Raw genomic sequence first — 136335 nt, 5'->3', positions numbered from 1 at the left:
TATATCTGGCATATCTTAGAAGTGCCCTAGCAACCTGTTTTCCAGCTAGAATATTTATTTGTCTTCTTCTATCTAATATGACAAGTGAATAATCATTAATAAAGTATCTCCTGTCCTCACAATGCCTGCTCTCCTTCACAAACTGGCATACTTTTAGGGGTGGGAAATTAGCAACAGCATCATTGTTCAGCTGGCAAATTATGCAGCTCTTTGCAAGAGCTGGGCCTTTAAAACACCTTCAGCCATGGTTGCCCCTTCTGAGGCAGCTTGAAAGACTCTCTCCCATTGGTCTCTCTCCCATTTGCCACATTGCCCCATTTGGGCTTGGGCATCCACAGGGCAAACCCCAAAATTGAGTGTGCAGAGCACCCCTCGGTGCTCTGGTTGGTGTGGACGCTTCTGGTTGCATCCACATGAGTTGGGAACCGAGGCAGGGGAGCCCTTGGGTCTGAGACTTTGTGCATAAAGCTGGCCTCTGCCCAGCAGCCAGAGCTCATTTCACATCAAAGGGGTCTCCTGCAGGGTGCCCACCAGCCCCCGAACACGGTGAGCACTGCAGAGGAGCGGGGACCCGCTGCCACCTCCGCCTCGCGCCTGCAGCCAGAGGGCGAGCACAGGTCTCTGTGGCTGGAGGGGCAGGTGGGGTTTCATCTTGACATCTACTGCGAGGAAGTCTTGGGGCATATCTTTGTTTTGTTTTGTTGTTGTTGTTTGTGTGTGTGTGGTTTTGTTGGGGTTTTTGTTTGTTTTGCTTTGTGTTTTTTTTTTTCACCCCCTTTTTTGTAGTTGTTTTGTTGTTTGTTTGTTTAAGTGATGCAGGCCTGGAGAAGCGTTTTGCTTCACCTCGTCTGTTTTATTTCCACTATGTGTCAAACTGCAACTGAGCTCTTATTGCTTTTGAAGCTTCCAAATGTGAAACACCGCGTTTTGAAGGACTGGAGGAGGATGTTACAGTATTCAGATATTTGTTCTTTTCCTGCTCTGATTCTTCCTCCAAAACTAGCTGCAAGTGACACAAACCCATCTTTGTCACTGTCTCGGTGTTCACATCTCCGTCATCCTGTCTCTGACCAGCTGTTGCAGACCACTATGCACAGTGGGAGACTTGTTATTAAAGCACAGGGAGGAACTTCATTTATTGTGCAGCACAAGGGAAGTGTAAGGAAGACTCTATGCATATGAAAAGCACAATTTAGATCTGGAACACTCTTCCTCTATTAAGTTAATTTTCCACCAATATTAGCATAGAACATGAGTGTCCAGGTGTTCATCAATCACAGAGTCCAAGCTACTGCCCACATCACAGGTCTGGCCCTGCTTATGCCTTCATGACTAGTCATGGACACAAACCACCAAGCAGGTACTTAAGAGCTTTAGCTGTCCTCTGCCTCATTGTTTTACAGTAAGTTATCCCAGGTCAGCTGCTCCACGGGTCCTCTCTCATGCCATTCACACCACAAGCTGTTTTTTACAACATAAATTACCCCAGGTGTCACCGTGGATGTGTTTCAACAAAACGCTGCACATGGGGTATTACCAGCTCACAGAGGCTTTTCTCCTGTGTGAGGCAGTGTATGAACAAAACTGAGGTTCTCAGAAGCTGGTTTAAGTACTGCCCTGCTGTGAACCGGGATGTTTGATTCCCTACCTGTCCATAGGTTTGCCAGTAAAGACTCCTATTTTTATCTGTCTATTGCATCCAGTATGGTGAAGGGACAAGGTGGCTTGCAGAACTTGTAGCCACAGGCTGCCCTATCTCAGCTGGTGGGATGCCACTGGGTCCAGGGACACTTGCTCAGACTGACCAAGCCCTTCCACTGGAGAGGAGACTATTCTGAACAAAGCCTGGCACCCGCAAATGCAGAACAAAATGTAATGCTCTTCCAATTCCCTCCACAAAGTACGGTGTTCTTGTCCCCACATGAGTCACCATAACGAGAACAGACAGTGCAGATGGTCTTCAATACCTTCGTGCTGCATCTTTGTTCTTCAAAGTTTCCCCTCCCTGGCACATGGGCAGGCCCAAGCAGAAGGGATCTCCTTTTCCACACCACTCCTCAGAGCAACAAATCGAGGCACTGACCACAGTGCCCTGTGCATCTTTGTGTCCTTACCTCGCTTTGCTCTAAAAAGGGATAAACTGGTTAGTAACCTGGGAGAGGAAATCCTCGGCACTGCACGCGACCAGGACAGTTTGCAGCTCACAGGGACAGTGCTGACAAACTTCTGCAAGGACTTCCCTCCGTTGGTTTTCTTCCCTCCCACCTGCTCGGCTCTTCCTCCTCCCTACAGCATATGTGTATTTGACGTTTTCATTTGCAGTCAGCGTTTGGAGAAGAGAACACTACCACCTTCAGAGAGTTGGTGGTAGAGCATGTGGAATTGCACACAAGCTGTTTCCATGCCTGACTGCAGGAGATGAAATCAAAACACCCAGGGCGGCCACTAATTCTTCTCCCTCTGAGACAGCAAGCTCCATGCCAACAGTGACAGATCCCTCCTGTTATTTCTATTTTTCTGTTCAAAGGCACTGCTAGGTATAATTTAGAGCTTTTTTTAAAAAATAATCATTTTTTCTTATTATTTGCTTGCTTTTAAATGCATGAATTTGGTTCGATGGGTCTGGCTTTTCTTGACTGAGCCTCCCACAGGATATTTAGAGCCAGTCATGAAACAAGCTTAATCTAAAATACTCCAGAAGCAGTCTCAGCTCCGCGAAATCAATTTTCTCTTTGCAGAACTCAGCCTTCAACATGAGCATCAGTGTTCTATCCCGATATTTATTACTTGTTTACAATGGCAGAATCCTGCCTGCATGGCGGTGTTTTGCACCAGGAGGAACTGGTCCATTATAATACTAAGAAAGGCACTCAGACCCTGTTAGGGATCATTCTGAATGCTGTTTGTTAGAGTCAATGCTATAAAGAAAGAGAGGGAAGAATAGATAACGTTATGTCCCCTTGGATGCTGGGAACCATGAGTCGTGCAGCATCTCACGGGCCTCCTCAGACCCATGTCCGGCATGCTGTGCAGATCCAGTCCATGCAAGGGCTATCCCGTTTTGGTCATTTGAGCTATTACATGACTTTTCTCACAGGAAAACAACTCTATTCATCATCACTACTACCCAACAGAGAAGGATGTTCAAAGGAGAACTTCGTGCTGCACTTTCAGGCGAAGGCAAGGCCGCACAGGAGGTGTGACAGGCGGTATTGCGTGCCAGCTGCCTGCAGGCTCCTCATTGCAGCCTGGTGGCTGAGGTTATCCTGTGGTCGAGGGACCTGTGCAGAGCAGCACAGCCCGAAAAGCAGGAGGGACATGCAGCCCAGAGCAGCAATTCTGGAAAAGCCTCAGCCACTGCCTATCGCAATTACAAGGGGGGATTAACGAGAAGAAAGCCTCAGAACTGTGTTTTCCCCTGCTGGCTTGGCTGAAATATGGTTTCAGTGCAAAGAGAGATGCTAAGTTAGCATGCCTACTCTGTGGAGGCAGCCACACAGAGTTTTCAGTGAGGTATCTCACCTGCTGCCCAGGGAGCTTCCACTGCTTTGGAGGCAAAGTGTACCACAGACAGAGATTCAAAGCTCCGTGTGATAATTGTTTGATAGGATACCAGCATGTACAAGAGCAAAAGAATGGCTTGTGCACGCTGCAGCTGGCCTCAGCGCACCAGCCCCACAGAAACGTGGTTGTTCCTTGCCATTCTTGCTGGCAGAGGAGGGACATACTGTAAGCATCACTTGGCGAGCCAAAAGCATGTCGAGAACAGACCCGTTGAGCTCATGCATAATATGCCCCAGAGCAGAGGTCTTGACCCAAATTATTGCATCATACCTAGTGCAAAGGTTTCTGCTGGAAAACCTCGGGATGGCTGTCCATCAGAGCAGGTCGGCGTCGGCCCTGTGGAGCAGCTCCAGCACGTTGCAGAACTGCACGCCAGGAGGGGCGGCCCATTTCGGATGCCTCTGTGTGCAGCCTTGGACATGCCTGAGGCGGCAGGCTCGCCAGAGCCCTGGCACGGCTCACAAATGCATTTGGCACAGAGCTTGCCAGGAGGAGCCGCTGAGTGTAAACATCCTGGAAACCTCGCCTCCTCTGGAAAATCCTTCCGTGACGTGTGAAACGTCCTCCTGGCCAGCCACAGTCGGAGAGCAGCGGGTGGCACAGATCGGCTTTTCACACTTGCTTCTCACGAGATGCTTCAAAAAGATCAAGCAGTCAGACTTCCCAAATGCCATGCTGCTTGAATTGCTAGCTTTTGCATTTCATTGCAAAGAGTAAATTCCCACCAACCTGGAGATTATTTTAATGTGTGGAAAGAGGGCTTCAGTTTCCCAGCTTTTGGGCAAGACAGCTTGATACTTCTCAGTATTGTCAGGACTAGATGTGGTATGGATCCAACACCATACCAATCCAGTGGAGACGGTAAGAATCCATTGCCTTCCAGCATCCCATCCCTGCTTGTACTAGCAAGGGAAGAAACAACTGCACAGCAGCAATTTATCCTGGTCATTTCTCCCAGAAGGGTAAGCTGGGTGTTCTTATTGTTTTGTCTCAGATGATAAGAAGAGTTACTCCTTACAAGATCTGAAAATACCGTTACAGATTCCTGTTCCCAGCAGAGTCTCTGCTTTTATGCAGTTATCTATGTATACCAGCTGAAGTAGAACCCAAACACAAAAGCTGCCTCCTGCCCACTCTTAAAACGACCCAACCTCTTTATACTTCTCTCTAGGAGATGTGCAGGACACACCAGAGTTGAAAAAGAAATTTTCCTCCGTATACCCCTGCCAAACTGGAAACAAAGCATCAGTGTGTAAGCCCTGGGTAGAATATTTGCTTTTGTGTTGCCACATTGATGAGAAGGTTTGTGCTGCACACTGTGAGCAACACGCTTTAAATGCACATTACAAACCTATGTTTACACGCAAACCCTTCCCTCCTATCAGTAGTAAGGAGTGCTGAGGCTGCGGCACACGCTGATGAGAGCAAGCAGACATACGCTTCATAAGGCACCCGCTACAGCACATGTCTGAGGCAGCAACAAATCTGGCACTTAGAGGAACCCAAACAGCCACCAGACAAACAAGCCATCACCTGCTGAAGAGCCTCCTGCAACACCTCTCTGCTGCATATCACAGGCAGTGATGTGGCTCAGAACCCCAAGTAAATGACTAGGAATTTACCCTGCTTCCACTGCACTGTGTGCAGGAGGAGCACATTGCTTGTGCTTGCCCTGGGGTCTCCCATGTCAGGTCACTCGCCCGCCCCCTGCTTGGCAGTGTTTCCAGTGTCCCATGCATCGTGTGGGCTGCTGGGCCAGAGGGATGGCTGCTGGCACGGCAATAAATAGCACTCCACAGGGAGATGTGGTGGTTTTCCTGTCTGAATTGGGATGTACCGTTGAAAACTAACTAGGGGCCACGAAGGACCCACTCCACATTGCAGCATGGCTCTTCCTTGAGCGTGAAAGCCCAGTCCTCCAACAAACGTGGGCTGTGTTGTGTGTTGTTTAACAGCAGGGGGGCCAAATGCGTATGCCCAAAGGGCACCGGCGGCATGAGGTGCATACCCCAAGACAAGCAACTGTATTACCTGTGGCCAGCAGGTGAGCATGCTCAGCTGCAGCCTGGTGTATCAAGACTGGGTTACGTCCCATAAAGTCTGAACATAAAAACACGCTTCTCTGTGTCATGTCCGTTGCCATTGTAATTAACACATTGCCAAGTGGCCTCAGACATACATTCCCCTGGGCTTAGCACTGAAGGGAGATTCGAAGAACTTACAGTATAAATAGAAAAGACAAAGGGTGGGACATGAAGTAGGTTACTGAGGATGCCTGGCAGCTTAGTGGTGGGGCTGGGAGCAGACCCAGCCCTGTTGTCATCCTCTTGGCTAGGGGGGTCAGCAGCACTGTGAGGAGAGCAGAGACCTCAGCCGCTGACCCCCAGCTCAGTGTTCAGCACGACGCTCATACTGCCATCCCTGTCCCAAAGCTGCTGTCCACCCCGAGTGCAGTACAGCTACGTGAGACAAGGATGGACTTGGGATGACAGGAAAGACGGGACCCACTGCTCTAAGTCATGCTGAATTTGCTCCATGAAAAATAAATAAATAAATAAATAAAAAACTTGTCAGAGAAACACTTCCCAATGGCTGTGGTGAATGTCTTCTGCTGTTTGCTTTCTACCTGCCTCATGAGCGCTCAGTGTTCAACATTTCAGATTTAAACTTGATCTCCACTGTCCGCATCCTGAAATTTGATTCAACCAAGGTCTGCGTTTGGCGGTGAAACTGAACACCTCCCAGATGGGTCCTTTTTAGTAGGTGTATGAATGTGTTTCAGGGTGGTATTTATCATATGGAAAAAACAATGCAAAACAAAACAAAAACGATCCACTGTCTCATCATACTTATTTGAAATTTGTACCTAAGATATATAAATGAAAAAAATATGGCATATGACCATGTGAGCTTGGGCTGCTAGTGCTGTTCTCACGGAAGAGCTGGCAGATGGCTGCTAAAACAGCATGATCAGCAAAGCTAATATATATCGAGTGTGTTGATACAGATAAACACAGGCAGATTAAGCAGTGCGCAGAGCCCTGGTGACTTGCTATTCTTTGTCAGTTTTGTTATTATTCATAGGCTGATTGATTCCCCACACATATCATCTCTGCTTCAGGAAGCCTGGGCAGACACACTATACTGAAATGGCATTCACCATTTCAAGTCTTCACAGGGGTAGCACACCATTCTTCACTTCTGATCCATTCTATAAAAAGCAGGTGGAAGAGGAGAAGGACCTGTTTCCTAATTGCTTTTTTTAAACAGCCATTTTTATTCGTATAGGATCAGCTCCTGGGTTTCCCAGGCTTGGGTTGCCTGCACCCCAGCTTGGAGATGGAGGCAAATCTCCCTGTAGAGGGAGCTTAAAGCGAGCGCAGCACCAGGCTTATCTCCTCTGTCCTCCTCAGATGTCGAGTTCACTGCCCCAGGCCCCAAGGAAAGTTGCCTGACCAGCAGGGCTGATAACTCGTTATTCCTCTTCTTGCTCAGCAGAGGTTTGTCATCAGATTTATATCTTGTTTGCCTTCAAACATGTCTCTCTCAGTGGCTTTGGAGAGCTGTTGTGGCCTAGTGCAAAGCTGCTGTAAAGCCGTCAGCCCTTGACACAGCCACAGAGTTCCTCTCTCTGAAGGTGGCGGAATGAGCTTGTTCATGTGATCATGCTATAGAAGAGAAAATGGCCCAAAATTATCTTTCTAAGACTTATAATTACATTTCATCACAATATACACTCTTACATCACAACTATCACAATCTTCACAAAGTTCACTTACACCATAAAAATAATTCCCCACAGCAAAATAAACATAACATCATCAAAACACTGGCTAAGTGGGCAATTTACACAAACTCCACTGGAAGATGTGTCACGGTGTTTAGGATTTGCGTAGGGTGCAGAGAGTGGGGTCACGCTCACCTGAAGAAGACCAAACCACATATTTTGTGTTGCATGAAAATAATTTAAAGCAAAGGAAACAAAACACTTCAGGGTTGCTGCGACTGCTGTGTTGGCAAGGTATAGCATTTTGTGTCACATTTTTGGAAACATAGAGCAAAAGATGGCAAGATTGTCCCAGCAGTCCTGTGTTTAGAGGCAAAAACACTGTAACCAGTTCTACAGACAGTAAACTGAGGCAGAGAAAAGCACTAATTGCATAGCAAGACAGTGATTGGAAAAACAACTCAGGACACAATACATCAAGCCAAGTCTGCGCGTCATTCCCCATGTGTTTTCTTCCATTGTGATGAACGTCATCTGCTTTTAAAAAAAAAAAAAAAAAAGGCATATGTTGCTACATGGAGACCTCTCTGAAACCCAGCTTTGTTCATTTAGAGACTTTGGATACTGCTGAACTACAGTACAATGCAGGAATACTCAAACATTTTAAAAAGAAAGGCACGTCACATCCTACAGTGTTTAAGAATCTAACAGAGAAAGGCTTAAGAGGAACTAAGATCTGAAAACTGGAAGTAGATATATTCAAACCAGGAATGAGGGCCACCCATTTAACAGGAGGGGTGGCTGAGCACTGCAAGCAACAGTGGAGGGAAAGCACAGTCACTGCCCTCGCATTATGGCAGGCTAGAAAGATGTGTACAAGTGAAAAACTAGTCATTGATCTCAACATATAGGCACCTGCATGAAATTCAATAGCTGGTGATAAAGATCAGGGCCAGAAGACCTACTGGTTTTCTGTTTCAAATTCAAAGAAAAAAAAAAATATCTCTCTTCAAAGAATATCCTCTTTTTCTGTTTACCTTTCACCTGGATCCCAAATCTATGTCCTACTTTTTTGAAAAGCAAGCAGGTATGCCTCCAGAGGGTCCGGGAGTGGTGTGCAGGGTGTCTCTGGTTGAAGCCATGCAAGACACTTTTTCCTCAGGGCAGGCTGAGGATGAGCTGGGCCCTAGGAAGAGGTGAGGTCCATTCCCACCAGAAATATATCACTGTCACAACAGAATTTCTGAGTTTTATTTCCCTAGTGGACAGTGTAAGTGCCAGACAACAGTAAATATCTCAGAAGAAGGTACACAGTCTCCACAGCAGCCCTCTAGGAAGCCTCAAGTGAAGCGGATAAGTGTTCGGGCTTATCCCCAGAGCTGCAGAGGCTGCTTGCAGCAGCTTAGGCTAGCACAAAAGAATCATATAGCAGGAAGGTAGAAGGTCCCAACATGTTGGCTATCCTGTGACTTCATTGCTAAAGTGCACAATGAGAAGTTGTGCAACCGTGTGCTTCATCAAGCCAGTATATGAAGATTAACTGAAGTTGAATTGTTCATTGGCATTGAAACCACTGATTCATTTCACCATTCTTTTGCCTCTCACACATTTATGATGTATATGAATCATAGAAATCACTAATGGGACAATTGCTACTAGGCCCAAACTCTTGGATCATACTGCCAGGTAATACCAGCCATGTAAAGGCACTGCAGGATGCTGTGGCATTTTCTTTTTATTTCTTTTTGCCCCAGATAGGAATTTGTTTTTTTCTTTATCTGGTTTTGTTCTTTATCTGGCTTTGTTCTTTAGCTCTGTCAGCTCCTCAGTGTGAAAGCCCCTGGTCAACCTCCCAGAAAAGTATGTTTCCCAGGCAGGCACTGTCAGGTGAGTTGGCTTTTCTACAGCCTCCAAAGCCAAAATATCCAGCAAACCAAGCTGATACACAAAAGCAAATCAGAACAGAGAAAGCTACTGCAGACTTGCCCAGAAGATTTGGAAACAATCATTTGCCAGCATCTTCCTCCTGTGACTGTTTAGATGATGTAAGAGAATAAGACAAGATGTCCACAGAAAAAGCAATGTGCTGTGACTGCAGCCAGAAAATTGTTCTGTATCTTGTTGACACAGGAGCTCTGAAGACCTCTCTTTCACTTTGTGCTTCTTTATTGGAAAAGTGCACTAAGTAGTTGAATGCCACAAGCAGTGATTTCATGAGATGGCGGTCATTACAGACCCACGGGTAACAGGTTGTTGATCAGCTGTGAGATGCACCACCACCAAGTGAGGTGCTATTAATCGTAGGACCTCAGCTGAATTTGAGGCAAGAGTGGATGGTGGGGCTTTGCCTCTGCCACAGAGCTGCTAGAGGCATTGCAGGAGTAAGATAACAACTACCTTACAGAAAATACAGCCAAGGGTGTCCGGTGACTTGTGCAAATCAGTTGCCCAGGTCCCCCTGTAGCCCTGTGATTTCAGACTTGCAGGTCTGCACATCAGGGTCTGCCTTTGCTTGTGTAAGGTCATCCAGCATGAAAGACAGCAGGCTCAGGCCAGCTGCTTGAGTGAGTGGGTCAACAGCCTGAAAGACACAACCACTCTTCCTCCCCACAAGCTTCTTCCTCCACTGGTTTTAATATTCCTGTTATATTAAAGCCTGAACATAATTACAGGCTCCAAGAACCAGTGGTTTTATTCCACATCACCCCAGAAGATGTTATTACTGCAAGAACATTATTGGCTTCATCCTGGAAGGGCTGCTCCAGCACAAAAGAAAGATCGACTGATGTATGTATATTTTAAGCGACTCCTCATGCACATGGAGACCAGTGTGTTGTTCTGCCCACGAGCAGTGTTTTACTGACAGATACTTCACCTTTCAGCCCACTGAGGCTGTTTTGTAATGGTACCAGCTGTGCTGGCTTCCTTCTTGGCCCACGCTGGCCTTTCATTACTCACTGAAGGAAAAATGACAGAAGCATGTCCTAGGTTAGTCTAACACCTCAGCTGTGGAGCAAGGACTAGAGACTTTGTCCAACCTCCATTCTTGGAGGGGCTCAAAGCTGGACAAAGCCTAGGGAGCCCTGGTCTGAGCTCCCTGCCAAGTGGGAGGTTAGACTGGAGATTTCCTGATGTCCCTACCCTTTTGAAATGTTCTGGGATTTGTCAGGGACAAGTAAGACAACCATTGTGTCACCATTGACGACACAAGTCACAGCTCTGAATTTCTTCATCAGTGATACTTAAAGCACACAAGCTGTTATGGGGGTGGAGTGCCAGGATCTACGGGTTATATGATAGCACATAAAAATTATAAGGTAAAAATGCTGATTTATGCCACAATATGTAGAATAATGATATTTATTCAGGTGGTTGAGCAGACTGCCTGCCCACTTGGTAACTTCCCTAGCTGTCGTGCACGAGAAGCCTCCCTCTTGGGAAACACATTAAAAATGCCCATGAGTTTACACACAGGAAGTGGAGTCCCCTCAGACATGGTTTTAATGAGGTCAGCACTGGCCTTTTTGATAGCAAGAATGTACTGACAGGCATGTCCTGCTTTGAAATAAACAGGCTGACAGCACGCCATCAGTTTTGCATGATCTATATCCTGCCTCATAAAATCAAAGGCTGAAGCAAACCTGACTTTTGCGGAGAGAAGAAGCAATGTCCCTGGGGGAGAAATTAGCCTACCACTCACTGATGATCCAGCTAAATGCACAAGGTTACTGAAAGCACCTGGTTGTGGAGATGCTGAGGAGATGCGCAGGGCTGCCAGGAGATGAGTTGGGTGTCCTGGCACAGACTTGAGAAGAGGCTTCAAAGTCACCAAGTGTCAACTAATGCAATTTTCTCTAAGCCAGCATATCCACTTCCCCATATAGTTTTATTTCAAAACTCCTTCTGGCTCTGAATTAGATACCTTTTCTCTGTGTGACTGTATTTGGTCACCTTTGTGCTCTTGGGATCACATTTGGGTATGTGCTTGAGGAAGGTGGAGAGGGGAAGTAATGATAGTGTAACGGGCAGGAACTGAGATGGTAGACTCTAGGTCTGAGGACTAGAGCAAAGCTGCCTCACTGTGCTAAACCTGGGTTGCAGTAAGAAACTCCTCGGGAAGTAGCAGACATAATACCACTAACAAAAAAAAAAACAAAACAAACAAACAAAAAAAAAACAGCTAAACACCAGATGCGGTATCAGAACTCAGGTCTCTTTTCCTTTGTTTCATTTTTTGGATATTCAAAGACAGGGTTGATTTGTATTTTTACAGCTAGCTTTGGCCAAATTCTTGCTTCCTATTACAAAGATACAGATTAAAGAAAGTTTAAGGGTCCTTACCAGCCAGTCAGCTGTGGACCAAAGGCCAGATTAAGGAGGCAGGCTGAGCTCCCCTTACCTCCACAAACATCCTCCTATCCTTTCCCTGTCCCCAGCTTCCTCCTGTTGCAAAACAACTCCCTTTTCACACCCCTTGTCCCTCAGCATAAGCAAACAGAAGCTGATTCACAACACCAGACATGTTGATTCACCAGCCAGTGGGATAAGAGGTGGTTTCACCGGCCTTTCCATCTCCTTGTATGAAAAATCAGTTACGATATGGAGTTCACATGCTCTAGGGCTGTTCACTGTTGTGTCAACTGTGGTTAGCCAGTTAGAAGTTATTCAGGGGTGAGCCCTCAAAGACAGAAATGGTCAGAGAGGGATAGGCAGGGGGAATGCTTAATCCCTGATTTCCTTAGGAAACCAGTTTAAAAATAACTTTGCATCTAAATAAGCACTTTGGTTTTCCAAAGGGCTGAGCTCCTGGGAGATTTTGGCCCCAGGTGCTGTAAGACACTGATCTCTGCTGTCAGCCTGAAAGATGATACTGGAGGTCTTGGGGTATCACCACCTACCTTTGCCCTTAATTACATGTTTTACATCATCTATTCCTTGATATAGGGTCATTACAAGTAAAGGAAGTCTGCAGAAATTGTTCATTTACATTATGGAGACTTCTTCCTCTGTAGTTTGGCTAATTGGTGTGTGTCGTGTCTAGATACCACACAGGACTCCAGTGAATGTTCAGTAAGCATTAGGTATAAATTGCATTTCAACTTTTTTACCCCCACAGCAGAACAGGCAGGAGAATATTACAGCTGGAGGAAGCTACAAAATAAGGCATGGCAAAAGGCATCCAGCACGTGTGGCAGAGGGATCTGAAGTCTGTTTGCCCTGTAAGTTTTACTCATGGCAACTTTGACAATACAAATTCTAATGCCTCTCGTCACCTTGTATGCACACATGCAGAGAGCCTTCTGAGATAGCCCACGGCCTGCAGTTACCCACATGCATGTGCCGTCTTTCCTACTGCAAAGAAATCACCTTGCCAGCCCCTTCAGCCATCCTCTGAGTACAGAAGAGTGCTTCTGAGCCACAGAACACTTTTCAGGTAATCCTGCTCACTCCATACGTGCAACATGTGCACAAGCATGCATGTGCATGCACTTGCACCAACTCCTTTCTTGCCGAGCCAACCATGGCACCATAAGACCTGTGACAGAGCTCACACGGTGCAGGCACGAGTGACTTCCAGCCACACAGCCTGCCAGGTGGTGGGACTGACAAGGGGATGTGCTCCTCCATTCCTCCCCGCTCCACTGTCCTTGGATTGAGGACATCTGCAGCAGAAAGGAGTGACTGGTGTAAGAATGTTTGTATTTGCAAGGAATGAGCAAATATTTTCTGATTGTGGGAGAACTTGAAAACAGCTGGCACAGAAAGCACTGCCTCATTTCTGGTACATGAGCTTCAGACTAATGCCACTTTCAGGGAGCGAAATGAAACAGTTGCTCCTGGGATATACTGTCAGAGTCTAACTGACATAATTAATTCCAGTCAGCATGCCTTATGCAATAAGCATTTTATTTCGATGAGATTACTGTGTTGACTTGACATACTTGAATTTTCCAAGGTGTCTTACCTTACAGTCTGTTGCAAGATTTTGCATTATGGATGTTTAAGAGAATAGATACGGTAGGAATAAACACCCTCTCCACTGACAGGTCTTCAAGTTCTGCGGCGGCTAATGAGCTCATGAGAACTGTGTGGGCCTGTTTTAGCAACACCCCCAGATGTGATCCTTGCTGCAATATTATTTCATATTACTACTCTCTATTTAGACAACAATGCCAAATCTTCACTGGTGAAGTCAGTGGGTGACTGGGGGGGCTGGAGGACAGTAACACCTAAGGAGGATGGATCATCCTTACAGAATGATCTGAAGCAATTGATTAATGGTCACAAGACGACAAAAACATATTTTTGTAGAGCTAATACCTAGGCGCTATCTTTGGGCACAGAGCGTAAGTCATACCAAGAGGTTAGGAGGATGTCCTGTGCCTTCTCACAGCTCACCCATGCCCATATCCATGATGAGGAGCTCAAAAGACAAAGATAGGCCAAAGAGGGCCCATGGGTAACAGGAGAGCTACAAAAAAAATGGTGTAGAGGGAGAACGGGAACCACTGTGACTGAGAAACAGCTCAGTCCAGATATTGACACATGGAGAAGACATCAGATGCTAGAGGACATCTCATGCTTGCCAAAAGGAGAGCTGTTGAAGTGGCTAGCGCTTGCAACTAGCAAATTCTTAAGATTTAGGCTACATATCTGCATGGTGCCAACTATAGTCATATAGATACTTGTTTATTTTACACTGAAATTCCAGAAAAACACCTACCTCCACCTTCCTTTTTATTTTTATTTTTTAACACATCTCCCATGTTTTAAGACAAGTTTATTGCTTGAATTCAGGTACGAGAAGCACAGAGGACATTGAAACCAACCACGATGTTAAAACCAACCATGACTTGATGCTGAGAAGAAACACATCCTCATCCTCATTACACTTTGAAAAGTCAGACAAAACAAAACAGACTGTCTATATAGGTCTGAAGAAACAAATTACTCCCGCGCAGCAGGTCAGGCTGGCATGGACACAGTGAGTGGGCTATTTGCCCTCTGCTATGTACTACGTAGATTGCCAGCTAGGATAATGTGGCAAAGTATCAGTAACAAAGTCCCCAGGACTTGATCTCCAGTGGTTGGCATAATTTAATCTCCTTAAAAGGGTAATAAATTTGTTCGGGCTAAAACTCTTGGCAGGAGAGCAGACAGCATTTTATTATAATGCTGATCAGTTTCCCTCGTTTCCAATTCTGCAGATCTTGTGGCAGAGCCTGAGTGACAGGACAGTTGGGTGGACCTGAGGTTTCAGAATGACCCTGAAGCCCTAAGAACTTACATTTTCAATAGTAATGAATGGTTTCAAGGAAGTTTTATACATGAGGCCTCAGATTTTCTAGAAGCAGGCCTGATACCTTCCTGAAGTTTATGCAAACAATATTCTAAATTCACTGTTCCTTCCTGATGACATGACATGATATCTTCTCTCTTGCAAACTTAATTCTGTATCATAAAAAAGGCTGTCCCCTTTCCCTTCATATGTTATAAACTGTTACAAATGACTATACATTAAAAACTGATTAATCTAGGATCTGCATTTTTGGAAGAAAAGCCTTCAGACTTACATAGGAAGTGCAAGCCTCCCAGAAACCTTTGTCCAGAAAACAGGTCTGATTCTTAGATTTTTGTGGTCAAAATAACTATTAAGTCATTCAGTCTGACCCCCTACATTGCAGTCTATTGGAAAGATGTCTCAGGCCACCTGGAAATGTTTTCCTGGTTCAGCTCTGGAACCCAAGCCACTCTCAGAAGAGGCTTCATTTTCTATTCAGTATTACATGGTTTTGTAATTATTTTGAGACCCTAGTGGCCATTGGGGAATAAGCACAGGATTGTTCATTCTTTTGAGGGTTATACTTCCTTCACACAACAAAATTAAAATAATAGCCTTCTGATTAAAATGCATTCACTCCAGACTCAGAAACACAATAATGTTGTTTGACTGCTAAAAAGGTGAAGGTGACCACAACCAACCTTAAACAATGATGGTAGTTCTTGCTTTTTAAATCTTCAATCTCTCTTCCCTAAATACAGCAGTAGTTTTTGGAGAAAAGTTTGGTCAGTGCCATACTCCAGAGATTATCTTAATGACCTCCTACCTTTCAGGTGAGGTTGTAAGGATATATTTCCATGAACTTTTCATGAGATCTTCCAGCAACAGTTTCATACAATGGCTGTTGGTAGCTGAACAGTCACAAGTTCACCTCAAAAAACACAACTCCTTCCTTCTCTCCGTAATCTTAATGACTCAGTTATGCTACAAAGTCCCCTGAACACATAATGGTGTAACATAGAATAAAATCTGCCCAAAGAGAAAGGGACACATTTTCTATTAAAACAGTGATGTTTTGAAAATGTGCAAGTGGGTATCTCCAAATGCTGTTCTGCTGCTTCTTGCATTCTTACCAACATGTGTTAGTCTCTCCTTCATGTGGTTGTGACACACTCAGGAAGTGTTTATGGGTTTATATATAATTATTATTATTATTATTAGACTTTCAACATTCAAAGACTTCAAAGGTTTTAGGTGAAATGCTATTTCTTCACATCTTGGGCCAAGTTTTAATGAGGGACTCCATTTTAGGAGGTACAACTAATTGCTAGCACCAGTGCTATGGCATGGATATCTGAACACCTCAGGGAAGCCATAAACCAGGCAAAATCCACTAGGTAAGCTGTGAGCAAGCTAAGGGATCAAGCTGTTTTTGTCAACAGGCAGTAGGATTTTGCAGATCTCTCATCTGTCACGTCCCTGTTTCTCCTACATCATTCCTATACGAAAGGAACAAGTCACAGGGCTGTTCTTTCCTTCTGAAAGCTTACTCACTTCATGGCCACTCTGTGAGGTTAGAGTCTTGCAAAAATTAGTCTATTTAGATTTTTCTTAAATCACAGAACCAGTCTCCTGAACTGAAAAAAAAAAAAAAAAAGGCATACGATAACTAAGGAAAGGGAGAAGAGCACTCAAGCTCTTAAACTGGGTCACAGCCACCATCATATACTGCAGGAGGATGGCTTTTCCCTGCAGGGATCTTCTGAGCTGTTTTGCTGCCACATTTTGCCTGAAGATCCACTGCACAGAGAAGCCCAAGGCCGACTGGTGTCCGTATTTCAGAATAGGGATGATCCAACCATTCAGAAGCAGATATGCAGCTTGTGCCTCTTCAGCTTGCCTGCAATAAACTTTCCACATGACCCCTGTCAAACCATCTAATGCTGGGTCTTTTCAGGATACTTACGGGTTTAAAGGAACAGAAAAAAAAAAAAAAAGAAAAAAAGTGGTGTTTTCTGGAATGTCTAAATACCTTTAAAAAATCACACTGCACTGTCCTTCACATCTTGAAAATCTGGTCTTTCATCATTGTCACTCATCCTCAGCCAAAGATGAGGATATGCAGAACAATGGAGACACTAGTGCTTCCCAGCCTTGTCACACAGGAGAGAATAGGTGTACCAGAACAAGAAGGAGCAATCTACTACAGACCGAAGTGCTCAGACACGATGAGAACAAAGGCCAGGACAAGAACAACAAAAATGGGCCTGGAACAACCCGTTTCTAGGAAGGAAAGATGAAAGTCTCACTCTCAGATTGCCATTAAAGTGGAAAGACTCTCACTGACTTTAATGGAAGCTGGATGAAGGATTTGTTTGCATTTACCTCTGTAAAGCAACAAAGGCATGGATGTGAGCCTGCAGATATGCTTGGGAATTGTCAGAATCAGACATAAGGGGGTCTACTGCTGACCGAGGGGACAAGGAAATCAGGATTTCTCATCTGGATAAGAAGCAGAAATCTACACCTGCAACAGAGCATACAAAATTACTAGAAACCTTCTGTAGGAAGTAATGGAAGCAACATCCGTCTCACAACTTTGGTGGAAAACTAATGCTTTTGACCCAAGCAGAAATAATTAGCCCAAATTAACCACACTATAATGCTTGTTGGTTGGGTCACATGGACTTACTTTCAGAGCCAGATCTGTAAACCAAGTCACTTGAGCTTTCGGAATATAAAACACACCAGTAAATATATTGGAAGAACAATGCTGCACCAGAAAAGAGGGTTAAACAGGTTTGGTTAGTTCTCAGCCCACAGGCCTAATTCAGCCCACAGGACAATTGTATTGACTTCTTCTCCTCCCTACACTCCCCACCAGCCCCATACAACCGGACTGGAGCATCGCGGTAAGAAAAGTAGCAGAGGCAGGGGAAAGGCAGATCCATATCAAGCTCACAGCAGTGATACAGGCTGCACCTTGCCAATGTGGCTGCGAGCCTGGCCACCTTCAGACACCTGCTCGGGAACAGCAATGCCCCCTGTGCATACAGAAGTTGGCTATCCCAGAATGGGATGAGTAATACATCCGTCATGGCTGTGACTGATGACTGGTCAGGCTGCATGTTCTAGCAGGAGTGTCACCAGCCAGAAGTTAATTTCAGCCTTTCATTAATACCCAGGAAGCAGCGCACAGCAAAAATAGTCTATTATGTGGAGAGTGAAAAATGAAAAGGAAAAAAAAAAAAGAAAAAAAAAAAACTTTATTAGCAGGTAATGTGATTACACTAGGAATTTCCAGGGTATTTCCAGAGGACACTGGTCTGATTTTCAGGATAATGCACCAGAGGTTACACTAGGAGACACCAACCCAGAATATAATAAAAACACAACAATTCTTCATTTCATTTTTGCTCATGTGACTAACCCCTTTGAAGTCTAAGGATCTAATTATGTGTGCACGTAAGAATCTGCAAGAGCAGGGCATTAATTGGCATGTTCTTAATATTATTTCATTTCTAAAACCAGTAATTACAAACGAAAAGCCTCATATTTAACAAGACCACCTGCCAATAAAATCACATTATTGTAGGAAGCGTCACTAGAACTCCATTTTCAAATCAACTACAATGTGTAGGCTTTTTTGTTGTTGCTGTTTTGTTTTAAAGCAGGTCTTTAATGTCCCATATTGATCTAAGCAGATTGTTTCCTCTATTGTTGCTTTTTCATATCTGTCAAAGTTGATGGTAGATCACTAAACTATCACTCAATGACACATTTCCAGCTGGGATGAAGGGATACGAATCCCTGGACCACTAAAACTGTGATAATTTACATCAGCAGACGCTTTGGCCCCTGCAATATCCTATGTTGCTCTATTGCGAAAAGAAAATTAATGAATGTGTTTGTCATCCCTCTGCACTTTAAACAGCATCTGATTCTTATTTATGCTCAGCCTTCCTTGCATCATTCTGGCTTTGCGAAGAGGCTTCCAAGAGAAGTGGGATTTCCAGAAGGGAACCTCACAGTCTTTGTTCCAGCTCCTCCTGGAAAAGATCAATGTCATCTGAAACTCACACAGAAGCCAGCATGCCATTGTGAAGAATACTGGAAACGTTTGTAACAGACTGCTTTAATGGGGTGCTGACAAAAGCTGCAGAGGGGTTAATGGGAGATACGGAAAAGTTTTTTTTTTAAAAAAAGAATATAATGTAATTATGCAACACAGATCATTCCAAGCTTTAGTGTGAAGTTCACTGCATTTTTTATCAGTCACTTAAAAATAATAAAGGGCTCTTAAAAAAAAAAAAAAAAAAGCCCTACTTGGAAGGGCAGTTAGTACAATTAGAGGAGATACTCATAAGCAAATGAGACAGAACAGCTCAATAATGACTATTCATCCAAAGATTTTGGATGGGCTTAGAATGCAGAAGAAACTTGCTAAAGTTTGCAAAATGGCACACGCAGAACTGATGGCGAAAGTTCACATGCCAGTGAGGACTGAGGATTCGTCTGTTGGGTTTAGTTGTTAGTCTTTGCTAAATTTCTGAAGAGAACCTTGCTTCCTAAAGAAATCACATCAATGAGATTGACACAGTCAGGTATGTTGTTCTCATGTCTACCCATTTGACCATCTCCAGTCCTTCCACAAACTCAATCAACAAATTTGTCTGGGGCAGATATTTGCAACCCTGAGGTGAAGCAGCCTAAGAAAGAAATATTCATAATGTTGTAGGAAAGCAGAGCTCAGTGCAAACTCATCCATATGTGGTTGGAAAACAAAAACAACACCCCCCCCCCAAAAAAAAAATTAGACAAGAAAAAGAAAAGTTCTAAAAACTTCTCAATAGAGGGATAAAGGTTCTTTGAGTGCTTTATGTGTACCGAAATCCACAGTCCTACAGGTAACTTGGCTGTTTTATTCCTGGCACTCAAAGGTCCACTCTTTTACTTTTTTCCTATTGTTACTTGGATATTAGTTAAACCTACTTCCCCAGCTTGATATTTTTCTGCAGTATGTGTTGATCAGGTCTCCAAAGAGGGCTCAACTCCTCCAAGTACAATGTGGACGTTCACAGGGCAGGCAGTCTCAAAACAAGCTGCAGTATGTTCTGAGAAGGATAATTACCAAATCCTTCCTCCTGAGAAGGATAATTATCGACCTACATCAGATCTAAAGCAGCCCAGCACTCAAATTCAGTACCGTCAGCTGGTTCGGAAGAGAGCAGAGATGATGCGGTTAACCTGGATCAGGAGCACAGATTAGGCTAGGTGTCAGTTGGCCTGTTCTTCACAATAGGTCCTGTCCTTTGCTCTAGTTACTAAAAACACTCACAAGGCTAATCTCCAATTACACCCTTTCTAAATCTTTTCTTTTTGTGAGTGATAAAACTCACTGTCACTAGCTTGAAGAGAAAAGAAATGACCCAGCTACCAAGAATATGGCATAAACTGCCCACTTCCAGGTAGGATTTTGACAGAAATTAGGTCTTTTCTGAAAACACTAAACTCCCACCAAAATCGTGAGTTACGCTCAGCTGTCATTTGGGCACTGAAAGCCTTCCACTTCGTGTGAACTATAAAACCCAGACTTACATTCAAGCTGAGATGTAATTAATTCAAGTGCCTGCCTTGCTTGAAACCTGCCACAGCAAGAACACCTCTGGATCAGCTAGTCTCTCACACAACAGAGATTTCCACAGTGGCTACAGGCAACTTGCAGGGACAGAAGAAGACCTCACACAGCTGGATCCATCTCTGCGCTACAATACATTATAGACTTACAACACAGCAGATGTGAACCACACTCATACTTTTGTTGAGGCACCACCAGCTTTTTCACACGGCAAGAACATGATGCACCAGATATGACGTGGGGGACACTTGGGGGCATTTTAGACAGGAGGGTGAGAAAAACCACCTTCCCTCATTATACCAGTTATACCTTCATCAACTCACCACCAACCCTTGATTTATTGTCAGTGTCTTTGCTTCAAAGGAGATCCCTAGCACTGAGTCCAGTTAAGTTGTTGGGTTTTTTTGTTTATTTGTTTGTTTTTTTTTTTTTTTTAATTTGCTAATATAATAAAACAGATGTAAAGAAAAAGGCACTATGCAGACAGGCCACTGCTTTATAGTGTATAGATGTCTGAAAAACAGACAAGACTACTTTGGTGCCCTCTTCTTGCCATTAGGGAGTAACCTAATGGTGTGAATTACTCCCACTGTGTCAGAATTGCATCTGGAGTCCTTTGCAGTACCAAGTACACTGCTCATACACAAACAGCAGTACCACTGTTTGTTTTTCCTAACAGAAAATCCCCTGCAGTATGATACTGTCTGGTCAGCAGATGGCTCTTTTGTTTGCTGAGTACTCATCTAGTATGTGGTTTGTTTCATTGAGTTACTGCCTTCTCCTTTGTCTGCTCGAGCTCAAACTTTAGGACGGAGCCCAGGCAGGAAGGCAGGCACCCAAAATGCAGACCAGTGGTAGCACTTCATTCAGGAAAATAGCAGAGTGGTCTTTCAGTTTGCATTTCTCTTTCCACAGCCACTGAGGAAAGTTCTGGTCATTGGTTTGTCAAATCATTTCTAGCACTCAGGAATGAGCTCAAATATATCGGCCTACGCTAGTTCACACTGTGTGCATTAGCAAGAGAGACAGGATTGAGAATTACTTGCATTCTACCACGCCTCCATTTTCTTACAGCTAGAAAGATGCATAACTTAGGTCTGATACTGAGGGGATCCTTTGAAATGAGATAGTAGACACAGCTAAAGCACCCCATTTGGTGTTCTTTCCTGCCCTGACAAGCCAACGTAGGAATTTCTCTTCCCATCCTAAATCTGCTCTTAATTGTTCAGAGATTATCAGTCAACAAATCCTCTGAGAAGCTTCCATATGGACATTTTTTTCCATGTTGTCATTTTTCACTGAGAAAAATTATTGTCAGTGCTTTAGAGGCATGGAGACCAAAGCAGCTCAACCTTAAAGGATCAGGAGGCATTTTAGCAAGCATCTCTCAAGAAGGAAATGTATTACTCTGGTGGCTGAAAGGGAGCTTTGATCTTCTGACTCCTAAGGGTCTTGATAAATTCTTTTGCTGTTTTACACCTCAGAGACTGATAGACTGATTCAGGATAATGAGATCCTCTTTTTTATTTTATTTTAGACAGCTGGAATTTGCAAGTTTGAAAGCATAAAAACCTGAGGACAGGACATGACAGAGGTCACTGCACAAAGATCAGCAGCGAAATATTGGTATTATTTCTAAATTTTTAGTTCCTGCTATTGCAAGTACCACATATTTCCATCTCTTCCAACTTCCATCCAAATACATAGATTTTTGTCACAGAAAAGTAATTTTATTTAGAAGAATACACCTTCCCCCACCCCCAATCACTGTTACTAACTGTACTTAAAATATCCCACAAATTAAATGAACGGTAATCCATCACAGCAGTCCCACAGTCAGAGAACATCAAAGAACATGACATCTAGCTAGAAGTCAACCCAGGGCAGAAAACAGGAATCACAAGCACCGGCTTGTGTATCTGCTTTGTTCTACGCTCACCAAAACTTTCTAATAACCTCACACAGACACACTTCAACTTTCCAAGTGAAGGAGAAAATTTCCTGGAGTCTTCTGTGAAAGATGACCCTGATTTGTCTAGCACTTGTCATCTTGGCACATTGTTTTTAATGAAATCCCTGTTAGAGCCTAGCTGGATTCTTCTGTGTGTCTTCTCCTACCTTTATGCAGCTCACCCAGGGGACTTAACAGGTTTTTTCCCCCTGAGGGAAGCCTAGGAGATAGGTCACTCAAATTTGTATGGTATTTGTGATTTATTCTGTTGACTTCTTCCCAACCTAAACCCAGAGTGAAAGAAACTGCTGATCTGTAAATGGTAAGGGATTTTTAGTAAAATTTTCTTAAAATGACTTCTGTTTACAATTTTAGAAAATTCAGGTTCTCATTCCTCTCGATTATGTGTTTACCAGAACATAAGATTTTTGGGAGGGTGTTTGCCTTTCTTTGTTAAACTTCTACACTACAAATATATATTGACTAGCATTTTTTAAAAAGATTCATTATTATTTTATTTATTTATTTTAAAAACATAAGGAGTTGCCTTTAGCTGGAGGAGAAAAGATGGAAATGGAAGCCAATTGTGGAAAATGAAGAGATGGTCAGTTCCTTTCACATCAAGTAAAGGAGACTGAGCAATTTTACAGGAAACACTAATGAGATGCATAGGAAATTTATATTATATGCTATTCAAAATCCTTCTTTCACTTTGTGGTAGATGTCACATGTCTTTGGCTAAGAATTGCCACCTAACTTTTTACCTGATTCTGGTATTTTGTTTCCTCAGAAAGGAGGAAATTTCCTAAGAAGGAAATTTCAGCCTAATCTAACTTTCATCAGCATCACTGGTGATTTTTTTTAAAGAAATGACAGACATGTTTGCAAAATGTGAAGTGGCAAAGGACAGAGGTGGCAGACTACTCTAAAAAAAAATGAAAATAAAGAAAAGGAAAGGATACAGAAATCGACGATAAGCCTTCTCAGGGGTTATGCCCCCACAAAAAAAAAAAAAAACAAGGTTGCATGACAAAAGTACTTAAGCTACTGGATGAATCAGATTGGAAGGGGCTTCTGGAGGTCCTCAGCCTGACTCAGAACAGTATTAGCCATGGGGCCATACCTGCATGCTCAGGGCTTCAACCAACCTGTGCCTGAAAAGGTCCAAAGATGCAGAAAGTACAACCACCATGGACTCTCTGTTCCAATGTTTGATCCAAATGAATCTTGTCTTCAGCATATTAAGAATTGTAGAGTGGTTTGGGATGAAAGAGACCTTTAAATATCATTTATTTCTAACCCCCCTGCCCCAGGCAGGAGTATCTTCCACTAGATAAGATTGCTCAAAGCACCATCCAAACTAAGTTGCAACATTTCCAATGATGCAGCATCCACAACCTTTCTGGGCAACCTGTTCCAGTGCCTCACCACCCTTATAGTGAATTTCTTCCATATGTCCAGTCTAAATCTACCTTCTTTCAGTTTAAAACTCTTGCCCCTTGTCCTGTTGCTACGGGCCTGGGTAACAAGTGTTTTCTTGGTCTTAAAGCCTCCTTTAAGTATTGAAAGGTTGCAATAAGGTCTCCCTGGAGCCTTCTCTTCTCCAGGCTGAAGAAACCCAACCCTCTCCTCCCACAACCTAATGGCCACACTTTTTTTTTTTACACAGCCCAGGATACTGCTGCCTTTCTGCACTGCAAGCACACACTGCCAGCTCAAATTCAACACTTCATCCACCAGTATCCTTAAGTTCTGCTCTCCAAGGCTGCACAATTTGTTCTTGATGAAGCCATGAGGGATGTCCCTAATCACCTCCCTGGCTTCCCTATATCTATACACAACTTCCTGGAGGATCTGTTCCATGATCCCACCAGCAACTAAGATGAGCCTCTCTGGTTGGCGGTTCCCAAGCTCTTTCTTACTACTCTTTTAAAAATGGGTGTGATGTTTCCTTTTTCTCTGGTCACTTGGAACTTCACCCGGCTGTCATGACTTTTCAAGTATTTTGGAGAGTGTGTTAGCAACTGCATCCGCTCCTTCATTGTTCCAATTATATTCACATAAGCTAAGATAAAAATGTTCCTGAAACCTAGAAATGGTCCTGAGTGAACAGCAGCATCCATCTGTCAAACAAACTATGAAGTTGATATCACCCATATGAAAAACTGACTTAAATCCCATTGATTCTAGGTTCGCCAGTAGTGGTCAAAAGCCTTCCCACCTCACCTAAGGATTAAGATTGTAACTGCTATAGAATGTTATCCTTTAAGAAAAATAGTAAAAAGAACAAGATGAGAAACTGTTAAAAGCCTTCACAGACACTTGTGGGTAGCAAATAAATGCTGTGATTCCTAGACTCATTTCCAAAGCTGGATGTGCCATAGCTTGGTGACTCACTCATACCGTGTAACCTGCACAGCATCTGCAAACAGCCCCACAAGCTTTTTTATTTGTAAAAACCCCATCTCACCTCCTTTCTAACCATTATTTTTTATTTTTTTTACGACTGTAACAGCCCTTTACACTAGTCAAGCTACTCATATTTGCCGAACAGCCTGTACTGTGATCAAGCAGAGGTCCAAACTCTAGTATACTCTCACAGACAAACCCAAATCACCTCAATTCCTAGCAGTACATTCAAGCTCTCCAAACTGTTATTTGTCCTTAGATTTATATATTCAGATTTGCAGAAACAGACTCCATTAAGTAGCAGCACACATCCCAGCAGCCTGAGGTTACAATCAGTTTTTCTGATAAGTGATGCAACTTTGAGTAGAAATAAGAACTTAACCTCAACTCTGATACTTCAAGCTGCGTAATTCCTTATCTCCATAAAAACTCTTGCATAAACAATTGAGATAGAGGTTTCTTCAGGTATCTAGCCACCTCACTTGCATGCTTTTACAATCCCTCACCTTTACCTTCTCTTGCCCCAAATGCATAATCACCCTGTTCCTTACATCGGCACCATGAGCCAGCCATACAGGAATCCTGGACAGCTTTGTGCAGCCTCTGTCGACACATCTGGAGCTGCTAATTTAATTTGTCAGATGAACTGTACAATTTTCATTTTCTTAGTGTAGTTTACTACACAATTACAAACTATAATTGTTAATATGAAAACAAGCAACAATGTTGCTGGGGTCAGAGACGAAGGGAGAGCAACAAGCTAAGCAACCAGTACTTGAATCTGATTACAGCCACTTTATAACGATGATCTTTTTGGACTTCAGCAAAGCTTTTGACACGGTTTCCCATAGGATCCTACTGGACAAAATGTCCAGCATACAACTTAACAAAACCATCATATGATGGGTGAGCAATTGGCTGACGGGCAGGGCTCAAAGGGTTGTGGTTAATGGGGCCACATCTGTCTGGTGGATGGTCACTAGTGGGGTCCCTCAAGGCTTCATTTGAGGGCCAGTCCTCTTCAATGTTTTTATAAATGATTTGGATGTAGGACTAAAAGATGTTTTGAGCAAATTTGCTGATGACACCAAACTTGGAGGAGTTGTGGACTCAGCTGAGGGTGGAAAGGCCTTGCAGAGAGATCTGGACAGATTGGAGAGCTGGGCAATCACCAACCACATGAAGTTTAACAAAAGCAAGTGCCGGGTCCTGCACCTGGGACGGGGCAACCCTGACTATACGTACAGACTGGGCGACGAGATGCTGGAGAGCAGCCCCGCAGAGAGGGATCTGGGGGTTGTGGTTGACAGCAAGTTGAATATGAGCCAGCAGTGTGCCCTGGCAGCCAGGAGGGCCAACCGTACCCTGGGGTGCATCAAGCACGGCATTGCTAGTCGGTCGAAGGAAGCAACTGTCCTGCTCTACTCTGCACTGGTCCGGCCTCACCTTGAGTACTGTGTGCAGTTCTGGGCACCACAGTACAAAAAGGACATTAAACTGTTGGAGAGTGTCCAGAGGAGGGCGGCGAAGATGGTGAAGGGCCTAGAGGGGAAGACGTATGAGGAGCGGCTGATGTCACTTGGCCTGTTCAGCCTGGAGAAGAGGAGGCTGAGGGGGGACCTCATCGCAGTCTACAACTTCCTCGCGAAGGGGAGTGGAGAGGCAGGTGACCTATTCACTGTAAACACCAGTGACAAGACCCGTGGGAACGGTGTTAAGCTGAGGTGGGGGAAGTTTAGGCTGGACATCAGGAAGAGGTTCTTCACCGAGAGGGTAGTTGCACACTGGAACAGGCTCCCCAGGGATGTAGTCACTGCACCAAGCTTGTCTGAATTTAAGAAGAGATTGGACTGTGCACTTAGTCACATGGTCTAAACTTTGGGCAGACCTGTGCGGTGCCAAGAGTTGGACTTGATGATCCTTATGGGTCCCTTCCAACTCGGGATATTCTATGATTCTATGATTACATGATGACCCTGTGATTGTTTCTACAAAAGAAAAAAGTTTCAGCCCTTTTCAGGGCACTGAATTGTCCACATATACACAAAAGTGGAGATTAGCAGAATCTAATTAACAGCAATACTACAGAAAGACTGGTTTCATATGTCTCAGCACTCTAAAATAATTGTTTTTCTCTCTCTACAAAGAAAAACTCCCAAAGAGAAGCTACATAAAAAGAGGAGCAATATTATTCCAGTCACTTGTAAAATATACTAATTGTCCCATACAGGCTATGAAGATGATGGGACAGCCAAGTAGAGATCTTTCTCAGTTGGAAGGAGTAAGATGACAAGCTTGCATCTTCTCAGCCTACAAACTACAATCATGCAAAAGACATCTTACCAACAAGATACTTATTGATGTAAACACAGACTTAAATCACTTGGATATTAATAAGACATTCTAAAGGCATTGCTAGGGCATAGTAAGGCTTATTAAGGCATAATAAGGCATTCTAAAGACACCGCAAACTGCAGTAGTGCAGCAACACAAACTACAGCACCAGTGTCTTCAAACCAAAATCTGAATACAGAGAACATGGCACTATTCTGCCTATGCACTCATCAAACCTATTTTTTTTTCTTGCTAAAGTAGCTTCCAACAATGTATTTCTTGGTTGCTCTTTTTTGTTTCTTCCTAGGTCACATCAAAAAGGACATCTAGCCTGTGTCCCACCAAGAGCCAGCATTAGAAGTAACTAGATCATGTAACCTCCACTAACGTGCTCGTAACACTTTCATGAGGAAAACTTCACAAAAGGACACTTTTTTTAAACACAAACTTGAGTAGTAGGATTTTTCTCCTAGCTGACCTGCTGTGATTAAAGAGGATCCATGACTAGTGCTTTGGAAGCAATTTGCCTTCTCGTCCCTCAAACTATACCCTGCAAACTCATTAAAAACACCACCTTATCTCTCCCACTTGATGGCATGAACACAAGATACACTGTCTCAAATGCATGAATTCAATTTAACCATAGAAATGTAAAGTGAGGCTGGAGTACTGTGACTCTTTCCCAAAAAAAAAAAAAAAAAAAAAAAGGCTAAGCTCTTAACACATCATGAAGAAGTCAGTGACCTTCTCAATTCTCCTCACTTGCATTCTTAGCTTTCAGTTAGAATCCCCTTTAAGCAGGGTAGGATATACAACTCAACTGATGAAGCTGACTCTTCGGTAAGCTTGCAAAGCAACAGATCCTTTCCAACAGCTTTGGAGTGCAGCGTCTTCTAAACAGAATTCAGAAATACAGGTTAAGCCTCATTGCTAGCAGCAGCATACAAAGACACTATTAAATGTTATTTATGTTCCTCTCCCACAGATTGTCATACCAAACAGTTGTATCCTGCAATTTCATCTCCCCATTCAGCTATCCTGCAAGTGAGTGAAGTCATCACTCTTGTTCAAGGCCAACTAAGGTTACACATTTACAGATGTCAATTAGTCACTGATTTTGAACAGTAACCTAGACACTGCACGCACTCTTTAAACAGGAGTAAAAAAGGTCTTTCATTTATTTTACCTTGTTAGTATTTGTGAACCAGTGAGCCAGTTGCTTCAAATTCTGAGAAATGAGGAAGAAAAACCAATATAGCTATGTCCTCATTTAACAACAATTCATTTTCTTACAGCAGTTGTAAAAAATGATATGGCCCTCTTGATTTATAACCCTATTTCATATACCCTGATAGCTTCTCATCTTGACCTTGCTGCTCTGCTGAGATTCAGTATTCCGAGTTTCTGCTGCTGCTTCCTACAATTTAACACATGTACTGGTGGATCGTGAATTACATTCACACTTTCGTGGCGTAATCCCATCAGAATTAGTTGTCCAAATGAACTTTGCAGCACTGGTCCATTGGTATGCTACTTAATCCTACCCTTTACCAAGAGGAAATTTGATATTTTATGAGGAAGTTGTGGTGGTTTTTCTCGGGTGGGCAGCTGAGCTCTCTCTCACTCCCCCTCCTCAAAGGGAATGGGGGAGAAAATATGATGCAAAGGGCTCAAGGTTTGACATAAGGACGGGGAAATCATTCAACAATTATCGTGACAGGCAAAACAGACTCAGCATAGGCAGATTAATATAATTTATTGCCTATCACTAGTAGACTAGAGCAGTTAGAACTAAAAATAAACTAAAAACACCCTCCCTCCCATCCACCCTCTTCTACCTCCTCCCACCAAGCAGTGCAGGGGAATGGGAAATGGGGGCTGCAGTCAGCCTCTGCCGCTCCCTCACGGTCCCTCCCTGCCCCTGCTCCCCGTGGGGTCCCTCCCACGGGATGCCGTCCTTCCCGAACTGAGCCTGCGGGGGCTGCCCGCAGGCAGCAGCTCTTCAAGAACAGCTCCCACATGGCTCCGTACCACGGGGTCCATCCATCCCCCAGGAGCAAACTGCTCCAGCACGGGTCCCCCACGGGTGGGCGGCAGCTCCCCCCAGACCCCCTGCTCCTGCGTGGGCTCCTCTCCACGGGCTGCAGCTCCGGCCCGGGGCCTGCTCCTGCGGGGGCTCTCCATGGGCCGCAGCCTCCTCCAGGCCACATCCACCTGCTCCACCGGGGGCTCCTCCACGGGGGGGCTGCAGCGTGGAGATCTGCTCCGTGTGGGACCCATGGGCTGCAGGGGGACAGCCTGCTCCACCAGGGGCCTCTCCCTGCACAGGCCGCAGGGGAACTGCTGCTGCCTGCCTGGAGCACCTCCTGCCCTCCTGCTGCACTCACCTGGGGGACTGCAGCGCTGGTTCTCTCACACTGCCTCAACTCCTCTCTCCCAGCTGCTGCTGCACAGCAGGTTTTTTTTTTTCTCCTTCCTTAAATCTGCTCTCATAGAGGCACAAACAACTCTTACTGGCCTGGCTCTGGCCAGCAGCGGGCCCCTTATCTGACACAGGGCAGCTGCTGGGCTCTGCTCATAGAGGCCACCCCTGCAGCCCCCCACTACCAAAGCCTTGCCACATACACCCACTACAGAGGTACACATAAACCAAACAGTAAACTTACTGTGAAATGTACAGTTTAGGTGGATCACCCATTTCTCTCATCTTGAGCAACAAAAGCTTCTGAAGAGACCCAAAGAGCACATCAGATCATAACGTAATATGTAGCTAGAAATAAAAATCATATTACTACTTTTTTCTGCAGCTTTAACCAAGAGCACCTCAGTCGGGTTGGACTGTCCAAGACTGTATGTTGGCAGAGTTCTCACAAACATGTAAACTGATTTGCTTCCCTTTATTGCACTCTTTTTTTTGTAACCTCTTTATCACCTCTCAGAACCAGCTTTAGAAACAGCCTGTTAGACGAAGAGCTAGCAGCCAAAAAGGAGCCTTTCATTTCTTTGCCTCTGATGTCTCCTTGAATATGTTAATTCCCTTCCTACTTTCTCTATCAATCTGAATATTCCTTAATTATATATGCACGCAGAGTCCCATCAAAAGTTCACTCGTTAGCTGACTCTCCATTCACTACTGCTGCATGACGCCACTCCTCTCAACCTTCAATACACTTTTTAACTCTTCCAGGAATGCCCTTTCACAAACACTACTGCTTTCCAACCAGACGCAGGCTCTACTCTTCAGCCTAACCTCTCTACAGAGAAAACCTCTACTGTCCAAGCGATTCAGCACTCACTGTTTTGTTTAATATGCAACTCAGAACGAAGACTGACCATTTCCTTATCCAACTCCTTAACCTTTGCTTCTGAATTTTTCTTCTTCCATTCTCTAACATGAGCTGACAGCATGTCCTTTGCAGCTCACGTTTTCTCCAATAGGGAAGAGAGAATTTTAAAAGAGAGAGAGATTTAGGATAAAGACATAGGTGCATGTATGGAAGGGGGATGCAAGTTTAATTCGAAGATATCACTAAAAATATATAACTGATTTTAAAAGATATTTTTTTTGCCAATTCTACAGAAACAGACACACAAGAACTTTGGAGATGCTGCCCCATTTTTTCAACTTTGGCTGCTGCACATTTTAAGAGTCAAATGCTTCACATTACAAGGGTAGCTATGAAACCTTCCCCTGGGATAGCAAACAGCTGCCTGCTGTAATATGTGGTTATTCCTGGTCTATCACATCTCAAATCCCTATCTCAGGCAACAAGAATCTCAAGGATGTTGCTCCTTGCCCTTTGTGTCATACAGTATTTGCATTAATGCTTCGAGCCTTATCAAAATAGAAAGGTACCTATTTTGCAAGCTAAAGAAACTTATCATTCTAGGTCTCTAGACACAGCTGCAGAAGTATATACAACAGTATAACTATCCCAAATGCCTAAGAGATCTTCAGCGAACAAGCTGAAAAGCACTCCATGTAGACAATTCCTGGCAGTCATTGGTAAGAAGCAGGGAGCAGTGTGCTGACACAGCCTGTTCAGGTCACACTTACCTTCTCAACGCTGTTAAGTTCCATATATTCTTCCTTTTCAGCTGCAGCTACAGAGATACTGGTTCTCCTTGGCAAGTGTTCCAGTATTCACAGAACCATATCATAGAACAGCTTGGGTTGGAAGGGACCTTAAAGCTCACCTAGTTCCACTCCCCAACCCCATCCCATGGGCAGGAACACCTCCCAGTAAAACAGGTTGCCCAAAATCCCATCCAGCCTGGCCTTGAACACTTCCAGGGATGGGGCATCCACAGCTTCTCTAGGCAACCTGTGTCAGTGCCTTACCACCCTCTAAGTGAAGAATTTCCTCCTTATATCTAATCTAAATCTCCCCTCTTTTAGCTTAAAACCATTCCCCCTTGTCCTGTCATTGTCTGCCCAGGCAAACAGTCACTCCCTATCTTTTTGTAAGCCCCCTTTAAGCATTGAAAAGCTGCAAAAAGGTCACCCTCGAGCCACCCCCCTTCTGGCTGAACATCCCCAGCTCCCTCAGCCCTTCTTCATAGGACAGGTGCTTCAACCCTCTTATCAACTCTGTAGCACTCCCATGGACCCTTTCCGACAGAAAAACATCCTTCTTGTGCTGGGGGCCCCAGAGAACAGGTACATTTTTTGCTAGCATATAAAAATCAGACAACGGGTCATCAGAAGTTGTATGAACACCATTCCACTTCTGGAATATGGAAACATAACTACTAGTAAGGCTTCAATCATAGCCACTACAAACCCATCAGTCAGTCTGCATACAGAGTTACAAATTACCAGCTCTTTTACAAAGACAAAGCTGAACAGTCTTTAATTCAAATGCTTTTATGAGTCAGCATTTCAGAATCGTAACTGAAGGGAGCAGACTGAAACACCCACAGACATTCTTCATTTCCTCTCCATCTTCCTGAGAAGGAATGGTTATTTCTGATAGCAAACAATTTCATCAGTACAAAAGACTCCCACAAACTAAAAGCTTTTCTTTTATTTATGTATCAGCTATGTAGTAAAGTACATTCAGGAAATACTTGAATCTATCTGGCATTTTTCAAGCATCTGGCAGCTGCTCCTTTTACAGATAACAATTATCCCCTTTTTAACGGCAGAGTGTTACATCATTAAAATCAATCTCTTGAAATCCATAAATATACTGATATTTCTGCCTAGTTAAAACCTACTGGATGATTCAGGTCTTAATGTTAACTTCTGCAAAATGAAGCATTATGAAAGATTTATTTTCTGTTTAGCAGTATCACTTCTACCGATACAATTTTGGTTGCATCACCGATAAACAATATGCACCTATGAAGTCTTAAAAGAATAAAATCTGAATAACTACCATACACACTATCTGGAAAAATATCACAGATGTTTAAGGATAAAAAGAAGAAGGTTTTAATACATTTAATTATTTGATTCAGATAATTATTTACAGACTACGGCCAAGCAACGAGGAAACAAAATACAAATGCTTCAGTGTTTCTTGCACCTTTTTCCTCATACACTTGACTTGTATTTTTAGCTTAAGTAGTTGTTAAATCCACTGCTATGCAATCTAAGCAGAAAATCCTTCTTTGGTTATAACCACTAAATAATTAATACCATTAATGGTACAACAGCTCACTGCTGCACCACTAATGATACTAACATCTTCTTGATTACTATAGAGATAAATTTGTAATCCAGCTAATTGGAGTACAACAGTAAAAAGTCAAAAGATCCCCAAGTTGTGTTCACACATAAAGAATGAACAAAATAACTTTAGTTAAAAATGGTATTTTTTTTTACCACTAGTACTGCAATGATGGGCAAAATTGTCTCTAAAAGTCAATGTATGTTAAAAGAAGACATTACATTTTGTGATGACTAAATGAAGTAAATGGTAAGTAGGTACAAGAAGTAAAATTCAAAACTATATAATCAGAGCTTATTTTCGATATAAAGGAAGTTATGTCTGCAGACTCTTTCTGGACTGCAGTAACTTGATTGTTTGCTTGACAATGCAAGTTCTAAACTCTTTTCCTCATAAAGTAAATGCATCCAAAAAAAGTCCTTACTGGTCAGAAATAGCTTGATCATTACAATCTACTCAAGATCAGATTGCCAGTATCTTCAGATGCTTACAACTGCATTTTTACTTTCTTTTGTAAAAGTTGGTCCAACGAAAGTATGAAAGTGAAATTTGATTTGATGGTAAATGAAGTCTCACTGCTACAGACAAAACTGAAGCTTGCATTTTGTTTGTTGGCAGAAAAAGAATATTCAATTCACAGGAGCGCATATAACAAAACCAAACATGCAATCTATTGCTTTTAAAACCTTTACAGCAACGTAACATTAAAGTGAACAGTAATTAGTTATCTATCAATTTTCCCCAAAAGAAAAGTTGTAAACAGAAGAATAATTTTACCTGTCTGTATATAGCTTCTCAGATTATGGGGGGGTGGAGGGATTTCTCAATTAATGATCAAGATGATTAACTGAAATAGGTTTTCATTTGAAGAAAACCTTTTTTAATGCAGCATTAAACAAAATTAATGGGATTCTTGCACTAATTGAGCTAATCTGAAACAGGAAAATAACTACCCATATTTTGGCATTCATGTTTACATTTGCCCAGATCGTTTAGATTTTGCAAAGCTGCTATCCAGTGTTGCCATGAAATACAGATTGTAGAATCTAGGTAGTATAGGCTATTTCCAATACCAATATTAAGTAGAAAGGAGCACGAAGTAGGGCATTACACTACATTTCTGGAACTACCACAGTAAGAACGAAACCCTAGGAAAAAAAAAGTTAAACTACAGTTTATAGAAGGAACTAAATACCTGCAGAAGCTGATTTTTGGTTGTATATTATTTTACATTGTGTAATTTGCGGCATCTGCTAATTTAAAGCAGACATACTTACTTACTTACTTTTCTCTTTGTTTCCTACATTTTCTTCTCCCCCACCCTTATACCATACACCAAGCATTATGAATATAAGCCCAAATATCCCAGACAATCCAGTGAACAAAGTTAGTGTAATGCACTGGTGTGAGGTGTGAGATTTAAAAAAAAAAAAAAAAAAAGGTCTCTCAATCTTCATCAAAGTTCTGTTGTAGAAGAAAATTGGCAGCCAAGTTTTCATTCTTCTCACAAGCAAAATACGCTTGTATCACAAGTCCTTCAGGAAATCCTAGTGCCTTTAACTGAAGAAAAGAAACATGTTTAGAAAGCACAGTTTGTATAATAAGCTTATTTGTATGTCTAGTATCTTCAGATGCCACTTAAGCAATTAATGCTTTTCTTGAAACAACACTGCTGTCTAGCTCAATATAACCTCTAGTGAGCAGAGTTAGAAGGTGTTGCCTCTGTCTTTACTAACCAAAACTAAGTTCTTATTTGAAAAAAGTGATTTATGTGAGTCTAAGGAAGCACCATGAATTATATCACTTTTCTTTCACTACCACAGTAAGTCGCTAAAACAGACTTGGGTCACAGTAATGTCAGGAAGTAACTGCACTTTGCATTGCTGTTGAAAAAACATTGAAACAATGCTCATTTTAAGCTACTAATTATACAAAGCTCAGCAATTTTAACAAAACTTGCCTAGAGCAAGATCTCCCAGCCTCTTATTTATGAATCACTGGCAGACAGCACAACATACCACATTATGCCATACTTTCAGTTGTTTTAACTGGCTTTCACTTTTTAAAAAAAATGACTAAAAATTTCAGCTATGAGAAGACAGTTGAGCTTAATCCGTTCTTCAAAAGTCAGTGGTCTAATATCTGGGACACACTGACAAACAGGCATTAGAGTACTAGAGGAGAGATTGTTACAGTGGAAATGGGTTTAGCTTGCACTTAGAAAAACTCAGCAAAACAATCTTTGTTTTAGCCAAAGGCAAGTAAATACTGTCATTTAGGGATTTTCTTAAAATCCTCACAGCACCTGTAGGACATTTTACATATAGGACAGACAAATCTCTGCAAGAAACTACTTCCTTTTATCACTTATAAACCATTCTTACATTTTTGTGCCTACAAACAGCATCAAGGTGTCAGCTGTAGCACTATGACACCTAAGTTTTAAGGTGTGTTTTTCATGGAAAAAGGAAGAGGCACACATCCCACTTTGCTGGATTTTGCAACAGGTTGCAGAGGTAATATTCTACTGCATAAAATGGTTTTAAAAGGAAATGCAGCAGACTAGAGACGATCTGTCAAGAAGTAAGCGAGCAGTTTTATTATACTAATTTTGTCTAATGTCCATTTTCTTGATATTTAGGAAGTTGACACCTATGTTAAAGGGTTTTTCTGATAATCCTTACAAAACCTTTCGCTTTGTCAGTTAAAAAAAATTTCTGATAAACAACAGAAATGTTACTACACTATGACATAATTCTTCACAGTTTGATCTTAAAAAAAAAATCTGAGAGGCATTGCCATCTATATAAATCCATATGTAGTGCGTGCTACACATGGTATTTACGAATGCGGTACACCCTCAAAAATGTATTTTTATAGACGTATTTAACTGTGTAAAAAGCTGTAATTAACTAATTCTAATGGACAGACAAATAACTGGGTTAAGAAGTGACTTTAACTAGTCTACTTAACTATGAGAGCTTTAACTATCCCAATAGTTCGCAAAGAATGACCATGCAGACACTTCTTTGTACCTGGAAATCCATCATAGTTAGCACTACCTTAAATAGTACTGTCTGAGACTTTTGCAAGAGGGTCCCTTTCCTCTGGGAAACTCATTCAGTCATCAATTATTAGAGATGGCATCTGATCACTTACAAGGCTCTGCATCTTTCAAGTAAGGACTCGAGAGATTTTATACTCATTGGCTATAAAGCAAGAAGAGATGTGATTTGATAAACTAGGCTACACCAACTGTGAAATATCAAAAATCATTCAAAACCACTGAACATAAAATAATAAACATAGCATAAGTTAAAGCATGTTGTAAGCATACAAAAAACATAGTGAACACCATAAAAAAAAGCCAAATAACACTTAAAAGCAGAAAGGCTTACCCTTTCTATAGCTTCTTTTTCCTGAGGTGTTACTTGAATGTAGTTCATATGACCATTTCCAGCTTCTGCTACTCCTCCAGTGCTGGCACCATCATCACTGCCACTTAAGCCCTGGCGGGACTCTGTAACTGGCTCATTCAACATATGAATAAAATGCTCCTGGTGTTGGCTTATTTGCTGTGATGCATAGGAGAATAAAAGGAAGAAATATATTGAAATAAAGCATGTTTAGTTCTGCCAACAAGCAAGTAAGAATACTTACTATTTTCAGTAAATTATACAGTCAAAAGCAAGCGTAAAAATGTGTAGTAAAATATGATTAAATCCAAACAAAAGAAATTCAATTTCATGTTTAAGTACAGTTGCAGTGACCATCCCCTCTTGGGCTGGCAGCCCAGAAAGCCAACCGTATCCTGGCTGCATCAAAAGCAGCGTGGCCAGCAGGGCTGGGGAGGTGATTGTCCCCCTCTGCTCTGCTCTCGTGAGACCCCACCTGGAGCACTGCGTTCTGCTCTGGGGACCCCAACACAAGAAGGACATGGATGTATTAGAATAAGTCCAGAGGAGGGCCATGGGGATGATCAAAGGGCTGGAGCAGCTTCCTATGAAGACAGGCTGAGGGAGTTGGGGTTGTTCAGCCTGGAGAAGAGAAGGCTCCAGGCAGACCTTATAGTGGCCTTCCAGTACCTAAAGGGGGCCTATAGGAAAACTGAGGAGGGACTCATTGTCAGGGGGTGTCATGATAGAACAAGGGGTAATGGCTTGAACCTAAAAGAGGGCAGATTTAGATTAGATATAAGGAGGAAATTCTTCACTCAGAAGGTGGCAAGGCAGTGGAGCAGGTTGCCCAGAGAAGCTGTGGATGCCCCATCCCTGGAGGTATTCAAGGCCAGGCTGGATGGGGCTTTGGGCAACCTGGTCTGGTGGGAGGTGTCTCTGCCCATGGCAGGGGGGTTGGAGGTAGGTGATCTTTAAGGTCCCTTCCAACCCAAACCATTCTATGATTCGATGTTCCATACAGCAACAATTGATGAAAAGCCAAAAACAGCATGATGGAACTGCAATTAACATGTTATCTTATGTAACGTCAACATCTCCCTTTTTTCTAAATCAAAATTAGTAGCATTATTTTGTTATTTAAAGATTCACCTGTAGTAGCTGAGGGTTTTCCCGTCCAATCTGTTGTAGCAATGCCGGTAACAAAGAAGGATTTTGCTGGATGATTTGTCTCATCTGCTGGAATTGAGGCTGATTTCGCAAGAACTCAAGTGGATGTCCTGACAAACAGTGAATTAACATGCTTTTAAAAAGTTAGCAAGACTGTTATAAAATGCATACCTACGTTATAATTGTAGACAGAAACAGAACACAAAGGTGGACAATATACCCCTCACTGAAAAACAGAAGAGCTTATTTCCTCACACTAACTAACTCTATAGCTTTAACTGAGAATTCTTTCTGCTAAGGTTAAACCAAGCCTTTTCTTCTCACCCAGCTTTCTCTGAAGATCCAACAGGCTTCCGTCCCTGATCTCCATCGGATTTCTCTTTAAGTCTTATCTCTGAGTAACCTCATTCTGAGACACGTAGCCAGCTAATGTCTGGTCTCTACATCTACAACTGAGTTCCACCTCCTGCAATCAGTCACTTCTTTCCTTCTCAAGCGAGTCTTAGCATCCCATACACCTTGTGCTATTAGGTATTGCCTTGAATTTGTAACAGTCAGAAGTGCTCTGAAACATCCCATTCCCCCACTCTCTCTTTACAGATGATGCCATGACTACCTGTCAGTCCTACCTGCGTCTTTAATACCCTGTCCTCTAACAAGGCTTACACCTTGGACATTGTCTCTGCCACAGACCAAGACTTTTCCTACTCACTGACTATACTCCTTTCATGTATTTATTTCCCCTTCAGACAGAGTTCTCTGCAGCAGGCCCTAAACCCTCTGTCCACATGGCGCACTGCAGCGCAAGGAGTCCCAGCTCATGGTAGGTCTCACAGGTGCTACATTTGGCTGCCTTATTGTATGCTTCCTCCTTGATATTCCAACTTCCAAGTGGTAAATGTATTAGAATAGTCACACTCAACAGTGCACAGGGAAACACAAAAGTAGGAAGCTAGAACTTAAGTGGGAGAAAGTACAACTGCCCCCACATTTGTGGTCTTACATTTAAACCTAAGATACTGAATTGAAGGAACGGTGCAAGATCACTGCACTATTAGACATTTCATGTGTTATTCCAGATATATTCACATATAAAAAGCCATCTGTTCTAAGCAAGTACCACACTTAACGAAATTTTCATGTTACAGTTCTTATCCAATTCACTTTAATCAGTCCATGGAACTTAAATTCACTGAAACACAAAGTGCTTAAATGCATATGGTTATCACATCCACTCAGATATAATCTTTCTTACCTCCTAATGAACTAGCAGTTGTAGGTATAGTTGCTACGGCTGCTGCCACAGCTGGAGACTGAGAGGAACCAGTGCTCGCTGCTTGAGGGGGTTCAGCCACAGCCTGATTATCTCCAGGTATACCCTAAAGCCACAGTTGACATTATTACCTACAGAACGCTAAAAAATATTTGGTTTACTGCATGTATTATTTACTCTTTAGAACAAAGCGAAAATGTTAATGTTTTCACTGCAAATACAACGCGAGATGCTGTGACAGGTGCATTTACAGGTGGAAGAGGATACTGTGACAAGAATGATTTATTTTTGACAATGAAAATATGTGGTTTGTATAGCTAGCTGGTAAAGCATGTAATGCATCAGTTTAAAAGCACATTCAAGTCGGTAAACAAATACTTGCTTTGAATTGTGTTCCCAAGTATTTGACATAAGTAGAAAAGTTTATTTTCATAACACCATGACATATTATAACACTGCATTTAGTTAAAGTTACATTACAGCAACAGAATCATAGTACACAATGCTAGCTGAGATTATAGCCACATAGTTGATCCATTTTTCTGGCAAGATATTAAGGAGAGATAAGATCATAGCTCTCTGAACCTCTTTTTTCAACTGAACAGCTTGACGGTTGTCATTTACTCTATCTTATGTGTGAAAAGGACGTCAGGTTATCAAACTTCCAGCAGTAAAGAGAAATAGTTAATTTGTATTTTGTTTAGTTTGCTGTACGCAAACAGCATTACCTATTTATGAATTGCTCAAGGCAATGAACCTAATAAATCTAGAAATGACAAATTATACTACATTAGAATGCAGGTTATGCAGCCCAGACAGACCTTACCCTACTACCTTTGTCCTACAAGGAAACCCTTACCACCCTAACCATGCTCTTGTCACTGAATTCCTGCACCAAATTTGCCCTTTCCATCCTCCTCCCTGCAGCCTACAAACTACCTTTGTGCCCTTCTTCAGAGCAACCTCTTGCACCTTAGTGTGTGATAGACACGTAGAAAGATTCCTATATGACTACAGCCTTGTTGTACAGGTAAGGGGAATTGCCAGAGAGGAACCCAAAAGAGGCACACTCCAAAGAGCAGTAAACCTCCTTACACACAGAGAGAATCAACTGGTGAAGTTATGTTAAACCCAACCCCAAAGGGACAAGACTATACAAGATCTTTTACCTCAAAGCACTGAAATTCCAGGGCACAAAAAATTGAGAACAGTCTGGGAAGGCAACAGCACTGGTGTAACAGAACATATTTCACCTAACGCAAAGGAAAAAAAGCACCCTTCCATTTGGGAACAGCTAGACATAAGGAATAGGGAGGGTGGAAAAAAAACACAGAATATTAGTGGTACTGTTTTTGACTGGGATGGAGTTAATTTCTTCACTGTAGTTGTATGAGTCTACATTTTGCGTCTGTAAATATTGTTGATAACACACTGATGTTTTTAGTTGCTGCAGAGCAGTGTTTGCACAGAGCTAACGACTTTTCAGTTTCTCACACCACCCTGCCAGCGAGGAGGCTGGGGGTGCACACGGATCTGCGAGGGGACACAGCCATCGGACCCTGCCTGCCCAAAAGGATATTCCATACCACATGGTGCTATGCTCAATAATAGAAGATTTGGGAGAAGAGTAAGAAAGAGAAGATGTTCAGAGTTACAGCATATGTCTTCCCAAATAAACTTTATACGTAATGAAGCTTTCCTGGAAACAAATAAACATCTGCCTGTTGATGGGAAGCGGTGAATGAATTCCTAGTTCTGTTTCACTTGTGCAAGCAGCTTTTGCTTCACCTATTAAACTGTCTTTATCTCATCCCACAAGTGTTCTCATTTTTACTATTCTGATTCTCTTCTCCATCCCGCTGTGGGGAAGTGAGCAAGCGAACTCATGGTGCTTAGCTGCCTACCAGGGTTAAACCACCACATCACTGTAACCAGACAAATAAGAGGTTAGGTAAACCTACCATAGAAGTCAGTGGTAGGTAATGTAGATTGAAAATTCTGCTGTAACATGTGTTCTTCACATGATACGTTCATTGCTGTAGCTGAACAAAAGGGACAAATATGCAGATAATATAAAGGCCACATCTAAACAGGTAGAACTGCACAGTGTTCCAGGAAAAACCTTGCCTTATCTAAAGAAGCACATCAAGATATAAGCCAACTAACACACTGAGTCCATATTTAAGTCCACTTTAAGTCCACATTTAAGTCCACATTTAAGCCACTTGGTGTAATGAATGCATTTTTTCCAGTCACACACTTTATTACCTTTGTCTGTCTTGATCACCTTGCTACACTTCCATCCTTCCACGGAGGGGGGAGAAAATTACATTCATGACATGATTTGTAACTCTCTCTTTTAGCACTGCTTTACAGAGCACTGCATAAATACCTTTTCACATCAAATCAGTTATTTCTAGGAATCCAAACATAATGTATAAACTATTGTATGATGGAGTACGTAGTGACAGGACAAGGGGTAACATTTTTAAACTAAAAGAGGGCAGATTTAGATTAGACATTAGGAAGAAATTCTTTGCCATAAGGATGGTAAGGCAGTGGAACAGATTGCCCTGAGAAGTGGCGGATGCTCCATCTCTGGACGTAGAAGTGTTGAAATCCAAGTGGTATGTGGCTCTAGGCAACCTGGTCTAGTGGGAGGTGTCCCAGCCCATGGCAGAGGGTGTGGAACCAGATAATTTTTGAGGTCCCTTCCAACCCAAACCATTCTATGGCTCCATGATTCTATGAATTTGGGATCAATCTCCTGAAACTGCAGGTTCACTTCATGTATTCACAGGCTTATGTAGTCATTGCAATCTGTATCCATACCAAACAGCAGATGTTTGTTTAAACTTTAAGGCTGCTCTCAAATAGAAGCACTATGGAAACTACTCTAACCAAATTTACTTAGAGAATTTATCATTTTGAACATTTTCTCAACTCTTTAATACAATCTTGAAGTCTAACTACCCAAAAAAAACGAGACTATGTATGATGGTACTCAGATGAGACTAGTGAGATGTATGCACCTGGTTTATTCAGCTATACAAAACATAATAAATCAATTCACATAAAATCAATTCACATAAAATTAATCAATTTATCATCATTCATTTTAATCAATTTATTATGGTATTAATTCACATAAAATTAATTTGGAATGTAAACAGTGCTTGGACTGTGAGAAGGGCATTTTTGCCTTACGGTGGATTTAATCTGTTTACAGTTTAAATAAGCACTGGAGCAGTTTTTTAGCTGACATTTTTCACCACAGGGGCACATAATAACCACATCAGGCCCAGCCCAAGGAATATACACATTCCCAAACAAAGAGGTTGCAACCAATGGTCTGATGGTTGGATGAAAGACAGAACTCCTTCCTAATTAAGGATTAGGAAATCCTTGGGTCAAAACCAGATTTGAATCTAAACGCCTCCCAAAGACGCGTCTGAGGCATAAGAAACAGTGTTTTGGAACTGGAACCTCCAACAAACACAGCTGAGGCATATAGGATTACAGAGAATCTAGATCCTCAGCCATGAAAACTGAACAGCTTGTCATCTGAATTACTGACAGCAAGTGGAATCTTCAGTGCTAATCTAGGGAACAGCTACAGTTTAAGCACTGATACTCTCTTGACCTTTTCTTTCCAACAGTTTACAGGCACACCTTTCATACCGACTCTTTAAAGCAGGATAGTGGAATACACTTAAGAGCTCAAATTCCTAACGCTACTCTGCAAAGTATCTAAAAGATAAGACTGATGATTGTTTGGAGTCTGATAAAATATGAGATCAAAGAGCTGTGCCATCAGTGGACCACTACCAACTAAAGAAAAGCCTTCTTGATGCAGGAGGATGGTAAGGAATATGTTTAGATCAGACTAAGAACAATCTAAAAGACTTTTTGCAGCAACAGTGTTTTTCTAGGAGGAAAAGAGAAGTATGTCCACTAATATGTTCTCTAAGAGCAAAACTCCTTCTCCCTACTCCTTTTTCCAACTGCTAGAAGAAGAATGAAGAGAACATATTTTCAGTAAGGGATAACATGAAACAGGAAGGGATCAGTTTGTGTTAACAGGAAGACTCATTTTAAATGTAAGGACCTACTGAAAAAGAGTTGAACTGCTGAGTACAAGCAGACCTAATCAGTTTGGTAGACATGCCATGCATTGAAATTCATTGCAAGGATGCTCTGTTTCTGTTCAGGGCTTTCTGAACAGGAATAAGCTAGAGCACGGAAATACCATTCTGACTGTAAAGGCACTACAGCATACACAACAGGGGCATGCACAGCAAATGCAACACTTCTAGGAGGCACTGGATTTATGCACTGACCAAATACACAATGAACGTACAGTAAAACCAACACTTGTAAAGCATGAAGAACAAATATTTGAGATATTCAGGCGAACAGCAGCTGGACTGGTATTTGCCCTCAGGGCAACACAATATTCATCACCTTTGTTTGGCCCAATACCTCACGAGAACTTGACTGTCTACAACCATGTACTCACAGTTTTTAAATGGGCAACAAACATTTTGGGTTACAAAGTCTTGGCATCATTAATGTGAGTAGCAGCCATGCTGGTGATGTGTAGTTATAACTATTCAAGAAAAAATTCATTTACAAAATAGAAGCTTTACAAGAGGTCAGGATATCAGCTTTCCTATCAGTCTATCTCATATTCTGTTCAAGGTATTTGAAGGGTTCATTTCACCCTTGAAACTATGTCTGTAAAACAAGAAATTGTTTCTTGTCCAGAATGCTGCTTAAATTAAAACACCAGTTAAAAACTGAGCACACTTAAAAAAAAAAAAAAAAGAAAAAAACGCCTCGTGAATCTATTTGCAGAATACATTAATATAAACATTGTGCATGATTAGTAAGAACGATAAACATGAATTTTTAAGATGCCCTTTTGAAGTTACATACACTAACACAAAAATACAGCTAGTGCTGTCACTAATATGTCACAACAATCACTTCTTGAGCCAGTCATTAGCAGTTACAACTATCACTGAAATTGGGCATACTTTACGGATATAACCACAACAATCAACACAGAATAAAAAGAAGTAGTGATAAATGTAGCTAAAGACAACTTCATTATTTCCTATAGCAGCACATTATGATCCTGAAAAACAATATTCAAAATAACAAGTACATCAAAGTTAAAATTCTCATTTAATGAGGACAAACTAAACAATGAAAGAGCAGAGTACACATGAAATAAACTACTCACCATTAAAAGGTACTCCACCGCTCTGTCAGGATTGTTGAAGCTGGCTCTCAATGCTGCAATTACTTGCTCTCGTTCATAGCCCATTGACATGATTTCAGTCACCATATTCTCATAGGACTGACCTGTCACTAGAAGTAACATGATTACCATTTTAAGGGAATAAGGCAAAAGAAAAGCACAAAAAAGTTTCAGTGGAGAAATGTCACTTCTACCCAAATCTGAGTCACTCAATGAAGAGTAAAGAACACCTTGTATTAACCTTGCCATGGCTCTGTGGCTTTAACTCCAAATATATTCTGGTGGTTTCATTATGCATTTGATTGGAACAGTAGACTTCCAAGGTAATGAACGCACTGTGAAATACTATTAAAAAAAAGCAGAACTTTTTACACTTTTGTGTTCATAGTTGAGATTATATTCCCTTTCTATGCTGTTCAATCCTTACAGCTACCATTCCATTCCTGATGTAATTAAGAAAAGTCTCCTGCAGTGTAAGCTTGGAAATCAGGCTTTCTAGCCAGAAAGCTGCTTGTCAAACTCTAGCCATTGAGAGGTTCCCAGATAAAGCATTTACACTAAGCTATGATTAGAAAGATGACAAAAACTTACAACCAAGTTATAACAGCCTATTGTCTATGCGCTGGTGACAACAAGCAAAGTAATTTAATCAACTTAACATGAACCAAATCAAGTCAGGCAGAAGACTGGAAGTTACGTCTAGAAGAATCTCTCAACCTAGTGAGGATTAAGGAGAACTATCTAAACTAATGTATATTTGACTAGATATCCATTACACCAAATTCCCCACCTTCTGGTTATAAACGGACTAAAACTGGACCATACCTGCAGACATCAAGAAAAAAAGGTACACATATTATATATGGATGATTCGAGGAGAGATGATTACTGTACTAATGGTATCATAGGTAAAATGAGTTTTTAATAAAACACATTTTCTTATGTTAAAAGCAGACGGCAGGTTTTTAAAAAAATCAAAAACACCAATGAAAAATTACCATATTCTGAATTGCAGCTGAGCAACATTTTAAAGGCTACTTCCCACACAAAGCTGAAAAAAATGAAAGGGAAAAAAAAAGGAAAAAAAAAAAGAAATCCGGGAACTAAAATACCAGTTCCTTCCCCAGCTAAAAATATTACTGATTTTAGCGGAACACTACTATTGACTTTGTAAACTTACTGTAAACTTACTTTGTAAACTTGAGTTACTTGGAGGAAAAGGATACAATTAACAGTAACCATAAAAAACAACAGATTATAAAAATGTAGAGGAAACAAATGCTACTCTACTAAGACCACTAAGTCACAATTAGAAGAACCAAAGAATATCTCATGTTTTATACCATGAGGGAGAAGTTGTTCAACTCAACCCAAGAGTAGCACAAGCGCATTGCTTGTTTTCATTTAAGAATACTTCTGAATAATCAGTGGATGTATGACTGAGGGCAATATACTCAAGAACAAATAATAAAACAGCTCTAGCTTAAAGATACTTGTGCATTACCCATTAAGATAAATAAGGAATTGACATCCCTTGGCTAATCTAAGTTCTTACTGCTCAGACTTCAAAATAATAGTATCAATCTGAGTTTAAGGAATGGTATGTACTTGTGTTTACACAAAACTACAAGTTCAGACATTTTACACCTTCACTTTTTCAAAGAAATAAGCAGTTATGCAAACTTTGCTCTAAAGATACATATTACTGCACATATCTTCAGAGAAGCAAAAAAAAAAAAATCAAAATCACTGTACTGGAACAATAGTTGCTTTGACTAACATTCTGCTCATGTTTTCCAGCATACTACCAGTTTACCTTTACTGTTGATAATGAACTAATGAAGGTCACACAGGTTATCTTTTGATCTAATTAGTCACTTCTTAAACATTTCTGTTTCTGTAGTGCTTTTTCAATACAGGCTATGTAAAGACCAGAACAGTATGATAGATTTTGTACAGAAAAAAAAAAAAGCAAAAAGCAAACAGAAGTACTGTGTATCTAGACACGTACTCCATACACAGTCTACTTACACAAGTGCTAAAGATCAAGAGTAATTCAGGAATTGCACATCAGCCGTATCATGATATAGTCACATCTCTTTCTACATAGTGTTAACTAAGGATGTTCGTGAGGTCAGTTCTGAACTGTTTCTGCTCTTTGCTTCTGTTTTTCAAATAACATGTTAAAGTTGGATTAACTTTGAAATCCAATTCATTATGCTCCCCAAAATAATTCTTGTTCAATGCCCTAAAGAAAACTCAGGCTGCTCCTGTAAAAGGGATGGTTGCACAGAACTGCAGGACATGCAGATCTTTCTGTAACACACAAACCCACACTGATTTCCAGTCAGCCTTTATGTCTGAAAACAAAAGTGATTCAACAGAAAACAACTCCTGTTTTTAAAGTGAAGTCAATTATGTTCAGACAATGTAACTGAGAAGTGACAGTAAGAACACGTGTAGGATTCCACTTAGGATGCAAAAACATACTACAGGAATTTGTGCAAGCAAGTTCCTTTTAAAACAGTTTCTAAAGAAAAGGAAGCAGAGAGCTCATGCCTATTGCTTTTGAAAATGTTTTGGCATATAACCCTTCCAGTACACTCAGCCAGAAAATTACACACAATGCCCGGTATTTCCAAAATGTTAGGGACATGGGTTAACTACACTAGAAACTAAGCAAAGAACTAAGCAAAGAACTTGCACATAAATTAGGTAAGTGACGTGTTCTCCTTCTGCTACGCTAAAAAAAAAAAATTGGTCAGCTCCGAAGATAACTGAATGAAGACCATCGGTTTAATTTAACTTGTTGGTCATTATTGTTTATGGCAACATTTATGATGACCACATCTCTGCCATTAAGGTAAAATGAATGTTTAAAGAAGCCTGCAGCACCTTTGGTACCAGTAGTAACTCTTAGAATGTAACAAAACTCAAGTGTTTGTTTCCTACAGTAACTATCACCTATTTCAGCTCACACAGTTCTTCAGTCTTGAACAGCCGTAACACAAGACTCTAATCTGCAGTTAGACAGACTAAACCTGGTGGCTACCACCAGTACAGGTTAAACAATACTTGCTCCTAAATCAACTCTTTTTTACAACATCTGCCTACACAGCATCCACACTGCTACACAAAAATGTAAGTGAAACTTTCTTTGACTAGTTTAACTTTTTGTACTAGGATGCTGCTTAATGTTTACAGTGAAAGACAAAATGAAAAAAAAAATCTACCCTCCTCTTTATTTCTGTGTCTTAACTTGATACGCTCTAAAAAAATCTCTAAAAATTTAAGTAAGTAGTAAGGAGCGTGTGGGTTTGTCTAGAAATTTCCTATCTACCAAAGTAAGCATAAGTGAGCTGCAGAAATTTCTTCTGTTTTTATGCTGTTTATTCCACTAAGAAACAAAGACATTTAAACCGTCAAAGAAAAGTGAACTAAATGTAAGTATACAGAGACATTCACTCCTCAGCCCACAGAGAGGCAGGTAAATTCATCTAGTGTAAATGTATCAAGTATAGACTTTGAAAATACTGTCAAAGCTAAAACAAGCAAATTATAAAGGCAGCCATTTTATCAGCCGTTTTATCAGACCTGCTCAATGGGAAGCAAAGGTAAAAAGAAAAGCATATACATATTTACGTCCACTGTTTTACCCATGCCACTGCAAACTGAATAGTTAGAAGAGAAATTATGGGAAAAAAAAAAGGAATGGTAAGGATCTTCCTCTTACACAATAAAAATATATGAAGTGAAATATTCTTCAGTAAAGAATTCTCGATGCTGGTTCTAAGATATTAACTTCAATTCTTAAAGAAGCGTACTTCGATTATAACTTTAACAATGACAGATACAGAAGAGAATGTCAATATCTGCTAATCCGTCATTTGTTTCTGCTGCACCAAAATAATGTCTACATTAAAAAAACACTCCACTTACCAAGTGCACTTATAGCATCCTCAAAAAGATTTGATCGAGATGTATCACCTGTTGTACTGTAAGATGAAGACAAGTGCAATGGTAATTACAAAACTTTGGAAAACTTCCTATTTTTCAAAAATAGCAGCAGCAGCTGTAACTCTAAGTGGCCCCTTTTGTTTTTTCTTTAAAAAAACAACCAAAGAAAAAAAAAACAGGCTTTCCAAAGATCTCTCTCTTGGACTTATAGTGAGACAAGGTTTTGCAAACTTACAATACTACCATTTTTAATACTTAAAGACCAACCTCCCCCCTCTATTCCCCAATATTTTGGCTCTTACCCATCTGTTCAGGGATTAGCCATCTGTTTGCTTGAATACTTCAAAGGGTGGGAGAACACTGTGGATTTTTCAAAAGTACACAGCAGTCTCGTTAACTGCTTCCCCTTAGTCACTGGTGTAATTCAGTCTGACCTCAATGAGTACCCAAGAAGGTCAGCGGGAAGCATTAATTAAAATCTCAGTATCCCACTTTTCCAATAAAATAAACTGCTAATATTTGCAATCATTCTTTTTCAGGTTATCAAAGTAGTTATGTTACAGGATAAAAGACTCACCAAGGAGCACAGATGCACAACAGAAGGCTGAGGAACCCCAATAGCCTAGTCAGAGCCAAGGGAGCCCCTGTCCTGGCTCCTGACAGGGCTACAAGCTGAAGCTGATCAGCCCCATGGACTGAGGGTGACACCCTCAACGGGTCAGCAGGAGAGGAGAGGCTCTCCAGGTCTCCTTACAGACCCAGGGCATTGCTACTTACAGCATGATGGGACACACGGATTGCCAGGAAAAGGGTTTGGAGATTGTGCAAGACTTATTATGGATTATCTAGGAGAAGAGCAAAAGGCAGGGGAAGGGAAGTATCAAGGCACTCTGTGGATGAGAACTATGTGGGGAAAAAAAGAGGGAAGAAAGGATTAAAAATGGTCAGTCACATGTAAACAGCACTTGACTGGCCATGCCCTGCATCTGATCACCAGTCTGTTCTACCTCCTAATTAAACTCTATTTTTAACATTTTTTCATGATTAGGAGTGTCTGTCCTTGGTGCATGTGTGTGTATGGAGGTCTAAATGCCAGTCACTGAAGAAGGAGCTACAGGGGCCCACATGCCTGGGATGTTGGCAAATGAAGAGACTGAAGTGCATGCGTACTGTGTGGATGCCTATGCACATCTGTGTGCATTCACCAGTGAATGTCAAGCCCGATAAGCTGGTGAGCCGGCTAAGAAGCTTGAGAGCTAGGTATGGAAGGGCTGCGACTCAGAGTCAGCTGCTGAAGGGCCTGTAATGTCCAGGGGTCAGCTACAGGTACAGTCACAGGCCTCAACCAGCCAGCGGAGAGATCTATTTGTTCATGTCTTTATGCATGAGGCAACTGGGCAACCAGGCGATCTAGAGACCAGCTACATGGTATAACACATGTCTACAGACAGTTCCTGCATGGACACACCATGCACACATGTGCATGTGTACATGTGTACAAAGTGAGCATGAATATCAGCAGCTGGACTTAGGTTGCAGACCTCAGGTGGTTGCATGCAAAAATACTAACTGGGGAGGCTGGGAGATCTAGGGTCCAGCTACTGGAATAGACTGAGGCCAGTTACTGGATGGATTCGTATTCTACATATGTATGCATGCATGTATTTTCCACTAGTGAGCTCCACCCTTGAGCAGCCAGATGGGAACAGTATACCTCTACTGGGACTACGTGCTTGATCTCGATACTTCATGGACCTGGGGACATGGAGCTGCAGCAGCCTCACATCTATCAGGCTACCAGAGCTGGCAACTCCTAACAACAGCTAGTGAGAGATCATCAGATTAACCTGAATCAGTCTGCAGAAGATGCCATTAAAAATCTGACAAGGCACATAGATGCATTTTTTTGGTGAGAAAAAAATCATTCTAGCTAGAATGCTTAACGAGTATCTATCGCCAGTAAGACTTAGGACAACTAAAAAAGATCAAAGGCAAAAGAAGACACCAGCTTGCCCAGCCAAGGGTCAAAAAAAACTTCACCAGTGTAGGTAATTTAACTTCTAAAGCAAATCAAAAACAAAAAGTAGTCAGAAAAATCCAGGGAGGTGATAACTACAGTGTATTTGTCAGATTACTCTGTTGCTTTCTTTTATATCTTTACACTGAGACTGCCTTACCGCATGCAGGTTTTACAACACTGCGGTCTCTACATGAAAGATCTGGAAAGGTGTTCCAGTTCTAAAGATTTAATTTAATCTTTGAACCCACTGAACAAACTGAGCAGCAAAAATCCCACTTGTTAACATTAAAACTTTTAAGTTATTCTATTGACAACTGAGGTTTCATTTGTATCCCACATTAAAAAGATGTCCATTTCTCAGAATTACAAAATTAAACCAACAGTTAATATATTTAGTGTAAGAAATCTGTGCTGAGATTTTCAAGATACTTGCCAATTGCAAATTTTGTTTCCTCATCACCAAATCAAATAAATATTTGATGGTATTTAAATACCACCATTTCAAAAATTAATGTCTTGTGCAATAGCACTCACATAAATAATATACAAATAATTGCAAGCCAGTGTATGAAAAATGAAGACCTGATGTTATGCAGTAATTCGAGGGCCATTAGGTTATAGTTAACAACATTTTTATCCCATGCAATGCTTAAGCAATTTTAGGTGAGCAAAGCCAGAAGTATAGGACAGGAACGTAACCTCTAACTCACACTTGATTTTCTTGAATGTTGAGAATTGAGGTTAAAAGCTATTCCAACTCCCACAACTATCTGCAGATGGGCCAAGTATTGTTCAGAATGAATGAGTTTGTGGATTTAATATATTACATGATCAAGAGCAATACTATAGCCTACATTTTAGAAGGAAAAGCTCTTTCCAAAAATTAAGAGTCCTACAGCAACACAGAACTTAGTAGCATGGTTCAAAGCTAACCAGTATGATTGAAAACACAGCCAGAGGTCTATGAACAAGACAGGACACACTTCTTTTAAGAGCTTTGCTAACAGTAGCTCCCCACACTGGGGAGTATCAATCTGAAAGAAAATCTGGGCCACAGTAACTCTGAAATGCCTAAAGGGAGCATAAGCCCTGTGTCATTAAACTCCCCACTCCACAGATTTAGTCAAAAGTCCACATTCCCACACAAAAAGGTACAAGGGGAAAGGGGTACACACTACAGTCAGTAATATTGTACTTTAGTCAGAGACTGGAGTTAAAAAGAAAAAATTATGCAGAACAGAAAAAATGACTGGACTAACACTGCAATGGAAAATTCAACTTAAAGCCAAAACTAGAAGCAACAGAAATGGACACAGAAGCCAAACTGAAAGCTCATTCATACCTGTCATTTGGTGATGGGCTGACAGCAGCTGGTGCCTCAGGTGGTTTTTCTGCTGGCTTCTCGTCTTTAGGAGTACTCACAGGTGCAGACTCACAAGCAACTGCAGCTGGTGCTGGAGTGGTAGGGACAGGAGCTGGCACAGGAGCAGCTACAGGGGTTGGTGCAGGGACTGGTGTGGGAGCTGCACTTGTCAAGCTGACAGTGGCAGTAGAATTTGACTGCTGAGTTGCTGTTGCTGCTGCTTTGGGCTATTGGAGGACAACAGAATTCAGACACAGCACAAAACTCCTAAACCAATGCTTTCTATAGTCAATACATTGATTAAGTTCTGTTAAGACCATTTGTGCTTGACATTGCTGCCTCAACAAGTATAACGTTAAAATATTCCAACATATCAACTATAGTGCCCCTTATTGTGTTTAAACAGGCAACTGGTAGTGCCACCCAAGTGCTTACTCAGATACCTAAGTATTCACACTGTTTGCATATGATGTGAAATGCAAAGATAAGGTCTAAATATTTATAGACTGCAATACTCCAAATATGAAAACAATATTGTGTTTTATAAAAGTGCATTTTCAGATGAAACTAAAACAGTTGTCAAGAGACTCTGGCAAGTGTAACAAGCGTAAGGTTTTCTCACCACTCACATTTGGAAAGAAGTGATAAAGGTAGAAATCACTTTTCATTGTAAATACTATTTTCTGAAACATGAGATGGTAAGAATTAAGGCTAACAGATTTAAACTGAACTTGAAACAAGTTTTACTTATGCTGTCTTTACATTTAAAGCATTACATAACATTTCACATGCTTGACTTCAGTAGTGACCACCAAAAATACAGCAGAATCAAGGGTTACTAGATCTACAGCAACAAATTTAGATTTGCAAAAGCTCACATATAACTGTGATTTAATCTTCATGCCTCACTACTGCAAATATGTAATAATCATACTAGATATAAATGATTGCAGCCCCTGGCCAAGTTATGGAATTAAGCTTTTGAAAACTGTATCAACTGTAGTCCCTTACCTACAAATACCCTTATGGACTGACACGGCTGAGCCACACTCCTGCCTAACCAAGAGGAACCGTTGAACTTTAGCGTAACACAACTACTTATTCAAGACAAATCACTTGCAGATAATGTTTTCTTAAACTAGGAAAAATGTATTTCCTCCTTATGTCTGAAAGGAGAGTTTGAGAATGAATAGCTTCCAACAGGGCAGACATGGTAAACATGATTTTAACAAGTATTCATAGAAAAAAAAAGAAAAAAAGCTCAAATGTAAATAGTTCTGAGTATCCGAAAAGGTTTGCAGTTGTGCTTATGCAACAGACAACTCTTGTACAGAACAGACTCAAAAGTAGGAAAAATGAACTTAAAGACTTAACAAAAGGACCACAATACTGAAGAACTGTCCAAGTCCAAAATACAGGTCCTTTGATATGACAAGGTATTGGATTTAGCAATTTTTCATGGGATCTTTGTTTCTTACGCTATAAATAAAATGAAAGATGAACTCTGAAATCTTATCAATACCTCTTTGCTTCCACTGATAAATGCCTCTTCTCCCAGCAAACCAGACTAGAACATTTGTTTGCTCAGGAACAGTACAACAATAGTTGCATTCAAATTGAGAAGATAATGAGCCAGCACTGGACAGGAGTGAAGTGTTTTCACTTCACAGGAACATGGGTTTTCTTTGTTAGGAAGAAGACCTCTAACTCCAAAATTAACTTCGTATCTCAAGACTTAGATGAAGCCAGTTTTATTCAAATTCCAAATGTCTGGAATGCCTAGAAAATCAGTAGCTTGAGTAGAAATGCTTCAAATATGTGTCAGAATCATTCACTTCAATTTGCCATTGAGGTCCTTCAAAACTCCAAGATTTTTTGACATATGTTTTCTGTTAAGCCACTAGGTTTAAGCTGCTGAAAAGCAACAGGGCGAGACTGAAAGAAGTTCTGTACATTCAGTTTAGTAACAATCTAGCTTCCAGTCTTCCTTTTAAGCAAATCCCTGGAGGGATATCCCAGAGACAAGGAAGAAGGAATAGCAAAATCAAAGTCTGTCAGTGGAAAATATTTTCTTCAGTATAAACATTCAGAACAGAGCAGCAACAACAATCAACTTGGTTGCACAAGGTCTGAGAAGTAGTATTTCAAATCTATTCAAACAGTCATTTTACTGCTGACCAAAATTCTCAGATAACCACTATCCATTGGTTTCAAGGCATGTATAATCAATCACTCATCATAATGAAAAAAAAAAAGCGAATGCAATTCTGTTTTCAAAAATAAAGATTACTCACTTTTGTCACCATAACCACCACAAAGTTCTTCTCATCTATTTTGTATTCTTTAAGAGCAGTATCATCATTAAGAATTTTACCTGGCAAATAAATCAGATGCAAGTTCGTAACAGGTCATTCAACAGATTGTTATATGAGCTTGGTTTTCCCTTATAAAAACACACTTCCAAAAACACAGAAAAACAAGTCTTACGCAGGCTTATGAACACTAATAACTGTACAAAGTCTTCTGGCCATTAAGTTTTGGCAGTATAGCTCCTACTAATTTTCCTCCTATGATGTCCCCATACTAGTTAGATGGGAGACAGTCTTTCTATTTTGGTAGAAAGCCTGACACTTGCTCAAAGTGTTGAATATGCTTCAAGTCATTTAAAACATAAGTGTAAAATCTAGCTTTATTTAACTTTTAACACAGAGATACAAGTAATGCAAAGGAAAGATTTTAGCATACAATAAGCTGAACTGAGTAACTTATGCCTGCTTATACACTCTAGACATAATGAGAAAATTCCTGTCTGTTCTCTTCTGTTAGCACTTAAATTTAGAGAACTATTTATGGTTCCCTGCCACAGTGTAAGTTTATCTACTTGAGATAAGTTCGTGACTTCACAACTTTAAAAATGTATTCTTGAAAGAAGGCTAAAGCATTTGAAAAAGCTATGACTGTTCCACATCCTGCTACTTTGATAGAAGGATGAAAGACAATGATCAGATAAAACTACAAATCTTTTCTTCTTATACTACCACTTCTTACGCTTTATAAACAGAGATGGCACTGTGGCTATTTACCTCACTTCTACAAGAACTTAAGAATATATTAAACCACACAGGCATTTTGTAGAATAAGTTACTTCAAAGGAAATCCCACAAATCATAAAATAAAGTCTGTACCGCACTGAGTTTTAGAGCAGCTTATTCTACTACAAAGTTTTCAGAAAATATTTTATAGTTTTAATTGATTCATTTTCTGAGGAAGATTCCAAATTTTCTGAATTGATTCATTTTCCAAAGAAGTGCCAAAGATCACTTCCCATTTCAAGATTAAAATACACACCTTCAAAACCATCCTCAGTCATGGTGGAATATATCATTTAACTTTAACTAGTAGGAGACATCCTTATACTGATGATTGCAAGGAAAACAAGAAATGTACACAAATATTATGGCACTTACAACACAAATTAGGTGGTACTGTCCTAGTCCCCAGTGGTTTTATCTTGGCCTTTCAGGTCAAATAATCAAGAATGTATTATATATACTGTAGTAGTAATAATGCATGTAGCAGGTGGTGTGGCATCTGACTCACAACCTACACAGGCTTATTTCCACTTTTCTGCTGTATAAGCACTTTGGGGAAGGAGCTTGCACAACACATATTTGCAGACATCCTATCTTCTCTGGACACGCTGCTCTCAGGGTTTCTAGACTGATATAGATGACAACACAAGAGATTACTAATCACTGCTGACTAGCAGTAACTTTTTTTTTCTTTCTTTTTTTTTTTTAATAAGAAACCATTTTAGTTAAAAATGGGGTATTTCTTATCAGGTTCAGCTGGGATATCACTTTACCAAAGTACGAAACTTCTGAAGTTCATTTTAATCCATGTAAAAATATCACCATTGCACCCCTGTTGTATCTCTTGTCCAAGATAAAAAATAAAATTCATCTTTGAGGAGCAAAGACAGGGTTCTGAAAATATGAGAGAACCATTACTAAGAGTACACTTCAATTTTAAATCTTGTTTTTTATATTTTCTACTGCTTGTGGATTATACAATGCTGCAGATGAATTCTGGCTTTTGAAAATATGCAAACCACATTGTATTATCTTACGCAATCCCTGATTTTTTTTTAATCACAAAATACTAACAATGTCATACAATTATATATATCACATGAGGCCTTCTACCTTGTTCATGTGTCTTTATTATATATGTGACTGTCACGCTCACGTTCTTGATGTGCATTCTCTTCACTCAAGGCCAAGGGACAAAATTTGCTAAGAAACATAGTTGTAGGAAGCCCTTCAAACAAGTAGAGACTCTGGACTCATCTTATGATTTTCATCTTTCTACCACGATGAGTGTCTTTATCTTACTAAAAGTGGAAAGCCAGTACTGCTTACAAAGCAGAAAGCTGGAAAAGTAGACCACCAAAATTTCTTTCAACCGTGACTTGAGAGGAAAAAGCAGTAGAAGCGTGAGTCGTGGGATGGAATGTTGATATGAAGTGAAAACAAAATCCGTCTCTATGTATTAGTAACAGAACAGACCAGTCAGGTAGAAGATGACAGAAAAATATTACCACAAAATTTCACCAATTATGTGAATTATATATATATATTATATTATATATATATTATATATATATTATTATGTATTAGTACAAACCTAGTAATTTCATGTCTCTATCTGACATTAGCCTGCTTTTTGCTATTACATAATACATGTTTTTAGTGACAATTTAGAAGTATTACAAATTGCAGAAACAAAGGTACTTGTAATTAAAAGACATGGGTTTGGTAGTGGGTGTCTGTTGTCAATCTACAAGAAATAATCTATTAAACTGTCTGAGGTACAGGGAGGAATGCTTCAGGTATATACACAAAATAAACTGAATAAAAGAAAAGAGTTAACCCATAACAGAAAATGCTATCTGCTTAAATATGTTTTTTTTACAGCACCCAAGACTAAAACTGTTAGTGTATTATGCTATGAGAGCACAAATAACAACAGAAACACAGAATTAAAACCCCAAAAAATCTGATATAAGATTGAGAGCTCCCCTTGACAATGAGGTTTGTTGCTGGTTTTCTTTTTGATTAAACTTGTTTGCCTTTCAGAATTTAACATATTTAGAAGATTTAACATTCAAATCAAAGTCAAAGAAGAACAGAAAAAATATGGTAGGTTCAGATACAACATCTTGAAAATATCTATTACCTGCATAAATTAGTTTTTGGCCAGCTACTGGAAAAGCATCTTTCCCCCTTTCTGATTCAATCTTCTCTTTCAGCGCCTTTACCTAAAGCACAGAAACAGTCTTGTTGAAAAAAAAAGTTGCTTTACAACAAAAACTTTAAGTACACTTTGTTCTTAAGCTTTTACTACTAAATAGTAGTTTTCAGTCATATATTGATTATTCACTTGAAGTACATCAGTCTTTCAAAGATGTCAGCACAAAGCTTCCCAGTGCAATATGTACCCTCCACAAATACTCTAATTCAAATACGAAGATGAGAGACAACTCATTTATCCATTAAAATTCTTAAGTACAAGTCTATGACAGTAAGAAGTTGAGAAATCTGGGCAGAAAATACTTTTATCTTCTGACCCACTTCTCTTCCCTGTTCTTTTTCTGAATGTAGCGGTACACATACTATGCACAGCTAGAACTAATCTTTATCATAACGACTCTTCATGGAATGTCTGCTTTATTTAGTTAGTTAGTTAGTTAGTTTGTAAGGTCACCATGACATTTGATTTATCTTGCTGGAATCACATGAAACCTCGATAAGCAACAACTTGTGCAAATTGTCCGGTTGTTCATTTTACAGACATTGTTTTCAATTATTTCCCCTTCCCGGTAATACGTGGAGCTTTGCCTAACAAATTTAAGCCTACCCCAAAATCATTTTGCCCTATTTACTTGTTTATGCAGACCACTGCCATACAGCCTACACCTTCAGAGCACTGCAAACAACAGCTCAAATGACACATTTTTAGCTGTGATCAACCAGGGGGCCTGTGTTCTCCACAAAGACCTTGTAACAACATCCTGAGGAGACAAAGGTTGTTCTTGTAGAAGAGCGTCTGTAGCAACACATTTGAAATCGTATTTTAATACCTATATCAAAACATTTATTGTTGCTTCTTGACAGACAGACGCTGCCAATCTATTATGAACTTAGTGATCCAAACTAACTCCACCTTCTAGAGCTTTCTTTTTCCTGCATATTCATAAGCTTTTTTTCATGCAATGCTTTGCTGTTGATAATGTATCTAGCAATTCCACCAGCTAAGCATGAGAAAATGTATTTGTCCTGTCAGCTGAGCTGGACTGGGAATTATTTGTATCACAGGTAGCTTCAGTACTATCATTGCTCTTAATTTTTAAAGCAGTAGCTCACTACTAGGGTGGCTTACATAGTAAATACACTGAAACAACATTTTAAGATGTTAAATGATAAGTATTTACTGAGACTCAAAAAGGCCAGCTTTTCAGCACAATTAAAACCTGTCATCCACTCGACATGCCAGCCGTATTTCCTGGTTTCCTATCATTCCTCTGTAAATAATGTAAATAACCTGTTTTATTTCTTCTTTTCCTTCATTGGTCTCCTCTCTTCTTCTCCCTCTTCCTCTCAGATTTTACTTCTGAAGTTTATTAATGGGTTAATTCTTTCACATTTTGGGTGTTTGGTCCAACAGAGATTGACAAAACTCGAACACTGACAAGAAACTGCATCTTTTCAACAGTAACAAGAAAATAAGAGCTTGCTTGCTTTACTATACTTCTTAACCCATCAAATGAGACCTGCAGAATATAAACCATTCTGTAATCCTGCACCTAGGTGATACAGGTGACTGAACCACTAGCCACAGAAGGATACAGAACACAAGCTAGACATTTGCTTTTCTACAGCAAAACAGCAGCTCACTGCTATCCATTAGTATTCAAGAAGGTCAAAGCATTAACTACTGTAATACTACTGATTTGCTGATAGCATCACCATTCTCTTGCACTTACTTGTACAAAAGTAGTTCTGTCCCTGGACTTAGATTTGTTTAATGGCTTAAGAAGATCATTTCCTTGAAAACTAAAAATATAAGTTGTGAATTCGTTCCCAATTGTTATTTAAAGCTGACAGTCACTCACCTTACAACACAACAATCTGCTTAGGCTGTGGATAAGCAATCAAGCATCTTTTCTAAATATTTTAAAGTATTAGGTTTTTTAGGCAATGCCAGTTAAGTTTCCTGCTCCCATCAGGGAAAACTATCTCCAAAACCATGCTGAAGACATGTTGTTTTAAATGCCTACGTTTTAACATAGTGCTTAACTATTCAAGTATTTAGGTACTTTTACGAATGACTCAAAGATGATATCTCAAAGCATTTCACTCAGTCACTATGTCTGCTACGGATATATAACAAATATTGTAATGTGATCAGCAAGTACTATGTATTTTGACAGAGAAAACTAAGGCTTTTTTCAAGTCCTCTGCACTCTATCCAGCTACTGTTTTCAGATGTCTCCTGGCTTTCTGGAAGTTTTTATTATTATTAATGTCGTGGCTATGGTCAGGACAAACTAAACACATTAACACACAATAATTGCACTGTGTTAAGGAGTTTGGGTATTTATTGCCTTTGTGAAATAGTGACTGTTAATACAACTAACAATACAAAGTTATACGCAAGCAGTTACCACTGCTTCCCCTTTGCTGTCTGACAGGAGTGGGGCTGTCAGTGGTCAGAAGGAGCAGAGCACTGAGTACGGTGATGCCACCTGCACGAGGTTGGAGTGTGGTTAACTCCAGCTGTGCAAGCTTAGCCTCAAGCATCCCTAGAGGTCCTCCACAGCCAGCTCTCACAGAATCACAGTGGTACACTGGGTAGGACAAAACAACGTGTTTGCTCCCCAAGTACAGAGGCACTCTGGCTAGAACCTGCCAATACAGTGGCTATGACTGGCTTCTTACAGGAATTAAAAAAAAAAAAAGAAAAAAGAAAAAAAAAAAAAAAGAAAGAAATCGAAGAGAGAAGGCTGTTACTGTTTCCAGTACAGGTCTCCTGTATTTTCTGTACTTGCTAAATATGTCAATCATTCTAGGAACACATAATATACTAAATTCAAACACGAATTACTTCAGACCTCTGACATTTCTCCAGCTGACAAACAGTTTACACAGACCTAAAACAAATTTAAGCTTAACATAGCTCAACTAATTTACAGTAATTTGCTAACTATATGCATACACACTGCCATTTGCAAAGGCAAGGAACATTAACTTAAGCTTCTCATTTAACTGGACATGCACTCTCGTCTAAAGCAAAACTTTTGCAATGCAAAGATATCTCATGTGGTATGTTGATTCACAGTAACTTGACACATCGTGAGCTCCACATTATAAATTAAGAAATTCTGGAATGTGGTTCAGGTTGTTCCTATTAAATTGGAAATATATACAAGTAACTTCCAGGTGATACATTTCCAAACACGGCAACTGTTTATAGAGAAGAGTAATTTATATAAGGGAAACCCTATTATATCTCAGATGAATTGACTTAAGAGATCATATCTTTTAAACGGAAAAAATAAATGAACTTTTATATTTAAGCCAGCTCCGAACTACCAGCTTGAATCGTAGAGTGATTTGGGTTGGATGGGACCTTTAAGGATCATCTAGTCAAAACTCCTGCCACAGGCAGGAATATCTTCCATTAGATCAGGCAGCCCAAAGGCCCATCCAACCTGACTCTGAACAATTCTAGTGATAGGGTGTCCACAACCTCTCTGGGCTACTGCCCACTGTCCTGTTCCAGAGTCTCATCACCCTCATAGTGAAATGTTTCTTCCTTATGTCCAGTCTAAATCTACCCTCTTTCAGTTTAAAACTCTTACCCCTTGTCCTGTTGCTACAGGCCCGGGTAAAAACTCTTTCTCAGTCTTTGTTAGAAGCCTTTAAGTATTGAAAGGCTGCAACAAGGTGTCCCTGGAGCCTTCTCTTCTCCATGCTGAAGAAAACCAACCCTCTCCACCTTTATTCACAGAAGAGGTGCTCCACTACTGTGAATGTTTTCACGGCCCTCCTCTGGACCCACACCAACATGAATTGTTTTCAGTGATGCTCAGTGCCAAGACAAGACACAAGTGGCACAAACCAAAACACAGGAGTTTCCCTCTGAACATCAGGAACGAATTTACTGTTGGGTGGTGGAGTATACCTCCTTGGAGATCTTCAAAAGCTGCCTGGACATGGTCCTGGGCAACCTGCTCTGGATGTCCCTGCTTGAGCAGGGTGGTTGGACCAGATGACCTCCAGAGACACGTTCCAACCTTAAGCATTCTTTGAATTGATGCTTATTATTAAAGATGTTTTCATAAAATATGGATTCTCTTTATTCTGCAGCACTGTGACTGCTGTATAGTCCCAGGAGAGGTGCTCTGGGGATCCCAGCACAAGAAGGACCACAAAGATATCAAGGGTCTAGAGCACTTCTCCTTCTGAAGACAGGCTGAGGGAGCCAGGGTTGTTCAGCCTGGAGAAAAGAAGGTTCCAGGGAAACCAGAACTGGCTGGGTGGAAAATGGACTGCGAGCAGCTCTGAGGAGAAGAACCTGGGGGTGTTAGTTGACGAGACGCTCAACATGAAGCATTTAAGGCCAGGCTGCACGGGGCTTTGAAAAACATGGCCTAGTGGAAGGTGTCCCTGCCCATGGCAGAGGGTTGGAATTAGATAATCTTTAGGGTCCCTTCCAATCCAAACCATTCTATGAGTCCATGATTCTATGTTCCAGTCCCTTGATCATAGCGGTAGCCCTGCACTGGACTCTCCAGTGTGTCCAGGTCTCTCTTGTACTGGGGGGCCCACAACTGGACACAGTACTACAGGTGTGGCCTCACCATTGCTGAGTAGAGGGGGAGGGTCCCTACTGTCCGTACTTTGCCTAATGCAGCCAAGAAAAACGATAGCTTTCTTAGTGGCAAGGGCACATTGCTGACTCATGCTCAACTTGGTGCCCAGCAGTTCCCCCAGGTCCATTTATGCAGAGCTGCTTTCCAGCTGGGTGACCCCCAGCATGTCCTGGTGCCTGGGACTGTTCCTACCCAGGGGCAGGACTGCAATTCTCCATGTTGAACTGCACGAGATTCAGCCAGACAGGCCATTTCTCCCGCCTGTTAAGGTCCCTCTGGATGGCTATGAGGCCCTCTAGTGAGTCAGCTACCTCCCCAAGCTTTGTGTCATCAATGAATTTACTGACGGTGCACTCCATCCCATCATCCAGGTTGTTAATGAAGATGCTAAACAAGACTGACCCAGTACTGACCCTCCACCTGTTACTGGCCTACATCTACACTTTGCACCACTGACTACAAGCTGCTGGTACTGGCCCTTCAGCCAGTTTTTGAACCACCTCAGTGTGCTTATCCAGCCCGCACCTCCAACAGCTTCTCTACGAGGGACAGTGTAAAAGGCCCTACTGAAGCCCAGGTAGGCAACATCCATTGCCTCCCGCCCATCTATCACATTGGTGATTTCATTACAGAAGCTTGTCGGGTTAGTCCATGTTCTGGTTTAACTCTAGCAGGCAGCTCAGTGCCACACAGCTGCTCGCTCACTCTCCCAGGTTGGATGAGGGAGAGAATCAGAAAGGTGAAACTGCAATAACTCATGGCTTGAGAAAAAGACAGTTTACTAGGTAAAGCAAAAGCCACATGTGCAAGCAAAGCAAAACAAATAATTCACTTGCTGCTTCCCATCGGCAGGCAGGTGTTTGGCCACCTGCAAGCGAAGCAGGGCTCATCAAGCGTAGCAGTTTCTTGGGAAGACAAACACCATCAGTATAAACAACCCCCCCTTCCTCCTTCTATACCCCAGCTTTTACTGCTGAGCACGGCACCACATGGCATGGGACATCACTTTGCCAACTTGGGCCAGCTGTACTGGCTGTGTCACCTACCAATTTCTTCTCGTGCACCCTCAGCCTCCTCGCTGGCAGGAAAGCATGAGAAGCAGAAAAATCCTTGGCTCTGTGTAAGCACTGCTCTGCAACACCTAAAACCAGCAGCATGTTATCACCACTGTTTTCATTCACAAACCAAAACACAGCATCATCTGAGCCTCTATAAAGAAAATTAACTCTGTCCCAACCAAAACCATGACAGTTAGTCATGAATTCCCCTTGGTGAATCCATGCTGACTGGTCTTGATTTTCTGCTCCTTCATGTGCCTGAAATTGTTTCCAGAATTAGTTGTTCCATCACCTTGCCAGGGATCAAGGTATGGCTAAACAACCAGTAGTTCCCTGGGTCCTCTCTCTCACACTTTCTGAAGATAGGGCAAGGCATTTGCTTTCCTCCAGTCTTCAGGCACTTCTCCCAGTTACTGTGATCAAGTAGTTACAGAAAGCAGCCTCACAATCACATCTGCCAGCTCCTTCAGCACTCATGGGTGCAACCCATCAGGGCCCATGGTCTTAGGAATGGTCAGTCTGCCCAAATATTCCCTGGCCTTGAGTACCATGATAACATTGCCTGTCTGCACTGCAAGCAGCATGGAGTACCTTGGCCTTTGCACTGCCCCAGGTAAACAGGTCTCCTGTTTCCTTCAGGAGAGGGCCCATATTTTCCCTAGTGTTCCTTCTGTCATTGAGGTACTTGCAGAAGCCTTTCTTGTTGCCCCTGATGTCCTTGGCCAGATTAAATTCCATCTGGGCTTTAGCTTTCCTAACTTGATCCCTGGCTGTTCAGACAATGGGTCTGTATTCCTCCCAGGCTACAAGTCCTTGCTTCCACTCTCTGTAGTTTCCTTCTTGTGTCTTGAGTTTGGCCAGGAGCTCCTTGTTCATCCATGCAGGCCTCCTGGTATTTTTACCTGACTTCCTCTTTGTGACAATGCATCACTCCTTGCAGGTGATCCCTGAATGTTAGACAGCTTTCTTGGGCCCCTTTCCCCTCCAGGGCTTTATCTCATGGTACTCTACCAAATAGACACTTTAAGAAAAAAAAAGAAAAAATAAAAAAACAGTGCTCTTAATGGTGAAAGTCCCCCATGAGGGGTAGTGAATGTGAGGCTGCTCCTGTTTGTCTGTAGAGGGTCTTGTGCACCATCTCCCATTCTTCCTGGTCAGGTGGCCTGTAGCAGACCCCCACTATAATATCACCTAGCCCTGTCTTCCCTCTAACGCTAACCCATGAACATCTGGTCATCCATCCCCAGGTAGGGCTCCATGCAATCCATCTGGTCACTGACAACATCATCTCATCTCCTCAGCCTGTCCTTCCTAAAGATCAGCTACCTTTCCATTACAACACTTAGTCGTGGGAGCCATCCCACCACATCTCCATGATGCCCGTAAGACCACACACAGCCCTGCAAGCAGACACGCTTCTCTAATTCATCTTGTTTATTCCCCGTACCGTGTGTGTTACTATACAGGCACTTACTTAAGAGTAAGGGTGAAAAGGGTGCCTGACACTCCTTTATCAGAGGGCAGCGGCAGCACATGCCCCTGGCATCCTAGCTCAAGGGCTGGCTATTCACACTTGTCAGAAGCCCCTGAGCTTGTCAGAGGCCACTAGAGGTTCCCTGGGCTCACACCTTTACTGGTCTCCCTCACCTTTGTCCTGGCCTAACAGCAGCAGGCACCCTCAAGTTCCTCAGAGGGCTGCCAGGCTTTCCTCGGTGTTCCTGGACCTTGAGCCCAGAAGGTCCTGAAGTTTCCTGACATTTCCCAAAGCAAAGCCAAAGATTGTAGCACCCGTTGGCTGCTTCTGGGAGCTGCGCTGGAAACCGTACCCTAAAGATCTGGAAACAGAACACTTTTACACTATGATAGCCAATCTACAAATGATCTCATTTTTTTTCCCGCCCCCTATGAATTTCAGATGTGTGACTATCCCTACTAGTCAGAGAATACTGAACACAATGCCCTTAAGAATAGCTGCCTTGCAATCTGTTTAATTAAGAGTCACAGCTGATGAACTCCTAACTGCAAAACAGGTCTTCCAAAGAAATACCAGTCCCTGAGTGCATCCCAGATGGGCGTCCTAAAAACAGGTTACGTGAAACTGATAGTGCTAAGATGCCCAGCTGTTCCCTACGGTTATTTTAGCCAGCTAACTAAGTGGGACATGCTGGGTTCCTTCTAGGCAAGTATTTCACATAACTCAAGTGTACTGAACAAACTCACTCCCTTCTCTCTCACACACCAATTTCAACTTCTCTTACTTTATACACTATGTCAAAACGGACAAGGAAAAATCAGGTGAGATAAAATCACATTTCTTAATTTCCAATAAAAAAGCCACCAGTATACTTGTCATTTTTAACTACATAGCCAAAATAAAACTTCAGAATTTCTTGAGATCAATAGAGAAACTGGATATAGAACCAAAATGGACACCTTCCTGCATCAAGTCATATACTCCCCTCCTTCCACACCACAATCTTCATCAGGAATCCAATCCACAGATTAGTGGATCTAAAGACAAGTAAGGATTTTTTGCTATCTCTTGCACTACAGGGTTGCTACGAAGTTTCTTCTGATGTTCAAAACACCTTTTTGCTGATTTCCAGCCCAAATTAATTCACTGACTATTAATACTCTTCTGTTTCTATGCCAGTGTTACAATTTAAGCATGAATAACCCTTCCACCTCCCTTGGTGCGTACCACTGTAGTTAGCACTACCAAACCCTCCTCCCAGCTCATAACCTAAGCCAGCCTGGGCCCTTTAGCTTACTTTCACTTAATAGTCTCAGTCTTCCGCACCATCACAGCACCTCTTTGCTGTACCAGTGGAAATTCATTCCTCCTGGGAATGGGTGGCCAGCAAACATGTAGAACAGTGACACTGCTACTCTTGCAGGAAATTCCAGGATTTACAAGCTTGAGGGCTTCATCTTTGGGACAGACATTTCCAAACAACAGGCCCTCCAATCAGATAGCCAAGCACAAGCGTTGAGTCCCTTAATTCCATCATGTTTCTATTGCTTTTGTACTCGTGTATTACTCTTATCAAATTAATAAAAATACTATAAATAGATGGATCCCAAAACTAACTCCTAGAGACCTTCACCACCCACCTGCCTACAATTCAACTGTTTCGAGAAGGAACTTGAACAGAGGGGGGTCTTTGCAATTCTGCTACCAATCTTCACCTGTTCTGCAATAGACTAACAAGTTTATCCCGGACTGGAGAAACAGTCACCTTTTAGACATGGTCAAAAGCTTTCAGTCCAAAGGGCTTTGCTCTTCTCCCCAGCTCCTGAGCTAAGACATGTGGAGGCTCCTCTCAACACTTCTGTTTAGAGATTGGGCTAACGTTCCCAAGTTTTCCCTCCCACTGAAAACACATATACCACACGCTGCACTGCCATATAGATGCTGCTCAACCAGTTGAGGATAACGTTGTTGTATCCAACAATAATCCAGATAATGAAGCAACAAACTCATCTGTGTCACAAATTTTAAAACCCTTAAACTCCATGATCACACATTAATGGCAAACACCTTGCCTGTTATTGAAATGTCCAGGGCATAAGATGCTTCATATCTAGTAACTAAAGGTTTTATAGTAGCTTCGTTGATAAGACCACATCTGGTCCTAACTTTTCCTATGAATAATAAAAGCAGGTTTTGTTGTTGCAAACCTACACTTACAGAAATCTCTCATATGTTTTTCCTTAACGGGACATTCAATAGTCAGGAAACCACCCTGAGAGTTGCAAGAACAGATTACTGCCCTGCATTGGGTTCCAGAGGTATAACAGATGCAGTAATTGAGAAGGACCATAGGAGAGGAAGAGTCCTGTGAATCTGTTCAATTCATCTTTTAATGACTGGTTGAAAAAAAAAAATAGTATGTACTCAAGAAAAAAGGCACTTAAAGAATTATGTCAATATTTTAAAACGGCCTCACAGGCAATATAAAGTATTCATAAACTACCATATTTGCCATTCGCATGTGTGATGTTACAGCCTGTATACAAGGAAAGCATGGCCTAGTAGATGAATAGCCTGGAACTGGCAAAGTAAAAATCCAAATTTAGCTTTGCCACTTACTTCCTAAGCAATTACCTCTGCCTTTCTAACTTCCTTTCCAAAACTGTGTTCATTTACACCTAGCTGAAGTTTATCAGTAGAGTAGTTGCTGTTACGCACTGCCTGGAGATCAACAAAATGAATTTCTGATCTCAAAGTTGGCCTCTAGGCACTTCTATCCTGCATTTCAAAATTGACTTCAACACTTTAAAAAAAGGAGTCATTAGGGTCACGATTCTGATGCTAAATGATGACTGAAATGTCTGTACACATGAAGTTTTGTAGTGATACATGACTAGATTTCAACATAAAGCTGAGCTTTAAGCAACAGAAAAAATGCTCAGCTGTCAGTACATTGCAAAAACAGTAGAAAGATGTGGCTTTTGACAGCTCTCAGTGCTCCCTATGAACTCACAGGGGCTTGCCTTAAGGAGAAAACTTACATTCTGTAAGTGGTGACTCTTCCATGGTCATGCTGATTAGCATGAACAAGTATATTCTCCTCATACTGGTTCTATTGCTTTTACTCTATTTGAACAGTTTCTAATATGAGGAAAACTGGTAAGACATTTTAAGTAATAAGATAATTTTTTTAAAAACAAAACTTTTAATTCTGCATACTGACAAACCAATTGGAAGAGTACAACAAGCTTTATTTAGGTACACTCTAATGGCCTTCATTTTGGACACCAAAAAACAGTTAGAAATATGAGGTATGAAGCGCAGGCATTCAAGCTGGGGGGATGGAAGAAAAGTATTTCAGCCGTACTTCCCTTCCTGAGTCTACTCTACCCCTGGGACAAGGAATGACAAGAGACAGGGAGAGATGTCAGCATTTATACTACACTTCGACTCAGTACACCTATAGCAGCCACCAGCCCTTTCCTCTGCTTTCCACGTTCACTTGGTGCTTCCTGCAGAGCAGCACACAAAAAGGAGAGCCTGCAAAGCCTCTGTCTGGTTCTGACAGGGCCCGGATGAGACATGCTGCACCTCACCATGTCCTGTAAGATAAAAACAGATTTGTTTCAATGAGTCAGCTCAATCCGAGTATCCTGTCACCCACGGCAGGAGAAGACATTGGCAGCCATATTCTTTAGTCCTGTGTTTAAACAGATATATACATTTCCCTTCAGGAAAGCGTTTTGCTGTGCTTCAGAAACACAATGAAAATACTTCCGAAAGACCTGCTAGTATGTATGCACGAGGGCAGCAATAAGACTGCAGAATGTAGCACGATTGTTTGCTCATACTATTCTTTAATTAACCTACACGTCCACCAACCATAGATTGCAAAGGGAACACTTTCTAGCCTGTTGTTATCCATATCAAGTGCAGACACCTTGGCCTACCAATCATATTTAAAGCCTGTTTTGCAGCTACATACATAATTATCTATACAACCTGTATATTTAACTTGTCAGTTCACTCACTTGCCATCTTGGAAATAGCGCTCGAAGAAAGTTTGGACTGTTGAGAGATATAGCACATAATATTTACAAATTATTATTAAAGTACCAAAGTAATTTTTTCTTGCTGGCAGTTAAACTGGAGAACATTCCAAAATAAAACTGTAAACTTATGACCACAGAGGTAACACATACAAAAAATAAGTTACCAGAGAAAAACACATTCTAATATGAATAAACTTAGTTGTATTCATAATTTATGCCACCATAACTTATTCTTCATTATATTTTAAAGAATGTATGCCATCCTATCCAAAGTTCTTTGGAAATTATACCAGAACCATAAGAAAATATATTCTTGAAGATGTGACAGCCTAGATCTTCTTCAGCCAAGAACTAAAACTTCCTTTGCTTGAAAGGTCTAACTCTAGCCATGAAACATGGAATGAAAGAGATTAGCCACAGAAGAGAAGCAATTGCAGAAAAAAGAACACTTAAAATAAACATGTATTATGAGAACATAACTTTAAAATGCTATCGTCTGTAAAGAAAGTATTGAAATAATGAAAAAATTTGCAGGTAATCCTTAACACTTACTCTGGTGATCTCTGAAGCTACTGTTTTTGCAGAGTCATCTATCAAACCTCAAGCAGCATGTACAATCCCTTCAAATTCACCCTTTCTGCAACTGCATATAAAATACAAGTAGACAAGAGCAACACAACAATCTTCAAGAAGAAGAGAAGGATACCTGCTGTAAAATCAAAGAGGAATTAAAGAAAAAATATCAGGATTTGGGCAGATAGAAAGACATCTCTATTCTGGATGGATATTTCTGGATTTTGAAAAAGATCGTGAGAGCACTTTTCCTCCAACCAACCACTAAGATTATAAACTGTCAGGGAAATATAAAAATCCTCTCATCAGAGATGTCTACAGGATTAAGCAACACTGAAACACATGTAGAAAGGGGTTGTCAGAATAAATTCACATTTCTTCAAGGTTTACAGTCCTCATACAATCTGATTTTACCGTTTCACCCTGAAATACTCTCTCGCTGTTGCAGAGTTCTTTCTAAAGCTAATAAATACAGGAAACTGCATATTCAGCAAAACTAAATCTATTATTTCTGTATGACAGAAAAAACACTTTATGAGAAAAATTAATTCTACTTAAAATTAATTGACTCATATACTCAACACTCTTAACCTTTATTCTTCATTCAAGGCTGCTACAACAACAGGCATATTTCTAACAGAAGCCCACAGGTTACCAGGAAAGCTCCAAGAAACATAATCAATACCCAGAATCGGAGAATATCCTGAGTTGGAAGGGACTCTCAAGGATCTCCAACTCCTGGCGCCACCCAGGACCACCCAAAACTCAGCCCCTATGTCTGAGAGCACTGTCCAAATGCTGCTTGACCTCCGGCAGGCTCGGTGCCGTGACCATATCCCTGGGGAGCCTGTCCCAGTGCCCGACCACCCTCTGGGTGCAGAACCTTTCCCTAGCACCCAGCCTGACCCTCCCCTGTCCCAGCTCCATGCCGTTCCCTCGGGTCCTGTCGCTGTCCCCAGAGAGCAGAGCTCAGCGCCTGACCCTCTGCTCCCCTCGTGAGGGAGCTGCAGGCCGCCATGAGGCCTCCCCTCGGCCTGCTCTGCTCTGGGCTGAACAAACCAAGGGACTTCAGTCACTCTTTGTATGAGTTGCCCACACATTTTACAACAACTCCGTCTTTGTTTCCAAGTATCTTTCCTTGTCCCAGAGAGGATAAAAATGAATACAAAGTATGTTTCAAAATCGCACAGGGTTTTGATATATATATATATTAATTTTTTTAAAGATGCTTTAGTATAACTCTCAATATACTGAATAGATACAATCAGATGAAACTAATCAAACTTATTTTTTTGTGCGGGTTCAGGAAGAGTATTCACTTTTGTATGAGTTCAGAAATCATGCTTTACCTATTCAGATGACAGTTTCTGCAGTAGTTCAGAAATTTATCATTGTACTCTCTGAAGAGAATTAAAGCAGCTTGTCCTTTACCATAGATGTCCCCCACAAATGTACTTAAAGGTACCTCCTTTTTATGTACCACCTTGTTGTTACATAACCAGAATGTTTTCTAAACCCCCCACAAATGAGAAAATTCTTTGCTAAAACATTTTATTTTGAAAAATCTCCCTAAAAGCGGTATCTATTTTTCCCCTGAACAATGCCTATTTAATCCATAGAACAGAAACATATGTCACACCTCACATTTTCTCTACATGTTGCTTGGATCCTGATTCATTTGTAACTCATTTTTGCTGGAGCACACTCCCCAGACAGTTAACATGGCTTACAGTAGCACCTATCCTACATTTCTAAACTTAAATAACAGGACCTTCCAGCACAGGGAGGGTATTATGTGTGCATCCAGAAGTCCACACACATGTTTAACAATAAAGTATAAGCATATTAAGGATATATCAGAACACACAGAAGGTCAAACTTCCATAACTAAGCGTACTGTTGACACTGTGTTAAACAGGTGGGCATTTCACTGTGGCAGAACAGCGAAATGTGAAAGACCGTATTACATGAAGTAGAGGATGTCAAAGGACTCCTGACATCCTGACTGCTCCTTCGACTCCTCTGCATTTTGACACTGAGGATATTAGTGTTAACAGCACAGGGAAACTGAAAAAGAAATAGGACAGTCTTACTTAAAACTGTTATCTCACTTCATAACAGAAGTTAAAACCGTAGAGGTTTTTTTAATCCTATTTCTCACCTACTTCGTGATACCTACAAACCAAGCACTAGATTTAGAAGCCTACAGCATCAGTGGCATGACCTCAGACAAGAGACGTAGCTATACAGGTCTGCATTACTATTTGCTTCTAACACGTAGCTTAATGTGCTTACTCTCTCACAAACAATTAACAGACATGACAATGAGCTTGTGTAGATAAATGCACCCTTTCATTTACCCTGGATAAGTCTGAATGCTAGAGTACTGAACTGTTTGGTGCAGAACACTAGAACGATTACAGCTGGTAAATCCATCTTCTGTACAGAGCATGATGAGAACAACATTTATTTTTACACACTACAGAGTCTTTTGCCTAGCACTAGCACTTCCACCAGCAAGAATAATTCACTCTTTGACTCTGTTTTTTATTCAGTAAAAATACTCAGTGGGCTAACACTTTCAAACACATTTAAACAGAAAACAAAGTCACAATATTAAAAATATGTTTTGAACTATAAAAACTGTCTGATAAAGCAGAAAATAATCATCTGCTTCCGTAGAAGCTGTAACAAGTCTAATTGGTTATTATGAAGTGTGTTTCTTCATATTCCCTCCAGAAGGTGTATTTAAATATTTTCCTTACTATTAATGAGAGTTCTCAGTTACAAGCATAAATTCTTGTTATAATACTACCTTGTACTGTAACATCAAGTCTCTTTAGATTCATTTTTGATTGAGAATAAAGGGAGAAAGTGCGAGAAACAGAAGCCAATTTTAGAGCAACAAGTTTCCTGGGCCTATTACAACTAGATCATTTTTGGCCTTGTCACAGTATAGGGCAAAGCTCCAAGTAAACAAGACTACCTCTAGCAGTGAAACATGTACGTGTAGTTTGAACACTAAAAGCAACGTCTCCCAAACTCCCCACAACACACATATTTATTTCACGATGATAGAAAATTAACCTAAGAAACCAGTGCAATTATCAAAAATTAGTATTTTTCAAAAATCTGACCAAGAACTTCCAAACATCTGGTTAACAAAGTATATGTGAAAGAGTTTTCCTCACTTAACTGAGGGCTCAAAATTGTTCTTCCCTTTAAGATCTAATATAAACAACACTTTCTACAGTAATTTAATATTCCAAAAACTTGTCCAAGAAAGTTTAAATACATTTTCACCCCCACACCTCTAGAGTTAACAGAATCAAGGCTTCATACTACACACTTTAACACAAAGTTCCCCTCAAATCTTAACCACATTTCTTCTATTCCTAGCCAAGACCTAAACTACTATGCTCATGAGAGGCATTCTTGTGTCAGATACTGAACTACTGTAGCAACTACATCTACAACCAGCGTGCATGGTGGTTTCCCACAATCCAACTTTTAGCTAATGCATTTTGCTGTCTCACAGGCTGGCAAGCGTGTTTGACTGGCAACATTCTTCTGGTCCTCCCCCTGCTTTATTTTCCAGGACCTTACTTAAAACAGAGAAGAGAAGATTAAAAGAGAACTTTTCTCGGTAATAAGCAAAGAATGATGTTTTTTAAATCCTTGGAGGTTTCTAACACATGCTCCAGTGAGACACTTTGCCATCTCCCTCCGTCACGCTGTTCGACCAAATGAGCTCTTAGTCCAGTTTTAGCTACCCTCCTTGATTGTTTTAAATGGAGGTGGAAGAGGGTAAGCTTCATAAAAGCCGGCACACTGTCCCAGAGTTTTCCACAGCTTTGCTGCCCAGCTGCCACGTGCAAGGCTGCTGCAGACACCTCCAGAAGCTGAACTCACCACGCCACTGGAAAGAAGGCCACGAAGATGTCCGTACTTGGCTATGTGAGGCAGCTATCCACTCAGACTAGTGACAAGGTGCCCTCAGAGCCCCCCCCCCTCCTGCTCCTCTCAGAGCCCCCCCCTCCTCCTGCTCCTCTCAGAGCCCCTCCTCCTCCCAGAGCCCCCCCCTCCTCCTCCTCCTCCCAGAGCCCCCCCCTCCTCCTCCTCCTCCTCCTCCCAGAGCCCCCCCCTCCTCCTCCTCCTCCTCCCAGAGCCCCCCCCCCTCCTCCTCCTCCTCCCAGAGCCCCCCCCCCTCCTCCTCCTCCTCCCAGAGCCCCCCCCCTCCTCCTCCTCCTCCCAGAGCCCCCCCTCCTCCTCCTCCTCCTCCCAGAGCCCCCCTCCTCCTCCTCCTCCTCCCAGAGCCCCCCCTCCTCCTCCTCCTCCTCCCAGAGCCCCCCCCTCCTCCTCCTCCTCCTCCCAGAGCCCCCCCCTCCTCCTCCTCCTCCTCCCAGAGCCCCCCCCTCCTCCTCCTCCTCCTCCCAGAGCCCCCCCTCCTCCTCCTCCTCCTCCCAGAGCCCCCCCTCCTCCTCCTCCTCCTCCCAGAGCCCCCCCCCTCCTCCTCCTCCTCCCAGAGCCCCCCCCCTCCTCCTCCTCCTCCCAGAGCCCCCCCCTCCTCCTCCTCCTCCCAGAGCCCCCCCCTCCTCCTCCTCCTCCCAGAGCCCCCCCCCTCCTCCTCCTCCTCCCAGAGCCCCCCCCCCTCCTCCTCCTCCTCTCAGAGCCCCCCCCTCCTCCTCCTCCTCTCAGAGCCCCCCCCTCCTCCTCCTCCTCTCAGAGCCCCCCCCTCCTCCTCCTCCTCTCAGAGCCCCCCCCTCCTCCTCCTCCTCTCAGAGCCCCCCCCTCCTCCTCCTCCTCTCAGAGCCCCCCCCTCCTCCTCCTCCTCTCAGAGCCCCCCCCCTCCTCCTCCTCTCAGAGCCCCCCCCCCTCCTCCTCTCAGAGCCCCCCTCCTCCTCCTCCTCTCAGAGCCCCCCCCTCCTCCTCCTCCTCTCAGAGCCCCCCCCTCCTCCTCCTCCTCTCAGAGCCCCCCCCCTCCTCCTCCTCCTCTCAGAGCCCCCCCCTCCTCCTCCTCCTCTCAGAGCCCCCCCCCTCCTCCTCCTCCTCTCAGAGCCCCCCCCCTCCTCCTCCTCCTCTCAGAGCCCTACACTTGCCTGAAGACTCCTCAGCAAAGCCTCATGGGCGGCCAAAATGCCCGCTCGCCCCCTCCCCCAGCCTCGCAGGCAGGGAGGAACCGTACAGCCAGTGCCACCTGCCAACTCGGGAGGCCAGTTTGTAACAGAACCCCCCCCCCAAGTCACCCAGAGGTCAGCCTGCAGGAGACACAACACCGGCCCGGCGGTGATGCGCAAGGCCCCGGGGAGCGCCCACCCGCGCTCTCCCCGCAGCCCCAGCCCGCCTCACGCCGCCAGCAGGGCCACTAAGCCCCCTCCTGCGCCCACCCCCCTTCACCACACACCGCACCCCCCCGCGGCTTCGCCCCCACAGCCGCCACCACAACCCCCCGGCCGGCGGCGGGCGCTCGGGCCCGGTCCCCGCCGCTCCTCGCCGTGCCAGGTACGGCCCCTCGCCCCCCCACAAAGCCCTCGCCTAGCCGTGAGGGGAGCGAGCCCCGACCCGCCCCCCCACACACACCGCCCCTCGCTCCCTTACCGTCTCCTCGGGGTCGATGTCGATGCGGAAGGTCTGCTGCTGCAGCGTCTTCAGCGTGATCTGCATGGCGGCGGCGGGCCGCCCGGCAGCCGAGCCGAGCCGAGCCGAGCCTTCCCCCGGGGTCCCCCCCCCCCCCCGCGGAGGAGCAGCGTGAGGCGGTGCTAACGGCTCGGAGCGGCGGTTGAACGCCGTTGAAGGGGGGGGCGGTGTGAGGGGTAACGGTGACGGGGGGCGGGGGGCGCCGAGGCGGGAGGGAGGGAGGGCGGAATGCGGCTGCGCAGTGTGTTGCTAGGGAGAGAGGGGAGGGGGAGGGCGGCGCGCATGCGCAGGCGGCGCGGTTGGGTGGTGCCGGAGTTTGCCCGCCACAAGGCTGCGCATGCGCGGTGGGAGGGTGGTGGCAGCGGCGGGACGTCGTCGGCTGGCGTGAGGGGCTGGGAGGTGCCGTGTCCCTGAGCGTGTGTGACAGACTTTTTAAAGGCCGGTGTCTTTTCTGCGTGTTTAAGTTGAAGTGCGTACATTCGTGACGAGCCCTACCGTGCGCTCTCTTCAGAATAGTAGGCTGGTTCTTCTTATCACAGGTTTTACAGCTGGTGTTCGTGAGGTGTTAGTGAGGCTTTCCTGAAGTTTCCATCGTCCTGTCGGCGTTAGCATCCCACATTAACAATCCAGGCGCACAGACACCCAGCCCAGGTGAGTTGTTCCCTCAAAATGGTGAAAAGAAAGGGACAGTGTAGCGCCTGAACTCTGCTAGCGCCACTTTTAATGGTTACTGCTCCCATGTGATGAGTTATTAACCTCTGTTTCCCTAATTCCTCAGGCAGTGAAGAGAACCCAGCCACAAGGAACACTTAAAGTTGAGGCAGCTATACAGGTGAACAGAGGTAATGTCCCCGATCTCAACGAGGCGATCGGCTCCGGGGCGGACGCGTTCTGCACCGGAGCGGGGCATCGAGGCGGGCAGGGCTTTTTTTCGGCCCCGAGGCCGGCCAGTCGAGACAGCTGAGGGAGCCGCCGGGGCCCGGCAGCCGTCGTGAGGGAGCCTGACGAGGCGTGGGCGGAGCCAGCAGCGCATTCCCCCGCCTCCCCCCCACTCCCGCCCCCCCGGTGTCCAAAGGCAGCCCCTAGGGAACGCGGCGGGCAGGGCGGGGCGCGGCAGGGCGCGCAGGGAGGGCCCCTCGCCGCTCTTTTGCAGCGGTCTTTTTCATCGGTGCTTGTTACCTGCTCGTGGAGAGCCCGGCCGTGGTATCAACCAGGCAGAAAACCATGGCCTCCGCATCTCTTGCGGCCTCTCCAGCCGCAGTCACCGATGTGGCTACTCAGATGGAGGGCTCGGGGAAACACGCAGCCGTCCAGGTCTTGGGCTGCAGGGTGTGCACGAGTCTTCTGTCGGTATCCGACAGCAGCGGCGAGGGGTATGCCTGTGGGAGGTGTGCCCAGGTTGAAGAGCTGCTCAGCCAGGTAAGCGGAGCTTCGGGAGGAGGTAAGCAGGCTCAGGAGCATCAGGGAGTCAGAGAGGGAAATTGACTGGTGGAAGGGTACTCTACCCTCTCTGAGACAGACTCAGGAGCCAGCCACAGCACAAATGTCTCCTGCTACACCAAAGACAAAAGTTCCCTCATCCTGCCAGGCAGCAGGAGGGGACATAGGACAAGGGGGGGAATGGAGTCAGGTTCCTGCTTGGGGTGGTAGGCGAGCCCTGTCCCTGCCCCCCCTCACCTTCCCATCTACCCTTATATAACAGGTATGAGGGTCTAGAACACAACAGTCAGAACAACGATGTAGACAAAAGCCCGTCCCAGTTGGAGAGGGTGCCTAAGGCAAGGCAGCTTACCCCCCGCACCACTACTGTCAAAAAAGACAGTACTGACTTTTTTAGTAGTGACACTACTGTCAAAAAAGACCATCTTCTGTCAAAACACTGACACTACTGTCAAAAAAGACCATCTTCTGTCAAAAAAGAAAGAAGGGTTATTGTCATGGCAGTCTCCCTTCTGAAAGGGACAGAGGGCCCAATATGCCGACCAGACCCAACCCACAGGGAAGTCTGTTGCCTCCCTGTGGCTCGGGTGGGAGACATTGCTAAGAAAGTCACTTGCCTGGTACAGCCCACCGACTACTACCCGCTACCGGTTTTTCAGGCTGGTAATGACAAGGTAGCAAGGAGAAGTCCGAGAGTGATCAAAAGGGACTTCAGGGCTTTAGGGCGACTAGTTAAAGAATCAGGGGCACAGGTCATGTTTGCCTCTGTCCTTCTGATAAGAGGGATCAATGTTGACAGGCACATCTGGCGCATCAAAATGTGACTTTGAGACTGGTGCCACCGGCAGAACTTTCGGCTTGTTGATCACGGGAAGGTCTCCGTGACACCAGGCCTGCTGGCACCAGATGGGATGCACCTCTCTCAGAGGGGGAAAAGGATTTTTGCCCAGGAGTTAGTGGGGCTGATAGATAGGGCTTTAAACTAGAGTTGAAGGTGGAAAGGGATAAAACCAGGCACGCCGGTGATAAGCTAAGGGATGGTGCCCTAGAATCAGAGGGACCGTGAGCTAGTGAGGTCCTTCGGTCTGCTCCACGAGGTGCTGCGTCCATTGAAGCACATTTGAAGTGCTTCTATGCAAACGCACGCAGTATGAGGGATAAAGTGGATGAGCTAGAAGTCTTGGCCCAGTCCCACAGCTACAACATCATCGGCATAAGCGAAATACGGGATGAGTCCTGTGACTGGTGTGTTGCAATGGATGGTTACAGGCTCCTCAGGAGGGACAGAATCACAATCACAGAATCGTCTAGGTTGGAAGAGACCTCCAAGATCACCTAGTCCAACCTCTGTCCTAACACTAACAAGTCCTCCACTAAACCATATCACTAAGGGCTACATCTAAATGTCTTTTAAAGACCTCCAGGGATGGTGACTCAACCACCTCCCTGGGCAGCCCATTCCAATGCCTAACAACCCCTTCAGTAAAGAAGTTCTTCCTAACATCCAACCTAAACCTCTCCTGTCGCAACTTTAGCCCATTCCCCCTCGTTCTGTCACCAGGCACGTGGGAGAATAGACCAACCCCCACCTCGCTACAGCCTCCTTTAAGGTACCTGTAGAGAGCGATAAGGTCACCCCTGAGCCTCCTCTTCTCCAGGCTGAACAATCCCAGCTCCCTCAGCCGCTCCTCGTAAGACTTGTTCTCCAGACCCCTCACCAGCTTCATTGCCCTTCTCTGGACTCTCTCAAGCACCTCAACGTCCTTCCTGTAGCGAGGGGCCCAAAACTGAACACAGTACTCGAGGTGTGGCCTCACCAGAGCCGAGTACAGGGGGACAATCACTTCCCTAGAAGTTAACAGAAGTTACCAAGTTTCCTTGGTAACCATGGCTGTCTTTTTCTGGCCAAAGAGGATGCAAATACTTGGTGAACATGGTAGTGTAATGTAATTGAACCCCAAATTTCTGATTGTCATGTAACGCTTTGAGAAGTTCTACTTGGCTGCTTTGTTAGTGTAATTTTTTCAACAAAAATCGTACTTTAATTCTTTACTACAGTAAACTTGGCTTCACAGAAATTTCTTACTGGAAGCACAGCCGAGCAGAGGCCAGCCAGGCTGCATTGCAGTGCAAAGGAAAAGGGGGAGACACCTCTCCCTCCTGTGGAGTATGAATGTGTACATGTGTTACACGCACAGGTGGTGGTGCTGCTGCTGTCGTCATCCACCTCAGGCTCTGACACGCAGCTGCTAGCCAGCCAAAGCCTCTTAGGGCTTTCGCAGTCAAAAAGAAACTGCTGACTGTTGCTAGTAGGAATCCAGTATTCTTTGCAGCGCAGAGTAACTTGCTTGCATTGCAAGGAGAGCCATTCAAAAGTAGAGGCATGAGACAAAATACCACTTGCTGTTTTTTGCATGGCTGTTTACAACCAAAAATACACTGAGTGCTCACTTTCACTATTGCCTTGACACCAGATCTAGTTTAGTACTTTGCTGATAAAATAAAAGGGATTTTTAGTTTCAACTTCTCATTCAGCAGCTCAACCTACGTTGTGCTGAGCTTCATGAGAAAATGTACCTTGTGCTGCGGAGTTGTATTGGTTTCACTATCCTTTTCTACTCAGAATATATCGAAAGTAAACTACTCATATTTTCATTTTTGTGGTTGCTGGTTGTAGTGTGAAACAGTTCTGCGCAGTTTGTGGTGGGGCAAGGGTTCGTTTACGTGTAGGCTGTTCAGTTCTGCCCTGACAGCTTGTGAGAGCCTTAACATTACTGTGAAGCAGCTCCAAAGGCTGTAAACTGCTAAGGATGAAGTTTTTCATGACTGTTTATTTGAGTTTTGAGCAAAAAGAAAAAAAAGCTGTGATTTTAGTCCCCCTGCTGAATCATCCAGGGACTTAGGACGACTCATTCTGTGGTGGGTAATTGTCCTGTGTTCAAACTGGCATATCACACTTACCAAATTTTTTGTGCTGACTTGGTTGGCATGCGAGCCTCTTCTTTGCAAATAACAAAACTTGTATTGATTAGAAAGAGATGTACAATGGAGCCTAAAAGTTAGAAAGAATTTTTGGTGGCGAATGCACACAGTGATTATTTTTTGTTTTTCAAAACTGGACTTTCATTTCCAAGTAACTTGATCTCCACCATATGGTTTTGTCCTTCTCAGTTCTCTTCTGTTGCCGGTGATTCCCTAGTAACTACTTTGATGTTAGTCTTTCATGTCTCCCAGATGGAGGTATATTGTTTTCATGTTTTACAAGTTACTAAGTGAAACCAAAATATGTTAGGGGAGATAATTGGAAAGTATTTGTGTCTCCATTATACCTTTACCTACAGTCCAATTTGTTTACGTAACCCCATCGCATCTGGAAGCTGAGAAGATATGTACATGTAAGCCCCTGCAGCGACAGGGATGTTAGGCGCTGCTGTCCCTTTTTGACTGGAACAGCTATCCAAAGCTTAAGGGTCTTGCTGGTAGTTTATCTGACCGCGTACACATGATGTGGAGCCTGAATTAGCTAGCAGCTGGCATCTGTGATTTCCCAGGTCTTTCTCCATTGTGTTACATTTAATGGAAAAAGAATTTGGCAGCTCAGACAGTAAACAGGACTGATGCAAACCTGCATACGTACAGAGAGTGTGCAAGGTCCTGATTCTCTGAGCTACTGGTGGCCCAATAAAAATAGTATCACCATTGCTGGTAACAGACTACAGTCCTGCTAGCTTTGTCAGGCCTAAGGAGCAGGGCCTATTAGGCTTGGCAACTTACCAGAACCTGCTTTGGGAAAAGAAACTTTGTAATCAGTGTCTCATGTTAGGGTGTAGAGTTTAAGGCAGTAGCAAAGGCCTTGAAAACATGGATGTAGTCTGAAAGAATATGCCCAAGGATCTATAAAAATCACTTAAATGCAGTTACCAGTCAGGAAGTATAGCCTTGAGCTAAGAAAAACTGCTGTAAGTATCATAAAGAGGAAAAAAAATAAAAAGGAAGGAAGAAGCTAAGCAGGAGAAAGGCAGAGCAACAGGATAACACACCTGACAACCTGGGGAAGTAACACCTTCAAACAGTGCACAGCATGAGGTCCAGCAGGCAGAGGCCTAAGGCTAAGAACTTGCTTGGAGAGTCAAAAATCTTAGGGTAAGATCTCACCACAGGGTGTGCTACGCACACCAGTCCTAAGCTGTCAGCATACTCCTGGCTTCAAGGACCCTGACTGTTACAGATCTTTAGGCACAACAGCATTATCCAGCACTGTGCAAATTGAGATCAGTGTGAGTACCACTGTGTGTTTTCACCTCAAATTCTGTGTATTTCACCTTTTTAACCGCTAAAAAGTCCCTATTACATGTTACTGCAGTCTAGCTGGTTACTCTTAGTAAAAGGTGCTGTGTTTCCTCTTGGACACATATGAACAGATACTTTTATCAGTCGCCCCTGCCTGGTAAATCAGTGCATTCAGTCTCTGCAATGATTTGCATTAAGTACCTAGACCCTGTTGCCTGGGTCATCACACTGTCGTAGATAACTGTATTTTATTAAGGCTGTCAATCATTATTTATATTACCATAATTTTTACAAGTCCTGGAGTAGGTGAGCCATTACTTAGATTCCAGTTTGCAGGAATTGATACAGCATAAATTAATTTACCCTTAATCTAATTTTACATGTGCTCTGGCAGTTTATCTGACTCCTGATGGCAGCGTATTTCTTTCGCAACAGCAATGATTTTGATGTTTCCTTGAGAGGCCTGTACCCATGAAGCTGCTTCTAACCTTCCACAGTCACTCATTTCCACTCATTTATTCTGAAGACAACACTGAACCTGCTTCAGTGTTTGTCACAGTAGTGAAGCGCAGCTGTTCAGGTTAACCCAAGTTATTAGACCATGAGGTAATAGGCAGTGGCCGTGGGAGCGCTGGTAACTCTCAGCAAGGTGGCAGCAACCTCTTCAGTTGCTACCAGCCACAGCCAGAAGAGGATCTGAATGTGACTTGGTTGGCCTTATCAGTGCCCTCTCACACATGGGTGCCTCAAGGTCTGAAAACGCTATCAAAAGGGACTGTAGCCTTCAGACTGAGAAATCCCACTCCAAAGCAGTGGTGTACTGCTTGAATGAGAGAACTGATTCGTCTGTGTTTTCAGCACCACACCCACAACCATGGAAATTCCCGTTAGAGTTTCCATCAGCGCTGGGATAACCCAGATGTTAGCACTGGAGCGTGCACAGAAGCAGCTGCAGTTCATACATGCTAACGTGTGGGATGTATGAGATCAAAAGGAAGCCTAGCCTTTAGTATTAAATGGGGATTTAAATTTCGTATAAGTAGTGATTCATACTTGGGGGTCTTTTAATTTGAAAGCAATTGCTTTTTTGTCATTAACCTTTTAGCTTGATGGGTACTCAAATAGCTGACAAGAATATTGGGAATTCACTGTAAAATAACAGCATGGCTAGTGCATTAGTCTATCTCCATGACAGGCTTATATATTTATTACACTAATTATGTGGGTGTAATAATTGCATTAGGAATATCTCAATGATATTTTCCATCGATAAAATCACTACCTAGCACGTGGAAACTGACAAAAGACTTCTCAGCTGATTCAAATCCACAAGTTTGCCTTAAACATAACATAATTTTTCTCACTCAATACGAAAACCTGTGATTATTTTTTTCTTTATTGAGTTTCAGCTGCAGTAAATACAGCAAGTATATTAACTTCCAAATTTGAAATCATTGTTAATTCATCTTACCCCATTTATTCAGGATGCAAAGGGTGAGGGGAGAAGTCGCTTCAGGGAGTGTCTGCAAGGCATGCTGCCTCTGAAAGCTATTCCTAGGGCATTGCTTCCAACAGTCCAGCTTCATGCCAGCACTGTGCCTGCAGTTAGAATGTAATCTCTTCATATATAGTATTTGGTTTTGTTTATAGGCTCTCCTGTGGTCATATCAGTGTCACTTTGCTACTCCTGGATATGAGGTTTGCCAAGAAAGACTGTGTGGGAGCTTGCAGTTGAATTCCAGGCTGCATACCACTTGATGCCCAAAGCATTTTAAAGCAAGTATCGTCTTCCTGGCTTGTAACAACCACAGCTAGTGGCTGTGGAAGCTTATCCCACCCGTATCAGTGCCCAGAAGAGACTATTGACTGGGCATCAGAATTAAACTTTGTGCATCTTTGTATGCACAAAGACTACTTGTCAATAAAGAGAGGGAGGCTTTGGATTCTACATTCTTCAAGAATATGTGGAAGTAAATGAAACCTTCTATCCATTAGAAGTTTATTGTTTAATCACTGGTTTCTTTTGGAGCACTGGGCAACTGGAAGGGAAGGAAATAAGAATGATTTGGATATGACAAATGCCAGTGTGTGTCTCTGTGGACAGTTAGCTGATGGCTGAGCCTGTTAGGAGGAAGGGCTATTCTCGCTGTAGGGAGATTTTACAACACTTCAGAGTACAGACTCTGCCAGCTATTTTAATATTTAGGCTTACTTTCAACTTCTGTCCTGTCTTTGTCCCTGTCTTTGCTGTAATAACAAGCACAAATGGAAGCCAGAAGCTGCATGTTGGCCTTCCGTAGTTCAGCAGAGCTGCTGTGAAAAGGCTAGACATCTGAATGCTTCCAAAACAAGACCAATTATAGCATGAGACATTAGAATGCCAAATAATGTGTACACAAATAACGTGTACACAAATGCAGCCCATTGCTATTTCTGCAGTCGGACAATATCACAGTAAGGGTCTTCCCCGCTTCAGGGCTGGACTAAGCAGTTGTGGAATGGATTGCACTACAAAAAGCTCCTAGGGAAATGACATCAGAAATTGGCAACAATTAATCTAGAGTGTTGATTCCAAGAATAATATTTATCTGAAAAATAGTGAATCAAATCATGCAGGTCTAACTGGGCCTACTATGAATAAATTAGACCAGTTTATTTTTGTATGAGTCATTAATCATATTACAGTCATCACTGTGGTTATCTGAAAGTATTTTAATTTAATCAAAATACAGTTAAAACTCATTTAAACAAATTTGGCTTTAATTGTACTGCCTCACACACACATTAATCTTTTCTAGCATGGTGTGAAGAATTAGACACCAACATAGGTCTTTTTTTATGCATATCTGACTATGGATTTATGCATTTGTTAGTTTTGAGCATGCACTTTACAACAATTTGCTTCTATCCTCACTTTAGGATAAAAGAGAACAATATGCCATGCTCTGTGGCTTCCGTGACAGTGTTTGTAGCTTGTACGGGCCACCTGCTGTGGTGTAACGTAACTGCTGCAGCGCATTGCTTTCCTGGCATATGCATAACCTAGCAGCTGGAGACTGTGAGCCCTCTGGATTCATCAGGAAATCGCTTTTATGTGTACCTACTCTGTACATTTCAAGCCATTTGTAAAATAATGGTAACTCCTAGGTCACAGAGACCACACCGTCACTGTTGTTTGCAGGGGCATGTGTGGTTTCTCTTCCGAACTTCTGATCAGAGTGCGGTCAAGAATGAATTCAGACCCTAATGCACTGAGCTTTGTTCAGCCAGGATCTGAAAACCTCCAAGGACAGAGACCCCACAGCCTCTCTGACTCCTGCTACTGCGCTTAATTATTCCCACAGTCATTTTTTCTTCTTTTTGTCTATGCTGAACCTCTCCAGTTTCAGGCAATATCACTGTCTCTTGCCCTCCTAACAGGCACTGCTGGGACAAGCCCATCCCCATCTCCTTGATCCTTGATCATCCGTAGGCATGGGGATTTTGTTTGGTGCCCCGAAGCCTTCCCTGCTGCAGAAGGGCTGGACCTCATAGGGTTTGCAGAGCCCGGTTAAGGCCTCATGGGTGCTGAGCAAAAGAGGGATCATTCCTGCCGCCCCCAGGGAGAAATATAGGGGAAAATCCTTGAGAGCAGGATTAGGGCTGCCTTTGAACTGGCATGGGAAAAACCATGGGAGCCCAGAGTGTGGGGAGAGCTTGTGGGACTGTCACGCTGCCTCAAAGGCAGGCGTGAGGTTTTGTTGAACTCTTGATGAATGGATTTGGAGATGTGTCATGGTTGGGGTGACCTGACAGAGCTCACGGAAAATACGGCCAAGGTTGCAGTGACTGGTGGGAAACCAATGCTGAGCACAAGATTAATGATGCTGGGGACGGAGTGGTCAGTGGCCCAAGACCAGGGCCAGAGCGCTGCGGGGCAGGACAGCCCATTGTGGTGGCTCCAAGCGATGCACTGTGAGAGCCTGGAGCGACGGATTGTGACTGTGTGGCCCTCGCTGCTAATATGTGGGCGCAGAGGCCCACCCCGCTGGCTAGTGCCCGCACTCCAGCTGAGCGTTTACGCGAGGTCTGGAGTGAGGAGCAAGGTTGGCCTTGGTGCTGGTGTCGTGCTCTGGGAGTTGCTGCAGCAGCTCTCAGTGCCCTTCCCAGAGCCATCAGAGCTTCTCCCGCGGCCCTGCCTCGTTCGGGCCATCGGGAGACCCAGGAGGAGCGCTCACAGCAGCAGAGGTGAGCACTGCAGGGACACCTCCCCCTGGGCAGCTGGAAGGGTTTCCTTCTTGGGGGACCTGCACAACTCTTCCAGCAGCCCCCACATCAGCCGATGACCATGGCCTCTTCTCTGCCTTTTGCAGCGTGACACCTGCTGCTGCAGCGCCGGTGAGAGGGAGCGGCTCGTCATCGCCAGTTCTCCCCAGCTCACCTCAGCAGGCAGAGAGCATGGCCACGGCGCTGGACACCCGCTGTCCCATCTGTCTGGACAGCTGGGTGAACCCCAGCTATGTGGTGCCATGCCTCCACCGCTTCTGCTTTGAATGCATCCAGCGGTGGGCTGAGAGCAAGCCCGAGTGCCCCCTCTGCAAGAGGAGGGTGAGCTCCATCGTGCACTCGGTGCGGGCGGACAACAGCTTCAAGGAGCTCGTCATCGAACCATCTGTGGAGACACCGGTCATCATCCGCCTTAGAGGGAGAGTTTTCATCCGGTATCACACTAGAGCATCAGAAACGCAGGCTGCAAGCCTGCTGCCCAGGCCTCTTGTGGGTGGTCTCCAGCCCCACATCTGGGCGTCCCTCTTCAGAGAGCACCCAGCTCTGTTTCAGCCCCTGCTGCCCTGGCTGCGCCAGGAGCTGGGGCAGATGTTTGGGGATAATCGCTGGGAAGCATCTGTGGTAGAGAACCGTGTTGTGTCTAACTTGAGCCTCTTTGGTTTGCATGAGGAACCCCTAGTGCAGCTGCTGCAGCCTTTCCTGCAAAGGCGCACAGCAGAATTTGTTCACCAGCTTATTATCATTGCAGTGGAGCAGTGCAACGAGGAGGCCCACCGTCTGCTGGACAACCGTGCTGCTAGGGGACAGGTGGGCAGCTCTGCTGCCTCCCTGGAAGGGACTCCTGCCCTCAGAGTGGTGCAATCCAGCAGCTCTGCTGTGTCCAGCACAGGGGAGCTCCTCATCAGCTTCTCAGATGCCTTTCTTGAGGGTCCTAGCCATCTCCCCTCCCCTCCCATTCCCACCTCTGGAGAGCAGGAAGAACCCCAGGAGATGTCAGAAGGTCCCTCCACTTCCAGCCAGCGCAGTGAACCTGCCCCTGCGAGGCCCCATCGTGGGCAGAAGAGGAGGAACAGCAGCAGAGCCTCATCACCACCCAACAAGAGGCCACGTCGTCATCTGTACTAGAAGGGTCCTCCAGAAGCTAGTGAAACCAGCTGGTCCAAGGGGACCGAGAGGCTTTCCTTAGTAATCTAGAAGTAATGGGCACATAAACAAAGGCATTAAAATTACCGTATCAGTATATGGCTGCCAAGAGGACTTGCTTCATTCTTTCCCCAGGGACAGAAGTGAAGATGAGTGTCCTACAGTTCCACAGATCATCCCCTAGCCTTCTTTAAAGATGGGTGCAACACTCAGCCATCTCTAGTCTTTGGTGCCTCCCCCATGCTTCACAACCTTCCAAAGACGAGTGGCCTCACAGTGATACCAGGCAGCCCACTCGGCACCGTCAGACACATTCCATCAGTGCCAATGGATTTGTATGGCTTAAGTTTTGCTGTTGGAGCAAATAAAGCTCTACCTTGAGTTCCCAGTTTAGCCATGCCAGTCCTCTAATACATCTGTTTGTTTGTTTTCCTGAGCATCAGGATGCACTGTTCTTGTTGTTGGAGAAGATCGTAAGTCATGATAGTCCTTTTGATCTTCTTTACCCTTTAGAGTTGGCTCCCCAGGAGTTGTTCCCCAGCTACCTCTTACATGAAGAAGCCAAAGCTGTCCCTCATGAGGTCCAGGGACTGTTTTGCTACTGCTGCAACTCGCCTTCCTCACTCTCTACAGGATTTTGAGTTCCTCTGTATCAGGGTTACTACAAAGCTGCTATTGACAATCACAGGTCTGACCAGTTCCTCCATGCTCATGAGGTACAGATCCAAGACGGCATCACCGCAGGTTGGTGGATCCAGCATCTGTTACCCCTACTCTCCAGAAATCAGCCTGATATACTTTCCTTTGCAGCAGATGCCAGGCAGGTTGAAGATCGCCAGGAGAACTAATGTCAGTGACTGGAGACCAAGTCATGCCAGCCATATTGTAGTTCTGTGTCAAGCACAGGTGTTCTAGCTCAAACTTAGCAACTGGGAATATAAGAAGGCAGTACCAAGAGAACCTTTCTCAGGGTCAGATATGCTCCCTTAAAATATCTGAAAACAAAGTAAGGTGGGGTGTTTTGATGTTTGGTTCATTGGTTGGTTTTTGGTTTTTACTGGTTGTCATTATTGTTCAAGCAATAAAATATGTTCAGTCAGAAACTCTCTTCCTGTCTTACACGTGAAGGTATTTTGGTGATCAATTTAAACCCATTTGCTGTTGGGCTAGCATGGCCTTCCAGCGTTTCAGCATTCATACAGTATTCATGTACAGTAAGTACATGTAAGTACACTAAGTACTTAAAGAGATGTAAGTGTACCACTTCCCTTGGCTTTCATTTTGTGACTCTAAATATGCTGAACTTTTGTAGCTTTGCCTTCATTCCTCTGATTAGTTGTCCTTTCCCACACCTGCTCAAAATTGATTTAATCTTCCTTGGACTTGAACTGTACCTCACACAAAACCTCATTCACAATTCGAGCCTTTTGTGGTGGTTTCAGCTGGGCAGCTGAGCTCCATCGCAACAGCTCTCACTCCCTCTCCTCAAAGGGAATGGGGGAGAAAACATGAAAAGGACTCAGAGGTTGAGATAAGGACACAGAGGTCACTCAACAGTTATTGTCATGGGCAAAACAGACTCAGCATAGGGAGATTAGAGAAATTCATTACCTATTACTAACAATCCAGAGAAGTGAGAAACAAAATAAACTAAAAACACCTGCCCACCATCCACCTCTTCTACCTCCTCCCCCCTGAGCAGCATAGGGGAATGGTGGCGGTGGTCAGTGCCTGACGCTTCATCTCCGCCGCTCCCTCACGGTCCCTCTCTGCCCCTGCTCCCCGTGGGGTCCCTCCCACGGGATGCCGTCCTTCCCGAACTGAGCCTGCAGGGGCTGCCCACAGGCAGCAGCTCTTCAAGAACAGCTCCCACACGGCTCCGTACCACGGGGTCCATCCATCCCCCAGGAGCAAACTGCTCCAGCACGGGTCCCCCACGGGCGGGCGGCAGCTCCCCCCAGACCCCCTGCTCCTGCGTGGGCTCCTCTCCACGGGCTGCAGCTCCGGCCCGGGGCCTGCTCCTGCGGGGGCTCTCCATGGGCCGCAGCCTCCTCCAGGCCACATCCACCTGCTCCACCGGGGGCTCCTCCACGGGGGGGCTGCAGCGTGGAGATCTGCTCCGTGTGGGACCCATGGGCTGCAGGGGGACAGCCTGCTCCACCAGGGGCCTCTCCCTGCACAGGCCGCAGGGGAACTGCTGCTGCCTGCCTGGAGCACCTCCTGCCCTCCTGCTGCACTCACCTGGGGGCTGCAGGGCTGGTTCTTACTCCTTGCTCTCCCAGCTGCTGCTGCACAGCAGTGTTTTGTTGTTTTTTGTTTTTTTGTTTTTTGTTTTTTTCTTTTTAAGCTTGCTTTCACAGGGATGCAAAGACCATTGCTTATTGGCCCGGCTCTGGCCAGCAGCAGGTCCATTTTGGAGTGGCTGGAGCTGGCTCTTCTCTGACACGGGGCAGCTGCTGGGCTCTGCTCACAGAGACCACCCCTGCAGCCCCCCTGCTACTAAGCACTTCCCACAAAAACCCAGTACAATTGCTTACATTTATTTACTTTATTCCAGTTCTTGAAATCAGGTCTTTTTCCATGTGGACAGTGCCTGTAAACTTTGAGCTAGCCACAAAGTTTCTGCATGGTGTTTCCAGTTTTTGCAACACAGTCCTTAAAGGAAATTTTCAGTAAAATAGGTTCAAACAACAGTCCCTGAAGTATTTCTCTAATAACTTACTTCTGAGCTAACTGATGCTCTGTCATTACAGACCTCTCTGCAGCTCTTCTCCCTATACTCAGATTCTTACCTCTTGTACCATGGTGGTACTAATCACCATTTTCTCCAGAGTCACTAATTGTTTCTAAGGTAACACCAAGTCACATGAATACTGTTTCTGCAGTGCTAAGAGGGTCAGCATAACATCCATTAGCTTGTGGTGACTCCTGGTACTCAAGACTATTTTTATGCAAATATAATGGAAGGTGGTATATCCTAGGCTGTGATTAGAAGCACAGATTTTAGATTCCTTCATATGACTTGGGCTGAATGATACTATTGTGTCCAGGCACCCCCCTCACCTATAGATGGATACACACACACACGTCCCTGCTCTGCACTTCTACTGTCCCTTGTAAATTGTCATTTTCAGTAACGCAGTCACAGAGATCCACATGTAAACTGTCACAGCAAGTGTTTAAATGCTAATGGGGCAGCAGGCTCACTAGGAGTGTGCCTTGCTTCATTAGGTGACTGAGAAGCATGCTCAGCACTGATTTTTTAGAAGAGATCTGTATGGCTTCTTAGCTGGCTGTAGTACACATTCCAGTTGAGCACTACTTACCAGCCAAATTTCAAGGTTCAGCAAGCAATTCTGCTGGGGCAGAAGGAGTAATTACACAATTGTGAAAGGCTGAAATGTGAAACAGATGGACAGATTGTTCCTTCTCCCTGCCAACCTTGGAGAGGGGAAAAAAAAAAAATCAGCCTCTAGTTAAAAGCTCTCTTAGTTCAAAAGGACCTTTCCTCCCTCCTGAAGCCATGAACAGCCGTCCGGCACAGAAGACAACATTGAACACTTTAGAGTCAAACCTTTAGTTAATGCATTGTGATTCTGATATTCAGCTTATCATCAGGATTCCTGGCCTCACTGGGGCCAGTGCCAACACCAGGTAATGGTTCCTGTCCTAGGGTGCTGCTACAAACCTGAGTTATGCAAAGCACTCAGCACTCAGTGGATTGCCTGCTCAGCTGATGCTCAGGGTTGTGTCACTACCGAACTCCTCAGGTAAAGCCTTTTTCTGGTGCTAACTGAAGTAGGGATATGTAACGTTTAATTCATGTGCCATTGTGCCAGTGCATTCATGTCGCATTACAGCTTTTTAGCTCTGTCTGTACTGTGGAGAGTGATTACAGAACATGCAAGGATGGCAGGTTTGGGTCTATTTCACATGACTGCTGGTACAATGAAATGAAAAGAAAAGAAAAGAAAAGAAAAGAAAAGAAAAGAAAAGAAAAGAAAAGAAAAGAAAAGAAAAGAAAAGAAAAGAAAAGAAAAGAAAAGAAAAGAAAAGAAAAGAAAAGAAAAGAAAAGAAAAGAAAAGAAAAGAAAAGAAAAGAAAAGAAAAGAAAAGAAAAGAAAAGAAAAAAGAAAAGAGAAGAAAAGAAAAGAGAAGAAAAAAGAGAAGAGAAGAGAAGAGAAGAGAAGAGAAGAGAAGAGAAGAAAAGAGAAGAAAAGAGAAGAAAAGAGAAGAAAAGAGAAGAAAAGAGAAGAGAAGAAAAGAGAAGAAAAGAAAAGAAAAGAAAAGAAAAGAAAAGAAAAGAAAAGAAAAGAAAAGAAAAGAAAAGAAAAGAAAAGAAAAGAGAAGAGAAGAGAAGAGAAGAGAAGAGAAGAGAAGAGAAGAGAAGAGAAGAGAAGAGAAGAGAAGAGAAGAGAAGAGAAAGAAGAGAAGAGAAGAGAAGAGAAGAGAAGAGAAGAGAAGAGAAGAGAAGAGAAGAGAAAGAAGAGAAGAGAAGAGAAGAGAAGAGAAGAGAAGAGAAGAGAAGAGAAGAGAAGAGAAACAGAAAAGAAAAGAAAAGAAAAGAAAAGAAAAGAAAAGAAAAGAAAAGAAAAGAAAAGAAAAGAAAAGAAAAGAAAAGAAAAGAAAAGAAAAGAAAAGAAAAAAAGAAAAGAAAAGAAAAGAAAAGAAAAGAAAAGAAAAGAAAAGAAAAGAAAAGAAAAGAAAAGAAAAGAAAAGAAAAGAAAAGAAAAGAAAAGAAAAGAAAAGAAAAGAAAAGAAAAGAAAAGAAAAGAAAAGAAAAGAAAAGAAAAGAAAAGAAAAGAAAAGAAAAGAAAAGAAAAGAGAAAAGAAAAGAAAAAGGGGGGAGTTTCTGGGGGTTTCACAGCATGTTTTTCCTTGTTTACTCTCAGACAATTGGTTTCTCTTCCACCACTGTGTCCCCAGACTTCCCACTGCAAGCATAAGAGGTGGTTTAGACCAGTGGGTAGGGCATCTGAGTGGAAATCAGGGGGCTTGCCTGTTAATCCTGCCCAACATAACTGGTCATGTACCAATTTTGGTTTGAGCTCTGTGTGGTTCTGTCCTCTCTGTGGGGAGAACTCAATAGATCTTCAAAGTGCAGACTTAAACGTTAACTTAAAAAAAATATATAATTAAATTGAAGAAGCAAATTAAATCACCAGCACTGAGAACAACAAATAACAATAATCCACTAATTGTTTGTCAGAAGACAAGTTCAATGACGGGGAAAATCAAATTAGATAGGTATTGCTGTGTTTATCTCTCTACTTTTTTGGCTAAATGGTGTTTTCTAAGATCAAGGAGAAGATAGAACAACCAGGGCAATTCCATTTCAGGATTTAAGGCAGTATTCACTTCTTGCATGTCTGGTTACAAATATTGGTGGTTACAGTAACGCTTACTTTCTGCTACAATAGTCACACACAAATAAGATAACCGGGGGAGCAAAATGACCTAAAGGGATAATTGGTTTGGTCTGAGCAAAAGAGAAGATGATGAGTAGGTCTTCAGAGCTACAAAGCTGACAAGAAACTCTTAGAAGTTAGGCATAAGGGGCAAACTTGAAAACAGGCAAAGCAAGCAGAGCTGAACAAAGCTTCAGTGAGAACCAGCAGAGATGTCATGTTGTCCAAGTGAGCCTGCACTGGGGAGAGAAGTTGAAACTTTCGCAGATAGCAGTAATTACGAATTATTCTTTCTTCTGCTCACCGCTGTTCCACAGCTGCTGTGAGAGGATTTGTATATGTTCACACATATACAAAGGAGGAATGGTGGGTGGATAAGGGTAAATGGAGTGAAGCTGGTAGTGTAGCAATACTAGTGCATGATCAATAGCAATTTACAATGAGAAGCAAAAGTACAAAACTGGCAATAACCCTTAGCATTGTGCTTCTTACAAGAGACAGGGTTTACATGTTTTCACCTGAGGCATCACGGAGGGTACTTGTGAATTACACTCTTCTGCATGTACACAGGCCGTCTGATGCACTCCACATGCAGCAAACCACCTATACCTGCTGAGGAGACAGGACAGACTATGTGCCCTCTGCATGGACGTGCAACAATTTTTAGTGGTAGCTGTTCATCACAGCAGCCACAGAGAGTACCTGCAGGTGGTTGCCGTGGCTCAAGCAATGCTGTGGTCTCATCAGAGACTTCCAGCAGGCCAGATGCCACTCTTAATTTCCAACTGGGAAAAAAAAAAAAAAAGAGAGAGCAAAGGACAATCCAAAAGAGCCACTGATCTCCACAACCAGGACTGCAACAAAGATTAATTCAATCAGCTGGAAGTATGATGTCTGCATTCCCTGCAGAAAACGATGGTAAAAGTCAATGATGGCCACCTCTACAGTAAGAATGTAATTTTAATATGGTAAGCGATGATTATGTCCATTTTAATACGCAAATATTTATTGGGTTTGAAAAAATAGTTAGGTTATGCCATAAGATACATTCCTCAAGTATCTGATTGTTGCTTTAGGAGGAAAATTCCCAAATTTTACTGCTCATTTATTGCACTGTTTCATTTTTCTTCCCCAAATGATGCTGCATTTACTTTTTTAAGAGGGAGTATCATGAAAGGCTTATTGCTTTTGCATATATTGAAGCATTTAAAGCTCATCACTGCAAAAGTCCAAATTTGCAGAGAGTGGAAATCTGTAGTCCAGTTAAATAAAGTAAAATACATGCACTTTTTTTGTCTTCAAAGGGCATAAACTCCTTCAGAAATCTTTTATCTCTGAAGAATGATTTGTCAATCATCCCATACTTTACAACTAAAACATGAATCTTAGATCATCTGTCCTTGTAGTTTTCCTCTAGTTTCTTCTTTATGTCTCTCACCTTCAAGGAGTAAGCTCTCTTGCACAAAGCAAAGCTTAAGTGCTAGGTTTAGGGCCCAAAATTCACTGTCTTGAAAGGAGTCTTGCTGGATAAATTCTTTTTCAAAAGATTTGAATTTGATGCCCATTTTCCTCTTTCCTGAAATGGGTGCTCCCTCTGTGAATGGAAGCAGAATGTCGCTTTGCAGTTTTACATCTTCTTGTATTCATTTTTTTCCATTCCCTAGTGAGCTGCCCAGTCCCAAGAAGGATTTTTTTTTTCCTAATTCTGATGTTATAGTGTTAGGAACCAGCAGTTCTGGGGACAGTCCATCCTCAGATTTCCATGTGACAGAATTATCACTTAGAAGTGTCAGGCTCATTGCATTCTTTTTACCCATCCAGCAGATGGCATCTAAGCTTTAGAAAAGGTCATCTTTCTTCATACTCTCAGATCCTGCACAGATTCTTTTTTTGTTTGATATATTCCATTAAAAATGTGCTAAATGAATTATTTTAGAAAACTTTATTCAGCTACCAATTTAGAAACTTATGATGGTAGTGTATTTTTATGATTTTATACGTTGGTGATCTTTTCCTGAAGCCTATCAAAATTTTAAATTTCTCCTTCAGTCTATTTATAATAAATTTAAGAAGAATTTGTCTTTCATTGCTTTCATGTGCAGTTATGTTTTATTCCTCAATTTGAGTCTCATTTCTCAAGTTCATTGTTAAATGAATGTCCATACTCCAAATATATTCAGTATTCTAGCTATTATGAATACTGACAAGGTAACATAGCAGCTGTTAATCACAGGTTTTGAAACTGCTAACTCATATTGCTTCCTGATGTTAGAGTTCCCAGTGATGGCCCAGCTTATATATAGAATATAATAACTTATAAATACCCAGTTCAAAATTACTGCTTATACTCATCAATAATAATAATAATAATAATAATAATAAAGGTGATACAAAAGGCTATTTTGACCGTGTAGGCTCTAAAAAAAAATGAATTTACACCATTATACTCTTATTTTAGCTGATTCTATTTCCTATACTTTGTTATGGGAAAGGAATTGTAATTTTCACTTGAATTCTTATGCTCTTTCATTTCCAGGATGTTAAAAGACAGCTGACTATCTGTGTCTAATGTTGCAGATACTAATCTTCACAGAAAGACCCTTATGCCAGTTTCTTGACTCTCCCTCTCCCTCTCCCTCTCCCTCTCCCTCTCCCTCTCCCTCTCCCTCTCCCTCTCCCTCTTCCTCTTCCTCTCCCTCTCCTTCTCCTTCTCCTTTTCAATAGAATTACTTTAACGCCTCTAACCAAAGGAATATTAAGTTACATGTGAGGGGGGGCAGATTTGTTTCAGTTCCATGGAACTCATTTTTGGTAGAAGATTTTTCTTCTGAACACAGCAATATGCAGTTGTAACAGTCCTTTAGTAGAAAGATACTGAAGTATGTTTCCTCGTGTACCAATTAAATCATAAATGGGAAATTAAAGCTCATTCTTCAGTTTCAAATCTGTACACTGAAAGGTGTTATCTTCAGTTTATTTATTTTCAGATTTGGTTTGAGTCAAACTTAACTTTTCGGTCAGCTGTGCTATTTAAACAAGTCTGTTTGTGGTACTCAAATATCTTTTCGTGTCATCTCGACATTAACAGTGGACAATATTAAGAAGATAGCAGAGGTGAAAATCCACTGTCCCCGTAAATCATATAGCAACCTTTCTTTTCTGGCAGTGGGAGTCTGCCTGACTTTCTTACCCACAGATTTCTTAAACTGGACCTAGATAGTGGATAAGTCATTTTTACTTGTTCTCTGTTTATATGGATTGCAAATAGTATCCAGGTGACTAAGATATTAGTCAGATTGCTATAATAAATTTTCTTCAGCAATTGGGGAATTAGTGATTCAGGCATACAAACGGACTGGCAGAATATTTTAGACTTTGTTCATAAAGCCACCAGAACATTCTTGTTAGAGTCCTACTTACAAGGCAAGGGAGATGAAGTAGCAAACTCCAGTAATGATTTCAACCACCTGGACAGTGAGAATCAAAATGAATCCCAAGGATGGTGGGGTAGCAGTTACTAGAGATTCATATGCTATAAGTTCAGGACAGGCTTTGTCTTCTGCAAAGTGAAGGCAGGAAAGCAGCTGTCATCTGGGAAAGGAGAATGAAATTACACTTCAGAAATAATCATGCAAAATGTACAAAGTGTACAAATGCAAAATGTACAAATTCTTTTGCTTCTGAGGAAACATCTCACCTTAAGGATTAACTTTGACTAAAAAAGTGTGGAGTCATTTGAGAAGTGATTTATGTGACTCAATGATTACCCAGCGAACCTATAGAGTAAGTGCTTAACTAACTTAATACTACCTGGGAGAACGACTTATCCCTCTATGTGGATTCAACAATCTTTGTTTAATTATGTAAGATGCATGTGTTATTATGAAATCTGTACAGAGATATAATGATTCCCACAATTACAGAAGGCTGTACTGTACTTTCTTTCCACTTATAGTTCAGGACACTGCCCTTTTATTTTTTCACTGGATCGGATCAATTGCTAATTAATTCTCTCTTTTCAAACATTGCTGTTAAGTAGGCAACTGGCTTTGCAGATGAGCAGAGACATGCTAGTTTCAACTTAATTTGTTTTTTCCAGCAAGACCTTTTTATGTCTGCCAGTTATCAAGTGATCTGCCACAGACCTTTACTAGTGAAGAACTTCACTAAGAAAAATGGAAAAGGACACGTTAGGCAATGTGTCCTACAGGATGCTGATCAAGCAGTTCCGTTTGCATCACAAATTCAAATGTTCTTCTTTCAAAGACTTTTTGTGATGCTTCTCTGAGGGATAAAAGTTCCCAGAGATGTTGATCAAACAACCTAGGACAGAATGATTCTGTAAGACTTCACCTCAAAGGATGACAGTCTGAGTGGAACCATGCTATAGTACTTTTTTTTTTTTTTTTAAGGTTATCTTTTCTACACTTCTCACACTCTTACTCTTTCAGAGCTTTTCTAATTAGGGAAGTCTCTAGGGAATTTGACAGTAAATGACAACCCTTAAAACAATTTGTCCCTAGATGGAAACATGCTTTGGATGAATGTACTGACTGTAAAGCTCAGTATCATTTCTTTTTGCTTGTGTCAACGCAATTTTGTTTCAAAATGTGGAAGAAAATTGTTTACCTATGTCCATAAAATGGCAATTTTTGGATCAACAACTTTTCTTTTCTTTTCTTTTCTTTTCTTTTCTTTTCTTTTCTTTTCTTTTCTTTTCTTTTCTTTTCTTTTCTTTTCTTTTCTTTTCTTTTCTTTTCTTTTCTTTTCTTTTCTTTTCTTTTCTTTTCTTTTCTTTTCTTTTCTTTTCTTTTCTTTTCTTTTCTTTTCTTTTCTTTTCTTTTCTTAATCCCTCAGTGGCGTGTATTCTGATCAACATATGGCATTAAGCATTTATTGAAGAATTGCTTATGTCCTGGGCAGAGTTTATGCATTACCTTCTTTAATTCAAGTAGATTTCTCTGATTTTTTTTGTGCATTGTTAAATATTATATCTAACAATCCTTAATCTCTTTATTCTAAACTCTACTCTTTGTAATTATTCCAATTATTTACACTTATTTCAGTTTCACTGGGATTATCCCTGTTGGTTAACCATAGGTTTTTCAGAAATGCAGAATGCACAACTTATCACATACTTAGTAACCAAATAATATGTCGGTTACTAATAATATTCCCTTAGTGCATATCTTCATTGTTGCATATTTGTGTAACTTTGCAAGAAGACAAACGATACTCATTCTTGAAGGAGACTTCTAAAAGATTTTAATTTTTTTAATTACTTATTTCACCAACATATTTATTTTATTGATAGTCCACCACTGAGGTAAATTAACAGTTGTGGGAAAAAAAAAAAAGTGGGAAATACCGCCTGATAAGCATTCGATATGTGCTGAAAATTGCCAATCTAAACAACTGTGTGACTGACTCAATAGTTTGCTACCGGAAGCTAGCAGCCCATCCAAAACCTTCTCAGGGCTCCCATGGAGGGCAGCCCACTCCCCCAGTCTACTGGCTCACTCTGGCTGGCCAGCTTTTTGGGACAGGGAGTTTAACCACCTCAGAATGGGCAGACATCTCCACCTGAGCTCTCTGTTGCTGCTGCAGTGCATGTAACAATGTGTTTCCTTTTGTTCTGGCAGAATTCCTGCTCGAATGAATCTCCTACAGCTTGCGTTTCTGCGAGCTGGAGGGTTGTAATACCCAGATTGCCAATTCTGCTGCAGAACAAGATGAGTTTGCTAGCACATTTCAGCTGCAGGCTCTTTCTTTGCCATCATCAAAGTCAGCAAAATGGTAGGGAGGGTCAAACAGAGGTGAGGCTTGCTTGCAGCCAAATTGTACTGATGTCCCCAGCTTCTTTCTTTGTCATGGAGGCAGTGCAGCCTGTCTATGACTAAGCTTAGAAGGCAAGGTTCAGTCAGCTTTTATTGTCTCTTTCAGTGTCAGCTGTACAAAGTAAATGGCAATTAAAAGACCTTCTCTGATCCTTCAGCTGGTAGCTTTCATTCGGAGTCCTACTCTCCTAACTTAATTGAAAGTGAAAATAGTATTTTTTCTTGCACGTTTCCATGTCCTGAGAGCTTACCCGCAGCTACAGTTTTGGACTGGGTCTCTCTTTCTACAAATGATAGGCTTTCAAAAACACTTGGTGAATTCTTTGCCTCTTTATTTCAGCTTACTCAAGAAATTGCATGCAGGCTTGCAGCAAATCCTACACAGTCATCCAGGGCAGGCTCTGTTCCCATGCTTCTTTGTGTGGAAAACATCCTTTTGTCAGAAGATCCTTAGTCTCGTTATCAGCAGTTCACACATGTGGTACATGCAAACAGATACACATCCTTCAGCTGCCCTGACATTTGCTGGGAAAGTAACATAGTGTTGCACAAGCGATTTACACTTCTGTGTTCAGGACATAGTGTGTCTTCAGGCAATATAATGCATACACTATCTGGGAGTGTTGGTCTTCTGGACCTACTGTTCACAAATAATGAATACTTTTTGGCAGCTTGGTCTACAGCAATGATAAGATTGTGAAGTGTCATGTCCTAAGGGGCTTGAGGAAGACAAGTAGCAGAATAAAGACCCTGAGATCAAGAAAGGGAGATTTTAGCTTCCTCACAGGAGGGTTAAGGGAGATCCAGTGAAAGACAGACTTTCTTGGAGGGCAAAGGAGTTCAGGAGTGTTGGAAGATTGTCAGAGATGGCCTCCTCAAAGCACAAGAGGGGTCCACAGCCTTAATCAGAAAAAGGAAGAGTCATAACGGGAAAACAGACTCCTAAACAGTGAGCTAGTTGGAGAGCTTCAGTGCAGAAGAGAAGTATGAGAGAGATCGAAAAGGCAAGACTCCTGCAAAGACATGCAGAAATACTGCTCTGGCACAAGGAGATGTGGTTAAGAAAGTGAAAGCTCAGACAGAGCTCAAACTAGCAAAAGATGTCACACATAGCAAAAAAGGCTCTTACAGGTACGTTAGCAAGTAGAAGTACAAGGAAGCTGTAGGTCTGCCACTGTATGGGGCTGGAAGTTTAATTTAAGATGCCTACAGGAAACTGCTCAGAACTACTCAGTCCTTTCCTTGGCTCAGTTCTCCTGGGGGAGACCAGCCCCCAAGTCTCTATGCTGAGAAACAATGACAAAAAAAAAATAATTTGGAACTACCAATAGAGGAGAAAGGTTGAATTAGGAACCAAAAATTGAACATCTATTGATACTTCCTCCAATTTCATGGGAAATTCTGACCAGATATATCAAAAAATGAAAATAAAAATTGCTATGAGAACAATTAGACATGGGATCCCAGAGAAGTGGTGGACTTGTTGAAATTATTCAAGACTCAGTGTGACAGAGCTTGGATAACTTGATCTAAATCACTGCTTTCCGCAGAAGGTTGAACGGGGTGATTTCTAGAGTCGCCCTCTAACTTGAACCTTTCTATCATTGTTACGATCCTCTCAGGATCCACGTGCAGGATTACAAAGAATGAGAAACAAACAATCTGATTACAAACAGTCCATTACCACTAGGGGCCACTTCAGCAAACATGCATGTGTATCACAGAATCTCAGAATGGCTGAGGTTGGAAGGGACCTCTGGAGACCATCTTGTCCACCCCCCTGCCAAGCACGGTCCCCTTGAGCACAGTGCACAGGATGGCATCCAAGCAGGTTTTAAGTATCTCCAGGGAAGGAGACTCTACAATCTCTCTGGGCAACCTGTTCCAGTAAAGAAGTGTTTTCTCAGATTCAGCCGGAACTTTCTGTGTTTCAGTTTGTGCGCACTGCCTCTTATCCTGTTTCTGGGCACAACTGAAAAGAGTCTGGCCTCATCCTCTAGACACCCTCCATTCAGGAGTTTACACATTGAGCAGATCCCCTCTCACTTTTCTTCTCCAGGCTAACCAGGCCCAGCTCTCTCAGCCTGTCCTCGTACGACAGGTGCTCCAGCCCCCTCATCATCTCCGTAGCCCTCCTCTGGACTCTCTCCAGATGCCCCATGTCCCTCTTGTACTGGGGAGCCCAGAACTGGACACAGTACTCCAGGTGTGGCCTCACCAGGGCTGAGCAGAGGGGCAGGATCACCTCCCTGCTGGCTACACTTTCCCTAATGCAGCCCAGGACACCGCTGGCCTTCTCGGCCACAAGGGCGCATTGCTGGCTCATGTCCCCCAGGACTCCCATGTTCCTCTCTGCAGAGCTGCTCTCCAGCATGTCAACCCCCAGCCCGTGCTGGTTCTTGGGGTTGTTCCTCCCTAGGTGCAGGACCCTGCCTTTGTTAAACCTCTTGAGGTTGCTCTCCAGCCTGGCAGCACAGCCCTCTGGGGTACCAGCCACTCCTCCCAGATTTGTGTCATCCGCAAACTTGCCAAGTGTGCACTCTGTTCCATAACCAGGTCATTGATAGTTGAACAACTCTGGACCCAGTACTGACCCCTGGGGGACACCACTGGCTACAGGCCTCCAACCAGACTGAACCACTGATCACAACCCCCTGAGTTCTGCCATCCAGCCAGTTCTCAATCCACCTCACTGTCCACTCATCTAACTCACACTTCCTGAGTTTGCCTTTGAGCTTGCCTACTCATCCCTTTAGTTTCCTCTATATTTCACTTCTTCATGCTTCCCTCCCAGTCCTGTGCCCCTCAGTTACCATCCACATCAGATTCTGTAAAGAGTTTTTGTTCCCCAAAACACTGAAATTCTTATTCTGAATAATTTGCTCACAATGTTCAACCTTTGGCTTCTGGCAAGGGCTGTTGTCTTCTGTTCCAGGGGCAGTGAAAAAATACCTCTTCTTAATGATAAGATTTTGTTCCTGTTTCTGGTGTTTGCAGCTACTCAGCGTATGCCTTCTAGAACAAGATGTGATAACTTCTTCATGGCTCCCACTTGAGTTATTTCTACTTTATGGCTGTGTTGTTTTGGTACATCTGTCTCTGCATTTTGGAAAGCTTTTGTGCTACTACATGGAAAGAGCTAGGCAAGCATTTATACCTCAGTTCCAGGAAATTTAGTCCTCAAACCTCTCCCTCAAATGTTTTGGCATGTCTCCTGACATTTGAGGTCTTAGTGAGGAAAATGTGAATTTCCATCCTGACCCAGAATTATATCCAACTAATCTCTACTTTTTTTCCATTATTGAATATTTGCTTATCTAAGATGCACTGGAGCCAACTGAGGGGGTTCACCTAACAGCACTAGTGTACTTATCTTACATACAGGAAAAGGCTGTGCTGCCACAAACCTGCTGATGCTCACCCAACAACTGTTTTTAGTCCCAGTAGACTGAGTCAATGTAAGGTGCAAGGTCCTGCATCTGGGCTGGTGCAATGCCAGGCACAAATAGAGGCTGGGCGGTGAATAGACTGGGAGCAGCCCTGAGGAGAAGGACGTGGGGGTGGTGGTTGACAAGAAGCTCACCATGAGCCAGCACTGTGCGCTTGCAGCCCAGAAAGCCAACCGTATCCTGACTGCATCAAAAGCAGCGTGGCCAGCAGGGCTGGGGAGGTGATTGTCCCCCTCTGCTCTGCTCTTGTGAGACCCCACCAGGAGCACTGCGTTCTGCTCTGGGGCCCCCAGCACAAGAAGGACATGGACGTATTAGAACGAGTCCAGAGGAGGGCCATGAGGATGCTCAGAGGACTGGAGCACCTCTCCTATGGAGACAGGCTGAGGGCATTGGGGATGTTCAGCCTGGAGAAGAGAAGGCTCCAGGCAGACCTTATAGCGGCCTTCCTGTACCTAAAGGGGGCCTATGGGAAAGCTGGGGAGGGACTCTGTGTCGGGGGTGTGGTGATAGGACAAGGGGCAATGGTTTTAAACCAAAAAGGTGTAGATTTAGATTTGATATAAGAAGAAAATCTTTACCCTGAGGGTGGTGAGACATTGGCACAGGTTGCCCAGAGAAGCTGTGGATGCCCCATCCCTGGAGGTGTTCAAGGCCAGGCTGGATGGGGCTTTGGGCAACCTGGTCTGGTGGGAGGTGTCCCTGCCCATGGCAGGGGGTGTGTGGAATTAGATGGTCTTTAAGGTCCCTTCCAACCCAAACCTTTCTACGTTTTTGTGATTCTCCGATCCACATCAGGTATGATTCCAGGCTCTGTGTCTGCCTCTTGCACATACCTTGCCACTGAAATTTTTGTGGCAAAATAGTTTCACAGGCCAGCCTCCATTACCAGGGCTGATACCCAGTATGCTCCAGCTAACTCCTCTTCCCATAGCTCCAAGCCCTGGAGCTCTCTGAGCTCCCTGTCCAAGTTCTCCCAGGACACACACAAGTTCCAGTAATCCTAATTACTTTTTGGCTGATACAAGAAATACAGAGGGAAAAAAAAAAAAAAAAGGCAATCTGTACACATTGGCTTGCCTTTGTGCCCTTGTTGCAAAGGAACCTTAAGGTTTAGATTAGATGCTTCTAAAGAGCCCAGCCTTCCTCCTCTCCCCTTTGCTTCCTGAAAGTACCCTTTCTCTCTCCTTCTTCCAGCCATTTTTCTGCACCCAGTCTTTTCTCATTTTTGATGTGACTGAAGAGAGAACCCTTCTTGGATTGCCACTCATCTCCTTGTCAGGAGCCTCCCAGATCAGACCTGTCAGATGTTCAAAATCCATCACCACCTCATCCTTAGCTCACTTGTCACCCTGCCGAGTTTCAGATTGGAACAATTAGTTTGCCTTGAGTCGTTGCCAATTATTTTGCTGCTGTATGATTAAATGGACTGTAATTGAATAGCTGATCACCAGGATTTAATGACCCTCCACTGTTAAATCTAGCCAAGTTAAAGATTTTTTTCCCTTCTGTCACCTCCCAGGGGACTCTAGCTGAATCCGGAGGCAAAAGGTCACAGAGGAGACAAGCAAACACAACGAGAACAGAATTTGCAATGTGATATAAAATACTATACAGAGTCCCTAATATTAAACAGGATTTATGCAGAGTGGCTCACAGGTTGTTTTGCACGCACACATGCACACATTGGTAAGAAAAGAGCATAGTGGACTTGTGTGTAAGAACTATGCATTCTTTCCCGATCAAGAAAACCCTGTTATTTAGTATACAATCCAGTTAGATTGAAACATACTCTTAAATATGTAATTATACACTCAGAAAAATGGATTTTTTGTCTATGACTAATATTCTTATACTAATAACTATCTGTTTCCCCAAAACCATCTCCCAGAACCTAGACATGTTATCTGTTTGTAAGTTGAAAAATAAAATAAAATAAAATAAAATAAAATAAAATAAAATAAAATAAAAAGACAGTAAAAAAAAAGCATAGTTTGTTTTTAATGTGCCTATAGCAAGTTTTCTTTAATGTATCAGATGTTGGAGCTGTTACAAAATTAGATTTTTTTTAAAGTCTTGGACTACAGCATTGTGGATAACTATCCCACAGTCTGAACCAGCACACTCGAACACATCAGGAATGTGTGTTAATGGCCCAGTGTCTTGTTTAGAAAAGAAACCACGGTGCCCTTATAGTACATTCTGCTAAGCAAAGCTTTCAGCAAATGTTTGTGCGCTCTCAGCATCAGCACTGATGTGACTGACTTTTACAGTTGCAGGGTAGTTCTGATCTATTAACTCAGGCGTGCATGTGAAGCAGCCTCTCCTACATTCCTTGATACTGCAAAGAGCCAACCAATGATTCATCCAGCTGAAGACCTCTTTATGAGAAAACTGAATCACTGAAGCTCTACTATGTTCAAAATAGTGAAGAAAAAGATGCTATCATTCATTCATACCTACGTATAGTAGGTACTGCTAACACATGTAATGGCATGTTCCTTGCTCTGAAATATTCCCAGCTCAAAAGACAGAGTTTTTCAGAGTGTACCATGTTGATTACACTGTGAAGGTCCTGGACCAGCAAGATAAATACAAATCATACTTCTTTGTATTGTTACTGATTTGGTGCTGTTACTGATCTTTGTAGGTTCATAAGTGGCTTTACCAAGATTGACAGGACTGTTCCTGGGCTTAGGTTTTTTCTCAAGGTTTCAGCATAATATGCTAACAAGAAAAAAAAATCTGAAAAAAAGAAAAAAAAAAAGAAAGAAAAAAAAAGCATACACATTAAAACCAAATTTGATCTAGGCAATGAAATGACCATGAAAATAAGATATCTAGGTAATGAAACATTGAATCTAGGTAAGGTACACTGGATGAATTTACAGAAAACCATTCCATGAACAAACGAAACACAACAGTGTTTTCCCGCATGTAAGCTCCAGTAGTGGGATAAACCAGTGGGATAAGCTTAAGCAGCTGGAGAGATACTGGCACTGACGTTCTCTTCCTTGTCAATGCACATATTTTCACAAATCTCATGAGAACATCATTGTCAAGTTTGGTTGAAATTAGCAAAACAGTTTGGAGGTCATGCAGACCATCTTCACAGAAGTACCAAGACCTACTTAGAGCAGGTCCAGTACACCTGCAGGTGCTTCTGTCTGCATGCATAGATCAATTTTTGTTAATTACAGTTATTCAGGTGCAGATAAAAACATTATTGGATTTAAAGTAATCTCTAGGTAAACCTGGGTAGGATTCAGAAATCTTGTTTTGTTTCTTCAGAAGGTGATTATGTTCACATCCATCTGTGCAAAAGAAATATGATTCCCTCCTGCAGACAGCTGGTAAATATCATGTAGGCTCCCCTCAGCTGCAGAATCCCTGGCTGATCCAGTTATCTTTGTTTCGTTGTTATTCTCTCTGGCAGCAGGAGCCCTTAGCAGTCCTTACTTTGGGCCCTAAGTGGGAGGTAGAGTGCGAGGCACTCAGCCACAGCACCCCCAGGCATATCCTCATCTCCATTTCACCAGGGACCAGCACTGGGAACCTGAGCACAACACTTCATTTGTGGTCTGCTGGCTTCTTCTCCACATTTTTTGTCTCTCTTGTCTATTCAGCCTGTAATCTTTTCAAAGGCTGGGACTGTCTCTGACTGTCTAGACACACAGGACCTGTTACAATGGGACATTGATTTCTGATGGGGTCTCCATCTGCTTACTGTATTGCAAATGACTACTGCTAACTTTAAAAGAGCTACATTTCAGCATCAGGGTTCAGCAGCAATAAGAACACTTGGACTTTGTTACAAAGTTAAATAATGCCTCATACTAGTGAAGAGAGAAATAATTTATTTCAAAATCAAAGTTTGTAGGCTAGCAGTGAATTATGTGGCTTTCATGCTTGGCTAGTCATGTATGCTCTTGTTTCTTTCCCTGCTATCTGCTAAAGCTAACTTGAAATGTCTGACAAGTTGCTTAGTTTTTCTGTGCAGTATCTGCTATACATATTGTTATTTTTAGCACTGTTTCTGTTGTTCTTATTGCTGCAGCATCTGAACATCCCAAAACAGCTGAAGAATGTGCCTATGACACATGAATGTTATTAGACCCATTTTACAGGCAGAAATATAAAGGCATGAAGTAATTCATCCATAATCATGTAAAAAATACATTGCACTGCTTGGAACTGCAGAACTCCAGAGCCCTTGTGTAATCCTTCATCTTGGGTCTAGCCTTTCTACAATGCTAGATTTTATTTCAAAACCTCCAGGAAGCCTCTCAAGATCTCTTGTTTCTCCTTGACATATGAAAAATATGAAGTGTGATTAGTCCCTAGAGCATTTTTGAAGTTTACAAAACCACTGGCACCTGAAACCTATTCCCAGAATTGCATCTTATGTCTGATTTTTCACATCCTTTGATTCTGTTTACGTAGACAACAAGAAGATTTTGAGAAGATGCAGCTTCCTTTAAAAATATTCCTTTCTCCCCCACCTAACAAAGTAAAGGAGAGAGACAGGACAGACAGAATGATTGGCACAGGGTAAATTAATAGGAAGAGATAGCTCTCTGTCCCTTTATAGGTTAACAGCTGCAATACCATCACAGGCTCCAAGAAGACAGAAATAATGTGTCTGTGGTCATTGTTCAGCCTTGGCAAGCAACTCTGGAGATTCAGTGTTAGCAGCTATTGATACCAAGAGCAACGCTGTCTTCCTGCTTTTGTGAGAGTACCCTTTGGATTACCCAGGGTTCTCTGCAGTTGTGCTTTTGAAACATGCCTGGCTCACAAGTCATCCCAACCCAGAGAAAAAAAAAAAATCAGCAAAGCCTGCTATGCAGAGCAGCGTCTGAATAGCCAACAGCCAATTTGCCAGCACAACAATTCTGCATTGAGCCGATTGCTAGATATGAATATCCCTTTCAGGGACAGCTTCCCAAATGAGGGAAATCCAGAAGCTGGCTTTTGAAAGTGAAATTCCCTGGGAATTCAGCATAAGGCTTTGCCTGGCAACACTCCCACCCAAGAACCAACAAAAAGCAACTGGCTCTAATCCTTCTCCTTATGTATTTTGGCAGCTTTCTTCCATTTAAAAAGAAAATAAAAATAAAAATCCATCTTGCTCCCATATTGGAAAGAGTCCAAGATACACACATTGGGAGTACAGGAACTGGCATTTAAAGTCCTCCTGATGCTTTTTATGCTGGGTCTTTGATCACACAGAAGAAGGCAGTGCCTTTTGCCTTTTACAGTCTTAAAACAAAAAGTTGCTCTTGGAAGCTGTCTGTAATGCAATTTGGTGCTCAGCTTTCCTGATTAAACTGTTCTAAATAGTGCCATAAAACAAAAAACACCATAATAATCCTGATTCTGGCCTCCCTTATGTCTCTTCTGAACCATGAATTTAGTGAAGATTAAAACAAATGTGAGCCCTTCATTTTCTTTTGTTGTTTGTGTGACCATTGAACAGTTTTTATAAGATGCTATTTTTTAAAAGCAGCAACTGTTAGTGGGTTCAAGACTGTGCTGAGATACAAGCACACATGCTTTTAATGTCATAAGTGCTATTGCTTTTCAGATAAGATGAAGTCTGAGATAAAGCTGTGGGGAAGATATAGTGTGAGACGATGGCCAAAAGCCATTTATGCCACTTCTGCCCTTCAGGCATGCTGCCTGCAGACAGGCATATCAGAAAATCTGATCCAAGATGTTTATAAACTCTGCTGCTATGTCTGGATCTGCTCTAAGTGATGTGTTGTCTCTGTCAGGCATTTAGTCATGCAGAGTGTTAGCTCCTACTATTTGTAGAGGTCTTGTATTCACTAGTACAATTTGACCTTTATATGAGAGCAAAAATAAGAGAATGCAGTTGTTCAAGTGATGGATAGTAAAGATATTACAAATTGACATTTAAAATAGGTATCTTTCTCATGTAGAAAATATCAGGCCTTGCATTTCATCATCAGATATCACATCTTAATTTGGATGTTAGGGAAAAGTCACATCTTACCAACATGAAATAGTTTTATTGATTCCAGCAGCATTTTAAGAACAGAAACCAACAGATATACCCAGAAGAGAAATGCTAAGTTGTCCAGCTTTAAAAGCCAGTTTTTCAGATGGTGTAATCACCTAGAATCGGTGGAAAAATCTCAGGTTTACACCTACAGAGTGTGCAGCGACTGTGGAATTTGAGAACTCTGGAAATAGCAAATTAGAACTACAAAGCACTGAAGGGAAATGTATGCTCTAACAGGTCTATCAGACAAGGATCAGTGAAGCAAAATCCAGTGCTCCTTTTAAATGGAAGCTGGCAACATATGAGATCTTGTCTAGCAGATTTTAATACTCTGACATGAAAGGCTAAGCTGAACAGATAAACCATGGTCATTTCTGCCAACATCTCCAGCCAGGCTGAGTATTTCCTGTGCTGGGCTGATGGAGCTGGCATTGCTCAGGAAGGTGGGTTGATGGAGCACTATGCTGCTATGTCGTCCTTAGCAATGCAATTTTTGTTAAACAAAAGACAATTGGGCAAATGTGATAAAAAAGGTGTAACCAGGAGAAGTAGCAGAACTAAGCTTACATGAAGATACCAGTAAAGATTCCACAGTCTGGAAGATGCTCTCATCTTCATCAACCTAATCCACCTCTGCCCAAAGTGGAGGATAGAGATAACAACTCTGCCTCAGGGGACACTTGGCTGTGGAGAACCTCCAGGGATGCCTGGGACCAAGCTCTCATGGCCACAGCCATGTGAGCTTGTGCTCAGTACCTTGCTCCTCTTGAGCACTGAGAGCCCAGCTCCTGTCCACAGAGAAAAGTGAAGTAAAAAGAACTGGTTTTCTGCAATTTTGTAGTTCTGCATTACTAACCACTCTTTCACTGAGGTGATTATCCTTAACACAGACCCACACAGCCTACAGTGTCATAGTGAGTCTAACTTCAGCAACACCTGGCTCTGCTTGACCTGGTCATCATAGAAGAGCAAGAAAAGCCCACAGACTGCACAAAGGTGATCTTGCAGGCAGGAATAGGATGGGACACAACACAACCCTGCAGCTAGCCCCTGTCCTAGATGGCAGAGCTGGTGGGATATACAGATAGAGGGACACTTCTGTTGAAAGACAGTCTGGGGAGGTGCCTTCAGAGAGCGCTGTGCTGTCAGCACATACAGGTGCAGCCACTGAAAAACTGTCCCAGCAGAAAACAAGGGGTCCTACCACCTGAAATCCTTGTCAGCATCCTTCATTTGAATGAAACGTGTAGCTTTCCTCTGTGGTTTCCTCTTTCTCGGTAACCATTGACTTCTTTCAGGTTAAACTTGGTTCTTCAAGTTTTCTTTAGCCATTTCACTTAACAGACTAATTGGTTGGAAGTGTTTTGGAGCCAAATCAAACAGCAAAGAAATGAAGTTCATAGGCAAAGAGTACAATTTTGGTCTGCAGCTCTTTTGTTCTTCTGATACACTGCATTAAACATTGCTGAAAACTGACTCCACTGTCCCAGTGTTGTAAGGCTCAAAGCCTCAGAAAGTCCATAGGGCACTGCTGAGTGAGTAGTGACTCTTGTCAAGCTGATGATGGTTAGATACAGCTCAGTTTGTGTCTTGATCTCTAAGACAAGGAGCTCTTTTTAAGAGGTAACATTGACCAGAGCAGGAGCTGATCTTTCGATCTCCCCTTGGGAAGAAGTAAATGCATCAACAGTGAGGTTGTTCAGGGCAACAGGCAACAAGAAAATCTACTGATATTCCATGACATGTCTAGGTAACCAGACAGCAAATAATGCATGGCATTTTACTGCAGCAAGTCATGGTCCGGTCTAGATCTCTGTGTATGCTATGCAGTTTAGAGATGGCAGAATTTCCAACCTGGAAAGAAAAAAGTACTCTGCTTCTGCCCAGTAGTACTGGTTTTCCAGAGAGCAGGCAGTTTTAATGGCACTTTTGCTCCCAAACCTGCCAACTTTTTGTCCTCTATACCTTCTTTTCTACAGTAAAAATATTTTTGATAAAACAGCACTAGACAAATAGCATATTCTGAGATCTGACCCTGTCCTTCTCCAGTTGCATTGTGCTGGTTTTCATACTCTGCAGCATCCAGAAATGCACTGTAATGTTGGCTTCACTGTACTGCAAGTGCAGCCCTTACTCTGCAACACGAATATTTCAGTGACGGTCTTGGAACAAAATCTGGTTTCACTTCTGCAGGTGCAAATCTGGAAGTTGCATCTGTCTAGCAAAATTTGGCTGCAGACTAAGCTGAAGCACCTCAGAATAGATCGTGTGGTATTACTTTCTAACCACAAGTCAGCAGTAATGGAATGATGTTTCACAATATTTGTCAAAGTAAGACATCCAGCAAAACTTGTCATAGGTATCAGAGACTGCATGTTTAGGGTGAAACAGTTCTCAAACTACAGCCAGTAATAAAGATTCAGCTGTTTTTTTACCACAGTACTGAACTGCTGTGGGGGATCAGTACACTTTGGTTAGTGTACCGTACCTGGATAATTATACCCAAGGTCTCAGATTTCATTATTAATCCTCTGTGCTGTGCCTGCCTGATGCTGGTCTTTTATTGAGAAACTGTTTTTCAAGACTCTGGTGTGTGTCCTGTCTCAACCTCGGCACAGGCTCAGGTGTATCTTGCTTTCAGTCTCTAGCTACCAGAGGTTTCTTCTTACATGGGAAGGGCAGGAGAAGGGGACATGTGTCTTGTCTCAGCTGCCACCATTGACAGCCCAGTGTGGTCACTACAGGCAAAGCTAAAATATTGGCCACGTGCAGAATGGCACAGGCACATGCTCTGGTCTCCTTCTCCATCAATGTGCCCCGTAGAGACATTCAGCTTTAGCCCTTCCAGTGATGGAGAAATTCTCTGAGACATAAGGAAGACATTAATCAACGCAACAATGCCTTATTCACTTGGCAGAGGTTCTAAGAAAGGAAATTAAGATACACTTCCATTTACTCTGTGGCATGGTAGCCCAAAGCTACTGGTTGCCAAAAGGTCAGAAGTTGCCGTGCTCTGTGTTAATAACCATGTCAGATGCTTATACCTGCAGTAAATGCAAAGTAATGCCAAATATCTTCTGTCAGCAAAAAAGAAGTGAGGTCTTTCATTCACTGCAAAATGCAATGGAAAGAGCATGCACACTGACAGCTGGTGCTGCATAGCTGATGTATGGTACCCAAAGTAAGAATAATACCGACAATCTCATGAGCCTGCATTAAAGAGAGAGAAAGAGGAAAATGATCATATTATGAAAATCCTCATGATATTAGAACTTCAGAAGGATACAGTAAAGATGGCTCAACTTCACAATAAATAAATAAGTGTTTCCTGTTTTGGACAGCTATAGATGTTGAAGGCCTGGATAAAGACAGCGTACAAGAGAGCAGCTTGACATGCTGGTGAGCCCCATGCTATCATGGACATGATTCCTGCATGTCTTTCTTTCTGGCAGACAAGGAGGAATCTGTCACACCATTTCTCTGGGAACAAAGCTATAAGGGATAAACCTATAAATGTTGTGCCATGCACAGCCCTCTTTTCCTTGCTTAGTAAGAGCTCCTCTCTTTTCTGAGAAGCTGTGCTCCATGCCCTGGCATTTGTGATGTTTCAAGGTCAAAACAGAAACTGTCCAGCCTCAGATTTTTGGAGTGATGAGACCTTAGTCATGAGAGAGTGGAGGTACATGAGTCAGCACAGGATCACCTAACTGTCCCCTTTGCTTTTCTTATCTCTTTTTTTTTTTTTTTTTAAAACACAAAATGCTAACCACTTAATCCTGAAGTTGAAGTAAGAATTGTCTCTCTTGCTGTGTCTGGTAGAGCCACACTCAGTATGGAAATGCCTGGACATCTATTACTCCCTGGTAGAGTTTTTGCAGGAATCTTAATCTCAGCTAGCTCTGCCGCAGCGCAGGAGCAGTCAGAGCACTAGGCACACCGCTCAACGACAGATGGCAACTTCCATCTCAGGAGCAACAACTTCAAGCTGTTCTTAAAGCCACTTCAGCTCAGTTGCTCATAACCGTCTGATGAAATCCACACCATGGAAGGTAATCTCAGAAAAAGCACTGAAGTCATTTTGTCTCCTGTATTTCAGGCCAGACTAGTACTTTGATTTGCATTTAACAAGCCATTGGACTGTCCCACCTGCAAGAGAAAGCAGAGGCCATCTCTAAGCCATTCTCAGCCTCAAGGGCACCCAGCAGCTGGAGCAAATGTCCTGGGATATACCCATGCACCCAGATCCCATTGCAAAGATGTTTTTGTGTGCTGTATGTCCTGTACTTATTTTTGGTAGGAGACCCATCGTAGGATGTACTGTGCTCCAAAAGAATTAATTCTAGCCCCCCTCCCTGTGCCTCCTTCTGACCTTTAGCCAGGCTATTTTTGCAGTGGATTTCTTTACTTCACTGGCTGTGAAAAAGCAGCAGCATAATGTAGTGATTTCAGGCAAAGGGACCTTTGTGGAGTTACACTGAGCTTTTGAAGTGAGGATACCTTAATGTTCCTTTCACTCTATTAATAATCTTCTCCATTTTGTACTCTTGTAAGTCTGCTTTCTGTTGGGATTGCAGCTTTGGCAGCTGTAGGTGAACCAGATAGGGACACTTCTCAGTAGCCCCCCTTCCAGTTCAGACAGGGTGCTTAAAAGCTCAAGGATCCAGCTTCCTTCCTGAAGTTAAACTCAAGGATACCAAATGGAAGTGGGGACGACAGGGCTCTGTCTGTGTCTTCCATGGACATGTGTTGGAGTAGTCCCAGAGCCACTGCTTGAGACCAGGTGCCATGCCAGCACCCGGTAAGGTCCCTTGCACACAGACCTTTGCCAATGCAGTTTGTACACAGAGGAATCAGCTTGCCCAGAGCCATGCAGACACAGCCACATCACCTCTGCAGGACAGCGATGCCTTTGCCAAGACACCTCAGTAAATTCCAGATGTGAATCCTCTACACTTGCCTCTGTCATTTTTGCTGCAGTCCAGCTACATGGGCTGGCCTCCTGTTTGTTTTTCTTAATCTTTTTTTTTTTTTTTCCTGTAGAAATTCCTGAAACTCTTCCAAGAGTTGAGCAAAATGCTGTCTTGCAGAACTGCCAGCATACCAGGTAGAGACAATCTTGGGAGATCAAACAATCCTTAGGGCTTCCTGCCGGCAACTGCTTCTGAGAGCAGCTTGTAAAAATCAGTGCTGATGACTATGAACACGACCCCTAGTCTTGCTTTGGTCCCAGTCCAAGCCCAGAATCTTTGCCTACACCCAATCCAGATCCAGCCTGACATTTGCAGAGTATCCCAATCTTCTCATCTGCACAACATGATAATTGGGGTGCTTATAAAGGAGCAAGAAACCGATACCATTTTTGAAGAACAGTCCTTTTCCTTGAAATCAGAAAAATAACTCCCTTCAGGATTTCAGAATGTGAAAACTTGGATGAGCACTAACATTCACACATAATAACATTTTTAATATCCTTGTTTAGGGCCAAACACTGATCCATTTGCTCAGTTTTCAGACAGGCTGCTTATTCCTTGGCATAGCCTCTCTGCTTCGCAAGTACCTGGCAGAGCAGCCCATCAGCCAGAACCTGGCACTCCTTCTGCAGGCAACAGGATGCAGAGGGGAGAGAAATGTGATTTCGTGATCTCCAGTTCCACTGGCAGCTCAGCAGAGCCAGCCTGGAAGAGAAGAGCAAATAAGCAAGAGCCAGCATAGGGGCAAGAGCTGATCATTTTTTTTCCCCCAGAGCGAAGTGAACAAGCTCATGACAGCATTGTTTCTTACTAGGGACTGTTAGCAACACCTTCTTACATATGCATGTATTTAACATTGATTGGTCCTGGAGATCATTAATTTTGGTGTCCTCCTGTCCCATTCATGAGCAAGCCAAATCCTTACTGGCAGGAATCTAGAGCTCCTCTTGATCCTCCCACTTGATCACTGGAGTTGCTGATACTGATAAGAAAGAATAATGTTCATACCACTTCTCCCAGTGGGAATTTCAGTAAAAAGCTTCCCTCTATACTTGAGACAGTTCCCATAACTAATTCCCTCTGCCGTATTTAGGCACTTCCTCATTTATTTATTTTTTATTCGCTGTGGTATTAAGAGTCCACATTCACCTTTTTTTTTTTTCTTTTTTAATAAAAGGGAAACTTTAAAGTGATGCTGTGCTCTCATTGATGCAGCACTGCTAGATTTGGGTTTTTCTCTTTTGTCTATTATTTTGCAGCCCCCAGAGAGGAAGCACACAGGAGTCATTCTGGTCCACAGCAGCCAACCTGAAACCCAAAGATACACCAAGGGAACAAGACACTGCTGCTTTCTCCCTGCTGCTGAGGGGCCTCATTACTGCTGGCCTGCAGCTAGCAAGAGGAAACTTCACTTCCTTCTGCCTGACTGGCAAATGGAAGTGTTGGAGCACTGACCTCCTCCTCGCTGCTTCCTGAAGCAGCGCTGTCCTTCTGAGGCCCCAGCTCTGCTCCTGCTCCTGCGGGCGAGCAGGCAGCCTTCATCACATCTTGAACCCAACATCTGCCCAGCCCGCGCATTGTTCGGATGATGCATCCTTTTCCCCTTGCCCTGCTTCCACCCGCACTTGCCTCTGTCCTCCTCAAGGTTTGCCTCATTTCCTTTTCCTTTTCCTGCTCAAGGCACCCATTGAAATGGAGCAGAAGAGGAAAAGAGATGTCTTGTGCAAATAGGCATGGAGGTGGGTCACTGTTCAGGGGCTTTCCTCTTCCAAGCACTGGGACTTTTCAGCTGGGACGCAGTCAGGTTATAAATCTGTTACTGGACATGTTCATGGCAGTGTAAGTGATCAACAAATTAGCACTGTTTAATTTCTTAATTTCTTAATTTTCTGTTGCATCTGTTGGGCACCATCCCATTCTCAGAAAAGAGGGTAGGGCTTTTCTTTTTTTCCTTTAGTTTTCTTTCTTTTTTTTCTTTTTTTTCTTTTTTTTCCCTTTGGAGCTCTCCAAGCAATACAGCTGTGCTGCATCCATGCTCTGGCACTGGGCCGTGCAGACCGCACAGGGAGGGGAGGTCGGGGCTGGGGCAAGCTCCAAATTTCTGCACGGTGCCAGATGAGGCAGATGTGCAAGTGCCTTGGCAGAGCTAGCCCACCAGCACTCTCGGTGTGCAGAGAGCTCATCCTGGTGAGCAGGACAGCTGGGACGTGGCTTTGGCTGAGCAACCAGGCAGCTCCATGCTGGGAGCAACGAGTCAATGAGTCAACGAGTCCCGTGCCAGAGGTGATGAGCAGCACCCATGGACATTCATGGACATGACAAGAAGGTGCCCCAGTGGATCCTAACCAGGGTTGTGCCAGGGTGCACTCTTCTCCCTGTCATCTTCCACATCTCACCCTAGAAATCACCTGAGCTGTATCAATGTTTTTCTATTTCAGTTAATGGGAGTTCTTCACATTTGCAGCAGAATAGCTCTGATTTCCATCTCTGCAACAAAGGTCAAAATCAGACCTATGTCCTGATTCCTTAGGGATTTTTTCCATGTCTTTTACAGCTGTTGGCCACTTCATTAACTTTTAAGCAAGCACAAGAGTGTTTTCATTGACTGCGGGGGCTGTCCTAGTTGAAGTAAGATGACAAGCAGAGGCTTTGGCTTTGAAAAAAAAAAAAAAGGGTCTAAAAGCTATAAGACTAGAAGTCTGTTAAAATGCAATTTACTTTACTGGGCTACCTTCTTTATTTGTATTTATGAGGCTTTTTATCTGGTGGGTGACATTTGGCAAGCCACTTCATCTGCCTTGCTCCCTTTTAGCCTGTATTAACCTCCCCTGTCTATTTTTAGACCCAAAAGAGTCTGCAATGCCGGTGGTTGCTCAGACATTATCTCCAGCCTGCAATACAGAGTAATAACGTAGAGGTGAAAATGTTCGGGCAGGACCTGGACGTGGCCGCAAAATACAAATCTGCTACTTCACCTGTGTAAAATGTAACCTGTATTTTCCTCATCTGCTCTGCCCGGCAGACCTGCCAGGGTCTTTCTTCCTGAAATGGTGAGTAAAGCGAGTACTTTTCTGTGGCCGAAGGCTGTCAGATGGAACACTGTTAAGTGTTTGGTTGATTGATTAAAGGTGCATTACTACAGTGAAACAGCTTATTTATTATAAAGCAGAATAATATTCCTAGTTCAGTGCAAAGGGATGTGGAAAATTACTTGTTTTGGGACCCTATCCTAGATGTTTGCCCAGGGGGGCTGAGCTATGGTATCAGTCTTGCAATGTGTACCCAGCAGCACACAGACCTGAAGGCTTTAGCTAATGTCAGGGTAGAAATCAATGAAGACCAGTCTAATAAGTGCCCATACATACAGCTGTTGTGGTGATAACCAGCAGGCACTTGACACGAAATAAGCAGCGGCCACGGCAAGCTGACAAAACAGTTAGACTTCCTTAACACAGAAGCTATGAGATAAACTATGAGTTATGAAGGGAAAAAAAAAAAAAAAAAAAAAAGATCTTGTATGAATGCACAGGTGAAAGAGACAGTAGCATTAAGCTGTGGCATATTAAAATGCCATGTGGGTGAGACAGGCTAGTGGCAAGCTAGATCCTGCTGAAATGACTCCTTACACTTAAAGAACTGCCCCAGCTCATCTCCTGTCTCTGCCCACTTCTGCTGTTGTTGTTATTTCCTGGTGTAAAACTAGGCAAGTTGTTTAACTACAAGGTATCTAAGTTACCTAGCCTAGGAGTGGACACATGTGGTACTTTCTGCCATCCTTCCTCTTGCCTCTAGAGACCAGGGACCTTCATTTTGTCATGCATCTTATGAGTCCTAGCAAAACGGAGCCCTAAGCTTACTTGTGTTTTCAGATATTGGTGTTACAGAAATAACTGTGACTGGATTTTGTTTGCTTTTGTCTTTGTGCCTAAATCTTCTGCTCTCATCCAAGTAGGGGATGCTTGTATCACTCTGGCTGCTTGCATGCTGCATCAAGGTATTTCAGCTGTGTTAGGGAAAGATTTCTTGCATTAGCACAAGCTGTCAAAGTGGGAGCTTTGAAGTGGGTCTGAGTAAGGAATCTCAGCCCAGCATCAAAGTGGACAGCAAGAGCTTAAAGGGTAAGTCCAAGCAAATATGGGGTTTTCACTGTCTATTTTTTTTATTTTTTATTTATTTATTTATTTACTTAATGCTCTGGCAGAGGTCTATTCTGTGAGCTATCACATTTTCCACAGTGTCTGAGTACACGTAGTAAGAACATATCTTTCCCGTCATTTAACCAACAAAGGTTGGCAAACTGTACGTGCAACAAAAAGCACAGGAGCAGCAGCATGCAGATGAAGCTGGCACTCTGCTGCAGGAAGCTGCAGAAGCAAAAGGGCCCCTTTTGTTCCCCGGGAAGACTGAAGGACTGGCTTTCTTCTCCCTTCTCTCCCTTCTGTCCTGTTTTCTTTGTGATGCATATTTTTATGCCTGTGGTTAAGGAACACCCAACAAAATCAAGTCACCGAGCAGGCATGCACCAGCAACCCTCATTTCTAAATCTCTCCTTCTCTCTGTAGGATCTGTTTCTGCTGTAGCTGCTCAAGTTCTGCTGAGGAAGCTCTGTACTGTGCTGAAAATCTGTTACAAATGGGAAAGGCTCTCTCTTCCATGAGGAAGATGGGCCGTGGATTTTGCAATTTGGTGAGGACACTTCTAGGGCACTGCTCTCCTCAGGGTGTGGAATTTCTGATGGAGTGGTTGGAAAGCTAAAGAAAAGGCTTGTCTAGACCAAGACAAAAGGTGTGATGTTAGTGCACTGAGACACACATGCTCCAACATGTTTAAGAGATCTTTCAATGCACGCAACAGCTAGAGGAAAGTCCATATGCTAATCACATTGCACTTAAGTCCATTTTTGCTAAGTCGTTTCTATTGAATGGCAAAACCTCAGGTATTTGGCATTTGCTTGAAAGTCACTAGAGGCAGGAGTTAGGTGACTTTGTGACACACTCCCACACCCCCATGCCCACCTCTCACAGCCTTGCTGAGACAAGGTACGTGCGTGGAGGTGCCTGGCAGGTTTTTGAGGTCGTAGCGCCTCGGGACTACGAGCAGGCCTCCAGACCCGGCTGCTAGACAGAACAGTTCGGTTCACGTGCCCTGGGGTGCTTGAAGCACTGCTGGAGATCAAGGGATTCACCCTGCACCTCTGCTAACAGCAGAGCAGCACACACGCCAGCTCCCATCTCCCTCCCAGGCGGAGCTGAGCAGTCCATACACAGCTTTTAATCTGATTATCAAAAATTGAAGTTGCCACCTTTTGCCTGCTTTGCAGGACATACTGAAACAGAGATGCAATTGCTCAGGCAATGGAGCCACATACAGCCCAAATCCAGGTGGGCAGCCAGTCGAATTCACCCCTGCCCCCCTTTACAAAGGGCTGTTTGACTTGCACCAGCCTGTGGGAGGGCAGCCACAGCCCATGGAGATGGCTGCTGAAGCGGGTCAGGGTCCTGGTGAAGCAGGAGCTGAGAGGAGACAGCAGAAGTGAGCACTGAGGGGGAAAAACAAGAAAAAGAAAGCAAGTTAGTAACCCGTGAACGGGGTTTTTATTTGCAACACACTTAAAGCAATTCCCTGCTCCACCTCATGGTAGCAGTGCTGCATCCCTTTTTGGGCACAATTCCCGGCTCGTAGGCCAGCAGTGGAAATAGTGAAATCTACAAAGTGGCAGGCTGGGAGAAAGATCGTCTCTGTTGAGACAAGATGAACGTGGCAGGTAGTTTCCAATAGGTGGGAAGGGGAGGTGGGGAGAATAACCCTGCACAGCTGGAGGTGAGGAGCTCCAATGATGGCAGTGAATCCGGTGGGAGACCTGAAGGAAACCTCCCCACAAGAGTGAGGCACCAGGAGGGGTGGTGGGGCCTCTCTCAAGGGGCCTTTTCAAGAGCAGCTCAGGCAAACATCTGTGGGGAATAATCCAGATACAGCTGAGTCTGCCTTGTGCCCCGCAAGTGGACTTGATGGACTCCTGCTGTCTGTCCTGAAGGTAAGGTGACGTTTGTTAAGGTGACGTTTTACTTAGGACCATTCACTAGGGTTAGTTTGGTGGTTGCAGTCAGATATCCCCTTCCTTCCCCCACCAACCCCACCTGTTGGGTACCGTTGGGAATGCAGTGCAACGTGGAGCACGCTGCTGTTTTAGCAGTCACAGGGCTGCTTTCTTCGCGCTTGTGGAGATGGATCCTCACCCTTAAATTCATCCTTGAATTCTTCACATCTTTTTCATGCAGTGCCAGAGGGAGGGAGGCTGGGGCTGTCCATCCCTCTAGAAAATCCTGCTCTATGTGACAAAATAAGAGTAAGACTTAATTGTGCGTTAGCCTCCCAGTTCCAAATAAACATATTTTTCTTTTTATCTGGGGGTGTGGAGGGGTGGTGATCAGTCCTTCCTTCCAAGGATACAGATGAGCACTGTGGCCTGGACATAAAGACCCAGAGAACCTTTTTGCAGTCACCTAACCCAGGATGCAGTGGCATCTATTCCCAAGGGCTGGGAGCTGCTGTCCTGAAATGGAACAGCCTCCAGAGCAACGAAACAACTACGCAGGCTGAACATGTTCAAGCTTCTCATCGTGTCATTACACTGGTATTTAATGGTGACTCACCAGCAGCATGGCAGTGATGATGGCAGCTGCATTAATGCCTGTGGCTTCTATCACCCACCAGCACAAATATTTTTACCATTGTTGTCTTGTAAATAATGTTTAAAACATCTGAGCTCTGTCTAGAGAAGCAGCTGTCTCCTTGCAGGTCTCTGCTGTGGAAAGCACACTAAGTTTCCCCAGTTTGATGTACTGAGCTTATCAAATGGAGATAATATTTCTGACTTCTCCCCTCAGTAACTCTTTAATGCTTGAGGCTCCTCTCACAAGTTTCATTTCTGCACGCCCTGTGAGGAGGCAGGCAGGCAACTGCAGCGATTCTTGTACCCATGCTGATACCTTATTAAAAGTCATGCCTTCCTAAAAAGCAGACGTAGCACCACAGTGCCTAAGTGCAGAAAGCCCTTGATGTTGTTGTTCGGCTTTCCTGCTCACATTCCTTGCTCATTCCAGCACATCACACTTCATCTAGTCAGGTCTGGAGCATGGGGACCATATCACTCTTTTTCTTCTCTGAAAGGCCATTTCAGAAACTGTTTGCCCAGGCCAAAAATAACAATAAATGCTTGAGTGTCTCTCCCCGGTGAAGAGAAGCATATGGAGCAGCTGAGTGCATGACCCTCCGAGCATCACCTCTCTGGTAAACCCCAGCAGGTCATGAGCTGCTTTAAGTTCACCCATAAAATATTTTAGGTCCTAGATGAAGCTGTATGATTTCTCCCAAGGAAGTCTGAAGCCACAATCTCCCTGTCTGCTGCCAGCCAGTGAAGCTGAGCTGAGTATGTAGGTCCTATAACTCACAGTGCCTCAGTGTCTGAGTAACTCATGGGGAAGTTTCCTCAGAGCCTGATAGTGATAGGGGTTGCACCTCCGTATGGGGTTTACATGGCAAGGTTTTTGGTAGCCGGGGTCTTCCGGGGTGGCCTCTGAGAAGAGTCCAGAAGTCCAAAAGGTCCTCACTGACCTTTTGCAAATCAGGACTTGAGTTGCCTAAGCCACTAGACCATCTTCTTCTCTTTCTTCAGCACACAGCACAGATCATTTACTTCACTGTTATTAATTCATTATGGATTATGAACCCACCCAGAAGTGGCAGAGATTGATTCTTCTCCTTTTTCCAGTGAAGAGAATTTACAACAAGAGAAAAAGAATGGATAAAAAGTTTTGTAGTGTTTTTTTTCTTCTTCTTCGTTCTTTCTTTTCTTTCTTTTTCTTTCTTTCTTTCTTTCTTTCTTTCTTTCTTTCTTTCTTTCTTTCTTTCTTTCTTTCTTTCTCTCTCTCTCTCTCTTTCTCTCTTTCTTTCTCTCTCTCTCTCTCTTTCTCTCTTTCTCTCTTTCTCTCTTTCTCTCTTTCTCTCTTTCTCTCTTTCTCTCTTTCTCTCTTTCTTTCTCTCTTTCTTTCTCTCTTTCTCTCTTTCTCTCTTTCTCTCTTTCTCTCTTTCCTTTCATCCTTCCTTCTCTCCTTCTTTCTTTTTCTTTCTTTCTGAAAAGAAGTTTAAGTGGAAGAACATTTTTAAAGGATATTCATTTCTGCTGGAGACAATCTGGTTTTGATGATCAAAATGTCAATTTCAAAATAAAACATCTCATTTTCTATGTGAAGTCAGTTTCAGTTCTCATTCTTACCAGTCCAAAGTGTGAAGGGCTTTTCATGTTTGTTTTCCTCAACTACAACAAAACAATTTTTAACTTGTCTCCAAAACTGCTGGGGGGGAGGTGAAGAACCCATATCCACTGCAGCTGCTCTAGTGGCAGCACCGTCTGGCTTTTTGCACCTGTCTGTTTTATGGCATTATGAATATACGAGTATGACGGCCCCAGATCCCAGTGGGAGCTGATCAGGATGAAATACTGAGCGTCCTGATCGGCAGCGGGTGCCTCCCATCGGGGCCCATTCTGCAACCAGGCAGGCAGTGATGCAAGCAGTGGAGAATCATTATTTTTTTTTAATTTTTTATTTATTTTTTTATTTCTTAATGATGAACTTGTAACACAGAGGCTGGGAGAGTGGTTCTTTACAATAGTGTCAGCAAAAAGACCTAGGGTGTAAAAATCTGCTTTGTGCTCCTTTGGTCTGTGTTTTATAAACAAAACAAAACAAAACAAAGCATCTTCAGTCATGGAAATTTCTTCTTGGTTTTGCAAAAGCAACACCACCACACACTGGTGGTTGGGATTGTGGTAAAACAGCATGAGACAGGCAGAACAACGTGCACATGTGGTTTTGCTGTGCTGATAGAGACAGTAGGGAGCAAACACACACAAGGGAGAGTATCTTTGCTGCAAATGAGTTGCTGGGAGTTTTGTTCTGGGAGTTAGTAAGTTGATTTCAGAGTGAACCTGATTCTCACGTATAGTCCGTTCCCCCCTTTTACCCTCATCATGGTATAGAGCCAAAGAGATCCTCAGTACAAGTGGGGATTGCACTGACCTGGAATGAGGAACCAGCCAAAGGATTTGAGCATAGTGATAATGTTTCCAGTTCCATCATCTTTACCCTGAAGCTCTTCCAAAGTGGAGCCAGTTTCACTTAGCTTACTAATACCCTTCATCAGATGTCTCCTGGTGGGTGCTAGGACCTCCAAAATTAGCCACCGCAAGGAGAAAAGCCGAGAGAGAGAGAGATAGACAGACAGACAGACAGAAAGAAGAAAAGCAAAATTCTGTTCCCATTAATTGCAGAGAAAAAGAGATTGAAAAATCTAAATTCCAGTGACAGTGAAAAGAAACAGCCAGTGCTACTTATTAAGCTAATACTTGTTAGCTGATGAGCTGTTCCCAGAATCTTCCAAGTCCCATTCTGTCATCCTATTTATGTTCTCTACCTTGTACTTCTTGCATTGCCCAAAAATCCAAAAATGTTTACTGGAAGTAGGGAAAAGAAAATGGGCCCGAGATACTGAAAGGCTATTAAGAAAAGATTTTTAAAAGTCTGAGTTTCAATTTCTGCTTTGGGTGTGATAATTCGATATCTTTCACCAGCCCAGGAGGTTTGCAATCTTTTCCTCAAAACAAAACAAAACAAAACAAACAAACAAACAAAAACAACCAACCGACCAAAAAAAAAAAAAAGAAAGAAAGAAAAAAAAACAGAAAAAAAGAAAAGCTCCAACTCAGAGACTGAGTAGCTCAGAGCAAGACAGATGGTGTTCACTGCCATTGCAGTTACTAATATGCTGTCAAGCCTAAAAATGGTAAACAGCTTCAACATCAAGGCCAGCAGGATTTTTTGCTAAACCTCTGGATGCAGAACAAAGTAAGCCAAGACCGGTGTCCTGCTTTCTGTCACCGGGCTGCTACCCAGCCTCTGTCCACTGGGGCAGGACCCCACCATTGCCACAATTCACATGTGGTGGAGATGTGACTCTTTCACCGTTTCATTCCTACTGATTTTTTTTTGGACCATGAATGCAAAGCTTATCATTCCAGATCAAGAAAATCATTCGTCCTTCGCTCCAGACTCAGAAAGCCTTCAAGTCACAGATTAATGGTACAGCTCAAGGCAATGCAGGGGAGTGTTTCTGGCATTCAGCTGGCCCCTGTGGGTATGCAGAGCCAGACCTCTGCTTTCTCATTGATCACGGTCAGAGAACAAGACCTACCCTGATGGGGAGGCCTGGATCTTTGGCCAGGTGAAGGGCAAATCCAACAAACCTCAGAGAACTGCCAAACAGAAAGGGGGGAGGGGGTGGAATTGGACCTGGCAAGGGGTCAGATTTGGATAGCCCTGTGTTGGCAGGGGGTCTCCAAAGAGACATGCTCTTTGCGGTGTTCAGCAGCTCATAGACTGTGCAAAACCAAGAGGTGAAAGGAGTGAAGATTTAAGGGAAGGAGAATAAACTTTGTATTCCTTTTATTTGTCTTCTGGAAATTATGAATGTATCACCTAACATTTACCTGCATTCCTTGTGTAGGTTTGCCCTTCTCCAGCTCTGTGCTCTATCACGGCAGGAACAGAGAGTACAGTATAAATATCCTGCTGTCCGGCCTTGCAGGTCTGTGCTGTGATGAAGGTTGTACAGCCAGTAAGTGTCTGTAATGTAGGAAAGGCTGGGTTAATAGGACCGAGAACCCTCACTTTAGATTAAAAGCTCTTCAGGCAGCAAGTGTCTCTTCGTTCAAGTGTGTGAAGAAGCCATCTCGAGGTATTGTTTGGGACCTTGAGGTAATGCTGCTATAAAGATAAGGGGTGACTTATTTTCTAGTTCCTCCCTGTCTAAACAAACAGTAGGGGAATGCACAAGGAAACCTCCCTTTCCAACCACACGCGGCAAGAAGAGTGGGAAGGGCAGCCTGCAGGTCTGGCCACCCAGGCTTATCAGCAGGAGGAAAAGTGTGTTGCTCTCAGCACTGACAGGCACAGCCCAGGGTACAGCTTCTGAGGTTTTCTTGGCGGGTGCCTTCCCTGCAGCTCCCACGGGGGCTTTGCGCAGATAATTTCAATGTCCATCAGCATAAGGCTATCCATTAAAATCCAACTCAATGTCATGCTATGTGGGTCTTTCCTGGCTTTAAATATTACTTCTTTCTGCATTGATTCTATTTCCTTATTTTGTTACTAATTTCTATTCAAACCATAGCAGAAAAAAAAAAAAAAAAAAAAAAAGTAATGTTGTATACAATAAAAAAAAAGAAATCCTTAAAACTGACAAATCCAACAGCAGCATTAAAAATCTCTGCTCTGTTGCTTCTGTTGACTTATGTTGCTATTCAAGTGACAGAACTTCAACAGTCCCCTTGTATAAGTCAGGTTTTCATCCTCTGTTATTTTTAGTTACTATTGTCTCAGTAACCATCCTGCTTAATGAAGCAGCATGTTAGCAAAATCATATCAGCCATAATCAAAGCAGCTTGACTATCTGTCCTCCTTACATTTGCACAAATGTCATAATTAAATTTCTTTAAACTTTTTTGTTGTTGTTGTTGGGGAGACAAACAGCTAAGTCTCGCATTCCCCTCCTGATTTTTCAGGGTGGAAATTTCAGAGGTTTAACAAGACAGCCAATTGCAGTATGTTGTCCTCACAAGTGCTTGGGGGAAGGAGGGATGGGAAGAAAACAGTGGTGCATAGGTCCATGATCTAAATACTTCTGGAAGTCCGCAGTGTGGATTCAGACCTGGGGCACAATGCCAGCTGGATTTGCCAGGGCACTGAGTATGGCAGGCCCCACTCCCAGCTCTCCTTCCCCAAACCCACCAGTGGGAAGACCAGTGCCTGCTCGGTGCACAGGAAAGGAACCTGAGGAGACCCAGGGAGTACGTCTTCCAGTACTGAGAAGTTTGCTGTATGTACGGGAATTGCAGCAAGAGGTTGGGGAATTACAGAGTGGAGGGGGGAAGGGCAGAAAAGCAGTGGAACAGATTTTTCGGAGGGTTGTGGTAGGCACAGAGGAGCGGTACAGAGAAATGCTCGTCAGGAGCAGCATTGAGTTGGTGAGTCTTCTTTGGGACGGGGAGACCAGAAGGTGTCTGGAAGTCCTCCCTGGGCCAATTTTTAGAAGTATATAAGCTGGTGGATGTATGTATGCCTGTTGTTGCCCCTCTGCCTGACAGGCCTGTAGGCCCAAGTGCCAGAAGCATCTGCACAGCACGGAGCTGCTACAGGTCTCCTGTCCGTAGCCATAAGGCGTGAGGAAGCAGTGAAGGCATGGCCGGACACTGGTATCAGCCACAACCTCCACTCCCCGGGCACATGGAGTGAGGAGCCTACACCAGGCCTCAATACAGGAGCCTTGTGACCAGGAAGCAGCAATGGCCGAGATCATACAAACAGTACAAAAGAGCCAAGTAAATATTTTGTTCAAGGAGGGATTGACATTGCCTGAGCCAGGAGGGCTGGACTAGGCTGGCAGCAAGAGGTTCCTGTGGTGGACCTGTCTCTGGGAGTCTCCAGCTCAGGGACAGTGGAGAATCGACGTTTCTCTGCAGCAAGTAAAGTAGGGGACACTGCAGCTATCCACCAGCAACACACAGAGATCCACCACAGGCCTGCACCAAGCCACCTCCCAAAAGAAGTCAGAGGGGAAAAGTTTCTTCTCTTGTCTAAGATGGTCTCAGCACCATCTTACCACAACGACTCAGCAAGACAGAGTTATTCCCTCAAAAGGGAAGGGAAGGGAAGGGAAGGGAAGGGAAGGGAAGGGAAGGGAAGGGAAGGGAAGGGAAGGGAAGGGAAGGGAAGGGAAGGGAAGGGAAGGGAAGGGAAGACGGTAGATCTACAGAGAGGGTACATAAGACAGCCCAACTGCTCACCGACATTTGCCCACGATGCTTGTGTTACATCTTGGTGATCAGCAGTTGCCAGGGATGGTTAATCTGCTCCATCTTTCTGTGCCAGAATGGTCTCTCTGCGGTAAATTCCTGACAATCAGGAGCTATTTGTGCTTGGTGCTGAGCCTCTCCTACTGCAAATTCTGCCATTTGTACACCAAGGTGAGTTACAACTCAGTTTGTCTGTTACAAAAACAGACACTCATCATGAGGTGACCTCCCTACCTTTGCTCAGCTTTAATGCTAATCATCATCGGTAGGGGAAGGATAAACTTGGAATTTCATTTGTAAAATGCCTACTGGTGGCTGACCAATCCTTTCAAACTGAAGTTTTTCACATGGTCAGGCAGATTGATGAGTACAGGAACACTTGGATGTGTATTGAAAAGGTTAACTTTCCCGATATTCACATGCTTGGCAAGCAGTTTGGCTAAAAGCAAGCTCCGTCACCAAACAGAGTTTTCCCAAGCTTTTACGGCCCACAAGACAAAAAAAGCATGTGTTCACATCAGGGGGAGTGGTGCAGGCTAGGCAGGGTGGAATAAAAAAGGTGGGTCTGCGAGGCTGCTGCCACTGAACCACCCACAGCATCTATTTCTAGGTCTGAAGAGGCTTCACGGGTGAGGACCAGGTGACTGACACCAGGTATTCAAAAGCCAGGATCTGCCACCCTGACAGCACAGGGCTAACCTGATCCAAGCATTTTGAGTCTGAAGCTGAAACACTCAAGTGATTGCTCGATTCACAAAAAGGAGGCTGCCATACAAAAGCCAAGGCCTCCAAGGACTTTGGTGGCACATTGCATGGGAACAGCAGTGGATCGATGGGGGCAGTTTTCAAACCAAGCAGGTCAAAGATTCTCAGTGTCTGAATTCCAAGTTTCATTTCCAGGCCTGCATTATTATTTTTTAAATCCAAGGCAGCAGGCTCTTGTCCCAGGTGGTGTTTCTCCTCCTAGTCCCATTTGTAGGCTGAGGCTTAGAGAGCTGGGCAGTCCCATTTCTTCCACTAATCCACAGAACAGTGTTCCTATAGCCTCGGGACTGTGCGGGCAGACTGATTTGTGGGTCCGAGGTCATGCTCGGGTGGTTGGAGCTGAGCCAGGGTGAGTGCAGGGAAGGCAAAGGCACAGGCATAAGGCCAGAGTGTGGTGAGAAAGCGTGCTGGAGGGTGGCTCTGGGTACAAGTTCGAGAGCCTGCCCTACACTTTCTGCACTTCGTGATTCCAGACAGAGGCAGAGAAAAATGCTTCCAGAAAGTCTCCCTGCTGTATGAGATTCCCTCCTCCTGCTTTTCCTCCCAGAGTAAGACATGATCCTATTCTGAGCTGATCTCATCTTTGCAGATTGAGGGGGAAAACATAGACAGAATAGCTTTTAAACCAACCAGAGAAAGAATGGTGGAGTTTAGTAAGTGCCTTCTAACTTAGGTACTTCTGAACAATGAATCCAAAAGGTGTGTGGATGGGATTTCTGAATGCTATGGGTTTCAGCCTAACTGAAAGTTGAAGTCAGCAGCAATTTTACTATTGATTAACAATGGGAATAGACTGAAGTCAAGGCTGAGCCTTTTTGCAAAACCCTCCTTTACAGAGCAGTGTTGTTCCTTCCCTCCAGAGCTGAGCAGAGGCACGTTTCAGATAATCAGCAAAGAAAACCTGCATTTGACATCAGCCAAAGGGGGAAAAATCTTAAAAACCTCCTATAAACCCTGGCATGTACAATCAGAAGAGGAGGCTTCACTTCACAAGGGATGAAAAGATACGCTGGGTGAAGGTATCGTTCACAAGGACTCTGACAAAGAAAGAGGGAAGGAAGGAAAGAGGGAGCAAGCAAGCGTTGGAAACAGAAGGCCAAACAAACTCTGATCCTACCCAAGCTCGAGATCCTGCTGCAGTCAGTAGTAGCTGACTGCATCCCCCGGAGGCAAATCTGGGGAGGATGTAATCAGTTGCCTTTTCTTTTCTTTACCACAGGGGAATGTCTTATTTACACACCTATCCTGTCTGGTAGCTGTGCTGCAAGAGTCTGGGTGCAGCAAACAACTGCTCTGTGCTGGAGGGAAAATTAAAAAAAAAAAAAAAAAAAACAAAAAACATAAGAAGTGCCAGCTACAGAGCTACCAAACCAAAAGGATAACATTAGTAAGACGAAATGGTATACATCCTTAAAAAAATTGTTGCACTGTCTGAGCTAATATCTAGCCTATTACTTTAAGGCATCCACAGCTGTGTTACTTCAGATCATTACTTCAATACTAACACTGAACAATAATTAAAAGAAATAAAATCCAGAGATGAAAATGTATTGCTTGCCTCTTTCTTTGATATTTGTAGTGGTGAATAGACCTCTAGTGGCAACAGTAAAAATATCCTATCAAGTATAAATAAGTTACTTCAGTAAGCAAATAAGCTGTAGATAAAAATTCTGAACAGAGGTGAAAACAAGAAACAAATACATTGAGTAATCAAGCATAAAATCTTTTGCTTGTGAATAGCAGAGTCATAATTATCTTTGTATGCTATTAATTGTCCAGTGGTCTTTGCCATTTTCGCCAGGGTGAATAACATTGTTAACTGTGAAAAACAGTGGAAAGTTTCCTCCTATTTAATAGCCATAATTCATTTTGTGCCTCCTCTAATAATTTTTTGTATAATTGCATCATGATTAGCTTTTGTTCTTGAAGCTGAATTTTTTACCTTTGAAATATGGAACTCTGAAATGACACAGAAGGTCAGTAGTTATTTGATCCATACCCAAAGTGGTAGGACAGCATTGCAGAGCTGGAAGAATTGATGTCCTTTCACAAACACTAGAAAATGAGGTGGGAAAAGATTAAGACAGAAATCTAGGAAGAAATAAATAAAAATTTTACCTTCAGCTACATTTTCTTATTCTCACTTATCATTACAGAAACACATAAGTTTCTCATTAGGAACAGGATAGGTGCATGAATTCATCTCTCTAATGGCACTTCAAGGATAGGCAGTTTACATCTCGTTTTCAAAAGAGAATCAGAAATTTAAAAGCCTATGTCCTATTTATTTTCAGTAAGGCACTATGTTCCCAAGAGGTTAAGATGGTTTTGAAAATGACAGTGAAGCACCCAAGATTTTCTGTTTAAACCTTTGACTGGCAAAAGTCCCTGTTTTGCAGCTAAAGATCACAAGTATTAGAAGAGCACTGTTACAGCAAGGGACTAGGAAAGGGAGGCAGAATGAAAAACAAATATGAAGGGAAGATGGAGAAAGATAGCCTAACAGAAATGTAAATATAACCATACATATGTATACACATACGCTAAATGAAGTGTCCATTTGTGTAATTTGGCTGTGTGCCAAGGGATATTGCCTATCGCTAATATGAAACACAGACTTCTGTTTAGCTTAAAAACAACATTTCAGGGTCAGATTACACACTCCCTCACACACAGACCCAAAGAAAAGCTCATGCACAGGGCCCTCAGTCCTGGGCCTCAGAGGCTGGTGTCTTCAGCAGTCTGGGGCAGGGGTAGAGGGGAGCCAGGTCCTTGGGGCTTCATGGACAGTGTTGCAGAGGGCTTTGTGCCAAGGGGGGGCCCTCAGTGCCGTTCCTCGAGCTTGTCCTCTCGGAGGCCCCCGGCTGGGTTTCTAGAGTCTTTCTGTTAAGTGTTTGGCTACAAAACCTTTGAATATCAGAGGTTTCATCTCTGGCGTTGACCTCAAAATTCAGATCCTTGCCTGAAATAAGGCTCCTTTTTGTTACCTCAGCAGCAAAAAGCAATCACTGAATAAAGAATAGGCACAGATTGTCTCCATCAGTTTACTAACTGAGATGTTGTGAGGGCTCCTACTGCATCATGAATAGGTCTTGAAGAAACCATAATCAGCCCAACCTGTACAATACTGCTGTGCCTCCAGAGCAGGACCTGAGTAGCTGATGTTTGTCATTTTCCTATGGAGGTGGGATGGGGAAGTTGTGATATTCCTTTCTTCAGGTGGGGACCTGCTGTGCCAAAGGACTAAGCAGGCTCAGGTGAAACACCTACCGGTGGAACAGGGAGCTGAGCAGAGGTGTTTTGGGTTTGCCACCACCCACCAGTGCCTCCAGCATCCCCAGTAGACACCTCTGTAGGAGCTGGGGAGGCATCAACCAGCTGTGGTGCAAGCACCCCGACCTGCAGCAGGATTAGGTATGCACCCACAATTCCTCAAGCCAATGAAAGGCTACTTGGCCTAATACTTGGCTGCTTGTATGCTTGAGTTGTGGGCACAGTCCTGCACGGTCTCCTTTCATGGGAGTGGAGCTTTGGTGGTGCTGCTGCTGTCCATGCGGGATAAAGTATATGAGCTGGATCTCCTTTTGGATCCTTATGGGGCAAGTATTAGATCACTGGGTGCTGCTAATTCACTCCATCTGTCTGCAGATACAGAGTCAGTCCATGCTTTCAATTTTGAGGGCTAAAAGTTTCTCTCCTTAGCTTTTTCCTCACAAGAAAATATATCCAGATGGTTTAATCTTATCCTTTAAAATTGTCTTTTTTACCCTTTACCTGCCTTTCTTACCCTTTAAAATTGTCTTTTTTTTTTTTTTTGTCTTTTCTCCCGGAGGTTAATATCACACTTGTCATCCCTGTCGTGGTCTTCTCCCAGTAACGTCCTGGTGGCAGAGGTAGCAATGCTGAGCACCTCCCCAGCTCCACTCCATCAGGTGCTACAACAATAGGCTGCTCCACTCTGTGGTGTGGCTTTCCCTTTTCTGTCCCCTTTTTGGTGCTTGTGCAGAATGAAGGGGTGGGAGCAGAGTGTGGCTGCCCCTCCATGGCTCCCTGGGTAAGCCAGTTCTCTGAGGGATGCTCACGGTGTCCCTGTGCATCTTCCTGCATCCTCCTCCTCCTTGTTGAGGGGCAAGTTGGGAAGCACGTCCATCCTCTCTGTTTTTATGTGATTATCTGCTAGCAAGTTACAGAAAGGGAAATAATGGTGTATTCAGGCTTAACTTTAAGTAAAAGTTTGCTCTCTGGCCATAAGGGAGCCATATCACCCACGTAGCTGTGCTGGACAGGGGACTGCCAGGTACTGAAGGCCACCGTTCATCTTCATCCTATTTCTAACTGTGTCATCACTGACTGGTCAGAAAAGCAAAGTGGGCCCAACAGAACCAGAGAATGGCTGAGGTTGGAAGGGACCTCTGGAGGCCTTCTGGTCCAACCCCTCTGCTCAAGCAGGGCCACCTACAGCAGGTTGCTCAGGACCATCTCCAGGTGGTTTCTGAAGATCTCCAAAGAGGAGATGCCACAACCTCTCTGGGCAACCTGTGCCAGTGCTTGGTCACCCACACAGCACAGAAGTGCTTCCTGGTGTTCAGAGGGAACCTCCTGCATTTCAGCTTGTGCCCACTGCCTCTTGTCCAGTCCCTGGGCACAATTGAAGACAGCATGGTTCCATCCTCTTTGCACCCTCCCTCCAGGTGCTTATAGACATGGATAAGATCCCCCCTGAGCTTCCTCTTTTCTCAGCTGTACAGTCCCAGCTCTCTCATCCTCTCCTCAAAGGAGAGGTGCTCCAGTCCCTTCATCATCTTGGTGGCCCTCTGTTCGTCTGTGCACCAAGAACATGTCCTTGTTGTGCTAAGACCTGTACAAAGTGCTCCTGTTTGCTGTAAGAGCTAAGAGCAGAGGGGAGACACTGAGGAGCCAGGGTGAGCCATCAGCCTTCCCAGCCCTGGGACAGACACTTTCTCAGCAGGGGTGAGAGATGCCTCTGGGCAGGCCAGAGGAGCTCACGTTGGTCCTGTTCTCTCTTTGCAAAGGGGCTTGTTTTGACAGACTGCAAGGATGTGGTGCAGATCGAATGCTCGTTTCTCACCGGCACAGAGTTATTATTAGCCAACGTGCTCTTGCTGGGTGGAGCTCTTCTCTTCCACTCCATCGCTGACAATGCAAAACCTACTCAACCAAAGCATTTAGGAAACTTCTGTCTATAGCACAGAGAAACTTAAAACATAAGTCATTAGTAAGGTGTTTGTTGTTGTTGTTGTTATTATTAGGGAGAGGAAGGGAAGATCAAGAGAAACCAAACACCTTTTGACCCACTATTGCCTGAACAATACCTTTTGATTTCTCATTTCAAAATGATAATCATTACCAAAACTCTTTCCATTTATTTATTTGTTTTCCAAACTGAAGTCTCAGCTAAAAACAAATATTTTATGTCAAGGTTAAAGATTTGCTTGACTCGAAATGAGCTTTTCCCACTATTTTCTATCTTATATTTGTATTGGTAAGGATACAGTAAAACTGAAGGTAGAGGTTTAAACATTTTTAGTGTTTCACATGACCAGGAAAACCAAAATGAGTGTGAAGACCTAATATTCACAAAGTTCCATGCTTAACAACCTCTAATATAAGTAAGGTCCTACAGATTCAAGCATCTTTTGCCCTCTCCTAAATCTAACCACATAGTATGTTATCATATGCTAAAATACACATGCAAAAACTGGAGATTTAACAGTGCCAAGGTAATGTGGGAGAATAAGCCTCATTGATTGTCATGAAGAGGTCAGAACTTTATAGCCTTCTTCAGTTGTTTTAAACCTTGATTTAAATCTGCAAGTACCTGACTGAATGTTATTTGTAAACCTTATGTGCCCCTCTACACTTCAGAAATTTAATTGTAACACGATGAGAAAATAACCCCTCCTCTTCACTACATACTGTCTCACAATATACATATTATAGACATATATAGCACATCAGCTACCATTCTGGGGTCACTGACGTCAGATACTTCTCCATATGTATGTTCAATATCCACACCATGTTCTTGAGTTTTGTTCAGGTTTCCAGCCTCTTCAGAAATATCATAAAGAAACAAGCAAAGAGGTTATCAAAATCCTTACAAGAAACACACTTTTTGTTGTTCGTTTGCAGTTAAAAGTTTACTAAACCCTCTAGTGTTAATAAGCTGTTGACGTCCATGTTTGCACTGTAAAAATAATTAAAATATCACCAATGGGAATGTGGCCCTCTGTGAACAAATGCTTGTATGACAATTAATGTAGTAGTGAGTTTTGCTCCTAGAAACAATTAAGATATAATTAGATGAGTTGATCCAGAAAGCATATGATTTATTTATAAGGAGGCGGAGGGGGAAGAAGGCAGTTACTTTCAACATGGCACAAATTAGAGCACGGGAACAGACTACATTATTGCACTCTAATTAATTGAACAATTTAACGTCTATTTTTAATTTAGGTTTTATCACAGGGAGAAAATCGCCTAATCATATGATTTCACAGCCTCATTTTCACCTCCACAGCTCCCTGTACAGCCAGATGATGCCACCCTCAAATAGGTAGCAAAGCAACCCGTTGTTGCAAGAAACACTGCCAGCACTACCTCCCTTCTCCTTGTGGTTTTATGCACGTGGAGCTGTCCTCTCCTACCACTGAAATAAACTAATGCAAGATAGAGCCCATCACATGATGACAGGAGTATGGTTTAGCAGCACACAAGAAGGCTGGGACTGTTGGAGGCAGTTTAAAAGATGCCCTGGGGACAGCGAGCTACTGGATTACACTCTAAGCCTCCCACCCCTCTATCCAGACAAGATTTGTGTTCAGAAAGATGATCAGAATCCTGGTGATTAATCTGCTCTTCTTTGGGAGACCCCAGTTCATTTTCTTTGCTATGCTCCTGACCAGGGGCTGTATTCACTTGCTACCTTCTGTGTTGTTGGTTGATGGGCCATAAATCTAGAGGACCATGATAGATATCCAAAGTTAGGCTAGAATAATTTTCATCTGGGGTCTGTTGTGTGATTTTCTTATTTATAAAACAGAACGCAAAGTGTGTACCTGTGCACAAAATATACTGTAATCAGGACTGTAAAAAGACACAGAAAGCAGCTCCAAGAATCTTGAGGACTGAACATACCCTGAAAAGATGAACAGATTCAATGAAACCATCTGCAGCTGGAAGTGACATTGTGCAAAGATGGCCCTAAAACATGTCTGTAATGTAAAAAGTGCTAGACTAAATGAACTCCCAGTCTTCCTACCATCTGCACCTGGACCTCTTGAACTTAAGTATAGTCTCCTTCTTTTAGGATTGGTGGTAACCCAAAATAGGTCAAACATAATTCATACCAAAAGAGCACTCCTACACTTGCAAAATAACAAGCAATCAAACAACACCCCAAATCCCACTGAGAAGTACTCAGTGTCTTGAGAAGGACTCCCAGACTCACTGTGAGAAGGATGAGATGAGCTCACAATGCCTGGAAGAATTTTTATGTTTATGACAGGCAGAAAATAACTGAATTCAAAGAAATTCCCTCCTCTTTGATGTCCTCTCCCCAGAAGAAAAGTTCTTTGAAAATGAACTGGTACCAATGAAATGTTAGGTCCATGCTACTGCTGTAGATCAGATCAGTCAAGGCCTGGTGGCCTCCACTCCAGTCAGTATGGACTTGTTTGTTTTAATGGTGCACAGGACTGGAAAATACTGGAAGAGACACGCTACATTCACACCACACAGATTTTGACTCGAGTCTCTTCTGGACTCAGTATGAGGAGAGAAAACAGAAGTGTGAACTGGTTCATTTTGCCATTGGGCACTTCAGTTACTGCTTGCTACTTTCCCACTGAAAGCAGCACATCCTGTCTCAACCTTTAGTAGAGCCTAAATAAAACTCTGGGCTGCTGCAAACAAAAGATTAGAGAGAGCCCTAGTTGTCCTCTTACTTTTAAAGTCTTCTCCTTGCTACACTGGGTATGCTGGAAGGAGGTTATAAAGCTAGCTGTGCTGGCACCAAACATTTTTCCAGAGGGACAGCATCTGTTCCAGTTTCAATGCAGTTTTCCATACTAGGTTGTTCTAAAAGACAGAAATCTTGCCTACATGTTTCCAAAGGGTGCCTAATTATAAGCTCAGAGGATACAAATTTCAGTGTATGTCAAAAAATGGGATTCTAGAAGCACATCTGAATGCTTGCAAGATACACTTGAGTCAGTATTCCACTGGAAAACAGGCCTTAATGACTATTGCATTGGGAAAAAATCCCCCTTTCTCTGTCATTAAATACATATTTTACAGTCAAGTCAACAACAGTTTCAAATTGACATGGTAAGAGGATCCTCTTCTACAAATTGGTGTGTTCTGTTACAAGAGTGAGATAAAATATAGGTATTATTCCTAAAGGAGTTCTGAACTTTAGCAAACTAGTTCAAGTCCTGAAAAAGTTAGAGGTTTCTTATATAACAAAGCATCAGCTAAAAGAATCAGTAATAGGTGTCTTAGGCCATATCTTTGGCTGATAGAATATGCAGACAGATGTATTATCACCTTTTCTCTTTTTATACAAGCCCTTCCACCTCTGGCTGTTGCAATAAGAATGGATTCAAGAATCAAAGGAATTCATAGGAACACTGGGGAACATAAAGACCTGTAGTATGCATAGGAAATACTTGTGGTAACAGATAGTCTTGAGCAGCTTGTGCAGTTATTGATGAATGTTAAAGGAGGTTTTGGACCCCTGACAAGTAGTAAAAGAAAGTGAAGGAATGACACTTTTTGTCCCTTTGCATTCCTGTGAGAGTCACCATAGGCTGGCAGGCTGTGATTGTTACATTCTTGGTTATACTGCTTGGTGAGGAAGAGATTCCTAATGTCTTGCGAGTTTGGTGAGACCCAAAGCCAGCTTGAAAACCCAACTATAAGCCAGGTCTACAGCTAAACTCTGCCTCTTTTTCTTGCACAAGTCTCTGTTCCTATGATCCATGTCTGAAACTGGCTGTAGACACATGAGGAAAAATTGAGACATCTCTGTTTTCATCCTCTTAGGGAAATGTTATTCTGTGTGATGGAGCTTACCTTGTGTTGTGGTCTGGGCCAGCTGTCCTGGCTGTGTCCCCTCCCAGTTCCTGGTGAACCCCCAGCCTCCTTCCTGGCGGGGCCGTATGAGGAGCTTAAAAGTCCTTGGCTCTGTGCAAGAACTGCTCTGCAACAGGAAAAAACATCGATGTGCTATCAACATTACTCTCATCCTAAATCCAAATCAGCACCATACCATCTACTAGGAAAAAATCTACTCTATCCTAGCCCAGGCCAGGACACCTTAGCATAATAAATAAAAAGTGAGTTTGCAACAATATTCAGGTAAAGACTGTGGTCAGCCTTCTACTGCTCAGTATTTTTATTAGCAGGTCTTATTGAGGGACAGTTTATTGAGGGACTGGAAATTGTAGTCATCGGTTTGTAGATGATAAGCAATAGGGGCAGTAGGCTTTGAAAAACAAAGCTGAGAACTCAGACTGATCATCTTCTCTCACATGAAGAAATAACCTAGAAAAAGAATTTAAAAAGCAACTTAACTGTCTTAAAAGTAGTCTTAGAAATAGAAGACAACCTGGCAGGAATAATCAACAGCACAAATACATAATAAAAAGTTCTGGAGGCTGTAGCTGGTTACAAACTATATGTAAGGCAGGAATGATACAGGCAATGTATGTCTGGATACAAGTATGCAGATGTCATATCTGTGGTCTGAAGTCACCCCTCTGCTTCTTCACGTTGGTCGGGATTTATATGTACTTACTCAGTTGGGCATTTTGGGGCACCCCTTTTCAAGGAAAATATGAGTCTGTTCTAGCAATGCAGAGGAGAGTGGCAGTACGACTGAAAGGCTGGAAAACATGACCTACAAGGGCAGACTGCAAGTGCCAGTGGCTGCTCTGCTCAAAGGGCAGTGAAGGCAGGTATGAGAGCCATCCTCAGCTATCTTCCAGACTGCTGTAAGTAAGAATGGAATAAATTGCTTTCCATTTCCATTGCAAATGGGACACAAAATTATGCTGTAAATTGCAGGAAAAGGTCTTTAGGTCAGGCCTCAGGAAATAAACGTTCAAGCAGGAGGAATAGCTAAGCCCTGGAGCATGTGTCACACCTCCTTCTCTAGAGAGATTGAAGAAGAGATTAAACAAACATCTATCCTGGATAACGTGGGCAAGGTTGAATCAGCCTTGAGGCACAGTGATGGAGTAGATACCTCTTCCAGACCTATATTCTGTGGTTTCCTTTTTACAAATTAACTTTTTAAATAAATCACCTTCATCAAAAGATTATTTTATTCTTAGCTATATGAATCGGTTACTGATTCTGACTCACTTGCTCTATTTTTCTCAGGTTCATTTGTGGATTTCACATTGCAGGCAACCTGGGCGCAAACTTTTCTAGCCATCTGATCACTGTGAGGGTCTCTTCTTTGGAGACTTACACAGATGGTGGCCCGAGAGCAGTAGAGAGGCTCACGATACATAAGGTGGAAGTATCCTGAAGTCTCTGAGATCAGTCACAAAGTGACATTACACTGCTTAATGAGTTCCTCAGAGTCAGCCTAACCCACAGCAAAACCCAATTTGAGGGCAGAGATCTGCTGTGAGGAGCCTGAGCTGGCCAGCCTGACCTCTGTGCTGGAACAAGATGAGTACTCAGCTGTAAGCTACTACAGCACAGCAGGTGTAGGTTCTCTCCGCTAGCTGTGGCTGATATGTGCCTGAACCCCGAGTACCCTGATGTCACCTCCTGAACTCCATTTGCTCGTGAGCAGCATGAAAATCCTGGGGCAGCAGTGTTTAGAAAAACCACACCCCTTCCTATCCATCTGTGCTGGAGGTCTACACAGACGCAGAGCTCGAAATTTCATTTGGTTTTGGTAGAGATGAGTTTTAAATTAATGAACATTTTATTTCTCTCCTCAAACAGCCACAAATAATTCAGCTTCTGCTCCCAGCTCTCATGCGTCTAGTAGCTGGGAGTGCCCAACCCAGAAATTATGGGCTTGCTTGCCAGCTTCAGGGAAATCAGTGTGAAATCAACAGTTTGAAGCCCTGTGAATTATGTTCCTGCAATGGATCATTTCCTCTGTGCTGGCCATTCAGATGCAAGATCACACAAGCTAATTTAGATAAGAAGGAACTTTACAGCAGGGCTGTGTGATAAGAGGATCCAGAAACCAGTGCTGAGGGGACGAGAACACTCAGAAGAAGGAAGGGGTAGGAGGAATTTCCTGTTGAATGCACAAACACACACATAATCAAAATAGCAGCCAGAAACCCACAAAACATATGGCTTACCCCAAAGCTGATACTCACTTTTACGATTCCTTAAGGGACAGGAGAGAAGGATGCATACATTGTATGGAAGGATGGAAAACCATCACCCTATCCAAAGCCATCTCTGTTAATGGAAAGTCATCTATCAACATCAGTAGTCACGGTGTTTTTAAGGGCTTGACCCAATTTGTGGCAATTGTTGGATAGGAAAACTTCTGTTCCATCCATCAGTCTGGGTGGATAAGGGCCCACATCCTCAGCTGCTGTCCAAAAGCTGTGTAGCTCATGATCGTCTGCGCAGATATGCTTTCCCCAACACAAAGCTTAGCTGCCTGCCAGCTAGTTCCCTCAAGCTAATTTTGGACATGAGATAGGAGAAATATTCCCAGCAGTGTTGCTGTGGCACTTGGATCAAAATGAGTGTTATCAGGAAAAGTGGGAGGAGGAATCAAAATGCTTTTTTTTCCCAGTATCTCTTCTTTTTCTTTATCTTTTTGTCTCACAGCCTAAAAAGTGGTAGCTAGAATTTGTTTTTTACAATAATAATAATAATTTTTAAAAAATACTTGCCCCAAAAACACAGTAAACCTTGTCGTTCGGATTCTTCTTCCAAAACGAAGCTTGTAGGAAACTACCTTTTTCACTTCAGAGAAGCATCCAACACACACACACAATTCCCTCCAAATACAGCATTTCTAAAGGCCAATTGTTGTCATATTTAAAGCAATTTGATAAATA

The 136335-nt window shown here is 43.0% G+C and overlaps 2 protein-coding genes and 1 long non-coding RNA gene across 9 annotated transcripts; 1 reads left to right on the top strand and 2 right to left on the bottom strand.

Moving 5' to 3' along the window:
• Positions 1 to 31917: 31917 nt before the first annotated feature.
• RAD23B (RAD23 homolog B, nucleotide excision repair protein) lies at positions 31918 to 74016 on the bottom strand. 3 transcript variants are annotated; one of them, XM_083816323.1, is made up of 10 exons: positions 73717 to 74016; positions 56263 to 56344; positions 53319 to 53398; positions 51004 to 51251; positions 47624 to 47679; positions 43667 to 43794; positions 38401 to 38524; positions 37128 to 37255; positions 35979 to 36155; positions 31918 to 34140 (listed from the first exon to the last, which is right to left on the bottom strand). In XM_083816323.1, the coding sequence occupies exons 1-10, from the start codon at positions 73780 to 73782 to the stop codon at positions 34027 to 34029; spliced, it is 1203 nt and encodes a 400-aa protein (XP_083672449.1). In that variant the 5' UTR covers positions 73783 to 74016; the 3' UTR covers positions 31918 to 34026. The 3 variants fall into 3 exon arrangements, with proteins under 3 accessions (XP_083672449.1, XP_083672451.1, XP_083672450.1); XM_083816325.1 differs by lacking the exon at positions 73717 to 74016 and adding an exon at positions 54492 to 54744 and having other exon boundaries at positions 56263 to 56328; XM_083816324.1 differs by lacking the exon at positions 31918 to 34140 and adding an exon at positions 34158 to 35789.
• Positions 74017 to 74076: 60 nt separating this feature from the next.
• LOC310889202 (E3 ubiquitin-protein ligase Topors-like) lies at positions 74077 to 89068 on the top strand. 5 transcript variants are annotated; one of them, XM_083816329.1, is made up of 4 exons: positions 74077 to 74193; positions 74295 to 74406; positions 74534 to 74597; positions 83838 to 89068. In XM_083816329.1, the coding sequence occupies exon 4, from the start codon at positions 83923 to 83925 to the stop codon at positions 84874 to 84876; it is 954 nt and encodes a 317-aa protein (XP_083672455.1). In that variant the 5' UTR covers positions 74077 to 74193; positions 74295 to 74406; positions 74534 to 74597; positions 83838 to 83922; the 3' UTR covers positions 84877 to 89068. The 5 variants fall into 5 exon arrangements, with proteins under 5 accessions (XP_083672455.1, XP_083672454.1, XP_083672456.1 ...); XM_083816328.1 differs by having other exon boundaries at positions 74089 to 74224; XM_083816330.1 differs by having other exon boundaries at positions 74093 to 74224; positions 74304 to 74406.
• A 5897-nt stretch (positions 89069 to 94965) lies between these two features.
• Positions 94966 to 135841, bottom strand: LOC310889288. The gene is made up of 3 exons (XR_014576498.1): positions 135637 to 135841; positions 133358 to 133484; positions 94966 to 121268 (listed from the first exon to the last, which is right to left on the bottom strand). It is a non-coding gene; the product is annotated as an uncharacterized lncRNA (long non-coding RNA).
• Positions 135842 to 136335: the final 494 nt, after the last annotated feature.

The sequence above is a fragment of the Anser anser genome (assembly GCF_964211835.1).
Source record: "Anser anser genome assembly, chromosome: Z".
NCBI classification, from domain to species: Eukaryota; Metazoa; Chordata; class Aves; order Anseriformes; family Anatidae; genus Anser; species Anser anser.
This window is presented reverse-complemented; position numbering and strand designations above follow the sequence as displayed.

Excerpts from the sequence above, each read along its gene's own strand:
- LOC310889202 (XM_083816326.1), top strand. The coding sequence starts at position 75,023 with ATGTGGCTACTCAGATGGAGGGCTCGGGGAAACACGCAGCCGTCCAGG. Across the intron at positions 75,175-83,837 it reads TTGAAGAGCTGCTCAGCCAG|CGTGACACCTGCTGCTGCAG; the intron begins GTAAGCGGAGCT and ends TGCCTTTTGCAG.
- RAD23B (XM_083816323.1), bottom strand. The coding sequence starts at position 73,782 with ATGCAGATCACGCTGAAGACGCTGCAGCAGCAGACCTTCCGCATCGAC. Across the intron at positions 51,252-53,318 it reads TGGTGGTTATGGTGACAAAA|CCCAAAGCAGCAGCAACAGC; the intron begins GTGAGTAATCTT and ends GTCCTCCAATAG. Across the intron at positions 43,795-47,623 it reads GGATGCTATAAGTGCACTTG|TGACAGGTCAGTCCTATGAG; the intron begins GTAAGTGGAGTG and ends TGTTACTTCTAG.